General features: G+C 41.5%; 2 protein-coding genes across 6 annotated transcripts in view; one reads left to right on the top strand and one right to left on the bottom strand.

Annotated features, from left to right (window-relative positions):
- Positions 1–9,455: 9,455 nt before the first annotated feature.
- Positions 9,456–89,843, bottom strand: rhot1a (ras homolog family member T1a). Of its 5 annotated transcripts, XM_063030648.1 has the most exons (22): positions 89,541–89,843; positions 72,504–72,562; positions 68,425–68,476; positions 65,508–65,589; positions 58,059–58,102; positions 56,932–56,985; positions 56,736–56,788; positions 56,275–56,383; positions 54,075–54,176; positions 50,423–50,521; positions 48,905–49,013; positions 48,233–48,353; positions 46,578–46,662; positions 44,585–44,730; positions 44,372–44,472; positions 43,218–43,348; positions 40,993–41,076; positions 35,637–35,759; positions 30,547–30,749; positions 28,967–29,089; positions 15,750–15,896; positions 9,456–10,654 (listed from the first exon to the last, which is right to left on the bottom strand). In XM_063030648.1, the coding sequence occupies exons 8-22, from the start codon at positions 56,380–56,382 to the stop codon at positions 10,537–10,539; spliced, it is 1,800 nt and encodes a 599-aa protein (XP_062886718.1). In that variant the 5' UTR covers position 56,383; positions 56,736–56,788; positions 56,932–56,985; positions 58,059–58,102; positions 65,508–65,589; positions 68,425–68,476; positions 72,504–72,562; positions 89,541–89,843; the 3' UTR covers positions 9,456–10,536. The 5 variants fall into 5 exon arrangements, with proteins under 5 accessions (XP_062886718.1, XP_062886715.1, XP_062886716.1 ...); XM_063030645.1 differs by lacking the exon at positions 68,425–68,476; XM_063030646.1 differs by lacking the exons at positions 15,750–15,896; positions 68,425–68,476.
- Positions 89,844–128,938: 39,095 nt separating this feature from the next.
- Positions 128,939–129,253, top strand: part of LOC134336425 (sodium-coupled monocarboxylate transporter 1-like) — a 76,237-nt gene continuing 75,922 nt past the window's right edge. The window contains exon 1 of the mRNA XM_063030644.1: positions 128,939–129,098. Within this exon, the coding sequence (XP_062886714.1) occupies positions 128,953–129,098 (146 nt within the window). The 5' untranslated portion in view covers positions 128,939–128,952. The remainder of the gene's footprint in view (positions 129,099–129,253) is intronic.

The following is a 129,253-nucleotide window of genomic DNA, read 5'->3' as shown; positions in this document are numbered from 1 at the left end:
TAGGTTAAGTGTAAATTGTCCCATAGTGAGGCTTGGAACAAATAGGTGAACCTTTGGGTATTATGGTTCATTGGGCTGGAAGGGCTTGTTCCCACTGTATCTCTATATAAATTAAAGATTTTTTCCCCTTTTTTTTGTATTTGCACTATTTGTTGGTCTCTTGCTAATCTGCACACAAAGTCAGACTTTTATTGGTTCTATTATGTTTCTTTGTATTTACTATATGCGCCTTGTGCTGTGAATGACTGGGTTTTGTTTGGCTGTGGTCGTGGATGATCATGTGTGGTTGAATGACAATTAAACTTGAACGTGAAAGCCCAGGACAGTATATGGTGGCATACATGTTCTTTGATAATGAATTTACTTTGAACTTTGAACGAGAGAGTCTGGAAATCTTGAGCACTGCATGCCAACATTTTGTGTGCTTTGCACTCACGTCTGCCTCTTCAAAGTCAGGGTACTCCCCACTGTGTCTCTGTAGAACTTCGTCAAAGCTTTTGGTCACATGTTGATTCTATGCAAACTTCTCAGAAAGGAGAAGCACTGTTTTGCCTTCTTTACTACAGCGCTTAAGTACTGGTCCCAGGACAGATGCTCTGATATGATAACGGCAAGGAATCTAAAGTGGGCTGGCAGGTTGATCCAAAAGATGATAAACTATGGAGGGATTCAAAACTGGTTTGGCTAGAGAAGACAGGGGAGTGGAGGACGTGTGTTGTTCTGACTGGAAGTCTGTGACCTGGGTGTTCCCCAGGGACCAATGTTAGGACCTCCGCTGGATACAGCATAGAGCTGTGCTGCCCAGCAACTCACTGATTTAACCTGACCCTAATCATGGGACACGTTACAAAGACCAATTACCCTACCAACCGGTATGTATTTGGACTGGAGGAAACCAGAGCACTTGGAGGAAACACACACATTCCACAGGGAGGATATCCTTACAGATGATGTCAGAATTGAACTCTGAACAGCGCCGCACTGACTGCTACGCTACCGTGGCACCCTGGATGGAAATATAAATGGACCGATGACACAAAAACCGGTGGAATTGCGAATGGTGAGAAATATTGTCAAAGGACTCAGCAGGCAGTTAGGTAATTGGGGAGCAGTACAGGGGGATGTCAGGGGTAGCTTTTTTTACACAGGGGGTGGTGGGTGCACAGAATGCACTGGGGTGCTGGTAGAGGCAGATACATTAGGGGGCATTTAAGAAACTCTTAGACACATGGATGATATAAAAATGGAGGGTTACGTGAGAGGGAAGGGTCGAAGAATCTGTACTGGACTATGTTTCTCCTGGTTTCAGCACCATGAGAGTCAGGAGACAGTGAGTTTTAGGGAAGATAACTCACGATCGAAACACTGACTAAGTGAGGTGAAGGTTACCATATATCTTAACTTATGAACCTCATGAACCTTATGGATATATGGACTCACTCAACAGTTACTTGTACATTGCAGGTTATGGGATTGCTTTTATATTTATTGTGCTCTTTATGCTTTTTTTTTAATGCTCATGAGATCTGAAGTAACAACCATTTTGTTCTCCTTTACACCTGTGTACTGAAGAATGACAAGAAACAGTCTTGAATTTTGAATCACGTCGACCGTGTGCAAGCAGGAGGGATTAGTTTGGAATGAGATCACGGTTAGCACAGACTCAGTGGGTCGAAGGGTTACTTCCTACACTGTACTGGTCTGTCCCAAACAAGAGAAAGTCTGCCGGTGCTGGAAATCCAAGCGACACACACAAAATGCTGGAGGATTGGACAACTGTACTTTGTTCCATAGGTGCTGCCTGGCCTGCTGAGTTCCTCCAGCATTTTAGTCATAGTCATACTTTATTGATCCCGGGGGAAATTGGTTTTCATTACAGTTGCACCATAAATAATTAAATAGTAATAAAACCATAAATAGTAATATGCAAATTATGCCAGGAAATAAGTCCAGGATCAGCCTATTGGCTCAGGGTGTCCGACCCTCCCAGGGAGGAGTTGTAAAGTTTGATGGCCACAGGCAGGAATGACTTCCAATGACGCTTTGTGTTGCATCTCGGTGGAATGAGTCTCTGGCTGAATGTACTCCTGTGCCCAACCAGTACATTATGTAGTGGATGGGAGACATTGACCAAGATGGCATGCAACTTGGACAGCATCCTCTTTTCAGACACCACCATGACAGAGTCCAGTTCCATCCCCACAACATCACTGGCCTTACGAATGAGTTTGTTGATTCTGTTGGTGTCTGCTACCCTCAGCCTGCTGCCCCAGCACACAACAGCAAACATAATCACACTGGCAACCACAGACTTATGTGTGCTGCCTGTACTGGTCTATGTTGACATGCCTTCTAATCCCTGAAGGGATCATGTTTTATGGCTGTACTGCATAAATAGCAGGACAGCAGCACTAAACTAGAGCTTCACATTCTAACGCATGACTCCAAAAGAGTAGTTAATCGGTGTCAGTAGTCCAGGTGGTGGGAAAGGTACTTATTCCAAGGCCTTTTACAGGATGGGAGTAATTCACAGGATTGGAACTGCACCACAAAGCAACTAAATTAAGTTAATAAACAGCTAAGTCTGGAAGCCATCACAAGTGAAGAGATAACCACAAGCGATTCTGCAGATGCTGGAAATCCAGAGTTCATTGTTCGTTCTGTGCCATGCCATGTCGTGTCGTATGACGTAGGTCATCATTGTCTTTTCATGACCGTGATTGCTCTTGGCAAACATTTTTACAGAAGTGGTTTGCCATTGCCTTCTTCTGGCCAGTGTCTTTACAAGACAGGTGACCTCAGCCGTCATCATTACTCTTCAGAGATTGTCCGCCTGGCATCAGTGCTTGCATAACCAGGACTTGTGATATGCACCACCTGCTCCCATGGTTTCATGTGACCCCCGAGGGTGACCTACAGGCTAGCGGAGGGAAGGAGAGCCTTACACCTCCTGTGGTAGAGACGTGTCTCCACCCCAACACCCTAAATCCAGAGTAACACGTATAAAATGCTGGAGAAACTCAGCAGGTCAGGCAGAATGTATGGAGAGGAATAAACAGCCAATGTATCGGGCCAAGACGCTTCATCAGGAAGCGAAGAGAAAGGAAGAGGATCTTGTCTGTGGAGCAAGTGAGCTTTGAGGATATTCGTGGAAGTGTCCATAATCTGTTTTTCAAGGAAGTAAGAGTTACTGAGAAAATAATGATATTGATGTTGGAAACCAGAGGATGTGGAGGAGAGCACTTGTTGTGTTCTACTGGATTAAATGACTATTTCTGGTCTAGTTTTTCAGAAAGCCAATTCATGACTATCCATGTTCAGGGGTCTCAGTAAAGTGTGTGGACTTTGAAATGGAATGAGTGGGGTGGTGAAGGTGTGTTCAAAAGATCAAAGTTCAAAGTACATTTATTATCAAAGTATGTATACATTATACAACCTTGAGATTCATCTCCTTACAGGCAGCCACGAAACGAGAAACCCAAAAGGAGCCACTGGGGAGGGGGAGAGGGGGAGAGGGGGAGAAGGGGAGAGGGAATTGTGAAAACAATAAGAGCAGGCAGAGTTCAGAATGGAAATGAGCCTGCAGACACGAAGCCCGGCGCAGAAGTATGAATGAAAGCATCACTAAATCCAGTCGGAGATCTGCACTCAGAAGGGTCAGTCACCAGAAGCCCACACTGTATCTCTAAAATAAACAAACATTTCACCTTTCACCTTTAACCTATGACCTATAGTTCTAGTCTCACCCAACCTCAGTGCAAAAAGCCTGCATGCATTTGCCTTATCTATACCCCTCAATTTTGTATATCTCTCAAATCTCCCCTCATTCTCCTGATATCCCAGGGAATAAAAGTCTTAACTTATTCAGTTTTCCCCTATAACTCACACAAATGGCTGGAGGAACATAATGCTCCAGCATTTTGTGTGGGTTACTCTGGTTTTCCAGTGCCTGTGGGATCTCTTGTGTTAATAGAGTCAGAACAAAGTACATCACAGAAACAGGCCCTTCAGTCCATCTAGTCTGTGCTGAGCCATTTAAACGGCCTACTCCCATTCACTTGCACCGGGACCATAGCTCTCCACACCCCTACCATCCATGTACCCATCTTAAACTTCTCTCAAACACTGAAGTTGAGCTCACATGCACCATTTGGACTGGCAGCCTGTTCCACACTCTCACAAACCTCTGAGTGAAGCAATTTCCCCTCACATTCCTCTTCAACTTTTCACCTTTCACCCTTAACCCACGATCTCCAGCAGTAGTTCCACCCAACCTCAGTGGAAAAAGCCTGATTGCATTTACCCTATCTATACCCCTCATAATTTTGTATACCTCTATCAAATCCCTCCTCAATCTTCTACATTCCAAGTCCTAACCTATTCAATCTTTCCTTATAACTCAGGTCCTTCCATTCCAGCAACATCATTGTAAATTTTCTCTGTACTCTTTCAATATTATTTACATCTTTTCTGTAGGTAGGATGTTATTATAACATCCCATCTCCTGTACTCAGTACTTTGATTTATAATGGCCCATGTGTTAAAATCAATCTTTATGACCCTATAGACCTACCGGCCATTTTCAATGAATTATGGACCTGTATTCCCAGATCACTTTGTTCTACCACACTCCTCAGTGTCCTACCATTCACTGTGCAAGACCTACCCTGGTTGGTCCTACCAAAGTGCAACACCTTGCACTTGTCTGCATTAAATTCCACTTTCCATTTTCAGTCAATTTTTTCAGCTGATGCAAATCTCGCTACAAGCTCTGACAGTTCTCCTCGCTGTCCACCAAGCTCCAAAACTTGGTGTCATCTGCAAATTTGCTGATCCAGTTAATCACATTATCATCCAGATAATTAATATAGATGACAAACAACAACGGACCCAGCACTGATCCCTGCAATACTCCTAGTCCCAGGACTCCGGTCAGAGAGGCAACCATCTATTATCACACTCTGCCTTCTCCCACAAAGCCAATGCCTAATCCAATTTACTATCTCATCTTGAATGCTGAGCAACTGAACCTTCTGACCCAACCTCCCCTGTGGGATCTGGTCAACATCTACTGCCTTGCCTTCATCAACTTTCCTGATAACTTTCTCAGAAAACTCTACAAGATTGGTTAGGCATGGCACAAAGATCAGTTAGACATGGCTTACCATGCACAAAGCCATGCTGACTCTCCCTAATCAGTCCAAGTCTATCCAAATACTCATACATCCCATCCCTTAAAACACCTTCCAATAACCTTTCCACTACTGATGTCAGGCTTACTGGCCTATAATTTCTTGGTTTGCTTTTAGAGCCTTTCTTAAAAGCAGAACATTAGGTCCTCTGGTACCTCAACTGTCACTAAGGATGATTTAGATATCTCTGCTAAGGATCCTTGCAATTTGCCTCCCACAGGGTCTGAGGGAACACATGGGGATTAATCCACCCTAATTTGCCCCAAGCCAGCAAACACCTCCTCCTCAGTAATCTGTATAGGGTGCATGAAGTTGATGCTGCTTTGCCTCACTTCTATAGACTCTGTGTCTGTCTCTTGAGTAACTACAGATGCAAAAACTCCACTTAAGATCTCCCCCATCTCTTTTGGTTTCATGCATGGATTACCATTCTGCTCTTCCAGAGGACCAGTTTTGTCTCTTGCAATCTTCTTGCTCTAACATAACTGGAATCCCTTGGGATTCTCCCTCACCTTGTCTGCTAGGCAACCACATGCCTTCTTTTAGCCCTCCTGAATTCTTTCTGAAGTGTTCGCTTGCAATTCTAATACTCCAATAAGTACCTCAGTTGTTCTTACCTGCCTATACCTGCTATGCACCTCCTTATTTTTTTCTTAACCAGGGCCTCAGTATCTCTTGAAAACCAAGGTTCCCTAAAACTGCTATCTTTACCTGTTATCCTGTCAAGATCACAGAAGTTTTGTACTCTCAAAATTTCACTTTTGAAGACCTTCCATTTACCAAGTATTCCTCACCAGGAAACAGTTTGGCTCAATCCACACTTGCCAGATCGCTTCTGATACCATCAAAATTGGCCTTTCTCCAGTTTAGAATCTCAACCCACAGACCAGACCTATATTTTTCTATATTTACTTTGAAACTAATGGCTTTGTGATCGCTAGATACGAAGTGTTCTCCTACACAAACTTCTGTCACCTGCCCTGTCTCATTTCCTAATACCAGATTAATAATCGCACACTCCCCCATTGGGACTCCTACATACTGATTAAAGAAATTTTCCCAAACACATTTGACAAACTTTATCCCATCTAGTCCTTTTACAGTATGGGAATCCCAGTCAATATGTGGAAAGTTAAAATCACCTACAACAATCTTATATTTCTAGCAACAGGCTGTGATCTTTCTACAAATTAATCTTTCCTTATAATAGTGAGGAAAGAGAAAACTAAGGGAGTCATTGAGTTAAAGGGATAAAGGGTCTTCGGTCCAATTCATCTATGCCAAACGAAGTACCTTCCTGAGCTAGTCGATTTGTCTAACATCCCTCTAAACACTTGCCATTTATTTATCTATCCAAATATATTTTAAATATTGGAATTGTACCCACCTCTGTCAATTCCATATACAAACCAAATCCGGTGAGGAAAACCTTGCCCCTCAGGTTCCCCTTTATATCTTTCCCTTCTTAAACTTATGCCCTCTCATCTCATCTACAATGCGATCATCTGCCTGTTTGATTAACTCATGATTTTATGTACCTCAGTAAGATCCCCAAGCACGGCCTACTCCTTCGGTGTCACCAAGAGGACATGGCCACAATCATCATGAGGAAACATTGGAGGTGCATTGGGCACGTGATGAGAAGAGAGGCCAACTCCATCATCAAGACAGTACTTCATAGGGTTCCTGAAGGGTGGAGGACACACGGGAGACCAAAGACAGCTTGGAACCGTACTGTAGAGACAGAAATGAGAACCCTGAACCACACCTGAGGCACAATAGAGAAGATGGCCAAGGACAGAGAGGGATGGACGATGTTCATTACTGTCCTAAACACCAGCGGGGGTAATGGGCAGTAACTAATAAAAAATCTGAGAGGCAGCGTAATAGTTAGTATATGCTTTACAGTGCCAGTGACCCAGGTTCAATTCCTCCACTGTCTGTAACAAATTTGTATGCTCTTCCCATGACTGTGTGCGCTTCCTCCCACATTCCAAAGACATATGGGTCAGTAGGTTAACTGCTCACATGGGTGTAACTGGGTGGTGGAAGGATCCGTTACCATATTGTCTCTCTAAATACAAAAACAAAACATGTCTAACGTCCCTCTAAACATTTGCCATTCAGTTATCTGTCCAAATATATTTTAAATATTGGAATTGTACCCACCTCTAAAAAGATGATGTCATCCTTACAGGTGATGTAGTCAAGAAGCTGTTTTATATCTATTTCAGCCATCTATGGCTGTGAGGTACTTTGGTGTATCTTGAGGACCTGATCAACACTACAGAAAAATCTGTCAGACTTCAGAGTCCTCACCCTGAAGCCTGTTCTCTCAGATAAGACACAAGACTACAGATGGGAGAATCTGCAATTTAAAAAAAACTCACCCACCCACCCACCTATCACCTGCCATTTTATACACCTCCCATCCACCCCCACCCACCTTCTTATTCTGGCCTCTTCTCCCTCCCTTTCCAGTCCTGATGCAGGGTCTCGGCCCAAAACATCGATTGTTTATTCCAAAGCAACATGCACAAAATGCTGGAGGAACTCAGCAGGTCAGGCAGCATCTATGGAAATTAATACATAGTCAATGTTTCCAGCCGAGACCCTTCTTCAGGACTGAGAAGAAAGGGGGAAGATGCCAGAATAGAAAGGTGAGTGGAGGGGAGGAGGCTAGTTGGAAGGTGATAGGTGAAGCCAGGTGGGTGGGGAAGGTGAAGGGCTGGAGAACTAATCTGATAGGTGTTTATTCCCCTCCATAGATGCTGCCTGACCTGCTGAGTTCCTCCAGCATTTTGTGGGTGTTGCTAAAAAAAAACTATAGGAGGAACTTAATTTGAAACAGTCACTGCCCATTTCTCTCCACAGATGTTACCTGACCTACTGAGTTCCTCCAGCAGCTCATTGTTATCCCTTTCAGGTTGGAGATCTCTCATGTTTGATTCAGTTCAAAGCCCTAGACTGTATTGTCCACTTCCTGATTTGCACAAAGATTTATTTGTGTACAACACAATTACACTGAACTTGGTACTGAGTTACAATCATTTACAAATAACCCTTAGAGTACAGGATCACGAGCAGGTCTCTAATCCTTTCACTCACATTGTGGAAGATTTGTTAAATTCCTCTGTTATGCAACAGAATAGTCTGGAAAGCAAGGGATCATTGTGCTTAATCCAATGGCCAAAGCTCATTCACTTCCATGATACTGGAGAAGGCTGAAGCCATGGAGCTGGGAATATTCAATGAAAGTGAAAGAAAAAGTAGTCCGAGAGTTACTTAATTCCAACTTGAGTATCAGGTTCTTAGTATCTGCAAAGAACTTACCAGAAAGAATTGGAAATACCCAACAGTCAAGCCTGGTGGGGGATGAGTATTAATGGGCCAGGTCAATAGCCTTTTATCCAATTAACTCAAAATGTCCTCTTGACATATGCTGGCTGACCTGTTGAGTATTTTCAGCATTTTTTGTTTTCATTATTACTTAGAGGTACAGTGTGGAATATTCCTTTCTGGCCCAATGAAATACACTTCCCAGCAACCACTATCCTAATGACAGGGCAATTTACAATTACCAATTAACTAACGAAGCAGTATGCCTTTGGACTATGGGAGGAAATCTGAGCACCCAGAGGAAACCCACAATTCCTTACAAACCACACTGCAACTGAACTCTGAAATCCATAATGCTCCAAGGTGTAATAGCATTATGCTAATGACTACGCTACCATGGTGTTCATATCTGATTTCAGCATCACACAATGTTACAAATCGAAAGAACAAATTTTAATCCTCCTAACCTGGAATAGAATGACATAAAACTGGTACTGAAAAAGGTTTCCAATTCTAACTCAGTGCATTGACCCAAGAGTCCACTAGGGAATTCTGCAGCCTGAGCCTGAGTCTGAGTCCACTGGAGACTGAAGAAGACGGCTGGTCCTGGAGTTAAAGAACTGTATATGTGTGTGAGTGCGTGGGAAGAGAGAGACTTGTTGTTTTATTGCTCATTGTTCTGTGTTGATCTGCCAAGCCTTGTGGGCAAGGTAGGTTGGTGCCGGAATGTGTGGTGATACTTGTGGGCTGCCCCCAGCGCACTCTTAGGTGTGCTGGTTGTTAACGCAATCAACATATTTCACTGTATGTTTCCATGCACACACGATAAATAAATTTGAATCTACTACCAAACATTTTACAGACAGGCATGACACTTGGGATACAATATTTTCGGTCTTGAATGAAAATAATTGCCCACAAAGAAATTAACCAAAAGAATGTACGATATAGCACATAGATATTTATTGAAACTGTTTGAAAAAGTCAAGGATGAAAAACAATGTGATGCAATAGTTATTGGTTTAATATACAGGAAGAACGGAAGTTGACTGTAACAGAAAATTTGCTGAGTGGTATTTTAGAGCTAACTGTAAAAGAGATAAAGTGGAACATGCAACTAGGAGACACTAACAAAGCAATACCCGCACTGCCTTTGCATTGCAACACAGCACAGGGTAAAAGAGGAGGAAGTCTTCCCTTATTTACTTGAGTGTTAAGATCCTGGGACCTGCAAGACCATCTTTGTTCCCCCCCACCAAACCTACCTTAAAGAACAACGCAGAATAATCTGAGGGGTTGGGGAAAAAGACAGAAATAATACCTGTTAGCCCCCCCAATATAAAATTAATTTACTGGGTAGATAAGGTCAGTTTTACTCAGGGAGAGAAAAAAAGAACAATGGTCACTATTCCTTGTAGGCCGATACCCTGAGAAATAAATCTCTTGACGATTCCTCTCTGTGCAGACGTGCTTCCTTGAAATTAAAATATTAACTATAGAATAAATAAAACTCTCTCATTGTTTTAAACACCAGGCAACTCTGGCTGGTGGATCAAGTTTTAAATATCCACATGAAACAACCACTCTGTAACATTCGATTTGTTGCACTATTGAGCTAGAGTAGGACTAACTGTAGCGGGCATCTAGGGGAACAAAGCTGTTTGTGTATTGCATCCTTATTTACAGTATTTACACAATTATATCTCTTCTGGGGATCTGAGATTGGCAGATTTGAGTTCTTACATGACAGGTACCCTAGGGATATTACTTCCAAACAAAAGTGGGTTTGGAAATGGCAGAAGGGTCAGTATCGCTCAAGTCTGTATCGCTCTTTCAGATATCACCTAGCCACTGGCCAGCTCGATCTTTTAGTACTGTCTTGCACCCTACCTTTAAAGAAATGCTTGCATATTAAAATAAAAAAAACACTCAGAATATTCATTGCAGCCTCTTGAAACTGTTTATAAAACTGAGATGGTGACCGTAGGATGCAGCACCATTCTGATCACCGCTGTTTCAGTAATGCTTTGTACACAGCAAATCCTAGGACAGCAAACACTGTTGCCCCAAGGCTCGCTCGAAGCCAGAAGGTTGAAGTCTTCAGGTCAGCCTGTGTTGTGTGTCTGAAAGGAATAAAATATTTACAGTAATTGTTGACATATTACAGTCCAAATCTAAAGAGCAGTTTATTTTAAACCATGCTCAGCACAAACATGAACTCTTTATTTTAAAGTTCTAATTTTCCTCTCACAGACAATAACAGTCATGCTCCTTGTACCGTAGGCCACACTGCAGTTGTGAAAGACATGGCTGTGGTCGACAGTCAGACTAAATGCTCCCACAGCGGGATACACAATGTGAAAGGTGGTTATTGAGCATGCTCAGTTAAGCACTGAGCCAGACTCCTCACAGTACAACAACTTTGAGAGCTGGTTAATGAGGCAGCGTGGTTACTGATCAAGGGCTGAGTTAGTCATTTTGTACGGCATGAGAATTTCTTTTTAATAAATCTACAGAAAGATAATGTAATCCAGCAAAATACATATCACATAAACTTTAAACACTACATTTACATGTCGTTTCCACTGGATAACGTTAGTAAGAGATAAGTGCAGAATATATTAGTGATACAAATATTACATTCAGAAATTCATTAAAATATAACTGAGCAATGTCTGAGATGTGTTACGGTTGCTGAGAAAGCTGCTGCTTGTTTTCAGTTTACTCTACTTTGCAGCAAAGCTGGGTGTTGTCACCTGAATTGTTAGTTTGACTCAGCCATTCATCAACATACTTGACAACGTCAATGAAACATAAACACTAAACCATGTACCTGGCCCATCCACTCTACACCAGGGAGGCTTTTAAACCATCAAACATTATGGAATTGAACCCTTGATTTCCTTCATCCTTTCATGCTCAATGCACAGGATTGGAAAAAGCTGCAGAGGGTCGTTATGTTCAGTCAGCTCCATCATGGGCACTAGCCTCCCCAGTATCAAGGACATCTTCAAAAGGTAATGCTTCAAGAAGGTGGCATCCTCACCATCCAAGACATGCCCTCTTTTCATTGCTACTATCAGGAAGGAGGTACAGGGGCCTCTTTCCCTCTGAATGGTCCATGAACACTACCTCACTATTTTATTCTCTTTCCACTCTACTCATTTTAAAAATATTCTTAATTGTAACTTGTAGAAATTTTATGCGTTGCACTGAACTGTTGCCGCAAAACAACACATTTCACGGCCTAAGTCAGTGATTCGGATTCATGTTAATGTCATTCTTACCTCAACTTGTGTGTGGCTGAAACCCTTGCCCTGCAATCAGTTTAGTTCCTATTCTGTGTAAACCTGAGGTTTTCCAAAAATCTTAACTACCACATATCACTATGTTTAGTGGCCCACAATGGCTCCTGCTTAGGAAATACTTTGGTTTCAAAATTTTCATTCCAATTTTCAAATATCTCCATAGTTTTACCAGACCTCACTCCTGCAGCATATCCAAGAATACATAAAAATAGACCATGCTATTCAATATAATTACGACTTGATCCTCCATGTGCTCCAGGTTTTAACTCCTTTTCTGTGTCCATTCCTATTGACCTAAATTTGCCATCTTTTTAACTGCTTACCTATTGCCTCCTCAAATACATCCATGGATCCAGTCATACCTTCCGTGAAAATAAATTCCTATGCACTTCAGTCTTAAATGACCACCCCTTGTCTATTAACCACGACCTCTTGCTTGAGTCTCTCCCATCAGTGGAAACATTCCAACATCTACTCCGTGATGCCCCATTATACGTTTCAATATGATCACCACTTGTTCCTCAAACTTCAGCTTTCTTGCAATAAAGACTGATGTGCCATTTACCTTCACAACTATTTGTTACACCCCTCTTCCCTTTGTGATTCCGGCACAGTAACTCCTTGGTGCATCTGTATCTCAACATCTCTCCATTCAGATAATCTGCCTTTTGATTTCTCCTACCTAAAAGCATGATCTCACACATACCACGTCACAGAGTGACTCTCAGTGTCCATACCCTGATTCCAAACATCTGCATTGCAACGCAGCTTCTCGTCTCTTTTAGCTCTCTAAACCTCTGAGATATCTGCGCTCCTCCAATTCATACCTCAACTGTCTCAGAATTTAATGGCTTCATCTTGTTTTTATCTACCAAGGCTCTAACCTCTAGAATTCTCTTTCTAGACCTCTCCTCTCTCATTCATCAAGCAGCTCTTCAAACCCCGGTACCTCTCTGTTGAATTCTGTTTGATAGTGTTCTTGTAAAATGCCTTTGAGCTGATTTACTAGATTAATACATTAATCATGTTGTACAAATAAGCTATTGCTGCTGTTATTGTTTACCTGCACTGCACCTTCTATGTAGCTGTTACACTTTATTCTGCATTCTATTATTGTTCTATCTCAATGCACTGTGTAATGATTTGATCTGTATGAACAATATGCAAGACAAGCTTTACATAATAATAAACCAATTCCAATTTCAATTATTAAAATAAACAGATGTCAAACACCAGGCATAAGAAACTAATCAATTATTGTTAGATTTTCCAACAGCTAGTTAACTTTGGTTTAATCAAAAATGTGTTGAAATAAGCATTGCATGTGCTTTTAATAAAAGAGCAATTTGAAATGGCATAGAAACGAACCCTTTTAGGACTATCAAGAGACGCTTTCGAGATGAAACTACATTTTAATGCCAAGCCAGTAAGCAATTTCTTTTCCTTTCTTAACTTGTCTGGTTATTCCATACTTTTGACATATACATACAGTGGCATGCAAAAGTTTGGGCACCCCGATCAAAATTTCTGTTACTGTGAATAGTTAAGTGAGTAAAAGATGAACTGATCTCCAAAAGTCATAAAGTTAAAGATGAAACATTCTTTTCAACATTTTAAGCAAGATTAGTGTATTATTTTTGTTTTGTACAATTTTAGAGTGAAAAAAAGGAAAGGAGCACCATACAAAAGTTTGGGCACCCCAACAGATTTGAGCTCTCAGATAACTTTTACCAAGGTCTCAGACCTTAATTAGTTTGTTAGGGCTATGGCTTGTTCACAGTCATCATTAGGAAAGGGCAGGTGATGCAAATTTCAAAGCTTTATAAGTACCCTGACTCCTCAAACCTTGTCCCAACAATCAGCAGCCATGGGCTTCTCTAAGCAGCTGCCTAGCACTCTGAAAATTAAAATAAATGATGCCCACAAAGCAGGAGAAGGCTATAAGAAGATAGCAAAGTGTTTTCAGGCAGCCATTTCCTCAGTTCATAATGTAATTAAGAAATGGCAGTTAACAGGAATGGTGGAGGTCAAGTTGAGGTCTGGAAGACCAAGAAAACTTTCCGAGAGAACTGCTCATAGGATTGCTAGAAAGGCAAATGAAAACCCCCCTTTGACTGCAAAAGACCTTCAGGAAGATTTAGTAGACTCTGGAGTGATGGTGCACTGTTCTACTGTGCAGTGACACCTGTACAAATATGACCTTCATGGAAGAGTCATCAGAAGAAAACCTTTCCTGTGTCCTCACCACAAAATTCAGCGTCAGAAGCTTGCAAAGGAACATCTAAACAAGCCTGATGCATTTGGGAAAGAAGTCCTGTGGACTGATGAAGTTAAAATAGAACTTTTTGGCCACAATGAGCAAAGGTATGTTTGGAGAAAAAAGGGTGCAGAATTTCATGAAAAGAACCCCTCTCCAACTGTTAAGCACGGGGGTGGATCGATCATGCTTTGGGCTTGTGTTGCAGCCAGTAGCATGGGGAACATTTCACTGGTAGAGGGAAGAATGAATTCAATTAAAGACCAGCAAATTCTGGAAGCAAACATCACACCATCTGTAAAAAAGCTGAAGATGAAAAGAGGATGGCTTCTACAACAGGATAATGATCCTAAATGCACCTCAAAATCCACAATGGACTACCTCAAGAGGCGCAAGCTGAAGGTTTTGCCATGGCCCTCATAGTCCCCTGACCTAAGCATCATCGAAAATCTGTGGACAGACCTCAAAAGAGCAGTGCATGCAAGACGGCCCAAGAATCTGATAGAACTAGAAGCCTTTTGCAAGGAAGAATGGGCGAAAATCCCCCAAACAAGAATTGAAAGACTCTTAGCTGGCTACAGAAAGCGTTTACAAGCTGTGATATTTGCCAAAGGGGGTGTTACTGACCATGCAGGGTGCCCAAACTTTTGCTTTGGGCCCTTTCCCTTTTTTGCTATTTTGAAACTGTAAAAGATGGAAATAAAAAAAGTAATCTTGCTTAAAATATTAAAGAAATGTTTCATCTTTAACTTTATGCCTTTTGGAAATCAGGTCATCTTTTACTCGCTTAGCTGTTCACAGTAACAGAAATTTTGACCGGGGTGCCCAAACTTCTGCATGCCACTGTATAACTTTATTCTTACATCGTAGAATATTTAATGATTTTTATGCACAAAAATGCTTTATCCTTATAGAATCAAACTTGTATGTATATTTTCCATAACAACTGCACAGACACACACACATCACAGATACTGCTGCAAGGCCTGTGGAAAAGGCAGTGGAAATATTTTTCAGGCCAATCAACCTTGGGCAGACGTGGGTGACTACCTGTCACCATCATATATGAAGTTATACAAATTAAAATGCTTTAAAAATAAACTCAACAATCCAGACACACAGGGAGAAAGTATACTACAACCATCATTAAATTTCACTGGCTCCTAGTATGCAGTTCTGGACTGCGTACATATTATACCTTGTGGTCACTTCACATTAAATAACAAAATTATTTTCTCCCAAAGTTTAACTTCCACATTCAATAATCACAACCTTACAGCGTAAATTTATTTACTTCATGTATTAGAAATCAAAGCCTGCGTATAACAGACACAAAATGCTGGAGGAACCTGGCAGGTCAGGCAGCGTCTATGGAGAGGAATAAAGAGTCAACGTTTTTCGGCCAAGACCCTTCTTTCCTCTCCTGTAGAGCTTTGGATGTTTTCATTTGCTACTTTGCATGTAGGAGGGGAAAATATAAAATAAGGACTGAATGAAAGAAGAGTGTACTTTAAAACTCCCAAAGGGGGCTTACGACTGAGAAAAGTCAGTTTATTGGAGTGGGGACAAAACAGTTAACTAATAAACATCAGTTATTGTTTCCAAGTGACAGCCATAGTCTGGCGCAGGAGAATTTACTCTTTATACAGTTACCTGTCTTCAGGCTGTAAACTGCAGGCACCAGAAGAACCCATGAAGATAGAATCTTCAACACAGCTGACCGCATGTACTTGCTGAACGAGACTGCCTTCATCATTCGCCAACAGCAAAGCACCCACCTCGTCTACTCGGTCTTTTAACCTTGTGTATACACACACACACACGTACACATGCGTACAAGTATACAGTTCATAACATAGCACAAAATAGCACACAGATCACCTCTCTGCATTACACAAGTTTGAATTCCCAATTGATTGATTAATCATTTGATTCAAGGAGCAGTCCTCTACTTTTTATAAATACCTCACTATTTTTGCTCTTTTTACACTATGTACTTATTTTTATTGTAATTCAAAGTATATTTTATGTATTGTACTGTACTGCTTCTGCTAAACAATACATTTCACTACATTTGTTGGCGATAACAAACCTGATTCTGAATCAGTGATTAAGCTTTATTAATGGAATGGAATATGCAAATCACTACTTGTAATGTTTCAGCTCTCAAAGTGCTTCTTTAACCTTAAATACATTGAGGATGACAGGGAGGTGGTTTGGTGCAATTGGAGTAGGAATTGGAAGGTTCATTCAAGATCACTGTCAGTCTTATATAAAAGATATTGAGTGCATGCAACCTAGGTTTCTTTGGACAATAGTTAAGTGGAGATATTTTTTCCCCTTAGGTAGCATTGCAGAACAAAAGATCTAATACAGCTGTCTTTAGATTTAAAAAGAATTGCCATTGGCTGAGGAGGCAAACACCATTTCCTCTGTGTCTAGTAATTTAGTGTGCACGTGGATCGTTCCGTATCTAGTAATTTAGTGTGCACGTGGATCGTTCCGTGTCTAGTAATTTAGTGTGCACGTGGATCGTTCCGTATCTAGTAATTTAGTGTGCACGTGGATCGTTCCGTGTCTAGTAATTTAGTGTGCACGTTGATCGTTCCGTGTCTAGTAATTTAGTGTGCACGTGGATCGTTCTGTGTCTAGTAATTTAGTGTGCATGTGGATCGTTCTGACTCTGTCATGTAACAGGGCATCTTTCTGTTTACACCTTATGAATCATGAAGCTATACCAACCAAGTGAAGCTTCTGCTAAAACTGGACAAAACTGGGAGGGTTAAACAGCCAAACCAATTAATTTTTTTACATTATGAAAATCAAGAAAGGTGGCAGTTGTTTTGTATTAATCACATTTTTAAAGAATCACTGGGATGGTCAAAGTAGAACAGGCAGGAAAACTGGGCTCAAACAGGTAGTTTATGAAAGCCACACACTATATAAAATTACCCTTACTGAGCGGGGGAAATCAGTGGTAGGCCAGCGTCACTGGAACTTAAAGTTAAGTTTGAAGGATTTAAAACACCACATCAGGGTAATAAACAGGTAAAACATTTAAAATACCCTGCTTCTGAAAATCTCTGTGGTGTTGGAATTAAGTTACCATTAATGGGCAGTGCAAATAATAGTTGCAACAAGAGATTCGGCAGATTCTGGAAATCTGGAGCAACAAACACAAAATATTGGAAGAACTCAGCAGATCAGGCAGCATCTATGGAGGGGAATAAACAGTTGACGTTTTGGGCAACTGGTTTTGTAACACCAAATACTGGGGCGGAAAGAGAAACTTAGGTGAAAGATAAAGTACAACATGATGGGAATGAAACTCAGCTGATAGTTTAGATAAATACTGAAAACCACACCAAAGGTGTTTTACCAGTTCTAAGACCCTCAGAGTTCAGTTATAATTGAAACTTAATTTAAATTCATTCTCTTTTAACAGGACTGCCCCTTCATACTAATTCGCATCAGCCTCTTGCTGTCTACATTACATCATCTCTTACACTTATGAAATGACCAACGTAAACCAATGCTGGCATCAGTAGATTAGCCTGTTAGTGACCAGCAGGCTGCAGGCACTGGCTAACTGAGCATGCTCAAGTCTGGTCAATTCAAGTTAGGGTCAAAGGTCAGTGCAAGTTAGAAGGGCTGTTTTGAGGTGAACAAGAATTCTGCTGATGGCTCAGAGATTATTGGTGCAGTGGGCCTCAAGCACAGCAGACAATTAAGAACAGTAGCAACAGATACACCAGGGAAAAATGGAACTGCTGTAGGCATGACAGTGATAAATGAATTCATGAAAACTGCAAGTTAAGGATAGTAACAGTTCGGATTAAACAGCCAAAGTATTAAGATAGTTTCACCTGCATTTCACTTTGAGGGCACTTACACTGCAAGGAACATGAAAAATGACCAATCCTTGACGTAGTATTGGAGTTCTCAACTAGGACACTCAAATTTGAATACCAGCACCAAGTTGTTTAAAATCTGATGTCCAAAAGGCTGTGATCAGCTAAGCAGTGCCTGTACAAGGAGCAGCCAATGTGGGAAAGTGGGAATGAGAAATAGGGACAATGGAATTCTTTTCCAAATATTGTTTTACTGGGGTTTCCCACTGAGTAACTAAGATGGAAATGATGATGGAAGTGAGTGCCAAGCACCAGGGAGGTTAATTTGGTCACAGAATTTTTAAGCAGCAGTCATTTTCCACATATGTACAGTATAGAAATACATTAGAAGTCAGTGACCTAATCACAAGGAAGTTATCAAACTGCCTTTCAAAAAAGGATCTTTGTGCAGGCACACGGTTAACAAGTGCTGTGATACTGGCATAGAAACAGTTACAGATAAGCAAACAAAATTAAAATGAACATCTGAAAGGAAAATTATAAAATGGTACTAAGGTATCCATAGTTCGCCTTTGCTTGTGCACACACTGAGTCTGAAGTTTTACAAAGTGCAATAATAGTAGTTCAAAAGGACAGAACCACCGATGTCAGACCATCTACTGCATTCAACATCTGCAAGTTATCTACAGTGATTAAATAAATTATGGCAAATACCACCAAAGTGAAATCCTGTTAACGAGAGTGAAGAAAATTTAAACCAGAAACCAAAATGTTACAAAACAAACATAATGACATTAAAAACAGATGACATATCAAATAATTATCTTCTCAAGGAAAACAGGAAGATCTTTCCAAGATAACACAAGCTGGCAGGGGATGAAGAACAGGTAACAGACAGGATTATGTGATATAGTTAATAAGTAGTGCTGTGGTACTGGCATGGAACTGTTACAGACAAGTAAATAAAATTAAAATGAACATCTAAAAAGAACATTTAAAATTTATCCACAGTTTGCCTTCACTTGTGCATGCAATAATGAATCTTAAGTTTTACAAAGGCAAGTGCAATAATAGTAGTTCAAACCATCAAGCTTTAGGATTAAATAAAATTAAGAATGTAAAAGTAAGGTCATGGCATATTGGAGATGCAAGAGACTGCAGATACTGGAAATGTGGAGCAGCATACAAAAGTCTGGAGGGTCTCACGAGGACAGGCAGTATCGATGAAGAGAAACAGACAGGACGTGATGAAGATCCTCAACCTGCCCATTTCCCTCCATTGATGCTGGCTGACTTGCTGAGTTTCTTCAGCATTTTGCTAATGGTGCAGTGGGTTGGGAAGAGTCTGTACATTTCTGACGTTGATGAGACTGAAATCATGCAACAGAACATGACAGATGTTTCACATTCACCTGGATAACTAAAAATTACAACCTGAATTCTGATAAAGTCACAGAAAGAAATTTCACTGCCAACTTGAAACTAATTGATAGATTTACCTTCTGCCTTGCTTTTTAACAATCTTTTCAAACGATGGAAAATTAGTTAAATATCATTTTCTGGAGATGAGGTCCATCCCATTAGACTACCAATATTCTCATGGAATAAAAGTAGTTACAACTAAGTACAAGGGGAAAAACTCATGACTTTGAACACCAGTGCCAAGCTTTCAAGATATTTTCAATTAGACTATAAAAGTTTTAAATATTTTTCATCTTTAAACTTTCAGGTGATAAGTGGGATTGATTAGAAGTTTTTTCCCCAGCAGGGGAGGTTAATTCAACAAAATAAAAACCTATAATTGCTTTATTAATGTCAAATTTAGTGCAAAAACAAACTTTTTCACCTACAGACCTACAGTATAAAACTGGACATCAAATAACATGCATTTCTACATTATATGAAGGTGATTAGAGAAAGGACCTCTGTGTGATTAGCCTCTCACTAAGGCACGGAGCTACCTGTGACCTGGCTGAACTCACCACGAGGCAGGGACTGAACCCGGGAACCTGCCAGGCTGCTTAGGAGTGCAGTCTGCTAACTGCATGAATTACTTTCTCTAGCTCAGCAAACTTTGTAGATTTAGGATTTGATTAATGTACAACATGGTTCTATGAGACATTGACTTTACAATTCAAGTAGTTTAAAATGCTTTCCTTCATCAGTACATTGCCTTTGCATGGGTCAGACTGGTGCAGTGAAGGAATATGTGAAAAGTGCTTAATTTTAAATCAATGAGATTAATTTATCTCCAGTTTGCAAGTTCCAGATTAAAACATTAGATAGTTCCTGTGGTTCCTTGTATACCCAGAACTCAAAGGACCCCCTTTGACACTATTAGCATGAGGGTTTGAACTCCCATAACAGATTGAGAGTAGAAAAGATTTCCCCAGCCCCAGCTACTGATAACAGTAAAGGGTATTACAGACAGAAACCCCACAATATAACCAACATAGTGAGAATTATACCACATCTAAACAAACACAGCTAACTTCTCTCATGTACATTTACAGGATTTTAAGCTTGCTCACACTTCCCAAACAGAAAACTGATTGGTATTAATTTTCTGAAATGCTTTTACAATATGGAGATTACTATATTCAATTCAGTTGGGGAAGTTAACTCCAAAATTTACCAAATAACATTAAATATCAGGTCCCTTTATCCACCCATCCCAAAAATATTACTTCCAGTTTTGAATATATCAGTTTGAATGATCTGAATGCCTTAAAAATTACAAGGAGGCATTTGATCAAAAGGTCAAGACTCTTGACAGTGTTGGTTGTACTCTGAGTTCCTGTACTTATTAATTATTCTTCAATAGCCATCTTAATCATGGCATATCCACTGTTATTGTTCTGCCCAGTTTAAATCACTTACCTGAAGGAAGGATACACTGTTCCATGTATAAGAAGGCAACTAGCCTTCGAACGGAGATGCCTGAATGTGTAGCTAGGGAATTGAATTTGACCCCAAAATACTTTCATGTGGTTCACTCCTAATTTTGGTCGCATAGTCTTTGAAAGAGCTAATGAAGCAATTCCCTCAACTTTCCCTTGGGTGCTTGAGACATCAGTTCCTTCGTTCAGCAGCAATATGACCATCAGTCCTGTGGTATGAGCAGCATTCCAAACTGGGTAGACATTCCCTGTCATAATCATACGATGCTTGCCCACAACCAGCCCAGATACTGCAATTCTAATGTCAAAGCTGTAAGCAGGTAGTCCCCAAGAGATATGGTGAAGTGATTGTTGACAGAAATATGCCAATAAAATTTCAATCTTTCAAAATTATTTAGAAGTGTAAAATAGTGTATGTGAATTTGGTCGCTGCTGTCTGTAAGAAGTTTGTACATTCTCCCTGTAACCGTGTGGGTTTCCTTCCACATTCCAAAGACGTACGGGTTAGGGTTAGTGAGTTGTGGGCATGGTATGTTGGCATGCTGACACTAGCGAGCTGTCCCCAGCATGTTCAACACAAAAGAAGCATTTTATTATTTTTAAATTTAGTGATAGAGCATGGAACAGGCCTTTCCAGCCCAACTAGGCTGCTTTGCCCAGCAACCTACCCATTTAACACTAGCCTAAAAACAGGACAATTTACAATGACTAATTAAGCCTACTAAACAGCACGTTGTTGGGTTGTGGGAGGAAACTGAACCACCTGGAGGAAACCTATGCAGTTCATACAAACTCCTTGCAGACGGCACTGGAAGTGAACTTGGAACGCCAGAATGCTGCGAGCTGTAAGAGCACTGCACTAAATGCTATGCTACTGCGGCTCCAATTCACTGTATGTGAAATACAGTGTGTGATTCAATGTATATAACAAATAAAGCTAATCTTTAATTGTTAGGTTTGGAAAACTCTAATACACTATTAAAATGGGAGTTACACATGTAGCAAGGAATCAGAAATTGCTGCTACACATATTTTTAACCTAGTTTTAACTTAGTAGCATTTAGTGGGAAGTTTGAAGTTATAACAGAAAAAAAATAGTTAGTGCTACTGAAGTTGGAGGTTGGACCCTGGAAATCATAAGCATATTAATTTCTTCACTGCTGGGGAAGTATTGAAGTCTATCTACTGAACACAGGGAATAGAAGTCCAAGCCATGAAAGTCAATGAAAGCACAGTCTAATTTGAAAAAGCAGTTTAGATGACTTTAAGAGCTTATAAGCCTGGTGACATCAGCAACATTCTGAAACGATCCATTCCCCCACTCTGTGTACTCAGTTTCCTCTCTGCAACCTGGCCTGTGTTGATTTTGTGATTCAGTATAGCATCTCCAACTCACTGTCACTAAACCCCAAAACCAAAAAAAACTACATTAGTCTATTCCCCTTTCAACCCGCAATCTGTGATGAGAAAAAACTAAAAAGATCTAGGAGGAAGTTGCAAACTGGATTATTATAAAATACTGCAGGATGGGAAATCGGTTAAAATAACGACGATTACAGGTTGAGTAACAAGATCTAGACAGGGGGCTTGTTACGTTTGATGCTGTGGGTGTTCTAGTCCAGGATAAATTTGATCCAAAATAAACAGAAAATGGTGGAAACGTTCAGGCAGGTCACACAGCAGCTTTGGAAGAGAAGCAGAGGTAAAATCCTATACACTTTTCTCCATTACTTGTGAGTATTTTACTTTAGAACTTCAGGAAGTGTATATTACTACAGATAGTGTGTTCTACATTAGGATTAAACTATGACCCTCATTACTTGCTCAGATGGAGGTAGAAAAATCTCACGACACTGTTCAAAGAAGATAGCGTTTTAACCAATATTTCTCCCCATAGTAAGGCAGGTTAAAAGCACTACTGTTTACACAACCCTGCAATCAAGAATCTGATTTGATACATTTGCTTGCAACAGTGACTACACTTCAGAAGTAAGTCTTATTATCAAGCACTTTGATGTTTTCTGGGGGAAAAATGGGACAAAATAAATATAAAGGCATACTTTCTGCTTTAAGTTGTGTCAAAATATGCATGTGATGCTAAGATGTATGGAAAAACAATATTCTGATGAAGAATAAAGTCCAAAAAGATTAAAAAACAGGTGTGGGCATAAAACTGAAAATAACCTTGAGAAACGTAACACTCAACACCTGCTGAAGCCAAAATGGAATATACGATGTAGAAAATTTATTTTCAAAAAGCTTAGATGCAATCAAAATGCTTCCAATGTTTCTGTGCAGGTAGATAGAAGGATGTGTTATAAAAGTCCAAGGCAGATTGCAAAGGTTAGGAAGTAGCAGCAAAAACAGATCTTCCGTTAAAATGTTTCTAGGTTCTCACTTGCCTGTAAAGGGAGAATTACTTCTCACGCTAAACTATAGAAGGTATTTCTTACCACAAAGTCTACCTAATTATCAAAATGGGGGATGAACGCAGCTAAGCAGGAAGTTCTTTATACAGAAATTAACTCAAATTTGTGTGATTAATTTATTCAAAATGTTCTAAAACAGAACTGGACAAATTTCTAATTAAGCCCAATATTAGTGAAAAGAAAACATTGTGCTGAATTAATTTCCAAGGTCAAAATAAGCTGAATACTGTATCTAGATTTAACATCTCTCCATCTCAGCACAGAAAATTCTCACACCTCGGCATTATTTCTGGTCTCCCGTCCCTTACATTATTAATTCACACATTTAACTTGGCACTTTCTCCACCTCGTTAGAATCTCAAGTTTTTAAACAAATTGTAAAGCTCTAGCTACCCTTTCAACTCCACATTTACAACTTTTTTAGAAACGTAAAGAAAATTAAATCTACGTAATATATAAAAATAGAGTTTGAATGGGGGACAAAAAAAAAATCACCCCACAAAGAAACCTTGGTTTGACCCTGTTTTTGCATCATCATGTGAGGTTAACTGGTACTTCGTAAATTCACCTATCCCCAACTTGTATGTAATTATAAACATTATAGCACAGTACTGACCTTTGGCACATGATGTTGAGCTGACCTTTTAACCTACTCTAAGATTAATCTTCTCCAAGAGGACCACAATCTTCTTCTGGTTTGAAGACTTGCACGCCTCAATGACCTGGAGAACTATGTTAGCTGGGGTCAGGGCTTTATGCTTTGGCTCTTGGTAGGGTCACGCATGCCAAACAAGTGAAAGGGTAGAGGTCAGATTAAGAGTGATCCATTGGTCCTCCAGGTTCAGAGGAGGTGGATGGTTCAGATCAGGGCTAACAATGCTGACTGGTCAAACAAAACAGTTAGGAGAACAGCAATGAAGAATCGTTCTACATCTGCGTGCAATTGAGTTACTGAATCTCCACCCAGGACTTGCGTGGTTGGCAGTAGTGAAAACTGAGAGGAAGCTACTGAGATGAAGGAAGACCTGAACAGCGCCAAAACCAAAACCAAAATTAGTTTCTGGAAATGTAGGACCTTCATTGCTGCCCTACATGCAGCAGCTTAACAGGCAGTAAATAAGATCAATCTAACCCTTCCATCCCACATAGCCCTCCATTTTTCTATCACTGGTGTCTATTTAAGAGGCTCTTAGATGTCTCTAATGTATCAGCCTCTACCACCAATCCTGGCAGGGTGTTCCATGTACCCACCATTTCCTGTGTAAAAAAAACCTACCTCTGACATACCCCCTAAACTTTCTTCCACTCACCTTAAAAGGGATGCTCTCTGGTATTAGTCACCACCACCCTTGGTAAAAGGCACTGGCTTTCCACTCTATGCCTCTTATAATTTTATAAGTCTTATCCTCCTTCACACCAAAGAGAAAAGCCCTAGCTCCTTCAACCTTTCCTCACAAGACATGCCCTCCAGTCCAGGCAATATCCTGTGAAATCCCCTCTGCACTTTTTCTAAAGCTTCCACATACATACATGTAGATATTCTTATATACACAGTTCAGTGCACTCCTTGGATAGCTGGTTCCTAACCTCAGTAACAATGAGTATTCAGGACAGGAAAAGGGATGAACTGAAGCATTCTTATAAGGTTGGATATATCAGTGTCTGGCTTGCTAAATCTCTCTGGTCAGTTAAAAAAAAACCAGATACTTTATTTATACATACATGACAGCAAACATGTACATGTAATACATGCACATTATAAGCATTATATCAACAGATATTTTTCAGACGTGCACATTCTATGTAAAGGTCTTTTAACATGGATCCTGTACACAATGCACCAGCTCCTTTATCTCAACCTGCTTTGAAGTTTTAGTAGATGGTCATTTCACTCCAATCTTTACATTTAGGAACTATGCAATACTATATGGAAGGTGGTTTGACCAGTATTCAGCTAATTTCATAAAACTGCCCTATAATGCAGAGTTCCATACTGAAAAAGTCAAGATCAATACTGATCTGAAATAACAAATAATCCTAAATGATATAAAGTAAGAAAAATCCATCTAACACATCCATCTCCTCATTTATGTTGTACGTGATCATAAAAATGAATTTTACATTAAATCTCCTCAGCCTTTAATGCAGATTTATTAGAAACTCTTTTCACTAGCCAGTAAGAACTGCTGCTCCTAGTCCTACTCTCGGACTTCAGTACATCATTTAGACTGACAAAAGTGTAGTCTTTCAGGACAGATGTAAGGCAGAGAACCCAGTGTGTTTTACAGGGTCCACCGGATGATATGCTAGGTTCTGCAGTTTTATTTCAAATGCTGGCTGTTACTGGTTCACTGGCCAAAGCTCAGTCAGCACTACTGACCATGGTCAGCTGTAAACCATAGCTAGAACCATCAATTAATTCACATTTCATTTGAATTTTCTACTTGTGTAAACAAGGGCCCCTTTGCTTCTGGTTAAAAAGTCAATACACTTAATTTATATTCTGTTTGTTAAACTGAGTTTTTTGTGATAAGGTATTATCATCAGATATAATATTAATCTACAGAAATCCCTACGAAAATACTGGAGATGTTAAAAAATGTGAAAAAGTGTAGATTTTAGTCCTTTTATTCCAAAATAAAAAGTCAAAGAAGAACACAAGAACCTACCTCTGTATACCTGCAAACACTTGAATTGTCAAGGCATTTTAAAGTTGTATACCCAGGGTTCTTTCTCCCCCACCCCTAGGCGTACAGCCTTCAAATGCCATGACAATTCAAGCACTTACCCAGTTACTTCTTAAATATACAGTTTCTGATTTCACCAGCTCCTCAGGCAGTGTGTTCTAGGTGCTGACCAAACTCCAGGTGAAAAAAATTCTTCCAGAAATCTTCTCCAAGATTCCTATCCTTGATCTTAAACCTCTGCCCACTGGTATGGAGAAAAGTTTCTACTGTAGCAAAATTCTAATAACCTGCTGTTTGAGTTCTAATTACTACACTCCCTCTGACCCACTGGAGTGGGGAGTGTTCCTAGCTAAGATTTCATGGGCTCTAATCTTTTGGTCCTCCCTCCCACATGGGACCTTGTTAAAGGCCTCATTGAAGTCCGTGTAAACAACATCAACTATACTACCCATCAATATATTCTGTTATGTCTTCAAAGTATTCAGATCAAATTGGTCATAGGGGATCTCCCCAACCAAGCCATGTTGATCAACTGTGATTAATCCCTGCCTTCCAAGAGTAGACTTATCCTGTTTTTCGGAACTTGTTCCAAGAACTTCCCTACTACTGACTGATGAGCTTATCCCTGCTGGTTTTCTTAAACACAGGCAATCCATTTGGTTTCCTCAGTTATCTGACACCTACTACACTTATGGGCCCTAGCTATCTCCCCCTTGCCTCCCATAACAGATGGAAATACACAGATTATAGCATAACACAACCCCACAATGTGCTGATCTTTCAACCTACCCTAAGATCAATCGAACCCTTCCCTCCCACATAGCTCTCCATTTTTCTTCCATGTGCCCATCTAAGAGTATCACAAATGTCCCTAATGTACCAGGCTCTGGGTAATATGCACCTGTAATCCTGATAAGGCATCTAACATCACGGTAGACATATTGAAGAGGTGGCACCTCAAGAAGATGGGATCCATTAAGGAGCCTCATCATCCGGGACATGCCATTTCTCGTTACCACTAGCAGGGAGGAGGTACAAGTGTGAAGACCCATACTCAGTGCTTCAGAAATAGGTTCATTCCCTCTGCCATTAGATTTCTGAACTTTCCATGAACTCTCGTTATTCTCTTTTTATTGCACTATTTATTTTGTAATTTATAGTAATTTTTACATCTTTGAACCGTACAAAAAAACAAATTTCATGATAAACAAATCAATAATACACCTGATTCTGATACCTCTTCCTTATAAATGGTACCTTGCTCTAGAATTCAGCTTTCAACCTCACTACATTATCTGTTAGGGTGGCGGGGTGGAAATTAGTCTCTACCAAAGGAGGTGTAATGCGCACTTTCGCTCTACTAGCCTGTAGATCCCCCTTGGCCAAGGTATAGCACCTGCTTAGCCTCCCAATCAGGGTCAAGTGAAGCCATGGGAGAAGGTGGTGGATGGTCGTATGAGCAGCTGGTGCATATCACAAGTCCTGGTTATGCAACCAGTGACATCAGGCAGACAATCTCGAAGAAGATTGATAATGGCTGGGGTGACACGTCTCGTAAAGGCATCGCCTAGAAGGCGGCCACTTCTTCTGCAGAAAAAAACGTCTGTTGAAAAATTTGTCAAGAATAATCATGGTCATGGATGCCACGATCACCCACATCATTACGACACGGCACATACAGATGATGACGACATTATCTTTAGCCTTTGTGAATACAGAATACATTTAAAACCTCACCTGCATCATCTAGGGTCAGCAATTACTGCTTTGGTCCCTATCGGTGCTCCCTCTATCTCTGGTTATCTTAATATACTTAGTTCTTGCAATGTGGGTGCTGGTGGCACGCTCACAGTTTATTGCACCTTGAGAAGGTGATGGTGAGTTAGTATAATGCCTAGGCTGGAGGGAAACATGCTGGTCATGCTCTTGTGTGTCTGTTCTTTTTCATGGCAGTGGTCATGGATTTGAGAGATGTCTATGGAGTCGATTTGACGAACAGCAGCAGAGCATTTTCTAGATAGCGAACACTGCAGCTACTCTGTGTGGCAAAGTCACTGAACGTTTAAGGTGGTGGATGGAGTCCCAATCAAGTTGGCTACTTTGTTCTGGATCGTAATGTCAGAGCTGTATGGAGAGAATTCTGCTCAGCACTCAGAAATCCTTTGCCCAAGAAGAGGGAATATCTGTTGAGCTTCTTTTAAATTAATAACTAATATCTTACATTTAGGAATGACAATTTGCCTACATTAAATTCTTCTTAAAGCAAGCCACAAACTTTTGACTGAAGACGTGGATCATGCAAAATATTGTGAATAGACATTGATCTGTTAACCCCAATCAAACTCACAACACACAAGGTAAATCAAGGTAAGCAGAGATCCACTTGAGCTTATTTAATCTGCTCACACAGCTCTGACACTAGAAACCTTAATGGTGTTGGTGTAGGAAGGTTCTTTTCTAAATCTTAACACTGACTGTGCATTCACTTTGCCCAAAATGGATACACAATCCGGGGAAGGGCATCTCCTCAAGTGATTTAAGTAGAATATTATTTTACATGCATGAGGAATCAAACATCGCATTCTGTGCTTTTGCTCATCCAGCACTGTAAATGTAGCAGAATCAGTTCAGCGATTTTTTTTAAATCGTTGTGTTTGCTGAAATGTTTAATATCCTTCCTTCCACAGGTAATCTTTTCAGACTTGCCAGACAATTTTCATCAGAATTTACGAGTAATGACTGACAGGAATGTACCAAGTCTAGTTAAAACCAAGTACATTTTAATGACTGCCATTACCCTTCCCTCTGACGTCAAGGGCTTGAAATTTTTTTTAAAAATCCCCCCCATGAATAAAAGCTTAAAAAAAACCCTTCAAAATTAAAATCCTGAAAATGTAGATAAACTTCAGTGGATATGCTGAGTGAAGCTGACTTTTGAAGATTACCCTGCCCCAGAAAAACAACCAGAAGACCTTCTGAGAGCCAGTAAATAAAAGGAAGAACCTGTTAAGAACTGTAGTGCAGAATTTGGTCTTTACAGATTGCAGCAAGTCTGAGTTGAGGAAGGTCTGACAGATGCAAAATGTACACCTGTTGCAGGTGCATAGACAGCGTAATCGGGCATGGCTGCGGAAACACACAGAAGTAAGGCAGTTGAGTCGCCAGTTGTAAATAAAAATTAAAGAAAATAAAATGCAGATTCACATGGTTCTCAAAGTCCCCAACTGTCCAATGCCAGTCCTGAACATTTTTCAACTACTCCCCACAGGGAGAACACACACGTGACAATCCTACAGGAATGAGAGGAAGTAAAATTTACAAGACCAATATACGGCAATAACTAAATGAACCAAAATAAAGGAATTGCACCACAAGAAGTCCTTTTGCATTTAAAATACAACGTACATCCGTAGCAATTCCAGTGATACCAGATTTGAAAGAAAATAACACCAAGGCTTTGTATTAGTCTGCTAGCTCACTGGCTGTCATCTCCCTGCTGTAGTCGAGAGTTTATTTTTACTAGGATTTGTCTGTCTATTTTAGTAAAACACCCTGGATGAATCCAATTCATATGAATACACCAGGATGCCAACTGTCATACTGTCAAAAGCCTGCAATTATCACACATTTCAGAAGCAGTCTCCATGCACTTAATATCATCATGTGCTACAAAGAGGGAATGGGCATTCAAGTTTGAACCATTAATAACAGCACACTCTGCAAATAAACTGGATTTGAAAGATTATGAAATAGAAATATTCCAGAAAGTGGAATTCCAGTCATCATATATTCAGCTCCACTTCCGGAGGACAGACAAAATGAATTTGGCCACTTGGCCCATCAAGTCTGCCCCACCATTCAATTACACTGTATTTATTTTCCCTTGCAAACTCACTTTCTTGCCTTTTCCCTGTAATCGTTTGACACCTTTACTAATCAAGAACCTATCAACCTTCACTTTAAATATACTGAGTGACTTTGCCTTCATAGCTATCTGTGGCAATGAATGCCACAGATTTCCCATTCTCTAGCTGAAGAAATACCTCATCTCTGCTCTAAAGGGAAGTCCATGCCCTTTGGTCCTAGACTCCCCCAGTACAGGAAATGTCCTCTCCATGTGCACTCTGTCAAAAGTCTTTCAAGATTCAACAGGTTTCAATGACATCCCTGCTCATTCTTCTAAACTCCAATGAGTACAGGCCCAGAGCCATCAAATGTTCCTCATTATGTTAACCCTTTCATTCTTGGAATCATTCTCGTGAGCCTCCTTTGGACCCTCTCATTTCTCAGCACATCATTTCCTAGATAAGGGTTATTCTAACTATTCTAAAATTTAATATTTTGAACATTTGGTTACATATTTGTGTTCACTGAAATATTACAACAAAGTGACCCAGGTGAACCATCTGAATTCATTAGTTATTTATGGTCACTATTCATCCAGTTTTGCAGAGTATTCCTGCTACTTCAGCTCAACTTTGACAATTGTGTGTTGTGTCAGTTTGTAGCTAACAATGGGAATTCCTGCATATCTTAATATAACACACGCAGCGCCATGGTGACGTGACTGCCATTATACTTACGGATACATAGCTATGGTAGTCACTTTGACGAAGAAGTCTTTGCTTGGTGGGCCAACAGTATTGCAGGTATAACTTTGTGGCGGTGGCATTTTGTGTTTGTTGCAGAACTCAGTGGGAGAAATGCTGTGGCCTTGTTTAGCTTCATGTAGGTCTGATTTTGCAGCTACAATAATACATGGCGTTTTGCTGTCAATGAAGTGTTGCTATTGTCATCCAAAAAAAAACATACAATTATTAATTGCAGTTTTAGGTACAATGAGAATTATTATTAATTAACACTTGTTACTCAACAGCTTCTACCCTAAGTTTAAAAATGGCTTCCAAAATTTGGGACAGCACAGTAGTGCAGTGGTTAGCTCAGTAATTTACACTGCCAGTCATTACTGATCTGCTGCCTGTAAGGAGTTTGTACCTTCTCCCTGTGACCCCGAGGGTTTCCTCTAGGTGCTCTGGCTTTCTCCCACATTCGAATAACATACGGCTTGGGTTCGTCAACTGTAGGCATGCTATGTTGGCGCTGGAAGCATGGCGAGGCAGGTACAACAGTATAACTAAGCACCTGGATAGGTACATGGACCTGTGTTGGATACGGGCTGAACGCAGGAAATTGGAATTAGCTGAGTGGGCACCGCTGTGGGCATGGACAGTTGAACCGAAGGGTGGGTATCCATGCCATACTGCTTTATGATTCTCTATTCCACTCTTAGATACACACTGGGATGGACAAGACTCCATTTTGTACCATGTGAAACAACTATTATCTAACAGGGAGCAAGGCTGAGTTTCAGTAAGCCATTTCATCTTCAGGGTGGGCGATGACTGGATGCTTGTGATCCATCCCACTATAAGTGGAGTTCAAAACAGAAAAATCCACAATCAACACCATCTGGTACATACCCTCTTCTCATTACTGCCACCAGGAAGAGGTACAAGACCCTGAAGACACACGTCAATGTTTAGGAACAGCTTCTTCCCCTCTGTCATTACTTTCTGTCTTGTAAAGACACTGTCCAGAAGGTGACCCCAACCATTATCAATACTCTTCAGAAATTGAAAAAGGATCTAGTGCTTTCCTGGCATATATAACAAATAAACTCTTCTCAGGCTTCCAGCCAGGTACAGGTATTGATTTTAACCAACGTTTCGATGACACAATCAGTCACCTTCATGAGAGATGATATCTGGGTATGTCCAGTCCAGTGATATTTATACCTGTCGTGTGTCCCGCCTGGTTGGTTAGTCCTCCTCCAATCAGGTTTCCGCTGTCCCACCTTGTTTACAATCGAATTCCAGTTCTTACTTAGAGTGAGGCCTTCATCTTTGTTAAAATTCCTTTCCTCTAGTTGTATTTCAATGGCTTCATTCACCAGACCGTCCTAAAAGCCATTGGCATGGCACGGTAATTTTGTGCTGTTGAAGTCAATCCTATGGCCATTGCGAATGCAATGTTCTGCTACCGCTGATTTCTCCAGGTAACCCAAAAGGGTACAACTCCTGTGCTCCATGATGTGGGTTTCCACTGTGCATCCTGTCTGATTAATACATGCTGCACTGCATTCACAGAGAATCCTGTAAATGCCATCTGACCTGAGTCTCAGGCCATTTTTGATCCATACAAGCTGTGACTTAAGCTTCCTTGCGGGTTTGTGGATGCTATTAACCTGGTATTTCTTCAGGATTTTGGCGATCCATCCAGAAACCGAAGGAATATAGGGAAGACAGGTGGCAACAACAGGTTCCTCTTCGAAGTATGCTTCTGCACATTCGAATAATTTGAGAAGTGATGTAATTCAATTGGGGTTATCTTTAAATAAGCAAAACCTGGAAAGAGGGCAAGTTTTGCACTCTAATTACAGGGGTCTAAGTGCAGGTAGGTGGGACTAGGTGAGAGTAAGTGTTTGACATGGACTAGAAGGGCTGAGATGGCCTGTTTCCGTGCTGTAATTGTTATATGGTTATATGGGTATAAACACCACTGACTAGACATGCCCAGGCATCATCCCTGATGAAGATGGCAAGAGTCTGTCATTGAAACACCAGTAAAAATTGATACTTGTACCCAGCTGGAAGCCCGCAAAGAGTTTTTCCTTTAGAGATTGACTGCCTGGCGTCCACATAACCAGGACTTGTGATAGGCACCAAGTGCTCAATGACTATCCACCACCTGCTCTCATTGTTTTACGGGACCCTGATCGGGTAGGCAGCCGGGGGGGGGGGGGAGGGGAGGGGTGTTAGTTAGGTGCTACACCTTGCCCAAGGGTGACCTGCAGGCTTACGGAGGGAAGGAGTGCCTTACACCTCCTTTGGTAGAGATGTATCTCCACCCCACCACCCAGTGACTGAGGTATACAAAATAATGAGGGTATAGATAGGGTTTTCCATTGGAGCTGTGTGAGACTGGAACTAGATGTCATAGGTTAAGGGTGAAAGGTGAAATATTTAAGGGGAACCTGAGGAGGAACTTCTTCACTAAGAGAGCAGTGTGAGTGCAGAACAAGCTGCCTGCGGAAGTGGTGGATACAGGTTCGATTGCAACATTTAAGAGATGCTTGGATAAGTATATGGATGGGAGGGGTAAGAGGGCAAAGGTCTGGGTGCAGGTTGATGGGATTAGGCGGAATAACAGTTCTGCATGGCCTAGATGGGTCAAAGGGCCTGTTTCTGTGCTGAAGTACTCTGTGACTCTATAAGGAATAGGAATCCTGGTTGACTTTTCCGTTCCCTAATTTGTTGCACTCTGATTATTACCAGCTAACAAAATAATGGAGAGTTTAAGTTGGAACTTCACTGATCCAAAGAACTCAGTTATAACTAATAAATGAATTATAAACTTAATAGTTTTTAAAAAAAAATTACACCCCTCCCTCACCCCTTTGCCACTCCCTCATCATGCACCACTTCACTGTTTCTGACCAATGGCGTGCCACTCAAGCAGGCCTACATCATCCAAGCATTATGATGTTATATTTTGTCATTGATTTTACTTATGGGGAAATTATGCAAAATTTGTGTTAGGTTTATGTCTATAATGCATTGTGTTGCTGCTGCAAAAAGCTAATTTTCATAGCACTTACACCCTGTAAGTATGTAAATTTGAATTTGAAGCAGGATACGAGTGTGAGCAGCTGTTAGGGTCATTTTCTCCATGAGGAAGTGCAAGCCTGTATTTGTGAAGTAATTAGAATACAAAACTAATCTTCTTTCCAGGTTTTGCTTATTTATACATAACCCCATTGAATTACAACACTTCTCCTCAAATTATTCAAATACTCAGAAGCATACTTCCCCTACCACATTTCAGAGTTGAAAAGTTCAAAGTCACCATATGCAACCCGGAGATTAATTTCCTTGCAGGTATGGTCAATAAATCCAATAACCACAACAGAATCAATGAAAGACCGCACCGACAGAACGGACAAACAGCCAGTGTGCAGAAGACAAGAAACTGCAAATACAAGAAACAACAATAATAATAGATAAGCAATGAATATTGAGAACAAGATGAAGTGCCCCTGAGAGCGACTCTGTAGGTTGTGGGAACAGTTCAGTGATGGGGCAAGTGAAAATGAGTGAAGTTATCCCCTTTGGTACAAGAGTCTGATGGTTTAGGGATAATAACTGTTCCTAAACCTGGTGGTGCGAGTCCTGAGGCTCCTGTAACCTTCTTCCTGATAGCACAGGCACAGCATTTGACTTCTTTTAAATTTAATATTACTTTGAGGTACAATATAGTAACAAGCCCTACCGGCCCAGCGAGACTGCGCCGCCCAATTACACCCATGTGACCAATTAACCTACTAACCCATATAGGTTTGGAATGTGGTTGTGGGGTGGGGGAACTCACATGGTCACGGAAGAATATACAAACTCCTTACAGATGGCAGTGGGAATTGAACCCTGGTCACTGGTCTATAATAGTGTCACACTAACCGTTATGCTATTGTGCCTCTACCTCTAAACAGCCTCTCAGGCAGTGAGCTCCAGGGGCTGGTGCTGTAATAGCAAGACGCTAACTGTTATGCTACCATGCTGTGCCACCATGGTATTATATTGTTTTGTTGGTCAGTGGGACATTTTAAACAATACCTCCCAGTAACTGGCTCTACTAGAAAAGGCGCTACAGTCAAACTCCCCTTAGGCAGGGCAAGTGGGTGACATGATGGTGGAGAGTACTTTAGGGACACTGACTATAATTATATTAGTTCCAGTTTAGTAATGGAAAGAGTTAAAATTCTAAACTGGGGGGTGGGGGAAGAGAAGGCTATCTTCAATGGCATCAGAGCAGAATTTGCAAACATGAATTGGGAGAGGCTGCTTGTAGTGGGGTTAAACGTGTAAGTGTACACACAAGAAGGACATTAGGAAGGCAAAAGAGGGCTATGGCAGATGAGATGAAGGAGAATTTTATAAAAAATAACAGCTCAAGACATCAGACAGGAAACCGAGGGTAGCAGAGATAAAACGGCAGCATTATGAAATTTGACCTCAGGATTACACAAGTGAAGGGTGACAGATGACACTATAGATTGTACAGATGCTGGAAATCTTTAACAACATACACAAAACACTGGAGGAACTCAGCAAGTCAGGCAGCATCAATGGAAGGGAACGAGTTCCCTCCGTGAAGCTTTGACTCCTCTATTCGTTATTGTCTGAGCAGAAGCTAACTAGTGCAGCTGACTGACAGGACTATAAGCACATCAAATGGATGCAGGGAAATGGTGCAGGAAGGTGAGATGATAACAAGCAGATTGAATGGATAACTCCTGTCAAAGAGGTGTGACAAAAGCCCATGACATTGACCAGTTCAGCTATGGCTTTGGACTGAACTGGCGAGGTTCCAGCAGAGGGTTGGGCAGAGTAATCTATTCTACAGTTTGTACATTGTTTAGGCATAAGGGATTAGTTTAGCTAATCATTTGATTATTAATATATTTGGTTCGGCATAATATTGTGGGCCAAAGGGCCTGTTCCTGTGTTGTACTGTTCAGTTTTATGTTCCATAGATGTGGAGGTGGCACAGAAATTACAAATACAAATGAATTTTATATTAACTTTAATACATATTTTTATATTGCAATTAGACGTACCTTAAAGACCCTTGCACAATACTCAAACGATTTGGGATTGCTGACATCGTACACAAGGCAAACAACGTCACAAGTAGTGTCAGAGGCAGAAATAAACTCTGAATCAGACAAAACCTCATGTAGCTGGAAAAATACATACACAAACTTAGAATTAATCTTTATAATTAAAACAATGCACTAAAACAGGATACAAGATCATAAGGCATAGGAGCAGAATTAGGCCATTCAGCCCATCAAGTCTTCTCCACTATTTGATCATGGCTTGTCCATTTCCTTCTCAACCCCATTGTCCTGTCTTCTTCCCGTAACCCTTCAGCACTCATACTAATCAGGAATCTATCAACCTCTGTCTTAAATGTACCCAGTGACCTAGCCTCCATAGCCGCCTCTGGCAACAAATTCCACAGATTCACCACCCTCTGGCTAAAGAAATTCCTCCTCATCTCTGCACTAAATGGATGTCCCTCTATTTTGAGACTGTGCCTTCTGGTCCTGGACTTCCCCAACAAAGGAAACATCCTCTTCACATCTACCCTATCAAGGCCTTTCAACATTCGATAGAGATTAGATCCACCATTATTTCAATGAGATCCACCATTATTCTTCTAACGTCCGGCCAGTACAGGCTCAAAGCCCTCTTCAATGGTTGCTCATATGATAACCTTTTCATTCCTGGAATCATTGTCTTGAACCTCGTTTGAACATTCTCCAATGTCAACACATCCATTCTTAAACAAGAAACCCAAAACTGCTCATAACACTCTAAGTGAGACATCATCAGTGCCTTTTACAGTCTCAGGATTACATCCCAAACTGGAAAATTTAACACTGACTCTCTGTAATTGGGTTCCATATGAGCCACCAAATGAAAAAATATGTTCAAGAAGGTAGAATGGCCACATGCTGTTCCCAAGTAATGGTTTATTTCATATTAGTGGTAAAAGTGTTAATTTGATATTCCTGGGAGATCTACCAAGTATACTGTTAAAATACAGAGCGTTAGGCATTCCCATTATCGTGCACCTCTACTGCTATTTATTGGCCAAACTCTAGTAGTAAAAACTTGAATAATCCAGCCTGATTGTTCAGAAATCCAGATAGTCCACTGGAAAATTTATTATACAAGTTCACAACATGTAAGCAACAGTCACAACTGTGTTCTGTTAACATCCAATAGTCTGGAAACACGGCACAACCAAAGCCCCAGTGGTGCCAGATTACTGGAGCCTTATTTCTATTTCGATACACAAAACAGATGGATTTGAACTGATGTAATACCAATTTCTAACACGAGAAGGCACCAAAACTAAATAATCCAAAAGACGATTGGAGGGAACTCTAGAGATTAAAGTATTTGAATATTTTTAATCTAGAGATGGTAAGTAAGAAGTACCTCCATGAAAATGGAAAACAGAATATTTAAAGAGTTTCTGGAGTTTTAGCATCAAAGGACAAATTTAAATTTGTTGGGTTCAGTCGACAACAGAGGTTCATTACTACAAAGTTCAAGGTAAATTTATTATCAAAGTACGTATAAGTTACACTGAGGTTCATTTTCTTGCAGGAATCTCAGGGTAGTATATGGATATGGTGGGGTGGTGGAGTGGAGATAGGTCTCTACCAAAGGAGGTGCAAGTTACTCATTTCCTCCACTAACCTGCAGGTCACCGTTGGGCAAGGTGTAGCACCTGCTTAGCCCCCCGATCAGAGTCATGTGAGCAGCTGGTGCATAACACAATTCCTGGTTATGTGATTACTGTCACCAGGCAGACCATCTCTGAAGAGTATTGATAATGGTCAGGGTCACCCATCTTGTAAAGACAGTGCCCAGAAGGGCAAACCAATTCTGTAGAAAAATTTGCCAAGAACAATCATGGTCAAGGCCATGATCGCCCACGTCATACATAATGAATGAATATGGATATGGGTAGTATAGGTACTTTGAACAAGGAAGAGTGTAAATGGCATGACCTCATGTGCTTCCAACGTTTAAAACTACTCGGGAGGCATGTCCATGTGTGTGTGCACACATGCAGAAGAAAGGGAACAGTACTTTTAGGAAATATTGCTTTCTGCTTTAAATACTATCCTGGACAGCACCTTCAACTTTAAAATTCTAACTATTTCCATTATATTTTAAATAGTTTCCTCTGCTGAAATGGAACTTGCATCACCATAACAAAAGGAAGCGGAACTTTGTGAGAGGTGAAGTTAGAGAATAATCAGGTGTATGAGAGCTGTGGGAGGATTTACATGCCAGTCCTTTCTAGTAGGTGAAACCTGACAGCATAAATGGCAGTGATGATTCACTTCTTGATGAGCTCTATGTCTTTTATGCACACTTTGAAAGGTAGAATAACACTACACCTTGGGAATCCCTACAGCGACTGGTAACCATAAGACAAAGGAGCAGAAGTCGGCTATTCGGCCCATCGAGTCTGCTCCGCCATTTTATCATGAGCTGATCCATTCTCCCATTTAGTCCCACTCCCCCGCCGATATGCAGCTGTGCACAGACACAACAAATTGGCGACGAGTATGAACTTTATCACAAACTGCACCGATGGTTATGGGACGAAACAGCAAGAGCTAAACAGCATGAGAAAGCCAAAGGACACATGAGTAATAGCGAGAAACGTACTGAAATTAAAGATAAAATAATGTTGCAATGGCATCAGTTGGGAAAGTTGATTAATTTGATAATGCTAATGAAGGTGAATAACATGGAGTAAAAGAAAGCCCCTACACTTCTTAGTTTAATGGGCCCAAAAACATATACTCTCGTATTGCACTTAGTAACCCCTGAAAAGCCAGCAGCCAGACATTTTACAAAATCATTTGAGCCCTAAGCCGTTAGCAATAGCTGAGATTTAGATTTTACAAAAGGAACCAGTCAAAAGAGGAAAGCATTTCTGAATATATTGCAGAACTATGTAAAATTTCCCAGTACTGTGACTTTGGATATGCACTTTCTGATGCATTAAGGGATAGACTTGTATGTGGCACTCAAAAGAACGTCATGCCTAGAACTGCATAGTATAACTTTAGCAGATCACAAAGTCATCTGGATCACAATAGATGTGTCCAGTTTAAAACTGAAAATGGAGCTGGATGCAGGGTCACCTTTGTCCATAATTCCAGAGGCTGACTACAACAGACTGTTTTCTGAGATACCATTAGAGAAGAATGCAGTGATGCTAATGACTTACACAGGCAAAAAAAAAAATGCCCCCCAAAGGCAAACTGAAAGTGAAGGTGACATATGGAGGCCAAACACAACAGTTTGAACTTTATGTATTGGAAACTGGAGGGCCAGCACTTTTTGGACGTGAATGGTTGAGAAAAATCCAACTAGACTGGCACTCAATTAAAGCTCTCTCTGTGGCATCAACAGGAAACTGCAGCCCAAATGGTAGCACTAACCCTGTGATCTCGTCTTGTAGGCTGATGTCAGAGCAGCCTTCAAGAGGGTGAACCCTTGCAAGGTGTCAGGCCCCAGTGGTGTACTTGGCAGGGCAATGAAAACCCATGCCAACCAACTGGCTAGAGTGTTCAAGGACAGCTTCAACTTCTCACTGCTGTGCTCAGAGGTTCCTACCCAATTCAAAATGACATCAATCATATCAGTCCCTAAGAAAAGCAGGGCGAGCTACCTCAATGACTTTCACCTACACCTACTGTGATGAAGTGCTTTGAGAGGTTGGTCATGGCTAGAATCAACTTCTGCTTGAGCAAGTACCCAGACCTGCTGAATTTGCCAGCAGGTCTACAGTAGATGCAATCTCACTGGCTCTCCACACAGTTTTGGAGAACCTAGACAACAGCACCTATATCAGAATGTTGCTTATTGATTACAGCTCAATGTTCAACACCATCATCTCCTCAGTACTAATCAATAAGCTTTAAAACCTTGGCCTTTGCACCTCCCTCTCCCTCTGGATCCTTAACTTCCTTACTGGGAGATCGCAGTCAGTGTGGATCAGTACAAGACCTCCTCCTATGTTAGCCTACGGAATTGTATGTCCTACTAAAGTAGGGCTCAAAATCATAACTTTGAGGCATTGAAAATACTACCAGTTAAATAAGCAAACATGTCCAGAGGTTTGTAATTGGGGCTTCAGATTGAAATCCTTGCTGTTCAGAACAGAGGTTACAAACTATAATGGGTATCATCCCGAAGGACAAGATGTAAAACTTGATGAGATTTTCATCTGGTCATCATCATCATTACATGCATGCCATGTCATATGATGTGTGTGATCATAGTTTTCCCCTGACCACGATTGTTTTTGGCAAATCTTTTTACAGGAGTGGTTAGCCATTGCCTTCTTCTGGGCAGTGTCTTTACAAGACAGGTGACCCCAGCCATTATCAATACTCTTCAGAGATCATCTGCCCGTCAGTGGCATAACCAGGACTTGTGATATGCACCAGCTGCACATGCAACTATTTTAAGCAGCTGCTCCCACGGCTTCACGTGACCCTGACCGGGGGCTAAGAGGTGCTACATCTTGCTGGCTAGCGAAGGGAAGGAGTGCCTTACACCTCCTTTGGTAGAGACGCATCTCCACCCTGCCATCCAGTTTCATCCGGTACAAAAGGCAAAACCTTAATGAAGCCAAGCACTGACACTTCTACAGAAGATCACAAATATTGAGACAAAAGTCGATCAAACATAATCCCAACAATAGCAACTTCATTATAACTTTCTTTCTTTTCAATAATACTTGTTCAGGAATGTTAAGTAACCATTAGTAGTTATTTATAGAGCACGAAATAAATCGAGTGGAATTACCACCAATCCAATATGAGCGTAGGATTGAGGCGAGATTTGATACAGGTGTACAGAATTATGAGGGCTATAGATAGGGTAAATGCAAGTAGGCTTTTCCACTGAGGTTGGGTGAGATTAGAACTAGAGGTCATTGGTTAAGGATGAATGGTGAAAGGGAACATGAAGGGGAATTTCTTCACTCAGAGTGGTGAGAGTGTGAAACAAGTTGCAACAGAAAGGCAGTTGTGGGTTTGATTTCAACATTTAAGAGAAGTTTGGATAAGTTCATGGATGGGAGGGAAATGGGTCCAGGTGCAAGTTGATGGGACTAGGCAGGATAATAATTCGGCATGGACTAGATGGGCCAAAAGGCCTGTTTCTGTGCTGTAGTGTTCTGTGAGTCTTATCTACTATAAAAAAAAGTTAAGATAATTTTTAAACTTTCTAAAAAATTCAACACATTTAACATTGTCTTAAACATTTGTTACTGAAAATTAGTGAGTCTAGGACAGCTGTGAACCACAGATGATTAAAATGTACAAAAATTCTACTCATTTCTATTATGTCCACATGACTACCTACCAGTAAGTATTTTTCTTGTCCATATACATATGTTGTGTTTATGGCATAAAGTGATTTGTGTTCTTCTTTTATTTGTCTTTGTTTCTGTGATGAAAAATAAAACAGAAGTGATATTTACAGCTTCCGAACAGAACGTTACAACATCTATTACGAAACACATTGACTTAACATTGTGAATGTGAAAAATAAACTACTCAGTAAATCAAACCGAGTATGACCAGGGCAGCACAGTAGCATAGTGGCTAGCACAACTGCTTTTCAGTGCCAGTAATCATGGATCAAGGTTCGATTCCTGCCACTGTACAGAGTTTGTATGTTCTTACACGCGAGTTTCCTCTGGGTGCTCCGGTTTCCTCATACAGACCAACGATGTACAGGTTAGGGTTAGTGAGTTATGGACATGCTAGGTTGGCACCGGAAACCTGGTGACACTTGTGGGCTGCCCCCAGCACATGCTTGGGCTGTGCTGGTCATTGATGCAAATGACACATTTTGCTGCATGTTTTGATAGACGTGTGACAAATGAAGCTAATTTCTAGTGCAAGATCTTAAGTACTTGCAGAATCTCTCGTGTTTATTGTAGACCTTGATGAGTTTTAACTAGTGCTCCATGAAATCTAATCTCTGAGGGAGATGGAAAGACACAAAGGAACATGTGGGAAGATAAAGCATTGATATTGTTTCACTGCTGTACAACACTCTTGGGCAATTCAAGGACATTACACATTACATTCTACAGAACTGTTTAGTGGTGTCATTTCTTTGGGCCCAATCAACATGGGAATGATGTTCTAAACCCAAGTAGTCAGATGATCAGTTTCCCTCTCTCTCATACGATAGCCCGAGTGTATGTTCTTGGTTTTCTGCTGCTCTAACCCATTCACTTCAAGGTTTGACATGTCATACATTCATCTTTGAATGTACAACATCTCTGCTCTCCACACACCACTGTTGTATCACAGTTATTTAATTTACTGTCACCTCCCTGTCAGCTGGTACGTCTGGTCATTCCCCTCTGACCTCTCTCATTAACAAGGCGTTTTTTACCCACAGAACGGCCGCTCACTGGATTTTTTTTTGTTTTATTGCACCATTGTGCAGATGTTGCACAATATACCGAACCTTGAAGTGGATGAGCTACAACAGCAGAAGACCATGAACAAAAACTCCGTGGCCACTGAGTATATTTACTAAGTACAACCCATATGACAATTGTCAAGGGTTTCATATCAAGTTAGTGTTTAAATTCACATTCTGCTTCATCAAGTTAAATTCTACAGACTCAGTCTGCTGACCCTATCCCTTACCCAACCACACACCTCATAGTGGTTTTAGTCTTTTTCATCCTAGATACACAAATAATAATTAATAATGAATGTTTAACATGCCTTGGGGGAGATGCAGACAGAACTTTAGTAAGAGAGGAAGCAATAGGGCTGATAACTAAAATTATTTGAACTTTACTTGAACCCTCTCCTCTTATTTGTAGTTCCTGCCATTATAATTACCCTCCTTAAGATTTTAGAATAACTTTGGCATATATGAAAAACATACAGAGAAAGGTGCTGTTTGCGTCAAATCAAGTCAGTGAAGATTGTGCCTGCAAATGTCACCATACTTCTGGCACCAACATAACATTCCCACAGTTCACTAATCCTATCCCGCACAGCTTTAGAATGTAGGAGGCAACCAGAGCATCCCGAGGAAATCCACGTGAGAACGTGCAAACTCCTTACAGACAGCAATGGGAATTGAACCCTGATCTTACAGCTAGTGTCGTAAGACCTTACACTATCTGCTACAGTATCCAATATATAAATAAATACTTGCTTTTTTTTGCAAAACAACGCATTTCATTGTGTTTCGATGTGCATGAGACAAATAAAGCTAACCATTCTCTTTTATTCAAAACCATCAATCTTTTTCTCATTGACAATAATACAGAATCAATCAGACTTGAAAATCTACAATTTCTCTCCACCCTAAATCATTAACTACTAAAGTGTTGCACAGAACAAACAGATTTGTGAAGTGGCTCCAATATGCATTAATATCTAATTCAATTAGCGCTATAGTGTCCTCACTGATAGACAACAAGATTTTTAAATTTTATTCTAATTTGATACAGAGTTCAAAGTTAGGTAATTGTCCAACTAATTTGAGATATAGGACCTTCTTACATTAAAATATAAAATTACAGGATTTGAATAATTGGAGATACTTACTGCCAGATTTCGACCCAGAAAACCTTGCAGAATTCCAGTCTTGCCGCTGTTCTTCATACCAATAATGTTGCACTGAAACACGTTTCTTTGTGTTTGCTTTTTCTGCAGATCCAACTTTTTATCCCTTGTTACTGAGGGAATATAAAGCATGGTTTATGACACTTTTTATCGGGCGACGGAAATTTAAACCCAAGAAACTCTGCAGATGCTGGAAATCCAGAGTGATACACACAAAATGCTGGAGGATCTCAGCAGGTCAGGAAACAGCTATGGAACGCAATATACAGTTGATGTTTCGGGCCCAGATCCTTTATCAGGACTGGAAAGGAAGGGGGAAGAAGCAGAATAAAGTGGGGGGGGGAAGGGATGTTGATTGGTGAAGCCAGGTGAAGGAAAAGGTAGGTGTGTGGGGGAAGGGGGATGAAGTGGGAAGCTTCTTTATTCCTTTATCTTTTCCATCTATCACCTCCTAGCTTCTCAATATATACCCCCCCACCTCACCTATCACCTTCTAGCTTGTATGGCTTCTCCTTCCCCAACCTACTCATGCTGGCCTCTGCCCCCTTCCTTTCCAGTCCTGATGAAGGTTTTCAGCCCAAAATGTCGACTCTTTATTCCTTTCCATAGACGCCTCCCGACCTACTGAGTTCCTTCAGCATTTTGTGAAGGAAATTTAATTTTCATTTCCACTGCACTGAAGCTAAACCTTAATAACTTATTGTTAGGTTTTCAATTCAGTTGGAAGAAAAGAATATAGGTTTATGATGGATTGAGAAGCACAGAGTTACAGATACAGCAATGTCCAACAATATCAACTTCAGTTGAATTCAGGTAGTTAAAAACCAACCAAGCTTTGCTAAGAGGGATAGATTTGGAAACCATGTTGAATGTTTTTATGAAACCTCAGTTAGATCAGAGAACAGTAAATGATCCTAGTCCCTGCATTAGAGACAGAATACAGAATTTACTAGGGTGATAACACAAATGGGAACTTTTGATGGAAGACTGGTGGAGGTGTGATAGAAGTCTTAAATATAGACAAATCTGAGAGGGTAGATGGAGACAGAAGATGTGGCTAAGATGTAGCCACATGGTAATAATTCATCCAATTAAGAAATTAAGGAGAAAAAGTTACTAAAATTCCACTGTCATACCTGTGATAGCTGCTGTCTGAGACTCCTGCTCCCTTAGAATGGAATATCCTAGATAACCTAAATATTCCAAACATCGCTGAACGTCGAGGTATGTAGTCAGCCTGATTCAGAACACAAATATACAGCTATTTACAAAGTTACTGAATCAGCATTTTACAGAAAAAGAATAGATTGAAAATATTGCTCAACAATCACAAAGGAAAAATGACTCACGTCCACTGACAAATATAACCTTGATAGGTGACCCAGCCCCTGTCATTGGTGCAAACAGTGTTATTGACATCAGGACCCCAAGGCATGTAGGGAAACACTTTGAAAAGATCTTTTAGTTCCTCAGGTGATAATGCACAATCCCGGTCCTGAAAAACAATGCAGAAGGACAATAAAGGATTTCCATTTTTATAGAACCTCCAAGGTTGATAAAAAAAAAAGATAAGGATGTTTCATGGAAATTCATCAACAGATAAAAATGAACGGAGGGAATCATTTGAAGGAATGACATAAGACTAGGTGAGAGATAGGTTTTAAAATGTATTCAGAGAAAGAGTTAAAGGTAGAAATTACAAAAGACAATAACTACATTATTTAGGGCTTATATAGATAATGGCTCAACCAACAACAGTTGACTAAGTTGAGATGGGGCGGAACGGTAGTGTAGAGTTTGCGCAACGCTTTACAACATCTGTGATCCAGCTGCTGTCAGTGAGGAATTTGTATGTTCTCCCCATGATCACATGGGTTTCCTCTAGGTGCTCTGGTTTCTTCCCTCATTACATAGATGCACAGGATAGAGTTAGGCTTAGGGTTAGGAAGTTATGGGAATGCTACGTGCCAGAAGTATGGTGACACTTTCAGGCTGTCCCTAGCACATTCTCGGACTGTGTTAGTCATTGATGCAAACGGTGCATTTCACTGTATGTTTTGATGTACATGTAATAAATAAAGCTAATCTTTATCTTTCTTTCAAAGGAATGAAAAACAGATCTAAACAAATGAAGAGGTCCCACAGGTTTGTGGGGCTAAAACAGGTTCTGGAGAAAGGAAAACACAAGGCTTTGAAATGAACAAACAAATGAAAGGGAACTTTAAAACAAGGTCATGACCTCGAGTATCTTCAGCTACTGCAGTTTTTTTTTCTGATTTTGGTCAAAAATGAAAGTGTTGATGGTACAGGAGCTAATGTAGGTCAGCAAACACAGGAGTGGTAAAGGAACAGGACTTGACTGTGAAACAGACTTTGGCTAAACTTTAGCAACTAAGAAATAACCAAATATGAAGAAAAGATTTAACTTTATTTGTCACTTATACATTGAAACATACAATGAAATGGTATACATTTAAAAATAATACACAGCTAGATGTCATTTTGAAAGATGAAGCATGAAGCCTTTTATAGAAAATGGGGCTGAAATATTCCGTTTTCTATCAATAGGACAAGGGGAAACAAAGAGGATGATAAAGCAAAAAAGAGCAATGGACCTGACACAAACATGACAGATACAATCTTGATATTCTAAATAATATCAAACGAGGAAGTAATAATACAAGGAGAAGCAAAAAGAATTGAGAGGTGGTGGACACACAGAACTGGCTACCATTAGCACGTGTGGAATGTTCTGCATAGCATGTCTACAGGAGGTGATTTCTGGGGAAAAATTGGGTTGAAATTAGAAATGAGACGTGCTGGAGTGAAGGAGCTTTGTAAACTGGGATATCATAAACAGGCCCAATTATTTGAATATTTCTACTCTAATTGAATAGAAATTGGGGTGGCACAGTAACGTAGTGGTTATGACTTTACAAAACCAGTGATCATCGACTGGGGTCGATTCCCACCGCTATCTGCAAGGAGATTGTACCTATAATTCTTCTTATAATTGCAATTCCTCCAGATGCTCTGGTTTCCTCCCACATGCCAAAGACTAATGGGTTAGGGTAAGTTATGGGCATGCTACATTGGCTCCAGAAGCACGGTGACACTTGCAGGCTGCCCCCAGCACCATCCTCGTGCTGTGTTGGTCATTGACGCAAATGGCGCTTTGCACTGTATGTTTTGATGCACATGTGGCAAATAAAGCTAATCTTTATCTTTATAAAATCTTTAGGCTATGATACACAGGCAAAGATTTGACAGAACAGACCAATAAAGCACAGAAATGAAGAGAAAATTAAATTAATAAAGAACACATCTGCAAATTCAGCTCACCAAATCATGTTTGTCAAAAATGCTTTGTAGGAAAAGATATGCATGGTGATTCAGTTCAGTCGTGCAATCTGAAGGAACTTTCAATCTGTAAAAAGAGGAAAAATGAATTCAGTTGTTACCCACAAACAAATTTTTAACTTGCACAATCCATTAGAACAGCAGAACACCTGAGTATTCCTTTATTGTGAATGTGACATTGAGCAATATGATTAATCAAAGTCACACTAAAGCTTCACTCTAAAAGCTGACCATGCAACTTAAACAAAAACTCAAAGTCAAAGTAAATTTATTTTCAAATACTTACGTCACTATATTTGCGATTCATTTACTTGCAGGCATATAACAGAATTTATGAAATACGTATTTACCTGTTTTTTACTTTAGATATTAAGTCAGATTTATATGCTCTTGTATCTAATAAAGTGGCCACTGAGTGTACGTTCATGGTCTTCTGGTGCTGTAGCCCATCCACTTCAGTATGACATGCTGTACGTTTAGAAATGTTCTTCTGCACACCACTGTTGTAACGTGTGATTATTTGAATCACTGTCACCTACCAATCTGGCCATTCTGCTTGATCTCTCTCATTAACAAGGCATTTACATCCACAGAAATGCTCACTGGATGTATTTGGTTTTTTTTGCACCATTCTCTGTAAACTCTAGAGACTGTTTGTTATGTGTGAAAACCTCAGGAGATCAGCAATTTCTCAGATACTCAAACTACCTCGTCTGGCACCAACAATCAATCCATGGTCAAAGTCATTTAAATCACATTTCTTCTCCTTTCTGATGCTTGGTCTGAGCACTCACTGAACCTCTTGACCACATTTGCATGTCTTTATGCATTGAGTTACTACGTTAGAAACTTGCATTAACAAGCAGGTATACAAGTGTACCTAATAAAGTGGCCAGAGTGTAGATCTGAGATGGGGGTCTAAATTTGATTTATCGCATGTACATCAAAACATACAGCAAAATGTGTTATTTATGTCAACAACCAACACATCCAATGATGTGCTGGGGACTGTCTGCAAGTGTCATCATGCATTCTGATGCCAGCATAGCATGCCCACAACGCTCGGCAGAACTACATGGAACACCTGAAGCAAAAAGAAACAACAGGAAAACAAACATGTTCCTCTGTCACTCCCTTCCACACTTCTATTCTTTACATTTTACAATCCATTTTTTTTGTGACATTGAAGGCTGGCAGCTTAGGGATATTTAATAATAAAGTTGTTCTGCATTAAATAATTACAGTCATTGTAACTAAAAATAATTAACAGAACATCAAGTTCCTTCTGTAAAATGCTTACATGAAAGACAAGTTTTCAGAATATTTATCTTTTTCGTGGCTGAAGAATTTAACTAAAAACTAAATACTTGCATTATAACTATTAGACTATTTTTCTTCTTATTGCAGAAGCTGAGGGCAAGAAAACAGCTTGCTCAGAGAGTTATGAAAACTATCACTTTCAGAGTTTGGTATATTATGAGAAACTAAACTCTAAAAGACCACTGGTTTATTGAACACCAGATTCTCAGTTACTTTATACCATCCCGATCATGCAGAACAGTTCTTCCACAAATCTGCAATATTTAAAAACACCACTATTAGGAAAGAAGGTTCCAAGGAATTGACTGAATACATACATTGGAAATAGATATTCATGTGTAAGTTCCAGGTCGTCATCATATCCAAACCGGCGCAAAACAGTCCAAGTAGTTTCATGTCTCCCTCTTTGTATAAATAGTGTATGCAAAAATAAAAAACCTGCAACACAGAACAGATGACAGACTAAGAAACTGGCTCCATCACCATCCATTTGTCCTCACCATCCCTGCAACAAAAGGGCAAGGAATTTAAATTCAATGCTGAATTAAATTAGAGCAATGGGATAATTCCATTGGGGAATTGAGAAACTTATAAAGTCCAATGCCAATGGCTGGGTCTGTGTGTGTGTGTGTGTGTGTGTGTGTGTGTGTGTGTGTGTGTGTGTGTGTGTGTGTGTGTGTGAACAGATGCTTACAATTATTTTAATGTTTCTCTGGATTATGTGGTAAAGCTGAAGTGGAAGCAAAGTGGCTGTCAATCTTTCAATTTCCAATTAAAAATTATGTTTAAATAAAGAACTTAACCAATTTCCTGTTAATAAAACCTAACAAGTCTTGTCTCAAAATTAAACAATAGTTTAAGATTACGATGGTTAAGTTCTGACATGCTGCTACACAAGATGGATCAAAAAGAGGTGTCACACAAGTTGGATGGGTCAGATTTCAGAATGGAGAAGAAAAACAACAAGAGAAATTGTTGTATCAGGTTACCTTCCAACGTTAGCCCATTATCAGCGACACCATTACTCATGTTTTTCCGCACTACATTCTTCACATCTTCCAAAGCTTGCGGTGCCAATGGAGTGTTAAAACAGGTTCTCTGAATTAAAACATTGATAAAGATCACCAAATATTCAGCCATAGCTAAGACATCGTTTATACGTTGCATCCTACAACTAATCCGCAGGCTGGAGCAACTCCACTACCCAGATTACTTAAATGAGTATTTGGTTACAGCACACTAGCATTTTGTTTAAAAAGACTCAGGAAATTTCCATTTAAATGCATGTCTATTAGCTCTACCTGCTTCTATTATTTATGTATATTTCATATTGTTACTTACAGTGGTTACTCGAACAAACCAAAACTGCTTGGAGACTAAGCATCACAGTGGGGTTGATACTATATAACACACTCTCCAATCCAATAACAAAGTTCCAAAGTTGAAGAACATGTTTAATCTTTTATTAAAAAACTAACAAAACTAAAACTAGCGATATAACGGAATAAACGATCTTAGTGTATTAAATGTACATAAGCCAAGTACTCTAAAAGGTTTTCAAGAATATTCAAATGTATTTAAGCAATTTTAAGTGTGTTTAAGCATAATTAAAATGGTCAACAAAAGAGATATCAACCTTAGCTCACTCACTTAGCTCTACCTAAACTAGACCAGCTCTTACAACAAATCAAAAATACATAACTAAACTTTTCAGTTCTACCACACCCAAACCCATGTGACTACTATAAACACGCAACACAAAATACAGTACAGATAAGAAATAGATACATGACTCCTACATTACTTGTTTCATTAAAGCCTTGCCAGGAATCAAAAACAGCAATTCTCAAAATAAAATGGGAAAGTAATTTGATGCAGAACAGATAATTTTTAAACAAAGTTTGAGACATAGTCAAGGAATAAAATTTTTGGTGCATTAATATTATAATAATATTAGCAAGAGTGATACTGAAAGGGCTAGAAGCTCCCACCATTCAGCACTGCAGTTTCTAAACTGTGTAGTGGAATGGCTTGCTGATGTAAAGGCTGAGAAACGCTAGGGAGTTAGTAGTTAATCAGGAAACTCTCCTGCTAATCCAACCAATTTCCACTTGGAAACAAAGGTGATGGGATAATCTGGGCTGTTACATTCCCTAATTGATGACCTACTTTGTTGTCTGATCTCTGTCTACCAGAAATTGGAAGTTTTGTTCACAGGTTTTACTGATTGTTACTTTTAAGGTTTATGATTAGCAAGCAACCTGCATGGACTTCTCTTGCTAAATTTGGAAGTGAATGATAAATGCAGTAACATCAATTTCCTATAACTATTTTAGCTCTCATACAAAATGGTCTTTTAGAAAAAGATCTTCAACTTTTATAACCACTGTTTAACCCAGGTTTAACTTGTAAGTTACATACAGGAGGATCCAGTGCTTGCAACTGGAAACAGTTCTAATACAGGGAAGCAGTATTAATTTGATGACCACACAGACCAAGGATTCTACCTGGAAAAAGTTGAGTTCTACATCATTGAGAATCCCATCATTATCCTGGTCTGATATCTTAAAAATGCGTGTTAGGGCTTTGATGCAGGCGGGTTTCATCTGTAAGTACACAAACATGGTCATTAAACTGAGTGATGCAGATTCCTACTTTGATCACATAAATTACAAAGCAAAAATGTATAAAATCTATAACTTAGTCATTCAAGATTCATGTTTTAATCTTGGAAACCAAAGCAAACTTGGATTTTAGTAAACTTCATCAGACTGTCAACTAATTCATGCCCACAGCTCCCTAATTTCTGCAGCACTAGAAAACAAAAATTTAAGGGAAGAACAAGATGGGGAGATAAACACAAGAGATTCTGCAGATGCTGGTTAAGTCAGGCCGCATCTAGGGATGTTTCGGGCCGTGATCCTTCACTGGGACTGGAAAGGAAGGGGGCACAGTTGGAAGGAGTACAAGTTGGCAGGCGATGGGTGAGACCAGGTGAGGGGGAAGGTGGGAGGGGTGGATGAAGTAAGAAGCTGGGAGGTGATAGAAGAGGTAAAGGGCTAAAGAAGGAGGGATCCTAAAAGAGGGGACAATGAACCATGGACAGTAAGGGAAGGAGAGGAACAAGATGATAAACAAGTGAGGAGAAGAGAAGGGGTGAGAGAGGGAATCAGAATGGGGAATGGAAATAGAGGAGGAGGAGGAGGAGGGAGAAATTACCAGCAGTTGGGGAAACTGATGTTCAGGTTGGAGGCTACTCAGATGGAATATGAGCTACAGCTCCTCCAGCCTGAACTTGGCCTCATTATAGCAGTAGAACAGGCCATGAACTAACTTGGAGATATCCTGAACATCTGTAAGTTATAACGTGACTTCCATAACCTCAGATTGTCCAAAAGTATTTTTTCCACCAGCACCTTTAACACACTATGTGAGATTCCTAGCACACTTGAAGACAGTTGTTGTTGAAGCACCATTATTGAACTAGTAATCCAGGATTTTGGATTACTAATTCAGACACACAATTTTCAAATTTTTGCAAACTTAAATTCAGAGATATATATATATGAAATTAACAGAATATATATATGATTAAAAAGCGTTAACAGTAAACCCAACCATTAAACTGCTGAATCTTCACAAAAACTTTCTCTGGTTAAATAATGTCCTTTAGGAAAAGAAACATAACACCTTTACTTGGTAACACTTGGTGGAATCCTTGTCTAAAAACAAGAATGATAATTCAGTATATGTCACCAGCTCAAATACTGCCACTGGTTATTACCAGACATCCCACCCTGCAAAAACTAATTTCAGGGAGGTAGCACCATCAATTTGCGGGAGGCTCCCGGAACTACCGGGAGAGGTGGGATGTCTGCAATAGAGTAGCTCCTTAGCAGTCAGCCAGCTAGCTTAAATAACGTTACCTATGCTAATAAACGAATGACACCTGTTAAACTCACCTCAACATGTCTTTTACAGTCTTAACCCACCATGGCAATAGAAAAGTCACTGCTGCAAACAGTGCAGCGAGCAACACTGTCATTCATTATTTTTGACCCCAATTAGGCAGGGGTACATTTTAGTTTTATATTTTCTTTTTTTTGGAACACTTTGTCCTGGCGCTCACTTTCTCTTGTGCTCGCTCTCTCTCGCTCTCAAAAAAATCAATTTCCAGGATATTGTATATAATTTGTGGGCATCAGAGAGCCACCATCAATATGCGGGAGACTCCCGGAACTTCCGGGAGAGGTGGGATGTCTGTATTACCATACTTCAGATTACTTTACACAAACTGACTATTTCCCCACATTGAAGCAGTAGTAACACATTGAAAGCGTTTCACTGTCTGGAAAATAAAGTGAAGTGTTCTGAAAGAGACAGGAAAGGTATCAATGTAGAGAAATGCCTTTCTTTTTAGTTTGGTCTGGCCAGTCCTGCATTTAATTCTACATTTGCAAAAGCACTTTAATTATCTAGCAAGCCATGGGTAGCCTTACATCAATAAAACAAAGAACAAAACCAGACAATTCATTTGGTAGTGGACATGGCCCAGTCTATCACAGGTAAAGTCCTTCCAACCAGTGACCACACCTACGTGAAACCCTGTTGCAGGTAAGCAACATCTATCATCAGGGACCTCCACCACCCAGGACATGCTTTCTTCTCATCAAGAAGAAAGGACAGTAGTGTCAAGACTCGGACCACCAGATTCAGGGACAGTTATTACCCCTCAACCATCAGGCTCTGCAACCAAAGGGGATAACTTCACTTGTCTTATCATTGAAATGTTCCCACAACCAATGGACCCACTTTCAAGGACTCTTCGTCTCATGTTAATGATAGCTATTACTTTTTATTTATTAATATTGTTTTTTCCTTTAGTATTTGTACAGTTTGTTGTCTTCTGCACTCTGGTTGAACTCCCTAGTTGGGTGGTCTTTCACTGATTCTGTTACGGCTATTATTGTATTGATTTATGGAGTATGCCCACAAAAAATGAATCTCAGGGTTGTATGTGGTGACATTTATGTACTGTGATAATAAATTTACTTTGAACTTTGGTAACACCCTTTGCTTATCTTTGGATGTGGGAAGAGCATATCCAGCTGACTGGCAGGCCTTCCTAATAAGTAGCTATGGATTTGTACCTGAATCAGAAGAGCTATCAAGTCAAACAAAAACTTAATGGTTATATGATGTTGAAGTGGTAGATACAATAGGGACATTTAAAAAACTCTTAGATAGGCATATGGATGAAAGGAAAATGGAGGGCCACGTGGGAGATAGGTTAGATTGATCTTGGGAGAATGTTAAAGGTCAGCATAACATTGTGAGGCAAAGGGCCTAAAGTGTGTTATACTATTCTAAATCCATTGAATTGTATGTTTCAGACAATATTACAGGACTCCCCACTCCAGCCCTGGCTATGTTCTACTGGAGCTTGTGGTCACCTATCCCCCCTCAGAGTTGCATTTCATTACCCCTCCTCCACCCACCCACTTTCCACCTCACCTGATCTCACCTTTCATCCGTCTGCTTGTAGCCCCCCACCCCAACCTTCTTAGACTGGCTTCTTCCCCCTTCCTTTCCAATCCCGACAAAGGGTCTCAGCCCAAAACAATGACCATTTGTTCCCCTCCATTTTGTGTGTTGCTCAAGAGTTTCAGCACCTGAGGAACCTCGTGTTTACAACTGGTATTGGAATTGTATAGTGCATTGAACTAGAATAAGGTAAAACAATTACAATGCAGAATAAAATCTAAAAACTATCAAAGAAGTGCAGTGCAGGTAAATAATAAAGTGTAAGATCATAATGATGCAGACTGTGAGACCAACAGTCCATCATATCGTATAAAAGGTCTATTCAAGATCCTGGTAACAGTGGGTAGAATTGGAGCTGTAGCAAAATTATGACTGGACTAGTAATTGGACCATTACACCATAGGTAATGGATTAAAAACACTCAACAGGCCAGGCATCACTTATGAGCATTTGTTACTTTGATTTCAGATTTACACCATCAACAATCGTTTGATTTTCGATTAAAGAACTGGGTATTTGGTCACCACTGTCCAGATAATAATGTTTACACAAGACAATGCAAAAAGCAACACTCTATGCAGATATAGATATGTTCCTATGCAGGACTGTCTTTACCTCTTTCTCTTCTGGGCAGTAGAGTGGACCCGTAGGGTGCAGGACAGCTTTCTGTGCATAGTAAAACAACTCAGAGATATTCTTCAAGTTTTTTGCTGAACACTGTAAAATTAAAAAGTAGACCTCTAAAATATTTCTTGACTGGTTTAAGTATTATAGTGCAGCTTTAATATGGTGAAAGCAAGTCTATTCTCATGTACTGTGGTAGAAGAAATAAAGGTGCAGATTATTTTCTAAACAGGGAGCAAATTCAGATATTGGAGGTGCAAAAGGAACTTGGAGTCCTAGTGCAGGATATACTGAAGACTAACTTGAAGGTTGAGCCTGTAATAAGGTAGAGTGGATATGCAGTGGATGTTTCCTGTGAATAGCGGGGGAGTCTAGGACCAGATGGCAGAGCCTCAGAATAGAAGGATATCCCTTTAGAACAGAGATGAGGAATTTCTTTAGCCAGATGGTGGTGAATCTATAGAATGTTCACTGGGTATATTTACAGCCGAGGTGGATAGGTTCTTGTTTAGTAAGGACATCAAAGGTTACTGGGAGAGGGCAGGAGAATGGGATTGAGAGGTGGTGGTGGGGGGGGGAGTAAAGCCACGATGGAATAGCAGAGCAGACTCAATGACTGGCCTAATTTTGCTCCTGTCTTTTGGTCTATGGAGGAGCTGCACTGAAACATTATGATTTCAATACAATAGTAGTTAAATTCAAATATAATTAACATCAGATAATGTAGTGTTCAAAGAAACAAAGAGTGAACTATTAAAGTAACTTTTTTGCCTTTATAACTCTTTCTCATAAATTAAAAGTATCACTCAAAAACATACTAAGTTTTATAAAGTTAAAATGACAATGAAAATATGCTAGTGTAGCCAACTAATGCTAATCCTTTAAATTACTTTAAATATTAATTGGGATGCGGGTATTGTTGGGCAATGGCAGCATTAATTTAGTGGGCTTCAGGAAAGTGTTGGCAGACTACCTTCTTGAACTACTTCAGATCAAGTAACAAAGACAGAGAAACAAGAGGAATTAATTTTTCAACTTTTTATACAGTTCAGATAAGAAGTACAGAATAAACTAAATTCATGGATGCACATTTATTGTGATGAAATACTGACAGACTAAGGTGTGAGTATCACAATGCAGAATATACTAATAATTCAAATTGACAATTGAGTTTTAGCATGATTTTCAATGAAGCTATTGAAACTTTGTAGTAAAAAAATTATCCAAATCTAGGTGAGAGGAAACAAGAGAGAGAAAAACCCTATAGTTATATAATCAGTAGCCACTATATTAGGCACATCTGCTTGTTAATGCAAATATCCAAATAGCCAATCATGTGGCAGCTCAATGTATACAACTATGCAGACATGGTCAAAGGGTTCATTTGCTGCTCAAACCAAACATCAGAATGGGGAAGAAATGTGATCTAAGCGACTTTGACAATGGAATGATTGTTGATGGGGTGGTTTGCGTAACTCAGAAACTGATCTCCCGGGATTTTCATGCACAACAATCTCTAGAATTTACAGAGAATGGTGCAAAAAAATTAAAAAAAAACATCCAGTGAGCTGCAGTTCTGTGGGCCAAAATGCCTTGTTAATGAAAGAGGTCAGAGGAGAATGGCCAATCTGTTCAAACTAACAGGCACCTGTTAGTCTTGCAAGACCATGGATTTGCACCTGGAAAGACTTCACTCTCCAGGGCACAGGCCTGGGCAAGGTTGTATGGAAGACCAGCAGTTGCCCATGCTGCAAGTCTCCCCTCTCCACACCACCGATGTTGTCCAAGGGGAGGGCATTAGGACCCATGCAGCTTGGCACCAGTGTCGTTGCAGAGCAATGTGTGATTAAGTGCCTTGCTCAAGGACACAACGCGTTCCCTCGGCTGGGGCTCGAACTCACGACCTTCAGGTCGCTAGTCCAATGCCTTAACCACTTGGCTACGTGCCCACACTAACAGGAAGACAACAGTAACTCAAATAACCATGCCTTACAACAGTGGTGTGCAGAAAAGCATCTCTGAACACACATCAAACCTTGAAGTGGATGGGCTACAGTGGCAGGAGGTACCTAATAAAGTGACCTCTGAGTAGTTTTGGTGGTCTGCTTAATTGAATATTTTAAAAGTAAATTAATGCTGCTTGGTTCATGGCTGTAATCTCACCAAGTGTGCTTCTGAAAGGATGACCTACCTCAACACAGGTCTCTATCTCTGTGTACTGGTTCATTATGGGAAGAATAGCTTCCATGCTACTATGTTCGACCAGATCAGATTTGTTTCCAACCAGTATGAGGGGCATTCTGGAAACAGAAGTGTATAGGAATTCCATTAAATCAAATGGTCATTGAATTTTCAAGAATTCAGCTTTGCAAAGTTTAGTTAATCTTTAATGCAGATAAGTCAAACTTCACTTGGCTGTAAAGGCCCATCACGCCACTTCACCTGGTAATGACGCTTAATTCACAAGTTAATACATAACCTATTCCAATTATAAATTGAGAAATTAATTCACTACATTAACTCTAACTGCAAGACTTCCTTTTAATTACTTCATTGGCCAACAGCTAAATACAACCAGAACGATAATTCTTTAAAGCTCTGGCAATCCAACCATGCAAAGTAATTGTTTGTATTGAACTAACTTCACAGTACCTGCTATCTTTATCAGTCCTATCACTGATTAAAGGAATCCATCTGCTCGTTACCTGCAACAGACAGATATTTGATTTTGTTGCAAAATAGGTTTCAATTTAGCAAACAAATGTGACTGTTTCTGCAAACTACTAAGACATTACAAAGCCCTTTCAAACCTTTGCTCATGGCTGTTTAAAGTCTGAACTATACAAACCTTGTCAATGGAATTTCTGTTGTTGACAGCATAAACTATACAGATCACGTTAGCCTGCAATAGAAAAGTGTAAAATAATAAAGATGAGTCAAAAATTTGTAACAGCAATATTTATTTACTCACTGCAGAAAAAAAGTAAATCAAGTAAATCAAATTGGAATGATTGTTGGTGCCAAACAAGGTGGTTTGAGTATCTCTGACTGCTGATCTTGTGGGATTTCCAAGCACAACAGTCTCTTAATGGTCTCAGAATGGTGCAAAAACCATTAAAAAAAAACCCCAGTCATCGGCAGTTCTGTGGGCAAAAATACCTTGTTAATGAGAGAGGTCAGAGGAGAATGGTCAATCTGTTCAAGCTGACAGGAAGGTGACAGTAACTCCAATAACCATACCTTGTAACAGTGGTGTGCAGAAGAGCATCTCTGAATGCACAACATGTTAAACCTTGAAGTGGATGTGCTAAAACAACAGAAGGCCATGAACATACACACAGTGGCCACCTTAAAAGCTACAGAAAGTACCTAATAATGTGGCTACTGGTGTATTTCCCTCACTGTCCATACAGGCACTTTTTCTTCTGAGAGAGCAATAAACTTTTAAAACTTCAAGGACATTTACTTCTAACCTTTTCCATAAATTAGTGCCTTTTTCTCTTTTGCTTCCTATACCGAGTGTGGGCTCACTCAATAGCTTCATTTCCTAGGCATTTTTAAAAAAACATTAACTACCTTCATAGCAAAGAAATAATTAATTATAATGGGAAGAAACAAATACTACAGATAGCAGAAATCTGAAACAAAAACATGAGAGGTTTGAAATACCCAGTAGCATCTGTGAGAAAAATAAGAGTTGACTTTTCAGGCCAGTCTGCATTTCACCAGATTTTGCCTGGCTTACTCTGCATTTCCAGTATTATCTGATTTTAATTCAGGATTTATCTTATGAAGCAAGTTGAAAGCTTGCCTAAAAAACAGCTGCAAATATGGTATGATGATTAGCAAGGTAACATGGAATATAATTATACAAATTCTCCATCTATGAATTGCAAACTTCATCAGCAAGTGTGGCACCCTTTTTGATTCAGCAGAAAACTTTTACAAACATTATTAAATTAATTTTAGTCTCACCTTGGAAATTTCATTGTGAAGTTGTTCCTCTGTCTGCTCTGCTTCTGTTGGTGAAAAGGCAATTAGGCAAAGATAGCATAATTTCTAATTTTGCTGAGAAATTTACTTATTTAAAAATATGGAAAGAAAAAAATATCCACATTGAGAAATTAACACAATGTAGCAGAAATCACACAAAGTTTTTTTCCTACAAGAAGTAGTGGATATGGCCCAGTCCTTCATGGGTGAAGCCCTCTCCACCACTGAGCACATCTACACAGGGTGCTGTTGTAGGAAAGCAGCATCCATTATCTGGGGCCCCCACCTTTCTTTTCAACGCTATCATCAGGAAGGTGGTATAGAAGCCTCATGATTTTCACCACATGGTTCAGGAACAGTTATTATTCCTCAACTATCAGGCTGTTGAACCAGAGGGAATAACTATCACTGAACTAGTCCCATAACCTGTGGACTCACTTTCAAGGATTATTCATCTCATGTTCTTGATATTCATTGCTTATTTATTATTATTATTTCTTTTTTTTGTATTTGCAGTTTAGTGCCTTTTGCACATTGCTTGTTTGTCTATCTTGCTGGGTATGATCTTTCTAAGTTGAGGAGCAAGAGCTACCTTTCAGTCAGGTCCACGTTCAAGGTTTAAAAAGCAGAGATTTGAGCCAGTTTTCTCCGAATTAGACAATCCAAACCAGGGGTGCATAAAAGAGCTAGCTACTTTTTCAAAGGCAGAGTTTCATGGCAGATTCTCTGAGTTGAGGTGTGACCAAACCACAAAGGTGATTTCATCAGAAAGGGACAAAAAATATCACAAGTGCAAGCCAAGTGGCCATTCATTCTTGGAGTGGCATTGTTTTGGAGTGTGACAGTTTTTAAGAGTGGCTCGCTTGGGCGAGGTAGGTTGTCTTGTAAGTTATTCTCTGTGTTCTTATTTGTTCATTCCTCATCTACTAGTGCATAGAATAGTGAGAATGGCTCCAGGGGCAGTGTTTTGTACTCTGTGTGGAATGTGGGAAGTCTGGGAGACTGAACGTCTCCCAGATAAACACATCTGCACCAGGTGCACTGAGCTGCAGCTCAATGACCTTTGACTCATATGAGAGAATGAGGAGGTGATAGACAAGTGCTACAGGGAGGAAGTTAACTCTAGGTTGCATGAGACAGGTAACTGGGTGACTGTCAGGAGGAGGGGAAATAATACAGCCAGAGCAGAGTACACTAGTGGCAGTTCGCCTCAATAAGTCCATAACCTTAGATGCTATTGAGGGGAACAACCTACCAAGGGTGAGCCACAGTGAACAGTTCTCTGGCATTGAGTCTGGTGTTGTGGCTCAGAAGAGCAGAAAAATGAAGAGAACTGCAGTGTTGTTAGTAGATTCTCTAGTCAAAGGAATAGAGATAATGTCTCTGTTCTGGGTGTGATAGAGACGTGCGGATGCTTTATTGCCTCCCTGATGTCTGGATCAGGGATGTCTCGGATCAGGTCTATAGCATTCTCAAGGGCGAGAGCAAGCAGCCAGAAGTCTTGATACATACTGGTACCATTGACACAGGTAGACAAAGTGAGGAGGTCATAAAGAGAGATTTTAGGGAACTAGGTAGAAAGCTGGGAGACAGAACCTCCAGGGCAGTAACCTCTGGATTACTGCCTGTGCCACATGCCAGTGAGGGCAAGAATAGGATGATTTGGCAGGTGAATGCATGGCTGAGGAACTGCTGCATGGGGTAGAAGTTCAGATTTATTGAGCATTATGATATCTTCTGGGGAAGGTATGACCTATTCAAGTGGGGCGGGTTACACCTGAACCTGCAGAGGAACAATATCCTGGTGGGCAGGTTGGCTAGAGTTGTTCGGGTGGGTTTCAACTAATTTGGCAGGGGGATGGGAACCAAAGTGATACTGCTGAAGATGAGGAAGTTGGTTTACAAAGAAAGGCAATATGTAGAGAGACTCCTAGCACAGAGAGGCTGATGTTGGGGCAACATTGCAGTCAACAGGATGAGTTGCAATGTAAAAGGCAGACAAAATCAAAAAGGGTGAATACAGGACTAAAGGGGTTATATTTGTATGCGCGCTATATATAGAATAAGGTTGATGAATTGTAGCACAGTTACAGATTGGCAAGTATGATGTTGTAGGCATCACTGAATCATGACTGAAAGAAAATTATAGCTGGTAGTTGGGGTAAAAAATGAAATCAAATCATAGGGTCAGAAGGTGTTGAATCATTGTGGATACAGCCAAGGAACTGGAGAATGGACGTGAAATCACAGAGGAACATCTGGAGAAATTTCTGAAACGCCCATCCGCTGCTGTCGTTACTGTGTGGTCGGGAATCTTTTGGAGGGTAGGCCTCAAAATCCCTGGCCTTGCCTGCTTTTGGCAACCGAGAAAGAGGTTGAATCGCTCAGTAATCGGTGTCGGAGAGCTGATCAGAGCTCGAAATTTTCGGTTGACTCAGAGTTGGATTGTGGTTCGCATGGCAGGGAGAGTTTTTCTTCCCTCTCCCAGCTGCGTGAGATGTGAGACATTTGAGAAACTTTGAACTTTACTTCATCAAGTTAAGGTACTGTGCACAGTTGTAACTATATGAATAATTATGTGGTTTTGTCAGTTTTTTCAGTCTTGGTCTGTCCTGTGTTTTGTGATATCACACTAGAGGAAATAATGTATCATTTCTTAATGCATGCATTACTAAATGACAATAAAAGAGGACTACGTGTCTTCATAATCTAAACTGCAAGGGTAAAAAAACCCTGATGGGAGTTGTATACAGACCCCCAAATAGTAGTAAGGATGTGGCCTACAAATTACAACAGCAGGTTAAAAAATGCATGCCAAAAGGGCAATGTTACAATAGTCATGTGGGACTTCAATATGCAGGTAGATTGGGAAAATCAGGTTAGCGCTGGATTCCAGGAGGGGGAACTTCTAGAATGCCTACGAGGTGGCTTTATAGAGCAGCTTGTGTTTGAACCCACTAGACGATCAGTTATTCTAGATTGGGTGTTGTGCAATGAACCAGAATTGATTAAAGAGCTTAAGGTAAAAGAACCTTCAGGAGAAAGTGATGAGAATATGATCAACACGAGGAAATCTGCAGATGCTGGAATTTCAAGCAACACACATTGCTTGACGAACAGCGTCCTGACGAAGGGTCTCGGCCCGAAACGTCGACTGTACCTCTTCCTATAGATGCTGCCTGGCCTGCTGCGTTCACCAGCAAAGAAAATGATCAAATTCACCCTGAAATTTGAGAAGCTAAAGTCAGATGTATCAGTATTATCGTGGAGTAAAGGGAATTACAGAGGTATGAAAGAGGAGTTGGCCAGAATTGATTGGAAAAGAATGCTGGCAGGGATGATAGCAGAGCAGGAATGGCTAGAATTTCTAGAAGGCACAGAATACATACATCCCAAAGAGGAAAAAGTATTCTAAAGGAAAGACGACACAACCGTAGCTATGAAGGAAAGTCAAAGCCAACATAAAAGCCAAAGAGAGGGCTTAGAGCAGAAATTAGTGGGTGGGAAGTTAGAGGATTGAGAAACTTTTAAAAACCAACAGAAGGCAACCAAAAAAGTAATTAAGGTAAAGATGGAATGTGAAAGTAAGCTAGCCAATAATATTAAAGAGGACACTAAAAGTTTCTTCAGACATATCACGTGTAAAAGAGAGGTGAGAGTGGATATGCACCACTGGAAAACAATGCTGGAGAGGTAGGGTGGAGGAAAAATATTGTGAGTTAAGGATTTTGATAGACAAAGGGTTAATATTGGCTTCTTGAGTATGGAAACCAGTTTGCAGCTTAGCTTGTTATAGATATGCCCTTGGCTTTCAGCAGAGATTACTCTTAGAATAAATACTTGCAGTTGCTTATCTTGTAAGAATTAGACTCAAGTATGTGAGACAAACTGTTAATACAAAGTTGTACACGGGACTGAATTCTTAATTTTTGGCTGTTGCTATGGGTATAGTTTATCATACGAGACCTGCATATAAATGTAGCTTATCTTTTCTAATTCATAAGGTTAATTGAACAGCCTTTGTTTTTGCAATTGATCTGTACGCACGTAAAAGGAGCTATGGTCTCTGCAGTTCAAAGTTCACTCTTAAGACTACTCACCATGATATAGTGAATAAAGCTCTCTTTACTTCAAAGTCCATGTCTAAGTTACTTGTGATCAACTTTAATCAAACTTCCTTAGCAAATTAATTTCCCTAACAGGTAGTAATAGGGGACAAGGAAACGACAGACGAGCTGAATAAGTATTTTGTATCAGTCTTCACTGTGGAAGGCATTAGCTGTATGGTGGAAGTTCCAGGTGTCAGGAGCATGAAGTGTGTGATGTTACCATAATTAGAGAGGAGGTTCTTAGGAAACTGAAAGGTCTGAAGGTAGATAAGTCACCTGGACCCAGATGGTCTACATCCAAGAGTCCTGAAGGAGGTGGCTGAAGAGATCAGGGAGGCATTAATAATGATCCTTCAAAGATCACTAGATTCTGGAAAGGTTCCGGAAGACTGGAAATCTGCAAATGTCACTCCACTCTTCAAGGGAGAGAGGCAGAAGAAAGGAAACTATAAGCCAGTTAGTCTGACCTCAGTGGTTGGAAGATGTTGGAGTTGATTGTTAAGGATAAGGTCTCAGGGTAGTTGGAGGCACATGATAAAATGGGCTGTTGTCAGGGCTCTAGGGAAAATCTTGCCTGACAAATCCGTCAGAATTCTTTGAAGAAGTTACACGCAGGATAGACAAAGGAGAATCAGTTGATGTTGCGTACTTGGATTTTCAGAAGGCCTTTCACAAGGTGCCACACACGAGGCTGTTTAACAAGCTACAAGCTCATGGTATTACAGGAAAGATACTAGCATGGATAAAGCAGTGGCTGATTGGCAGGAGGCAAAGAATGGGAATAAAGGGAACTTTTTCTGACTAGCTGCCAATGACTAGTGGTGATCCACAGGGGTCTGTGTTGGGACTGATTCTTTTTACATTATATGTCAATGATCTGGATGATGGAATTTACTTTGTTGCAAAATTTGCAGAAGATATGAAGATAGGTGGAGGGGCAGGTAGTTTTCAGGAATTTGAGGGGCTACAGAAGGACTTGGAAAGATTGGGAGAATTGGTAAAAAAGGCTGATGGAATACAGTGTTGGGAAGTGTATGATTACGCACTTTGGTCGAAGAAATGAAAGTGTTGACTATTTTCTAAATGGAGAGAAAATACAAAAACTGAGGTGCAAAGGGTCTTGGGAGCTCCTGCGCAGGATTCCTTAAAAGCTAATTTGCAGGTTGAGTCTGTGGTGAAGAAGACAAATGCAATATTAGTATTCATTTCAAGAGGACTAGAATATAAAAGCAAGGATGTAATGTTGAAACTCTATAAAGCACTGGTGAGTCCTCACTTGGAGTACTGTCAGCAGGTTTGGCCCACTTAACTTAGAAAAGATGTGCAGACACTGAAGAGAATTCGAAGGAGGTTCATGAAAATGATTCCAGGATTAAACGCTTGTCATATGTAAAGCACTTGATGGCTCTGGGCCTGTATTCACTGGAATTCAGAAGAATGAGGGGTGACCCATTTCAAACCTATCAAATGGTGAAAGGCCTTGTTTCCTATGGTGGGAGTGTCTGATCAGAGCACACAGCCTCAGGTTAGAGGGGCGTCCTTTTAGAACGGAGGTGAGGAGGAATTTCTTTAGCCAGAGAGTAGTGAATCTGTGGAATTCGTTGCTACAGGCAGCTGTGGAGGCTAAGTCTTTATGTACATTTAAGGCAGTGGTTGATAGATTATTGATTGGCCAGGACATGAAGGTATATTGGGCGGGGGGGAGGAGATGGCAGGAGATTGGGGCTGAGAGGAAAAACGGATCAGCCAAGATGAAATAGCAGAGCAGACTTGATGGGCCAAATGGCCTAATCCTGCTGCTATTTCTTATGGCCTTGTGGTCTTTCATTGATCCTACTATGGTTCTTGGATTTGCTGAGTATGCCTACAAGAAATGAATCTCAGGGTTGTATATCTGTACTTTGATAATAAATTTACTTTGTACTTAGTAAAGATATTTTACCTTGAATATAATGGTTCAACTGCACTCCCCATCAGAAATGCTTTACGAAATTCCCACAATTAAAGCCCACCACAATCATAAATTTAATCAGATGTTAAATTCACACCCTGTAAGGATCTCCACTGTAAAAAGTCCACACAAAGAACAATGTCAGGTGTAAGACAGGAAAGGCATGTTACTCTATTTTATTTTAAATGCCACCAAGTACAATCAATGCATTTTTTTGTACAGATCTAATTCATTTAGTTGTAGTACACTTTGAGAGAAATCATCTAAATATATGCATAGCACTAATAATGCTGTTAACACCACAATACTTGAGCAAGAATGACCCGCAAAATGTAATGCAATAGCTTACTGAACACAACCTACTTTGGTGAAAGACCCAAAATGAAAATGTCAAGCTAATCTCTACAAACGTTTCAATTACACCCTAAAAGAACTACCTCTATTAGACTGTAAGACATAGGAGCAGAATTAGGACATTCAACCCATTGAGTCTGCTCCGCCATTCTATCGTGGCTGATTTATTATCCCACTCAACAACACTCTCCTGCTTTCTTTCTGTAACCTTGGACACACTAACTAATCAAGAACCTATCAACCTCCGCTTTAAATATACTCAATGATTTGGCCTTCACAGCAATCCATGGCAATGAATTCCACAGATTCACCACCCTCTGGCGAAAGAAATCCCTCCTCATCTCTGTTCAAAAGTGACGTACTTGTTTTCTAAGGCTGTGCCCACTAATCCTAGACTCCCCCACTATAGGAAATATCCACTCTACTGTATTTAAGCCTTTCAATATTTGATAGGTTTTAATGAGATCCCTCCCTCATTCTTCTAAACCCCAGCGAATACAGGCCTAGAGCCATCAAATGTTGCTAAATTAGCCCTTTCACTCCTGGGATCATTCTCAGGAACCTTTTCTTCTGGATTACAGAATATTGTGGTTTTGCAGACCCCTTCTCAACTTTTGTAGTTACAACAAATTTACACTGAGGCAGAGTACAATTATACTGCCTGAGGATTCTGTTTCCATCAGTTATTTCTGCAGTATCAATTTCAGCTGGCACTGAAGTGAAATTCAAAATTTCAAAAGTCATCCTGTTGTTAATATTTAGAATTACTCTTTAAGATAAATGTTGGTAACTATGAAAGTGGGCTTAAAATAACAAACTGAATTTAAAGCATTTGGTTTATCCATAGGCTTAAGATAACTGAGCTATTTAAACTGGTGATACCTATTTGAAATGTGATTTTTTTTAATATTGCTTCTGGAAAAATCTGGTCCAATATCTCAAAATGGCAGAAAGATGGAAGAAGCATTTTCTAGTAAAAGACTTTTTGTTGCTATTTGATGATGGACTTTTCTTTACCTGAATAGTCTACTATGTGTGTAGGGACCTTCTCTGGAGTGACATCTGCTGGGATAGTGATTTCTTCTGCTCGTAGAGGAACCTTTTAAAATAGAAATAAGTGCATAACCATAGTATGTTATTCAAAAGTAAATTTAAAAATGACAAATAGCAAAGTGTGACTTAACCAAAGACTGAGTCATGGTAATAAACACAGTTCATATTTAAAATTATGAATCAGATTCAGAATCAGGTTTAATATCATTGGGATGTCATGAAATTTGTTATGTGGCAGCAGCACATTGCAATGCATAACAATAAAAACTGTAAACTACTATATATATATTTAAAAAGTTTAATTAAATAAATAGTGCAAAAAGAGAACGAAAAGTAGTGAGGTAGTGTTCATGGGTTCAATGTCCATTCAGAAATTGGTTGGCAGAGGGAAAGAAGCTACTCCTGAATTGTTGAGTGTGTGGTTTCAGGTTCCCGTACCTCCTCCCTGATGTACCTTCTTCCTGTAGATCAAGGAGAGGGTATAGAAGAGGTTTACTGAGATGCAACGTGGATTAGAGGGTATGAGCTATAAGGAAAGGTTGGATAAATTTGGGTTGTTCTCCCTAGAGTGTTTTAGAGATTGAGGGGAGACTTTTACAATTATGAGAAGCAAAGACAGGGTAGACAGTTTTCCCTAGGGCAGCAATGTCAAGCACCAGAGGACATGCTTTTAAGGTTAGAGGGGGAAGTTTTTGTTTTATTTTATACAGAGTGGGGCAGGTGCCAGGGATGGGTTACCATGGGTAGTGGTGAAAGCAGGCAGTTTAAGCAGCTTTTAGATAGACACGGTATGGTAGCATAATGGTTAGCACATCACTTTATAGTACCAGCAATTGGGGTTCAATTCCCATCGCCGTCTGTAAGGAGTTTGTATGTTCTCCCCATGACCCCGTGGGTTTCCACCCACAGCTCAAAGATACACCGGATGGTAGGTTAATTGGTCATTGTAAATTGTCCTGTGATTAGGCTGGGTTGCTGAGTGGTGTGGCTCAAAGGTCTGGAAGTGCCTATTCCACGCTGTAATGCAATAAATACCTAAAAGGAATGGAGGCAGATGGATGATACACAGGAGGACGACGATTAGAATGAATTGGCATCAAGATTGGCACATTGTGGACCAAATGGCCTGTTCAGTGCTGTACTGTCTATGTTTCTACTAAGTAATGATCTTTTATTAGATCTATTTTACCAGTAGGTTTTAGCAGACTTTTGGCACTGTCCAATTTAGTAAAATTACTGAAATGTGTGCAGGTGGATGTGTGCAGGTGTGTTCTGGTTTCTAATGCATCATGCACTTAAGTTTCCCAGTACCATCCTGAATGCTCCTTCAGCTTGGTTGATAATGGGCCATTGATTCCCAGCTGGTAATGGGGAAAGATGCATTTTCTCCCCAAGGTTTTGAGAACATCCTTCAATGTTTTTCGCTATCCATCTAGTAAACGCCATTTGGAGAAGAAGGGCTTAATGCAGCCAGGTTGGATTAGTGTAGGTAGGCATCATGAGTATGCCTGAGCTGAATTCTATGATTCTCATTTCTTCCTGTGATAGATTTCAAGCTGCCAAGTCTGTTTTGGGACTATAATGGACTGGCCAACTTGAGTGTAATTAAGGCCTCGATGTTAGGGATTTTGGCTAAGGATCCTGTGAGAGGATTTGAAGGTACCTGCAGATATAGCACTGGTTATAGCACTCAGTACTTTGGGGAGGGTGGTGCAGGTTATTCAAGTTCCAGAAGCACACAAGAGGACATGAACCTCGCCTGTCCTGTAGACCAGGTGTGTTGTGCTGCTTTCAGGTTTTGACCTTCAAACTTCTCGATGAAAGCAGTATCAGTGACTTGAAAGCAGAGGTGTATTTTATCAACAATATCTGCCAATTAAACGTGTCAATAATATTACTTCACTGGTTGTCATGCACTGAGGTACTTATTTCTTAAATGCAGGTAAAATACTTGCAAAATTAACTTTGACAAGTTAAGGATTTTTTTCCAATTATAGATTTAATTAGTAAAATAGCATAAAATACATAGATGTTGGAAAGTGGACTAAGGGAATGTGAGAGGGAACACAAGTAGCCTTACCTCTGGAAAACATCTGAATGGTTTGTAAAATCCGCTGTAAAGTATCATAGGTTTAAATGCAAATTTCCCCATTATCGGAGAAGATTCATCCGAATTTTTGGCAAGTAGTTTATTTATAGGCATCCATTAGTCTCATGAGACCATGGATTTGCACCTTGGAAGGTTTCCAGGACGCAGACCTGGGCAAGGTTGTATGGAAGACCAGCAGTTGCCCATGCTGCAAGTCTCCCCTCTCCACACCACCGATGTTGTCCAAGGGAAGGGCACGGCACTAGGGCTGATACAGCTTGGCACTGGCGTTGTCGCAGAGCAATGTGTGGTTAAGGGCCTTGCTCAAGGCTTAATTATTTATTTCCTGCTCAAATAAACTCAAGGTTTATTTATTTATTATTGAGATACAGGGTGAAGTAGGCCCTTCTGGCACTTTGAGCCACGCCACCCCAATTTAATCCTAGTCTAATCACGGGACAATTTACAACGACCAATTAACCTACCAACTGGTTGTGGGAAGAAACCAGAGGATTCCGAGGAAACCCGCACAGTCACAGGAAACCCACACTACACCAACGTGCCGCCCCATTGTCTTGGCAATAATTATGAGTAAGTAGAAGATCTTCGATGAACGTCAAGTAAAGACAGGTCAAGAAATAAAGGCATCTTATCAGCAGGATCTCAAGTTCAAGTGAGTGCAAGTAAGGAGGGAACACGGTCAGAAAATCTAAAATTTATTCCTTTATGGATTTGCTGGACTATAAAAAGAGAATCAACATTGCTGACTGAAAGGAAATTAATCTTCCTCACCCCACCACCTAGTTTTCAGATTTGTTCACCATATCCACTGTGAGAAAATTACCTAAATCGAAAAGAGCAGCAAGATTTTGTTCTTAATGATATTTATTCTTACACAGCAGAGACAATGAAACATCTTAACAAATTCAAATGTGCAAGACTGAGTTTAAAGTTTGTCCATGACTGATGTAACTAAATGTTTTCGTTATAATATTCAGGCTTTGTACATTCTAAATATACTTAACCCTGTTAAATGAATCCCAAGTACATTGTGCTGTTCCCATTCTTGCATTCAAGAACAATCACAGAGAGAAATTGACAGGGACCAGGAACCAGGTCATCTTCCTATCCTTTTAGCAAGAGTATTTCCCATTTCTTTCTCCAGAGACTCGCAAACTATTCAATTTCAGCAACATATCAATCTTTATTAAAAGTTATCATTGAACTCCATAACCTTTCTTGCTGTGCATTCCAGATCATAACAAAACTTATACATATAAAATAAATTAATATTTAAGATTCAAGATTGTTTACTGCTGTTTTTCAGTACACGAGTGTAAAGGAGAACAAAATGACTGTTACTCTGGATCTGATGCAGCATTAAAAAACACAATAAATATTATAAATCAATCCTATAAAAGACAATGTACAAGTAACTCTGAGTGTGACTGTATATACATAAGATTAGCTTATATACATAGACTGTGTGTATATAAAGTAAGATGATTTTAAATATAAAGTTACTTTGGACACCTTACTAGAACTATCTCATGGGACTGCATACCACTTTATATCAGGCAACTGGCTCCTAATTATATGCTGTTTGCTCTCAGTGAAAAATACTGCTGGCCCAAACTTTGTGTCCAGGAAGAAATAAAAAAACAACAGGGGGAACAACACAGATATTGCTTGGACCTTATTTCAGAGGACTTGTCCTGGGCCCAGCACACCGAAGAAAGCATGGCAGTGCCTCTACTTCCCTAGGAGATCGTGGAGATTTGGCATAACATCTATAACTTTGACAAACTTTTATAGATGTCTGGTGGAAAGTATATTGACTGGCTGCATCACAGCCTAGTATGTAAACATCAATGACCTTGAATAGAAAATTCCTACAAAAAGTACTGGATACAGCCCTTTTTGCTCTTCTTGCTACTGCCATCGGGAAGAAGGTACAAAAATCTCAGGACTGACACCACCAAGTTCAGGAACAGTTACTACCCCTCACCCATCAGGCTCTTGAACAAAAGGGGATAACTTCACTTGCCCCATCACTGAAATGTTCCCACAATCAATGGACTCACTTTCAAGGACTCTTCATTTCATGTTCTTGATATTTACAGCTTATTTATTATTATTGTTTCTTCTTTTTGTATCTGCACGATCTGTTGTCTTCCGAAATCTTTCATTGATTCTCTTATGGTTACTATTCTATAGATTTATTGAGTATGCCCACAAGAAAATGCATCTCAGGGTAGTATATGGTGACATATAATGTACTTTGATAATAAAACTTGCTTTGATTTTGATCACTTGGCTCCAGATTGCAACACTACTTTGGTCCAAAAATCTGAATTCCGGAGATGAGGAGAGAGAGTTTGTCTTAACATGAAGGTGATATTTGGCTAAATGAAAACTTTGCATAATGGAGGATGGTCAATCTGTCCAGGCCCAGGATATCATTGCAGGGGTTTCTCAGGGCAATGTCCTTGGCACAACACCTTCAGCTGCTTCAATAATGACGTTCCTTCCATCAAAGATGTAATGTTTACTGACGACTGTATGTTTGACTCACAGCAAATGAAGCAGTTCATACCTGATTGAACAAGTCCTGGACAACATTCTGTCATGGGCTTATACGTGGCAAGTAACATTTTTGCCACAAAAGTGCTGGGGAATGGTCATCTCCAACCAATGCCACTTAGGGGTCACTGCTGACCAGTTACTTAAATGCTGTAGTTATGAGAACAGATCAGAGGCTGGATATCCTAAGGTGAGCAGCTCATCTCTCCACCATCTACAAGTAGGTAGTGTGATACAGTACTCATCCACTTGCCTAGAAACTGCAGTTCTAACAACAAGAAATCTAACATTCCAGGCTCAGGACAGTATTTCAGGAGTTCCTCAGAGCTGAATCTTAATAGCAGCGCATAGAGAAGTGGTTAGTTTAATGCTATTACAGCACTAGCAACCCAGGTTCAATTCCTTCCGCTGTCTTTAAGGAGTTTGTATGGGATAGTAGGTTAATTGGACACACAGGTGTAATTGGGCGGTGTGGGCTCACTGCGTCAGAATGGCCTGTATCACGTGCTGTATCTTTAAATAAAGATGAAAAACATAATCCAGAATAAAGCAGATGTTTTACTGGTATCCCATTCATTCCCCTATATGTTCATGTCTACACCATTAATACACAACGACTGCAAAATGTACCACCCACAAAATGCATTACAATAACTCTCCTAGACTAATGCCAAATCAACGACCACAATAGCTTCAAGCACATGGAAACATCACACCTACATGTTTCTCTCCAAGTTACACACCATCCTGACTTGGAATTATAGGACCATAAGACATAGGAGTAGGTTAGGCTATTTGGCCCATTATGTCAGATCTACTTCTCTATCATGATTGATTTATTAATCCCCTCAACCCCATTCTCCTACCTTCTCCCCATAACATTCGACACCCTTATTAATCAAGAACCTATCAGCCTCTGTTTTAAGTATACTGAATAACTTGGCCTCCTCAACCATCTGTGGCAATGAATTCCATAGATTCACTGCCCTCTGGTTAAAGAAATTCCTTCTTATCTCTGTTCTAAAGGGACGTCCTTGTATTCTGAGCTGTGCCCTCTGGTCCTAAACTACCCCACTATAGGAAACATCCACAAGCCCATTAAGGCACAAGAGCAGAATTAGGTCATTTAGCCCATTGAGTTTGCGCCACCATTTAATCATGGCTTATTTATTTTCCTTCTTAACCCCATTCTCTTGCTTTCTTTCCATAACCTTTGATGCTGTTACTACTCAAGAACCTATCAACTTTTGCTTTAAATATAGCAAGGACTTGGCCTCTCCCAACTACTGGAAACATACTCTCCAGGTCCACTCTATCTAGCTCTTTCAATATTCGATAGGTTTCAATGAGATTCCCCCTCATTCTAAACTCCAGTGAGTAGAGGCCCAGAGTCTTGTTTCTGTTGCTTTGTTTCAGTCTTGGTACAGTGTCTCCTACATCAGAACGGCCACAGTGGTTCAAGAAGGCTATTTGCCATCACCTTATCAAGGGAAAGTACAAAACAGAAACAGGCCCTTTGGTCCATCCAGTGTGTGCCAAACCATTTAAACTGCTTAGACTCATCAACCTGCACCCGGACCATAGTCATCCATACCTCTGCCATCCGTATATCTATTCAAATTTCAATTAAATGTTAAAATTGAGCATGCACCACTTGTTCGTTCTACACTCTAATGACCCTCTGAGTGTAGAAGTTTCCCCTCATGTTCCCCTTGAGATCATGAATCAGTATCAGCCACCAAATTAAAATTCACACGAGTAACTACTTTCTTTCAATCACCTTAAAATAGGGACCAAATTAATCAAGGTGACTAAAGTTTATACTAGCATGATTTTTGACTGAGGATACTGCCATCAAAATTAGAGACCAGTTTTCTGAATGCAGAATGGAAAATAATCACCAACAGTGTGAAAATTAGCCTCTTAGCTAAAGGTGGGTTCATTCATTTTTCTTAAAATAATGTGCAAACAATCCAGTGAACCAAAGTCATTTTAAGAAAGTATAATGATCCGGAAAGCACTATGTGAAAGGAGAGTGGAAGTAACATTGAAGGTAATTTTCAAAATCCAAATAGGGTGCATCTCTGAAACTGAACAATCTGCAAGGCTATGCAGAACATGAAAATAAGAATATTTTAACTTGGGTTGTTCAACAAAATAACATAGCAGTAACGGTATGAATGATCTTCTTTGCTGTAAATTGTACGATTCTACCATAATCTAGTTTCAAGAAAAAGTGAGACTGCTGGGGCACATTGGCCTAAATTAAAAGAAAACAAGTCACATACCTCTTCAGGAAACTCTTCACTGACCAGAGACATAATCAAAGATGTCTTCCCCACCTTAGCTGCACAAAGGAAAATAAATAACTTTATTCTTTAGTCATGATCACCTGTCAGCACATCAGGTGGTTCACCAGCAGGTTTACAATTCATTGCTAATATCTGGTGAGGTGGTAAGGGCCTTAACCAAACATACATCAAGCAGAGTTTGCTTTAAATATCTGCTTAATCACTTTCCCATGTTTAGTGTTCCCAAAGAGGCTTTACTCAAAAAAAAATCAGTATGAAAATGCCAAAATTATATAGAGAGGCAAGCAGTAATGTTTAGTGTGGAAGTCTAGTGCCAAAGGGCATAGCCTCAGAATGGAATGACACGTCTCCTTAGTACAGAAATGAGGAGGAATTTCTTTAGCCAGGGGTGGCAAATCTGTGAAATTCATTGCCACAGACAGCTGTGGAAGACAAGTCATTGAGTATGTTTAAAGCAGGTGCTGATAGGCTCTTGATTAGTAAGGGCATCAAAGGTTAAAGGGAGAAGGCAGGAAGATGGGGTTGAGAGGGATGATAAACTAGCCGTGATGGAATGGTGGAGCAGACTCAACGGTCTAATGTCTTACAGCCTTATGGTCTACTGAAGAAATCCTAGAGAAGAGCACTTGCTCTAGCAAAGCATGACAAATTCTTATTTGAAGCACTTTAGGTTTGCATGCACAAAGGTTTGCCTGCCTGCCTCATTGTGGGATACATGAAGCTGTCTTTGTTTCATCCTTTTACACAAAGTACAAAAAAATGTGCTGTGTCTCGAGTATATCAGTAACTGGATTGGTGCTGGTTCTCACTCACAAAACTCATTACCTGAATTTCCATCCTGTTATCACTTTCACATGGACCATCTGTCTTTTATTCTGCATCTCTCCATCTCAGAACACAAGAACCACACACATCTTTTGTAAGCCTACAGACTCCCACTGCAGTCTTAATTACGTTTCTTCCAGCTTGGTTCCTGCAAGGACTTCATTTCATTCTCCCAGTTCCTCCATCTCTGCTGTGTTTGAATAGATGATGAGACTTCCCACCCAGATGCCTCAGACATATCTTCCTTCCTTCTGAACCATGACTTCCTGTCAGGGTCTTGACTGTTTCCCATCTACCTCTCACACCATTGCTCTCACTGCAGTTCCTCCTGGAGAAAGCAAGGAAGGAGTTCTTTGGTCCTCACCTTCCACCCCACCAGCTTCGTCATTCAATGGATCATTCTTTGCACTGTCAATCAGCTCCAACAAGATACCACAAGACACATTTTCCCATCCTTTTCCCTTTCAATACAATGGAAGATGCCAAAATCATTCAGTAGCCTGCTGAAGAAACCCTGAGAAAAATAATTCTGAAAATTCTCCATCCCCATCAACCACTTCCCACCCTGCAGCAGTTTCCCATGCAATTCTGGGAAACATAGAACAGTACTGGCCCTTTAGTCTACAACTTACACAATTGCTACGTGATGTCACTTCTCTTAAACTTGATGCCTTACCTGATGAAGGCCAGCATTCTAAACACCCTCCTCACCACCATGTCTACTTACATGGGCTCCTTTCAGAGACATGTACTCTTATAAAACTTCCAGATTACTCTGCTCCACACACTCATCAGTGCCCTGCCATTCCCCGTACAGGTCCTATCCTGGTTTGAACATCTAAAATATATCACCTCACAATTATTTAAGGTGAAATCCATTGAGGGATCCATGACATAAGAAAAATTGGGAACCCCTGCTCTAGAGACTGTTGTGTGTAAAAATCCCAGGAGATCAGCAGTTTCTGAGATGCTCGAACCACCACATCTGGCACCAACAAACATTCCATGGTCAATGTCACGTAGACCACATTTCTTCTCCATTCTGATGTCTGGTCTGAACAACAACTGAACTTCTTGACCATGTTTGCATGCCTTTATACATTGAGATGCAACTTGACTGGCTGATTAGATATTGGCATTAATGAGCAGGTACACAGGTATAAAGTGGCTACTAGGTGTATAATTGCACCAATGTAAATAGAGAAAGTTACTGATAAACCCACAGGCCAAATGCAATGTCAATGGCAGCAGAATGTACAAATAGACACAAAGGAATGGATGATAAGAAGTGAAGGGGAAAACATACTGCAATGGCCAAGAATTAACAGAAGAAATTAATGATGGCTCAAGGAATACTGTAGAAAATTCAGGGGTGAGCAGATGGCTAGTGTCATATCGTTGTCGTGCAAAATGTAGGATTTGAAACTGGTAATTTCAGGCAAATTAGTAAACATCTGGGTTGCTAAGATAGTCTAAGGGCTTTCCACGTGATGCTGTGAGTGGGCACCAGCTTCAGAAGGGCTAATTATAGAAACATAATGAAGAAAGGTTTTATTCCTGAAGAATATCTAACAGAGTTTATAACATTAGGTAAGGAGGAAAGCATAATGTTGCATATAAAAAGAGGGCATGGCAGACTATGAGATACTGAAATTATTCAGCCTGGGAAACATCATTGACTGCGTCTCAGCCTGGGAGAAACGTAAAAATGATTTTTTTTTTATGAAGGTTTCTATTCTGGGACTTGTGAGTGGGAAATGTACAAGAAACAAATGGACTGTTCTCAGATTGAACAAGTTATGTATGTCTTTGACAATGAATAATTAACTAGAGGTCACGAGCATTAAATCCACACATCTAAGCAATGTCAATAAATTAGAAACCTGCTACAATATATATGATGCAAACACATTTTGAAACAGGTAGGACAGAGCAGCTGAATGACCTTTCATGTTGTAGATTTTTATCTGTACTTGTATTAACAGAAAACTTGAAAAAGGATCTTGTGCTTTTCCTGTGTATATATGACATATGAGACAAACAAATAATACAACAATAAGTTACCTCTGACATGTCTCTAGCTGTAACTTAACCTAAGTGTATCAAAACATCGGTCAACTTACAAACAAGAGTAAACTCAGAAACAAGATGGCTGAATCACCAACAAAACTAGTCACAGAGCACTACAGCACCGAAACAGGGTCTTCGGCCCATCTAGTCTGTGCCAAACTGTTACTCTGACTAACTCCATCAGCCTGCACTTGGACCATACCCCTACATACTCCTCCCATCTACGTACTTATCCAAACTTCTTTTAAATCTTAGGGCGCCACGATAGTATAACGGTTAGCGTGATGCCATTATAGTTTGGGTGCCAGAGTTCAGGTTCAAATCTGGCACTGCCTGTAAGGAGTTTGTATTTTCTCCCCATGACTGCATGGGTACATATTTGGATTGTGGGAGGAAACTGCAGCACCCTGGCAAGTGATGGAATGGAAAGAGTTGGGGTGAAACGTAGGAGTACACTTGGAAAACTTGTATTCCAAATGCCAATATGAAGCTACTAGTACAATTTCAAAACCGATATAAAGGTTAAAATTCAAACTGATAATTCTGATCTCATGGCACTGTCCCTATATTAATTTACCCTAACCTAAGCCTGTTGGAGATTCTCACAATCACCACTAGGGTCTCAGCCCAAATCATTGACTGTTTATTCCTCTCCATAAATGCTGCCTGTCCTGCTGTGTTCCTCCAGCATTTTGTGTTTGTTCCTCAAGATTTCCAGCAACTGCAGAATCTCTTGTGTTTATCACTAGAGGGAGACCTTATTTTCAAAAGTTTTTTTAATTGTAGAAACTATAAGGAAACTCCCAACATCCACAATAATGAAAATTCCTGATATAAACTAAGTTCTAGAAGATAGGCCTCTTGCATTTAAGATTGATATTTTCTGTCAGGAGTCTATAATTCTATGAAAACAATTCCAATAGCCACAATTAAAGTCTGAAACCCAAATTATTTTTTTCCCAAAACAAATACAACTTAAAATTCCTATTGTTGGCTTTGAACCATTGATTGTCAGGCATGTTATATAGAGTAATAAAGCACAGAGACAGGCCCTTCTACCCAATTGATCAATGGCAGTGCCTGCACCTGGCCCTTAGCCCTCCAAGCCCCTCCATCCACATGGCTCTCTTTTACCATCCTTTGACAGTTCATTCCAGGTACTCACTCCCCTCTGTGTAAAGAAATTACCTCTAGCTTTGGACTCCCCAACCCTGGGAAAAAGACTATGAGTGTATACTCCTTATGATTTTGTAAACTTGTACGGTTTCTCTTACGCTCTAAGGAATAAAGATCTGGTGTGGCCAAATTCTTCCTATAACTCAGACCCTTTAGTCGAGGTAGCATCTTCATAAATATTTTCTGCAGTTTCTCCAGCTTGACAATGTTTTTCCTGTAAAAGAGTGACCAAAACTGTACACAATACTTCAAATGTGGTCTCACAAACAACTTATATAACTGTAACATAATGTCCCTACTCCTGAAGTCAATGTCCTGCCTGAAGGCCAGCATGATAAATGCCTTCTTCACCACCCTGTTTCCTCCAAGAGGATCACAACCTTGTCGTGGTTGGAGGCTTGCGTGCCTCAATGACCCGGACAGCTATGCTGGCTGGAGTTAGGGCTTTATGCCTTAGCTCTTGGTGGGGTTATGCACGCCAAACAGGTCAAAGGGTAGAGGACAGATTAAGATTGGTCCACTGGTCCTCCAGGTTTGCCGGGGGGGGGGTGGAATTCAGCTCAGAGCTAACAACACTGATTGGTAAAGTAAAATTGCTACAAATAGAAACATAGAAAACCTACAGCACAATACAGGCCCTTTGGCCCACAAAGCTGTGCCGAACATGTCCTTACCTTAGAACTACCTAGGCTTTACCCATAGCCCCCTATTTTCTAAGTTCCATGTAGCCACCCTGGAGTCTCTTAAAAGACCCTATCATTTCCGCCTCCACCACCACCGCCATCAGCAGCCCATTCCACACACTCACCACTCTCTGCATAAAAAACTTACCCCGACATCTCCTCTGTACCTGCTTCCAAGCACCTTAAAATTTTGCCCTCTCGTGCTAGCCATTTCAGCCCTGGGGAAAAGCCTCTGACTATCCACATGATCAATGCCTCTCATCATCTTATATACCTCTATTAGGTCACCTCTCATCCTCCGTTGCTCCAAGGAGAAAAGGCCGAGTTCACTCAACCTATCCTCATAAGGCATGCTCCCCAATCCAGGCAACATCCTTGTAAATCTACTCTGCACCCTTTCTATGGTTTCCACGTCATGATGCAGCAATGAAGAATACTTCTACATCTGAGAGTGACGGTATTCTTGAGTCTCCACCCAGGACTTTCATGACTGACAGTAGGGAAAACTGTGAGGAAGCTACTGACATGATAAAGGAAGCCCTGAACACCGCCAAGTTGGAGGAACTTCATTGCTGTCCTAAATGCCAGCAGTGCAACAGGCAGTAAGCAAGTATCATCCTGCTTCCTTTTACGTCTGTTTTCAGTGAACAGTATACTTGCACTCCCAGGTGGCTCCGGTCCACAGCACTCAGTGTATAGGTCCTACTCTGATTTCAATGTCCAAAATGCATCATCTCACTTTTATCTTATTTGAAATCTATTTGCCATTCCTCAGCCCATACTCTTAACTGATCAGGATCTCTTTGTAATTCATTGCAACCTGCTTTGCTAAGAATATGACTCAAATTTATTTTCAATGTGCACAAGCCATGAACTATAAAGACTACAAGATTAGCAGAATACAGGCTTTGGAGGTCTTCATCCACTTGTATCTACTCACCTATTGAGTTAGATCACAGCTTATCTTTTTAGTTTGTCATCACTGTCCTGTGCTAATCCTTCAATTCTCCTAATTCATCAATTTATGACTTCAAGATAATGAACAAGCCTATACTGCCCTCAAGGGAGAGAATTACAAAGATTAATCGGACGAAAAATTTCACCTGAAGAAACTTCTCTTCTCTATCCTTTATGGCCAGCCTCTTATTCTCAGACTGTGACGCTTGCCAGAGGAAACATAACCCTTAAATCAATGCTGTCAAGAACCATTAAGAATTGTGCATATTAATGAGTTCACTTCATTCTTATAAACTCTAGAGTGCCTAGTCTATTCTCTTCTCCGGTGAGAGATTGCTCTTGTCCCAAGAAACATTTTGGTAATTCTTGGTTGTAATCCCACTTTGATAAGTAGTATCATTTCTCAGAAAGGGAAATCATATCTGTTCTCAAAATAGCAAGTGCAGCCTCATTAGGACTCTACTTCACTGCAGTAAGACACCTTTATTACTCAAGTTTTATTGCTAGCACATTGTTTGCCTTCCTATCTGCTTGCTTTATCTGTATGTTCATTTTCAGTGATTCATGCTTAAGACCATGAAATGCCTCTGAATTTTTTTCCCAAACTCTCACAATTCCAAATAATCAATTCATCCATATCTACGGAAATTGATGATCCTAATCTTTCTCACATATTATATTCCACTTGTCTTGTCCTTGTTGAGTAACTTAGCCCATTTATAATCCCTCTGCTTCTCTGTATCGTCCTCAGAATTCATGCATTCAACTAGCAATCCTCAAAATGATATAGAATATGAGCAGCTGGAGCTGCAGCAATTCTACCCAGTGAGTCCTCTCTCCCAACCTGAAAATGACCTGCTTATTCACAACCAGCTCTCAGTCCAATCCTAACCAAAAGCCTTGCAGTTCATAATTCACAATAAACTTATAGCTCCTTTACCACTGAAACATAAATACTCACACATATACTACTTAGAAAGCTAGTTAACTCATTTCTTCTGGTAACACCAAGGATCAGTTTCAATCTTCACTGAACATTATTTAAATGACAGTTACTGTCCTATGAGCACACGCAGCATATCATAAATAAGAGAAGTGCTGGAAATTCAAAGCACCACACACTAAGTGCTGGAGTAACTCAGCAGGGCAGGCCAAGTGGCTTCCCCCTTCTTTTCTAGTCCTGAAGAAGGGTCTCAGCCTGAAATGTCAGCTGTTTATTCATTTGATAGATGCTGCGAGACCTGCTGATTTCCCCCAGCATTTTGTTTTGTGTTGCGCATGCAGCAATTTGCTTGTCAGCTGTTTTATAATAATCTGTCCCTAGTTCATTTCCTTAAATAGGATATAAAAATCATATCCTTCTTAAGTTTGACTCCCTTTGTTAAAATAGCATTTTAATAAATTATTTCGGAAAAGTTATTAAGGAATGAACTTAATTTTCAAGAGCCCCGTGCTTGCACATTATTGTACTACCGACATGTCAAACCAACTCTCTCATGCATGAAACCTCTCATCTATGTTCACAATTCATTCCAACTACAGAGCCTATAATTTAGCAAGTGCACAGTTGTCCATTAACTCACAGCGTCACCTTCCTATTAACGAATCCCATGACATAACTTGTAAAAGAGCACAGAAGTTTCCCATTTCCAAGATTAATAATGACAGTTTGCTAATTTACTCATCTAGATTTTGTGGACTCTTGTCATTTTGGATGATCAGATTTACCTGTATAACAGTGCTTTCATTTCAGAAGCATTACAATTGCTTCCTCCCAATTTTCTGTCAAATCCAGTGAACTAGCTACAATTTTGATGAAAGGTTATGGACCAGATAATTCATCTGAATTGCTTCCCTCTCCACAGATGCGGCTGTCATACTGAGCTTTTTCAACATACTATTTTTTTAATGTCACATGTTCTACTTAGCCCTCCAGTGGCACACAACTTTGCACAAAAACAAAACATGGGTAAAATGTCCAAATTCAAAATCAAAGTCAAAGCCAATACATACTCAGTGGTCACTTTAACAGGTACATCTGTACACCTGCTCATTTATGCAAATATCTAATCAGCTAATTATGTGGCAGCAACTCAGTGCATAAAAGCAAGCAAACATGGTCAAGAGGTTCAGTCGTTGTTCAGACCAAACATCAGAATGGGAAAGCAATTTTGACCATGGAGTGATTGTTGGTGCCAGATGGGATTGTTAGAGCATCTCAGAAACTGCTGATCACCTGAGATTTTCGTGCACAACTGTCTAGAGTTTACAGAGAATGGTCAAACTTCAAAGAACGGTGCAAGAATCAAAAAACATCCAGTGAGTGGCAGTTCTGGGGTGAAAACACCTTGTTAATGAGAGAGGTCAGAGGAGAATGGCCAGACTGGTTCAGGTTGACAGGAAGGCAACAGTAACTCAAATAACCACATGTTACAAAAGTGGTGTACACAACATGTTGAACCTTGAAGTGGATTGGCTTCAGCAGCAGAAGGCCACGAACATACACTCAGTGACTAATTAAGTGTGGCCACTGTGTGTATGTCACCATATACCATCTTGTGATTATTTTATTTCAAGCATTTACAGGTATATAAAGAAATACAATAGAATTTATGAAAATCTATACACAAACAAAGACTAACAAGCAACCGATGTGCAAAAGACAACAAATTGTGAAAATAAGAATAAATAATACTGAGAAAATGAGTTGTAGTCTGTAGGTTGTAGAATCAGTTCAGAGTTGAGGTGAGTGAAGTTATCCATGCTGGTTCAGGAGCCTGATGGTTATACTTTGAAGAGAATCCCCAATTGTTCATCTCAAATAAGTAGTTCAATGCTTTTGGCAGAAATCTGAGAAACTACCAGCTCACCCTATCAGGCACAACATGACGTACTATAACTGTAACACCCTGGTTAAGATTTTTACTGCTAACGCTGTAGGGTATTTCATTTAATAGGTTTTCTGTAGAAGCAGTGTGTTCTGCTGATAGTGTTTGAGTTTTCATTAAAGCCAAGGGGTTGTGATGTTCAACTTAGGAATGCTGGGTCAGCCAATCAGGATGGTGGAAATGGGAGAAGGTTCTAGAGAAAGCTGGACGGAAAGGTGTTGTGAAAGACACTGACAGGGGTTGTGGTCTTTTTCAGCAGAAGATAGAAAGAGAGGGTCAAGAGAACTGGCTGTAAGATCCAATCCGACTGGAATACGTGATTCTATGGAGTTCAAGATGGGAGGTGCGACTGGTGATCAGTGAATAGGAGTCAGCGCCGTTGAGTAAGGGATACATCCAGCTTTTGGAAGATTTGAGCTCCACCTTGTGCACATTTGACTGGTTTAATTAATATGGTCCCTTATATTTCCTTTTTTTTCTTTAATAACTGTTTCATTAAGCTGAAATTCATAAATACACCTTCTTTATAAATGTATGCAGTGTACAATCTGTTATTTCTTAACGACGGATAATTGCACATGGGCAGTATTTGCTCAGACTGAGGTTGGGGTGGTTGAAACATCCCAACTCTCCGGTTTGGTGGGTCTCAAGTCATACCGACTCTAGACATATGGAGTTCGAGAAAGGCGACTTTCTCACCGCTGAGTTCAGTGGCTGTTAGCAAGTGGCTAATGTGCTGTGCTTCTAGAGACACCTGGTTAAAAAAAGGGGTTTCATAAAACTTAAAGAGGTAAGCTAAATCAAATTCCATTAATGGTAAGATGGATTGCAGAGAAATACAAAAGATATCTATGAAAGCATTTCCAGCTTCATAACCTCTATCACCAAATGATATAACAAACTAGATAAATATTGCTTGTACTTCAATTCTAGTAGATCAAATCCCTGAATTTCCATCATTATAGTTACAGCATCAAATAAACACAATAATGGAGAGAGGTGATGGCCTGCTACATTAAAGAAACAGTGGCAAAGCAATCATGTTACAGGGCTGGTAATCCAGAGATCTAGGAAAATCTTCAGAGATATAATTTTCAATTTCGCTACAGCAATTATTTAAATTCACTTAATCAATTAAATCCAGTATCTGCTTTGATAAACATGAAGCTACAGCACTAATGGAAACCCCATCTGGTACACTGATGTCTATTAGTCATAGAACACTACAGCACAGAAACAGGCCCTTCAGCCCATCTAGTCTGTGCTGAACCTGCCAGGTCCCATCAATCTGTACCCAGACCATAGCTCTCCACACCCCACCAATCCATGTACCTATCCACATATCTCTTAAACATTGAAATCAACCCTGTATCTACCACTTGCACTAGCTAGTTCCACTGACAAAGTTTCCCTCAAACATTTCACTTTTCACACTTAACCCATGACCTCTAGTTCTAGTCCTACCCAACTTCAATGGAAAAAGCCTGCTTGCATTTACCCTATCTATACCCCTTATAATTTTGTATACCTCTATCAAATCTCCCCTCATTCTCCTACACTCTCGGGCAGGGGTCGGCAACCTTTCTGCCTCTGGGGGTCAGATCACATATTAATGAGCAGACGGTGGGCCAGATAAATGCCATAAAGAATTTGAAATATGGGAATTATCCATTTAAATACATCTAGTTATGTTTTGCCACAAATTAATGAATAACACATGCTAGAAAATCATTTGTGCTTAACCAAGGATGCCAATTAATAACCAAAGATCTCAGTTCAGTTTTTCTGTCCCATCATTGCTGGTACCCCATTAGTTGTGATGCCAATTAGCTTCGACACATTAAGTTTCATTTCTGACATCATTTTCAGCAAAGCTTCAAAAATGTCTGCTCCAGTAACCGTGTCCTTCATAGGAATTAATTGAATAAACTCTTCAAAAATTTGAAAAGTTGAGGTCACTCCTCGCACAAACACTGCAAGTTGAGCAGTGTCTATCAAGTCTGTACTCTGATCAAGCGCAATTGAAAAAAAAATACAATTTGTTGCAGGCATCCCTTAAACAACTTTTAACATCTGCTGACATTTCTTCAATTCGCCGTGTGATCGTTCTTGCTGACAGGCTGATAGATGTAAATAAAGATTTCTTTTCAGGACAAACAATATCCACCACTGCCAGTAAACATTATTTGACAAACTCTCCATTTGTAAAAGGCTTCATCTTTTCTGCAATATGCTTTGAGACGTTGTAGCTGGCACGGGTAATTCCTTCATTTTCACTGCTTTTTCAACACTCAGCGTCTACCTTCCTGCGTTTTGCATTCATTGCCATTGGAATTTTTTTCTTTGATTTTATTTCGAAACGTGAGTTATTCAACAAGTATCGTAGCACATGTAAATATCTGGATATTTAGTGTGGATTTCTTGTTAAAACACAGTGACGCTGTTTCTGTTTACAAATTTGAACGATCCCATCTGAAAACCTGCGTGTGCACGGGTAGTCTGCCTTTCTGCCATTCGTATATACCAGTGTTTGGTTTGGATCAAAACGGAACCTGGGGCCAGTGTAACAAGACGCCATGCACGTCCATCAGTGTGGTTATGTGAAACACTCAGAATAAGGAAAAATCGCTTGCGGGCCGGATAAGCATAGTATCTCAATATTTGCTTGCGGGCCATAAGTTGCCTACCCCTGCTCTAGGGAATGAAGTCCAAACCTGTTCAAACACTTCCCTCGGGTCTTCAAGTCCCAGCCCATCCTTGTAAATTTTATTCATGCTCTTTCAACCTTATCTTACATACTCAACTGATGTGGCACCAAGCCTCATACGAAAATAGTTGTTGCTTCATTGTCCCTTAGTTTGTAAGTTAACTGCACTCACTTGTACCACAAGTACATTAAAGTCACTTTATCATAGTTTTTATATATATATATGCTATATAGTTTATGTATATTTAAGCTGTGTTTTTTGTGTGCTGCATCAGTTCCAGAGCAACAATTATTTCATTCTCCTTTGCATTTGTTTACTAGAAAAGACATTAAACAATCTTGAATATGATATTGAATTAGGTAGGGCTACACACACTGACCTTGACAATACAGTCATTGAGAGCACCAAAAAAAGTTGATCGAGTCCAATCTTTTCACAGTTCTCTATAAATGGTGATGACAACTTACAAGTGTAGTGAAGGCAAGATCTATGGACAGATATTCCCCTCCACAGATACTGCCTGACAGAGGGAGGGGGAGGGGGAGGGGGAGGGTGTGTGTGTGTGTGTGTGTGTGTGTGTGTGTGTGTGTGTGTGTGTGTGTGTGTGTTTGTTACTCAAGGTTTCCAGCATCTGCAGAATATCTCCTGTTTATAGTAATGGCACAGGTTGCAAATTTTAAGTGGGACATAAAAGGCACTGTGGAACGTGTTGTTAAATAAATTTCAATGAACTGATGATGCAGTGCAACATTTTTGTCTGAATGGTAACTTGTTGATTTCAACCATGGAATTTATTAATCTTAACATAGAAAAGTAATTTCCTCTCATGCTGGTGTTCCAGTGCAGTCTGATGTGTCTGTCTCACCTAGTGGACCAAACAGATTACAGAGCAGCTGGTCAACAATGTGAAGCCAAAAGTGATAAGTAATTGCTCCACGTTTGCAAGCACTTCATTAGCGACAATAATGCCCACATTTCTGTATAAGCAGCCTGGGAGACATGTACCACCTGAATTCTGATTGAGAGATTTATATTTCAGTGTGAACTAATGAAGATTGACATATGCCACATCCTACCCTCTTGTTATGAGACTGCTACCAAGCAAGTCCCCACTAAATAACCTTTTTGTTCCAAGTTGACCAATGCCCTCCCACTCACATTCCCTCAGCAATCTCTAGTGACATTATTTTGGCTACTCCTGTTCAATGAATGCTATGTCGACTGCAGAGATTTCTAGTCATCTCTTCAGCAAAGTATGGCCAACTAGAGAAGCATAATGTTCAAACACAGCAGCAAAGTACTCAGAAAGCAAAAAAAAAGGACAAAGTATACAGCAGATAAGAAATAAGACTTCCTGAAGACGATGTTTAATTATTTTCCCAGAATATTTAGAAGGGAAATTCCTCCATTTTGAATGGAGAAGAGGAGGAATTTTTTTTAGCCCAGAGTGGTGAATGTGTGGAATTCGTTGCCACAGGCAGTTGAGGAGGCCAAGTCATTGGGTATATTTAAGGCAGAGATTGATAGATTCTTGATTAGTCAGGGCATAAAGGGTTATGGGGAGAAGACAGGAGATTGGGACAGAGAGGGAAATAGATCAGCCATGACGAAATGGTGGAGTAGGCTCGATGGGCCAAATGATCTAATTCTGCTCTTATATCTTAAGTCTTATGGAAATCTTGAGCTTCTATCTCCATTCACAAGAGTGCCAATGATAATTTAAAGAACAAGTTTTAAAAAAAACACATCCATTGATCTTTTAAGACCATAAAAACAACCCTAAATTTGGAAGTCGAGAAAATTAAAAGATCGTATTGACAAGTAGCTACAGGAAAGAAAAGAAAAAGAAAATATTTTGCTAGATCAAGTCAAGTCACTTTTTATTGTCATTTCAACCATAACTGCTGGTACAGTACACAGTAAAAATGAGACAACGTCTTTCAGGACCATGGTGCTACATGAACAATACAAAATCTACACTGAACTACGTAAAATAACACAAAACTACACTAGGCTACAGACCTACCCAGGACTGCATAAAGTGCACAAAACAGTGCAGGCACTACAATAAATTATAAACAGGACAATATGCACAGTAGAGGGCAGTAGGTTGGTGTCAGTCCAGGCTCTGGGTATTGAGGAGTCTGATGGCTTGGGGGAAGAAACTGTTACATAGTCTGGTTGTGAGAGCCCGAATGCTTCGGTGCCTTTTGCCAGATGGCAGGAGGGAGCATATATTTTTCTTCAAATATATTTTCCCTACTGTTAGTTAGCAAGAGGAGGTCAGCAGAGAATTAGGTACAGAAGTGATGTGGGATTTGCGGAACCATGCAAAAGCCTCAAGGTGTTGTCAATGGTCAAATGTGATTCTTTCTTAAGCTCAAATATAATGCTGAAAGCAGTAGATGTGACAATTGGTGGTTGCTACTTCAAATTGAAATGTTAGTGCAAATAAATAAGAAATTCTGAGGGCACTTCTCCCTTCAAGACAATGCAAGAACTGAAATACAAGAGCCAACATTGCTGATTCCCTTCTCACACCCATTATCCGTACTTGCCTCAGAACCTCTCATGATTTCTTAGCTTAGAAGTTACAGTTCCACTTAGACGATTGTGTGTCCCATTCCAGAGGCTTAAGCACATAACGTCTAATGGAGACAGAGGAACTATCCCTTTGGATGAGATGTTAAACCAAGGTTCTAACCGCTTAGATTTGACATGGATCCCAAGTCTCTTCTCAGTTATGAGCAGAAGTTTTGCTAATATCCTAGCCAATTTCTGGACTTAAATCAACACCTAAAACGATAATCTAGGCTACCTTTCAGCACTATTTGTCACAGAAATCATAGAGCACTACAGCACAGAAACAGGCCCTTTCACCTATCTAGTTCATGCTGAAATGTTAATCTGCCTAGTCCCATCAACCTGCACCCAGACCATAGCCGTCCATACCCTTCCCACCCATGTAATTATCCAAATTTCCCTTAAATATTATAATTGAATACACATTCACCACTTTCACTAACAGCTTGTTCCATTCTCACAACCCGAGTGAGTTCCCCCTCATGTACCCCTTAAAAGTTTCACCTTTCACCGATGATCTCTAGTTCCAGTCTCACCCAACATCAGTGAAAAAGCCTGCTTGCATTTATCCTATCAATTCCCTCATAATTTTGTATACCTCTATTAAAATCCCCCCTCACTCACCTACACTCCAGGAATGAAGTGCTAACCTATTCAACCTTTCCCTGTAACTCAGATTCTCATCCTGGCAACATCCTTGTATGTTTTCTCTACTTGTTTAATCTCTTTCAAACTTCTCTCCATAACTCAATCCCTCGAGACTCGACCAACATCCCCACAAATCTCCTCTGCACCTCTGTGACCAAAACTGAACAAGGTACTCCAAATGCAGCCTTACTAGTGTCTTGTACAACTATAACATAATCTCTCAACTTCGGTACTCAGTGTCCTGACTGATGAAGGGCAGGGCCCTTCATCATGAATTTTGATGCCAAAATTCAACTTAACCTCCCTGTCCACCTGTGATGCCACTTTCAGGGAACCATGTACTTGCAATCCTAGACTCCCTGTTTTACAACTCTCCAAAGAGTTTAGAGATTCCAAGTGTAATGAAAAGTTTAGACGGAAGGTGAGTATGTGATGAAAACAAAAAGGCTGGTCATTGACTTCATGAAGAGGGATGAAGTATCAAAGGTGCTGATACGGAAATAGTTGAGACTGTTGTGTTAAATATTACCAACAACTTAGGCCCAGTCCAACCACGTAGACGCAACTGGCGAGTAAAAACTCCAGTATCTCTACTCTCTACTTCCTCAGAAGGCTAAGGAAATTCGGCATGTCCCCACTGACCCTCACCAATTTTTTTTACAGACGCACCACAGAAAGTGTCTCATCTGGAGGCATTGCAGCTTGGTATGGCAACTGCTTTGCCAGTCAGCATGAAACTGCAGAGGGTTGTGGGCACAGCTCAGTCAAATACAAAATCCAGCCTCTCCCCTTCCCACCATTCACTCTGTCCAGCATATGTTTGTGAAACATCACCTGTAACTTGGTTACATTTCCTGAATTAAAATATTGGCAATGCAGAGAAGGAACATCTTTGGCTTTCTAATGGACTTATGTTGTACTAGCATGAAAAGTTCCATGTTTCTTCCACTGGGATCAGGAACAAGTTCAGAGAATGCTTTTATATGGTAATTTTTATTTTGGTTGGTTGGTTGAATGGAGAATATTCGCCAGAACACAAGGAAAACGTCCTTCTCTTTGACACATTTTATATTAATACCTAAGAGGGCAAATAATACCTCAATCTAGGTTAGATAAAGAAGTTTCTGGACTGGGGTTGAAACACATGACCTTTTGATTCAGATGTGAGAGATCTACCCACTTGAGTAATAGACTGTACATTTATTTAAGAAGTGGAAAGAGAGAGGTCCAAGAGCCACATTATTAATATTATTGGGAGGTGAAATAAAGAGTGCAGGATAACAAATGCTTCATCCAGCACCCCCACCACAAATGGGACTTTCCTGCGCCAAACATTATAATTCCCATTCCCGTTATGATGTGTCAGTCCATGGCCTCCCCTTGTGTCAAGATGAGGCCACCCTCAGGGTGGAGGAGCAACACCTTATATTCGGTCTGGGTAGCCTCAAATCTGATGGCATGAATTTCTCCTCCTGGTGAACAAATCCCCCCCCACCCCCCCATTCCCCACTCCCACTCTGATCTTTTACTTCTTCTCACCTGCCCTGGGTCCCCTTTCCCCTATGGGCCACTCTCCTCTCCTTTCGGATTCTTTCTTCTCCAGTCCTTGACCTTCCCCACCCACCTGACTTCACTTATCACCTTCCAGCTAGCCTTTCCCCTCCCCCCACCTTCTACCTTTTTATTCTGGCATCTTCCCCCCCCTTCCTTCTCAGTCCTGAAAGGGGGGGGGGGGTCTCGGCCTAAACGTCAACTGTTTATTCATTTCCTGATCTGTTGAGTTCTCCCAACGTCTTGTGTGTGCTGCTTACGATACCACGTTCTAGGATTGGGGAGAAGGGCTATAATTACAACTAATACGACTCCATCCCTCAAAGGCTACTGGCTAAATACCTGTAATTTCCCAACCATTAAAGTGAGTGTAAAATGGGAAAATATCAGCGTAAGGACAGATGTTGGTCGCTAAGAAGCTTAGCGACCAAAAGCAGTTGACGTACACGGCTTGACTTCAGAACAGCTGATCTACTAGTGACAGCACACGAGGTGCGCCTACGACTGAATCAACTACGAGTGTCACACTAATGACACTTTATGCACAACCACGTTGATAAGAGAAAGATGCTAGGATGAAACAAGGGGTTACAGGAAAAGATGCCGAGAACACACTCGCACAGAGGAATATGGGCCAGAGGAACGGATACAATCGTCAAGAGACAACTAAAGATGTCGATTAATTTCTACGATGAGGGGAATATATCTTTATTTCCATCAAGGCGCCAATTCACTGGTTGCCGGTAGCTCTCGTCCTGACACCTTGCGGGCGCTAACCTCCTTCTGCTTCAGCTAGTGGGAAGGTCATAGTTAGGGGGATATGTCACACTACCCCACAGGCTGGCCCCGTGGCGGCGACCCCCCTCCCACTGCCAGCGCTCGGACCTCGGCGACAAGGTGGGCCGTACCCACTTCCCCACTCACGTTCTCCAACCAGCAGAATCCTCACGTCCTTCTTCATCTTTGCCGCCAGGCCTGGTCGCGATTGGGCCCGGCCAGGAGCAGAGCTGCGGCCCGGTGTGCCGGGAGCAGGAGGGAGGGGGTTAGGCCCAAGCCCAGCGGCCGCTGATTTTTCGTCTCCAGACGGTGAACTCTCCCTCCGACTGGGTCAGGCTTCCTCAGAGGTCAAGCATCGCGGTTACTCTACACTCCATCAGCACGCCTGATTGCCCCTGCTACCCCCAACCGCCGCCGCGCTCGCCGTTAGCTCTCCTCTGCGCTCTCACTCCCGCGAGCTACGTGCGCGCTCCCGCAACATGCTCAACGTAGGCGCGCCCGAGCTTCGACGTGCACGTCCCCGGATTCTTTGCTTGTCCAGATTAAAACTGATCCTCAACTCCGTTAGTTTCGTTGTGCCCCCGATTTACCCTGCACTTTTGCCTAGACTCTTATTTCTGTACTGTTTTACTCGTTTTATACTTGTAAGACTAAGAAGATGAATCTGAAGGTTGTATATGGTATATATACTTAGGTAATAAATTAATTTATAACAGCTCCAATGCCTAATTTAAATTTCTTGACACCAGTGTTGTGGGCCGAATCAAAGGTTGAACCGGCATATAGAAGGGAGATTGAAAATCTTGTTGACTGATGCCACAACAAAACCTCTCACTCGACAGTAAAACTGTGGTAAACCATGTATATATGTTGTAACTCGGTTACCTGTCTGGACACACCCCTCTGCTGACTGCTCCTGTGGCTCCTCCCACAGAGTCCTGTACAAAGGTGTTCGCCTTGCCCCTCCCCCTCAGTCCGGGGGCAGACACTCACTGTGGAGGTCGTATTGTACAGCGAATAAAAGCCTTTCAGTATTTTACCAAACCTCAGTCTTTTGGAGTAATTGAAGGTGCTTCAATTTTATTCGCTGTACATTTTAAAACATGGAACAGGCCCTGAGACCAGAAAAATTAGACCTCAATCCGCAAACACCTGAAGCTGGAAACGCTTTCGAACTCTGGCTGGCCTGCTTCAAAGCGTACCTAGAGGAGATTAAAGCGACCGACCCCGTAGTGAAGCGCAGAGTTCTACTCTCCAGGGTCAGTCCACAGGTCTATTCGCTGATCAAAGACCAGCCGAACTACGACGGCGCAATGAACGCACTCAAAAGACAATACCTGCGGCCGATAAACAGCGTCTATGCTCGGCATCGCTTAGCGACACGGCAACAACGGTCTGGGGAATCAAGTGCTGAGTTTGTCCAGGCCCTACAGACACTCATGTGGGCCTGCAATTGCCAGGAGCTGACGGCGGCGCAGCATGCAGAGCTCCTAGTGAGAGACGCCTTCGTTACGGGGACCAGGTCAGTGTACGTGCGCCAGCGGCTGCTGGTAAAAGCCAATCTTACCCTAAATTCGGCGATGGAGCTGGCTGATACGTTGGAGGCCGCTCTGCAGAACTCCAAGGCTCTCCAGGCACGTGATCCCCCGATGGCCTCGTGGGCGCTGGAGACCCCGCAACCCGCCGGCGAATCGACCTCGGATGCAGCCAGTCGTGAGTCCGCGAAGTGCTACTTCTGCGGACTGGAGAAGCACCCCCGGAAACGCTGCGCGGCCCGACAAGCTACCTGTTCCAGCTGTGGAAAGAAGGGCCACTTCGCCAAGGTCTGTAAGTCAAAACCGCGAGCGGGATTGAGCAGTGCCATGTGCGAGACATGGAGGTCGCCATCTTCCCTGCACACTGCCACCACGTGCGAGACGTGGGGGCTGCCATCTTCCCTGCACGCTGCCACCACGTGCGAGACATGGGGGCGGCCATCTTGGTCGGCGCCACCTCCCACAGCCTATGACCGACGGGTGCTCACGGGGCACCCCACCACGCCGGACCAAGACAGCGACCCCACCCTGGCTTCTGTGACCCTCGACCAAAGTGCTCCCCACCAGCTCACAAGGTCAATGATGGACATCCTGGTGGAGGGGCACAGGACAAGCTGCCTGTTTGACACAGGCAGCACGGAGAGTTTTATCCACCCGGCCACGGTGCAGCATTGTGGACTCATGATACGGCCGGTAAGTCGAAGGGTCACCATGGCCTCCAGGTCGCATACAACAGACATCCGGGGGGGGTTGTGTAGCCACACTAGTGGGGCAGGGCACAGAGTATCGGGACTTACGTTACTGGTCTTGCCTCAACTGTGTGCCCCTGTGCTGTTGGGGTTGGACTTCCAGAGCCACCTGAAAAGCATGACAATGAAGTATGACGGGCCCCTCCCGCCAATTACTGTCATAAATCCCCTGTTTTGTAGAGATATGTCACGTACCCCGCTACTGACCACACACACACACACCAACCTGCGCATCTCACCCAACATCATGCCAACTGCCACACTACTGACACCAGTTGCGGCCTCTCCACCCTCAGGCTCCCTCCCCCACCGCTGTTCGCCAACCTGACCCCCGACTGTAAACCCGTGGCAACTAAAAGCAGGAGGTACAGTGCGGGGGACAGAGCTTTCATTAAGTCGGAGGTGCAGCGGCTGCTCAGGGAGGGGGTCATTGAGGCGAGCACAAGTCCTTGGAGGGCGCAGGTGGTGGTTGTTAGGAACGGGAAGAAGAATAGGATGGTCGTGGACTATAGCCAGACCATCAATAGGTTCACGCAGCTCGACGCGTACCCTCTACCCCGCATCGCGGATATGGTCAATCAGATAGCACAGTACAAGGTGTACTCGACCATAGACCTAAAATCCGCTTACCATCAGCTCCCCATCCACCGGGAGGACCGCCTTCGAGGCGGACGGCAGGCTTTATCAATTCCTGCGCGTCCTCTTCGGTGTCATGAATGGTGTATCTGTCTTCCAGAGGGCAATGGACCGGATGGTGGACCAGTGCCAACTGAAGGCCATGTTCCCATATCTGGATAACATCACCATCTGCGGTCACGACCAGCAGGATCACGACAACAACCTCCAAAAATTTCTCCAAGCAGCCAAATCTTTCAACCTCACCTATAACGAGGACAAGTGTGTATTTGGGACCACCCGACTTGCTATCCTTGGGTGTGTCGTGGAGAATGGAGTCACTGGCCCTGACCCCAACCGTATGCGCCCATTGTTGGAACTCCCTCTTCCCAATACCCTCAGAGCCCTCAAAAGGTGCCTGGGCTTCTTTTCATATTACGCCCAATGGGTCTCTAACTATGCAGACAAGGCCCGCCCCCTGGTCAAGTCCACCACATTCCCCCTCTCTGCCGAGGCCCACGCGGCCTTCAACCGCATAAAAGGGGACATTGCCAAAGCAGCAATGCATGCGGTGGATGAGGCCATTCCCTTCCAAGTAGAGAGTGACGCCTCCGACTTTCTGCTGGCTGCTACCCTCAACCAGGCAGGAAGACCAGTGGTGTTCTTCTCCCGTACCCTTCAAGGCCCTGAAATTCGGCACTCTGCGGTAGAGAAAGAGGCCCAGGCCGTAGTGGAAGCTATAAGGCACTGGAGGCACTATCTTGCCAGCAAAAGGTTCACCCTGCTAACTGACCAGCGCCCAGGCACATTCATGTTTAATAATCAGCAGCGGAGCAAAATCAAAAATGATAAAATTCTGAGGTGGAGAATCGAACTCTCCACCTACAACTATGACATCATGTACAGGCCTGGGAAGCTCAACGAGCCCTCCGATGCCCTATCCCGGGGAACATGTGCCAGCGCGCAGATTGACCGGCTATACGCCCTACATGTAGACCTTTGCCACCCGGGAGTCACCCGGCTTTTCCACTTCGTGAAAGCCCTGAACCTGCCTTACTCCCTTGAGGAGATCAGGATGATGACCAGGGACTGCCAAGTCTGCGCAGAGTGCAAACCGCACTTCTACCGACCCGAAAAGGCACCACTCATCAAGGCCACCCGCCCCTTTGAGCGACTGAGTGTTGACTTTAAGGGCCCCCTTCCCTCCACCGACCGCAATGTGTACTTTCTTAACGTACTTGACGAGTACTCGCGGTTTCCCTTCGCCATCCCCTGCCCCGACACCACTACCACGTCAGTTATAAAAGCCCTGCGCAAGCTCTTCACTCTGTTCGGATACCCATGCTATATCCACAGTGACAGAGGGTCCTCGTTTATGAGTGACGAGCTGCGCCAATATCTACTGGCTAGGGGAATTGCAACCAGTAGGACCATGAGCTATAATCCCCGGGGGAATGGACAGGTAGAGAAGGAGAATGGCACAGTGTGGAAAGCCACACTCTTAGCCTCAGGTCAAAGGGACTGCCAGTCTCCCGCTGGCAGGAGGTCCTTCCCGAGGCACTCCACTCCATCCGCTCCCTGTTATGCACAGCCACCAATGCCACCCCTCATGAGCGGCTCTTTTCTTTTCCCAGAAAATCGACCACTGGAACCACCCTACCAACTTGGCTGATGTCCCCGGGGCCAGTGCTGCTCCGGAAACATGCAAGGAGCAATAAATACTCCCCGATAGTCGAGAGGGTTCACTTACTTCATGCGAACCCCCAGTATGCCTACGTGGTTTTACCTGATGGGCGGGAGAACACGGTCTCCATCCGCGACCTGACGCCTGCAGGAGCTCTGGGCCCCTACCCTGAACACTCTGTGGTGACTATTGACCCCGTACCCACCAATGTATGTACCTACGAGACACCGTGCACCCCAAACCCTATACAGACACCACACGACACTCCCATACCGGGCGCGACGCACACGCACGAGGGATTGCCGACGCCTAACGTGCTGGCACCTGAAGTCAGGCCGAAGCCAGCACAACCGCCATCGCCGGTGCAATCACCGCCGGTGCTACGTAGATCACAGCGACGGACTCGACTGCCTGATAGAAACTTAACCTGTAAATATACTTCTTGTAAATATTGTCAGTCACTTCACCCCGCGGGACTCTTTTTAAAAAAAAGGAGGGGTGAATGTGGTAAACCATGTATATATGTTGTAACTCGGTTACCTGTCTGGACACACACCTCTGCTGACTGCCCCTGTGGCTCCTCTCACAGAGTCCTGTATAAAGGTGTTCGCCTTGCCCCTCTCCCTCAGTCCGGGGGCAGACACTCACTGCGGAGGTCGTATTGTACAGCGAATAAAAGCCTTTCAGTATTTTACCAAACCTCAGTCTTTTGGAGTAATTGAAGGTGCTTCAAAAACCAAAAAAGCTACAGGAGGAAGCGACAAGAGGTCCATGAGCCAGTGTTCATTAGGGGGTCGGAGGCGCAGAGTGTCAGTAACTTTAAATTCCTTGGCGTTATCAGTTGCGAACATCTGCTCTGGGACTAGCACATAAGCATTATTTTGTACAAAGAAGGTACGGCAGCGCCTCTACTTCCTTACAGGTTTGCGCAGATTTCAGCCTGTTATAAAAAACCTTAACAAACTTCTGTTGTTTTTACAGGAGCACCGTTGACCAGCTGCATCACTGTCCGGTACGGGAATTGCAAGGCATTTGACATCAAGTATTGCGAGGTCTGCTGATCATCGGGGTCTCTCCTCCTCCCATCAGAGATATTTATCAGGAACGCTGCGTATGCAAGGCATTTTGTCAAGGATCCCTTCCAACCGTCCCATAGTCTCTTTGACCTCCTACCCCCAAGTAGGAGGTACCGCAGCCTTAGGACAAGGTTTTGTTAAGATAGTAAACAGCTTTTATTTCCACCACCCCCCCCCCGCCATGAGACTACTAAACTCACCTGTTTAGCCCCGCTCCACCCGTCTCATCGCACATGAAACACCAGTAGATTTATACTGTTTACTTTTTAAATTGTGTCGTTAAAGCACCTTATGTTAAATGTCAGTGTTCTAGAACATTTTATTATTTATAAAATTGTGGTAATATTACTTTATGTTGTGTGTGAGTTATATATACTGTATACTGAAACTTGGTCAGGAAGAATGCTGTTTCATTTGGTCTTAGAAGTGGAAATAAACTTGAACATGTTTTGTGCAGTGGAGAGTATCCTGACTGGTGTGGAAACACCAGTGCCTAAGAACAGAAAAGCCTTCAAAAAGTAGTGGATACAGTTCAGTCCGTCACAGAAAAAGCTGTCCCCACCACGGAGCACATCTACAGCAGTGCTACAAGAAACCGGCATGTGCCATCAAAGACTCCAGCACCCAGGCCATGGTCTCTTCTCGCTGCTGCCATCAGGAAGGAGGGACCAGAGACTCACAACTCACAGTACCCAGGTTCAGGAACAGCTATTGCCCTACAACCATCAGGCTCCTCAACTAGCGTGGGTAACTTCACTCAACGTTGACTGATTCCTCAACCTATTGACTCACTTTGAAGGATTCTACAGCTCATTCTCGATATTCATTTATTTATTTTTTTATATTTGGGCAGTTTTGTCTTTTGCACATTGATAGTTTGTCAGTCTTTGTGTATAGTTTTTCAGTGATTCTGTTGTATTTCTTTGTTTTACCCTAAATGCCCAAAAGAAAATGAGTCTCAGGGTAGTATATAGTGACATATATGTACGTTGATAATAAATTTACTTTGAAATAGTAACTCCCAACTATCTGGGCGATATCTCCACTCACCCTGTGTCCTGTGAAGATGCCATCTCCTTCTCTTAGTTTCTCCACCTCTACTGCATCTGTTCTCAAGAAGCAGCTTTACATTCTAAGCCTTCAGGAAAGTCCTTTTTCAGGAAACATGGCTTTATAAAGACTTTTCTGAAGTCTTAGAATGTAAAGCCTCATCTTGGGAACAGATGCAGTAGACGTGGAGAAACTAAGAGAAGGAGATGAATAATAAATATCTGTGCTATCCCATCTGATAGATGAATATATAATGGAATAGCTTGGATATTTATTATTTTACTTAGAGATACAGCACAGTAACAGGCCCTTCCAGCACAATGAGCCCACACTGCCCAATTACACCCATGTGACCAATTCACCTACTCACCTGTACGCCTTAGGGATGTGGATGGAACTGGAGCACCTGGAGGAATCCTCCAAGGTCACGGAAAGAACAGATAAATTCCCTACAAATGGCGGCAGAAGTTGTACCCGGGTCACTGGCGCCAGAAAGCGTTATGCTAACTACTACGATGCAGTCTCTCTATTAGTAGATGCATCAATGGGCAAAACCTGAGCTTATTAATAGGAGAGTTAGCACCTATTTTCTTTAAGAGTACTGAGGTTATGTTAGAAGTGTTAAAACTATAGTAAAGCTTTAGCTGGATTATTGTGAATATTTAAGTCACAATGTTGCAGAAAAGTTAGGATTACACTGAAGAGGGTACAAGCTTACAAAAATGTTGTCAGGACTGGAAAATATCAGCTAGGCTGAGATTGTTTCCTTTTGGAAAAAGGAGACCAGAGGATAACTTAATTAAAGAGAACAATATTTTGTAAAAAAAAATATTACAGACAGAAAGAACATTACTCTGAGCAGAAGGAATCAGAATCAGGTTTATTATCATCGGCCTGTGACGTGAAATTTGTTAACTTAGCAGCAGCAGTTCAATGCAATACATAATATAGAAGAGAAAAAAATAAATAAATAAATAAGTAAATCAATTGCAGTATACATATTGAATAGATTAAAAAATGTGGAAAAATCAGAAATACTGTATATTTAAAAAAAGGTGAGGTAGTGTCCAAGGGTTCAATGTCCATTCAGGAATCAGATGACAGAGGGGAAGAAGCTGTTCCTGAATTGCTGAGTGTGTGCCTTCAGGTTTCTGTACCTCCTACGTGATGGTAACAGTGAGAAAAGAGCATGCCCTGGGTGCTGGAGGTCCTTAATGATGGACTCTGCCTTTCTGAGACACTGCCCCCTGAAGATGTCCTGGGTACTCTGTAGGCTAGTACCCAAGATGGAGCTGATTAGATTTACAACCCTCTGCAGCTTCTTTCAGTCCTGTGCAGTAGCCCCTCCATACCAGACAGTGATGCAGCCTGTCAGAATACTCTCCAAGGTATATCTATAGAAGTTTTTGAGTGTATTTGTTGACATACCAAATCTCTTCAAACTCCTAATGAAGTATAGCCGCTGTCTTGCCTTCTTTATAACTGCATCAATATGTTGGGACCAGGTTAGATCCTCAGATACCTTGACACCCAGGAACTTGAAACTGTTAACGCTCTCCACTTCTGATCCCTCCTTGAGGATTGGTATGTGTTCCTTCATCTTACCCTTCCTGAAGTCCACAATCAGCTCTTTTGTCTTACTGACGTTGAGTGCCAGGTTGTTGCTGCAGCACCATTCCACTAGTTGGCATATCTCACCCCTGTACGCCCTCTCGTCACCACCTGAGATTCTACCAACAATGGTTGTATCATCAGCAAATTTATAGATGGTATTTGAGCTATGCCTAGCCACACAGTCATGAGCATATAGAGAGTAGAGCAGTGGGCTACACGCACACCCCTGACGTGTGCCAGGGTTGATCGTCAGTGAGGAGGATATGTTATCACCAATCTGCACAGATTGTGGTCTTCTGGTTAGGAAGTCAAGGATCCAATTGCAGAGGGAGGTACAGAGGCCCAGGTTCTGCAACTGCTCAATATGGATTGTGGGAATGATAGTATTAAATGGTGAGCTATAGTCGATGAACATAGGTGTTTGTGTTGTTCAGGTGGTCTAAAGCCTTGTGGAGAGTCATTGTGATTATATCTCTCATTGACCTATTGTAGCAATAGGCAAATTGCAATGGGTCCAGGTCCTTGCTGAGGCAGGAGTTCAGTCTCGTCATGACCAACCACTCAAAGCATTTCATCACTGTCAATGTGAGTGCTACCAAGTGATAGTCATTCAGGCAGCTCACATTATTCTTCTTAAGCACTGGTATAATTGTTGCCTTTTTGTAGCAAGTGGGAACGTCCACCTGTAGCAGGTAAGAGGTTGTCCATAAGACACAGGAGCAGAATTACGCCATTTGGCTCATCCAGTCTGCTCCTCCATTTCATCGTAGCTGATCCAATTTTCTTCTCAGCCCCAGTCTCCTGCCTTCTCCCCAAATTCCTTCATGCCCTGACCAATCAAGAATCTCTCAACCTTTGCCTTAAATATACATAAAGACTTGACCTCCACAGCTGCCTGTGCCAAAGAATTCCAGATTCACCAATCTCTGGCTCAAGAAATCCCTCCTCATCTCTGTTCTAAAAGGATGCCCCTCTATTCTGAGGCTGAGTCCATAACTAAAGGGATGGGATTAATGGGTAGAAAGAAGGAAAGCATTTCACTCAGGTGGTGGTGGTGGCAGCAGATTGGAGCACAATGCTACAAGAGACCAATCACATACAGAAAATGTTCGGTTGAGCACTTGGATGATTTGTAACCAACACTGCAATAGACTAAGTGCAGGAAATAGGATTTGGCTCTATATTTTTTTTAAAGCAGCCACATATTCAAGTTAATGAATAGCCTCCTGGTTTCATAAGGCTTCTATGACTCTAGAAATGACCACACTTCTGCACAAAGGTAAATTCCAAACATCAATCTTGGTGAGAGAGACATCAAGCAGAAGAAAGGTGCTTCTTTCCTATGCCCAGTGGAAGTCTGTCCAAGGCTATATATAGATGAAAGAATTGTCAAGATCCAGGGCATTGCTCTTATGCAATTTAGCTGGCAAATGGAAGGTTGCGGAGAAAACAATGGAGATAGAGAAAAATGTTGAAGTTCAGTTCTTGGCTGCCTGTTAACTGTTGATAAGATTTCTGAGATTAATTTGCTGATCGATGTAAACAAAAATATGAATAGCTATTTTAGTGTTTAATCTAAAATCTAATCAATAGTTCTGAGAACATGGCAACCTGCTGCGACTATCATCCAGTAGCACTTAGATCCACTGTGTTGTAGTACTTTGAGAGGTTGATGATGAAGTATATCAACTCCTGCCTGAGGAGTGACTTGGATCCGCTCCAATTTGCTACCATCACAACAGGTCAACATCAGATGCCTTTTCATTGGCTCTTCACTTAACCCTGGAACATCTGGACAGTGCAGATGCATAAATCAGGGTGCTTATTATTATCTACAGCTTGGCATTCAATACTATCATCCCCTCAAAGTTAATCAATCTGCTCCAAGAGCAGATGTTCATCCCAGTTTGGCAAAAGAATAAATCAAGGAAGGTAGTGCACCCGTGGCTGACAAGAGAAATTAAGGATAGTATCAATTCCACAGAAGTAGCATACAAATTAGCCAGAGAAAGTGGCTCACCTGAGGACTGGGAGAAATTCAGAGTTCAGCAGAGGAGGACAAAGGGCTTAATTAGGAAGGGGAAAAAAGATTATGAGAGAAAACTGGCAGAGAACATAAAAACGGACTGTAAAAGTTTTTATAGATATGTAAAAAGGAAAAGACTGATAAAGACAAATGTAGGTCCCCTGCAAACAGAAACAGGTGAATTGATTATGGGGAGCAAGGACATGGCAGACCAATTGAATAATTACTTTGGTTCTGTCTTCACTAAGGAGGACATAAATAATCTTCCAGAAATAGTAAGGGACAGAGGGTCCAGTGAGATGGAGGAACTGAGCGAAATACATGTTAGTAGGGAAGTGGTGTTAGGTAAATTGAAGGGATTGAAGGCAGATAAATCCCCAGGGCCAGATGGTCTGCATCCCAGAGTGCTTAAGGAAGTAGCCCAAGAAATAGTGGATGCATTAGTGATAATTTTTCAAAACTCGTTAGATTCTGGACTAGTTCCTGAGGATTGGAGGGTGGCTAATGTAACCCCACTTTTTAAAAAAGGAGGGAGAGAGAAACCGGGGAATTATAGGCCGGTTAGCCTAACGTCGGTGGTGGGGAAACTGCAGGAGTCAGTTATCAAGGATGTGATAACAGCACATTTGGAAAGCGGTGAAATGATCAGACAAAGTCAGCATGGATTTGTGAAAGGAAAATCATGTCTGACGAATCTCATAGAATTTTTTGAGGATGTAACTAGTAGAGTGGATAGGGGAGAACCAGTGGATGTGGTATATTTGGATTTTCAAAAGGCTTTTGACAAGGTCCCACACAGGAGATTAGTGTGCAAACTTAAAGCACACGGTATTGGGGGTAAGGTATTGGTGTGGGTGGAGAATTGGTTAGCAGACAGGAAGCAAAGAGTAGGAATAAACGGGACCTTTTCAGAATGGCAGGCGGTGACTAGTGGGGTACCGCAAGGCTCAGTGCTGGGACCCCAGTTGTTTACAATATATATTAATGACTTGGATGAGGGAATTAAATGCAGCATCTCCAAGTTTGCGGATGACACGAAGCTGGGTGGCAGTGTTAGCAGTGAGGAGGATGCAAAGAGGATGCAGGGTGACTTGGATAGGTTGGGTGAGTGGGCAAACTCATGGCAGATGCAATTTAATGTGGATAAATGTGAAGTTATCCACTTTGGTGGCAAAAATAGGAAAACAGATTATTATCTGAATGGTGGCCGATTAGGAAAAGGGGAGGTGCAACGAGACCTGGGTGTCATTATACACCAGTCATTGAAAGTGGGCATGCAGGTACAGCAGGCGGTGAAAAAGGCGAACGGTATGCTGGCATTTATAGCGAGAGGATTCGAGTACAGGAGCAGGGAGGTACTACTGCAGTTGTACAAGGCCTTGGTGAGACCACACCTGGAGTATTGTGTGCAGTTTTGGTCCCCTAATCTGAGGAAAGACATCTTTGCCGTAGAGGGAGTACAAAGAAGGTTCACCAGATTGATTCCTGGGATGGCAGGTCTTTCATATGAAGAAAGACTGGATGAACTGGGCTTGTACTCGTTGGAATTTAGAAGATTGAGGGGGGATCTGATTGAAACGTATAAGATCCTAAAGGGATTGGACAGGCTAGATGCGGGAAGATTGTTCCCGATGTTGGGGAGGTCCAGAACGAGGGGTCACAGTTTGAGGATAGAGGGGAAGCCTTTTAGGACCGAGATTAGGAAAAACTTCTTCACACAGAGAGTGGTGAATCTGTGGAATTCTCTGCCACAGCAAACTGTTGAGGCCAGTTCATTAGCTATGTTTAAAAGGAAGTTAGATATGGCCCTTGTGGCTACAGGGGTCAGGGGGTATGGAGGGAAGGCTGGGTTCTGTGTTGGATGATCAGCCATGATCATAATAAATGGCGGTGCAGGCTCGAAGGGCCGAATGGCCTACTCCTGCACCTATTTTCTATGTTTCTATGTTTCTAAGACCTTGGCCTCAATTCCTCCTTGTGCAATTGGACCCTTGATTTCCTCATTTGCAGACCACAGTCAGTTTGGATTGGCAACAACATCTCCTCACAATCTCCATCAGCACAGGTGCACCACAAGGCTGTGTACTTAGCCCCCTGCTCTACACACTTTATACTTATGACTGTGATGCTAAGCAAAGCTCCAGGACCATATTTAAGTTTGCTGATAACACCAAATCAAAGGTGGAGACAAATCAGCATACAGGAGGGAGATTGAGAATCTGGTGATTGGTGCCATAACAACAACCTCACGCTCAATGTCAGCAAAACCAAAGAGCTGATTATTGACTACAGTAGGAGGACACGGAGGTCCATGAGCCAGTCCTCAATGGGGGAATCAGAGATGGAGAGAGTTAGTAACTTTAAATTCCTTGCCATTATAATTTCAGAGGATCTGTCCTGTGTAATTGCAATACAAAGAAGTCACAGCAGCGCCTCTACTTTCTTAGAAGTTTACACAGATTCTGCATGTCATCTAAAACTTTGACAAACTTCTGTAGATGCGTGGTAGAGAGTATACTGACAGCTGCATCACCACTGGGTATGGAAACTCCAATGTTCTTGAATAGAAAAACTACAAAAAGTAGTGGATACAGCCTTGTCCATCACGAGTAAAGCCTTCCCCACCATTGAGCACATTTAGAAAGACTGCTGTTGCAGGAAAGCAGTATATATCATCAAGGAACCCCGCCATCCAGGCCGTGCTCTCTTCTCGCTACTGCCATCAGGAAGGAGAACAGGAGCCTCAAGTCTCACAAAACCAGGATCAGCATCACTCACCCCAACATTGAACTGATTCCACAACCTATGGACTCACTTCTAAGGTCTCTACAACTCATGTTCTCAATACTTATTGCTTATTTATTTAATGGTTTTTTCTTCTTTCTTTTTGTATTTGCACCATTTGTTGTCTTTTGCACATTGCTTATTTGTCCGTCTCTGATGTGTGTGGGTTTTCATTGATTCTATTATGTTTTTTTAAATTTTTACTACGAATGTCTGACCTCAGTGATTGGGAAGATGTTGGAGTCGACTACAAAGGATGAGGTCTCAGGGTTCTTGAAGGCACACAATAAAATAGAACGTGGTCAGCATGGTTTCCTCAAGGGAAAACCTTGCCTGACAAATCTGTTGGGATTCTTTTGAAGTAGTAATAAGCAGGATAGACAAAGGAGTATCAGTTGATGTTGTGTACTTGGATTTTCAGAAGGCCTTTGACAAGGTGCCACTCATGAGGCTGCTTAACAAGCTATGAGCCCATGGTATTACAGGAAATATTCTAGCATGGATAAAGCCGTTGCTGATTGGCAGGAGGCAAAGAGTGGGAATAAAGGGAACCTTTTCTGACTGACTGCTGGTGACTAGTGGTGTTCCACAGGGGTCTGTGTTGGGACAGATTCTTTTTAAGTAATATGTCAATGATTTTGAAAGATAGAATTGATAGCTTTGTTGCAAAGTTTGCAGACAATATGAAGGTAGGTGGAGAGGCAGGTACCTTTGAGGAAGTAGAGAGGCTATAGAAGGACTTGCATAGATTAGGAGAATGGGTGAAGAAATGGCAGATGGAATGCAGTGTTGGGAAGTGTATGGTCATGCACTTTGGTCGAAGAAATGAAAGGGTTGACTAAATGGAGAAAAAAAAAACTGAGGCGCAAGGGGGCTTGGGAGCCCTTGTGCAGGATTCCTTAAAGGTTAATTTGCAGGTTGAGCCTGTGGTGAGAAAGGCAAATGCAATGTTAGCATTCATTAGTAAGAATGTAATGTTGAAACTTTATAATGCACTGGTGAGGCCACACTTAAGAGTATTGTGAGCAGTTTTGTGCCCCTTATCTTAGAAAGGACGTACTGAAACTGGAGAGGGTTCAAAGGAAGTTGACAAAAATTATTTCAGGATTGAATGGCTTGTCAAATGAAGAATGTTTGATGGCTCTGGGCCTGTATTCATTGGAATTCAGAAGAATGAGGGGTGATCTCATTGAAACCTATCGAATGGTGAAAGGCCTTGATAGAGTGGATGCAGAGAGCATATTTCCTAAGGTGAGAGAGTCTAAGACCGTAGGACACAGCCTCAGAATAGAGGGGCATCCTTTTGGAACAAAGTTGAGGAAGAACTTCTTTAGCCAGAGGGAGGTGAATCTGTGGAATTCTTTGCCACAAGCAGCTGAGGAGGCCATGTCTCTATGTATATTTAAGGCAGAGGTTGATAGATTCTTGATTAGTTAGGGCATGGAGGGATACAGGGAGAAGGCAGGAGATTTGGGGCTGAGAGGAAAATTGGATCAGTCACAATGAAATGGCGGAGCAGACTCGATGGGCCAAATGGCCTAAGTCTGTTCCTATATCTTATGAAATGCCTGCAAGAAAATGAAACTCAGGGCTGTATATGGTGACATATGTGTACTTTGATAATAAATTTGCTTTGAACTTTGAATAAGAAGCCTATGGTGAATCACATTTATCAAGATTTTTCCATTCCCCATTCTAGCTCCCCTCTTATCCCTTCCTTTCCCCTTACCTGCCCATAACTTCCCCCTTGTCCCCCTCCTCCTTCCCATGGTCCATTATCCTCTCCTATCAGAGTCCTCTTTCTTCAGCCCTTTACCTCTTCTATCACCTCCCAGCTTCTTACTTCATCCTTTTGCCCCCCCCCTCACCTGGTCTCACCTATCATCTGCCAGCTTGTACTCTTTCCCCTCCCCTCCACCTTCTTATTCTGGCTTCTTCCCACTTCCTTTCCAGTCCTGATGAAGGGTCTCTGCCTGAAATGACAACTGTTTATTCCTCTCAATAGATCAGGGGTTTTCAACCTGGGGTCTGCAGATCCCTTGCTCAATGGCATTGGTCCATGGCACAAAAAAAGGTTGCAGAATCCTAGTATAGATGCTTTCTGACCTTCTGGGTTCCTCCAGTATTTTGCATTTGTTGGATTTCCTGCATCTGAAGAATCTCCTGTGCCTATCATGGTTAATCCCACCAACTGGGCAGCATTCCACAAACAAGGCAGGAATACGGTGTAGTGACAAAGTACAGAAGGCAATCAGTGCCCAAGTGCTCCCAATGTTCAAAGTTCCATCTAAAGTGCTGATAAAAGTCAGTATCTTCATTTAGTGCCCTTGTAAAACTTAACAATATATTTGCAAACAAAAAGTGCCGGAAAACTCTGCATTCATGAAGTATATTTGGAGGAAAAGAAATGGCCCACTTTCGGTATTGAGACTCTGCTTCAGGATAAAGTGTAGAGAGAAAGCAGGTAGTATAAAGATGAGGAGGGAAAAGGCAGTGGTTGGTTTTGGGAAGGTTAAATCAGGGAGGTGGGAGGAGAAGTGATGATACCATTTGGGAAAGGGAGAGCCCAGAGACAGATAGAGACAGAGACTGGGCTGTACAAATGGGATGAGATAAGAGAGGTTTGATAGACAGATGGAGTCAGTTTGGTGGTGGGGGTGGGGGGAGGAGGTGGTGAAGAATGCCCAATTGCCCCTTTACTAACTTACTTACTTTTAACCCCAGGTCTTTTCTTGCTGCTTTGTCTCAGCAGTAGTTTTGAACCCAAGGAACTCAAATTCCAGTCACCAGCATAACTTTCTCCCACTCCCATCATGCTAATTGCTTCTATTTTCACATTCTAAAATCTGAAGGTTGCACACTTGAACTCAGGTGTACAGGTGATCTCATCAATTGCAACAAAAATCAAGCATTGTAGAATTGACATTTGCAAAACTAATTTTCTAATTATTATGGGATCATAATGGGAATCAACAAATCTGTAATTTTACCCCCAGAGCACTGTTAAATCTCATACCAACTCTTCCAAGTTCATTCAAATGCTAAAGAAAACATGATCAAGAATGCAAAGATCAAATTTCAAACTCCGTCCCTGCACCGTTCAATCCCAGTAACTTGACCCCACCCCAAGTCTACATGCTGTGATTTTCTTCCTATCTCCCCATTCACTCTAACCTTAAACTATAATTGAGGACAGGAGTAGAATAACCAACTCCTCACATCTTCTCTGCCATTCAGTAAGATCATGGCTGATTCAATCTGTAAGTCCATTTTCCCCACCCTATCACAAACAAGAGAAAATCTGTAGATGCTGGAAATCCCAGCAACACACGCAAAATGCTGGAGGAACTCAGCAGGCCAGGCAGCATCTATGGAAAGAAGTACAATCAACATTTTGAGCCAAAACCCTTCAGTCCTGCTGAAGGGTTTTGTCCCAAAATGTGGACTGTACTTTTTCCCATAGATGCTACCTGGCCTGCAGAGTTCCTCCACCATTCTGTGTGTGTTCCCCACCCTATGCCCATTCCCTTACTGATTTGAAAAAAAAATTCAAATTTGAATACACTCAAGGATTCAATGAATTCAAAAGGATCACAACCATGAAAAATTCTTTAAAAACACAAACACGAGAAAATCTCGTTTGGAGGAACAACACCTTATATTCCGTCTGGGTAACCTCCAACCTGATGGCATGAGCATTGATTTCTCTAACTTCTGTTAATGACCCTCCTCCCCTTCTTACCACATCCCTTATTTATTTATTCCCCCCTTTTTATTTCTCTCTCTCTGTCCCTCTCACCTGCTCTCCATCTTCCTCTGGGCTCCCCTCCCCCTTTCTTTCTCCCTAGGCCTTCTGTCCCATGATCCTCCCCTTTCTCCAGCTCTGTAAACCTTTTGCCAATCAACTTCCCAGCTCTTAGCTTCATCCCTCCCCCTCCTGTCTTCTCCTTTCATTTTGGATCTCCCCCTCCCCCTCCCACTTTCAAAACTCTTGCTATCTCTTCTTTCAGTTAGTCCTGTCGCAGGGTCTAGGCCTGAAACGTCAACTGTACCTCTTCCGATAGATGCTGCCTGGCCTGCTGCGTTCCACTAGCATTTTGTGTGTGTTGTTTGAAATTCTTCTTTATTTAGTCTTTTTCTGTGCCATCTGGTCTCAGGCTTTCTCAGGAGAGGAAACATCTTCCTACCATTTACCCTGTCAAGCATGCCGATATCTTGTACTTCAACAGGGCCACTTTATTTTTCTCATGTAAACTATTCAACATTTTGCTCATAAGACAATCCTTCATTCCCAGGGAGATTTTTCAAGGAGTCTCCAACAGCTTAACTTCCTTAAATAAGGGGACCAAAACTGTTCATTTTACTCTGGTTCTTATCTCACTTAAGCCAATATTTAACTATTTTTATAAACCGTTCTTTCGTTACATGCTGTATGATGCAGGCAATCATGGTCTTTCCATGACCACGTTTGTTCTTGGCAATTTTTTCTACAGAAGTGGTTTGCTGTTGATTTCTTCTGGGCACAGAGTCTTTACAAGATGGGTGACCCCAGCCATTTCTCTTCAGAGATTGTCTGCCCGGCATCAGTGGTCTCGTAATATGCACCAGCTGCTGCTCATACGACCATCCGCATGTGATCCCGATTTGGGGGGGTAGGGGTTTAAGCAGCTGCCACACCCTGTCCAAGAGTGACCTGCAGGCTCGTGGAGGGAAGGAGTACCTTACACCTGCATTGGTAGAGACATATCTCTACCCTGCCACTCACTTTTATAAACCAGCACCTACAAAATAAAAGACTGTATTTCATTACCACTTCTATGCTGTCCAGTGTGTTTTAGCTTTGTTTTATTTAAAAGTTTCTGTTCTAGGGTTTTTTTGGCTATCTTTCCTTATGCAAGTAATAACTCCATTCACTACTTTCATTCCAAAGTAAACTTTACATTTTCCCCTCTCTATCTTTAGTTTACCTATCTGCAAATATGGCTACGATATGAGTCCCTTTCAATAGACAATAGACAATAGGTGCAGGAGTAGGCCATTTGGCCCTTCAAGCCAGCACCGCCATTCACTGTGATCATGGCTGATCATCCACAATCAGTACCCTTTTCCTGCCTTATCCCCATAACCTTTGATTCCGCTATCTTTAAGAACTCTATCCATCTCTTTCTTGAAAGCATCCAGAGACTTGGCCTCCACAGCCTTCTGGGGCAGAGCATTCCATACATCCACCACTCTCTGGGTGAAAAAGTTTTTCCTCAACTCTGTTCTAAATGGCCTACCCCTTATTCTTAAACTGTGGCCTCTGGTTCTGGATTCACCCATCAGCAGGAAGATGCTTCCTGCCTCCAGCGTGTCCAATCCCTTAATAATCTTATATGTTTCAATAAGATCCCCTCTCAGCCTTATAAATTCCAGAGTATACAAGCCCAGTCGCTCCAATCTTTCAACATATGACAGTCCCGCCATCCCAGGAATTAACCTTGTGAACCTTTGCTTCACTCCCTCAATAGCAATAATGTCCTTCCTCAAATCTGGAGACCAAAACTGCACACAGTACTCCAGGTGTGGTCTCACCAGGGCCCTGTACAGCTGCAGAAGGACCTCTTTGCTCTTATACGGGAATAAATGGGACCTTTTCAGAATGGCAGGCAGTGACTAGTGGGGTACCGCAAGGCTCAGTGCTGGGACCCCAGTTGTTTACAATATATATTAATGACTTGGATGAGGGGATTAAATGCAGCATCTTCAAGTTTGCGGATGACACGAAGCTGGGCGGCAGTGTTAGCTGTGAGGAGGATGCTAAGAGGATGCAGGGTGACTTGGATAGGTTGGGTGAGTGGGCAAATTCATGGCAGATGCAATTTAATGTGGATAAATGTGAAGTTATCCACTTTGGTGGCAAAAATAGGAAAACAGATTATTATCTGAATAGTGGCCGATTAGGAAAAGGGGAGGTGCAATGAGACCTGGGTGTCATTATACACCAGTCATTGAAAGTGGGCATGCAGGTACAGCAGGCGGTGAAAAAGGCGAATGGTATGCTGGCATTTATAGCGAGAGGATTCGAGTACAGGAGCAGGGAGGTACTACTGCAGTTGTACAAGGCCTTGGTGAGACCACACCTGGAGTATTGTGTGCAGTTTTTGTCCCCTAATCTGAGGAAAGACATCCTTGCCATAGAGGGAGTACAAAGAAGGTTCACCAGATTGATTCCTAGGATGGCAGGACTTTCATATGAAGAAAGACTGGATGAACTGGGCTTGTACTCGTTGGAATTTAGAAGATTGAGGGGAGATCTGATTGAAACGTATAAAATCCTAAAGGGATTGGACAGGCTAGATGCAGGAAGATTGTTCCCGATGTTGGGGAAGTCCAGAACGAGGGGTCACAGTTTGAGGATAAAGGGGAAGCCTTTTAGGACCGAGATTAGGAAAAACTTCTTCACACAGAGAGTGGTGAATCTGTGGAATTCTCTGCCACAGGAAACAGTTGAGGCCAGTTCATTGGCTATATTTAAGAGGGAGTTAGATATGGCCCTTGTGGCTACGGGGATCAGGGGGTATGGAGGGAAGGCTGGTGCAGGGTTCTGAGTTGGATGATCAGCCATGATCATAACAAATGGCGGTGCAGGCTCGAAGGGCCGAATGGCCTACTCCTGCACCTGTTTTCTATGTTTCTATGTCTATGTTTCTATACTCAATTCCCCTTGTTATGACGGCCAGCATGCCATTAGCTTTCTTCACTGCCTGCTGTACTTGCATGCTTGCTTTCAGTGACTGATGTACAAGAACACCTAGATCTCGTTGTACTTCCCCTTCTCCTAACTTGACTCCATTTAGATAATAATCTGCCTTCCTGTTCTTACCACCAAAGTGGATAACCTCACATTTATCCACATTAAACTGCATCTGCCCACTCACTCAGCCTGTCCAAGTTACCCTGCATTCTCATAACATCCTCCTCATACACTGACACTGCCACCCAGCTTTGTGTCATCGGCAAATTTGCTAATGTTACTTTTAATTCCCTCATCTAAATTATCAATATATATTGTAAACAGCTGCGGTCCCAGCACTGAACCCTGCGGTACTCCACTGGTCAACGCCTGCCATTCCGAAAGAGACCCATTAATCGCTACTCTTTGTTTTCTGTCAGCCAGCCAATTTTCAATCCATGTCAGTACTCTGCCCCGTACCATGTGCCCTAATTTTGCCCACTAATCTCCTATGTGGGGCTTTATCAAAGTCTTTCTGAAAGTCCAGGTACACTACATCCACTAAACGATAACAACAGGAATTCTGCAGATGCTGGAAATTCAAGCAACACACATCAAAGTTGCTGGTGAACGCAGCAGGCCAGGCAGCATCTGTAGGAAGAGGTGCAGTCGACGTTTCAGGCCGAGACCCTTCGTCAGGACTAACTGAAGGAAGAGTGAGTGAGGGATTTGAAAGTTGGAGGGGGAGGGGGAGATCCAAAATGATAGGAGAAGACAGGAGGGGGAGGGATAGAGCCAAGAGCTGGACAGGTGATAGGCAAAAGAGGATACGAGAGGATCATGGGACAGGAGGTCCGGGAAGAAAGACGGGGGGGGGGGAACCCAGAGGATGGGCAAGAGGCACACTCAGAGGGACAGAGGGAGAAAAAGGAGAGTGAGAGAAAGAACGTGTGCATAAAAATAAGTAACAGATGGGGTACGAGGGGGAGGTGGGGCCTTAGCGGAAGTTAGAGAAGTCGATGTTCATGCCATCAGGTTGGAGGCTACCCAGACGGAATATAAGGTGTTGTTCCTCCAACCTGAGTGTGGCTTCATCTTTACAGTACAGGAGGCCGTGGATAGACATGTCAGAATGGGAATGGGATGTGGAATTAAAATGTGTGGCCACTGGGAGATCCTGCTTTCTCTGGCGGACAGAGCGTAGATGTTCAGCAAAGCGGTCTCCCAGTCTGTGTCGGGTCTTGCCAATATATAAAAGGCCACATCGGGAGCACCGGACACAGTATATCACCCCAGTCGACTCACAGGTGAAGTGTTGCCTCAGCTGGAAGGACTGTTTGGGGCCCTGAATGGTGGTAAGGGAGGAAGTGTAAGGGCATGTGTAGCACTTGTTCCGCTTACACGGATAAGTGCCAGGAGGGAGATCAGTGGGGAGGGATGGGGGGGACGAATGGGCAAGGGAGTTGCGTAGGGAGCGATCCCTGCGGAATGCAGAGAGAGGGGGGGAGGGAAAGACGTGCTTAGTGGTGGGATCCCATTGGAGGTGGCGGAAGTTACGGAGAATAATATGTTGGACCCGGAGGCTGGTGGGGTGGTAGGTGAGGACCAGGGGAACCCTATTCCTAGTGGGGTGGTGGGAGGATGGAGTGAGACCAGATGTACGTGAAATGGGGGAGATGCGTTTGAGAGCAGAGTTGATAGTGGAGGAAGGGAAGCCCCTTTCTTTAAAAAAGGAAGACATCTCCCTCGTCCTGGAATGAAAAGCCTCATCCTGAGAGCAGATGCGGCGGAGACGGAGGAATTGCGAGAAGGGGATGGCGTTTTTGCAAGAGACAGGGTGAGAAGAGGAATAGTTCAGATAGTTGTGAGTGCAAGAGACAGGGTGAGAAGAGGAATAGTCCAGATAGCTGTGAGTGCAAGAGACAGGGTGAGAAGATTAATGTTTATAGACAAATGCAGCCAGAGTGCAGATCTATGTGATATCCCATTGGTTAGGGTGGCCAATTTGAAATTAAATGCTCTATCCCTCCTGCTCTGTTTAGCTAGTAAACAAATCCTCCACCCATGCTAATATCGTATTTCATCATCAGATAAATTATCACTGATATATGACATGATATTTTGTCGCTTTGCAGCAGCGGTATATTGCAAAGACATAAAACACTATAAGTTACATGCAAAAACAATACAAAGGAATAGTGAGGTAGTGTTCACAGGCCAGTCAGACACCAGATGGCAGATTTTTTAAATTTCAAGTGTTCCTAGTTCTCTTCTTTTTATCAAACATCTGAGTAATTAAGTAAGGCTACAGATGCGGGAATCTGGAGCACAAGGAAACGATGCAGGATTTCGTCCCAAAAGTTTCTTTCGTCCTGCTATTTGATGCACTGTTCCTCCAGAATGTTGCTTGTCACGCGTCTGAACAATTACATTCACTTCCAGACTTAATCTTCACCAGCAGTTGTTTCAGTCAGCTTCTTATTAAAATGCCCAGCCAAACTCATTCGTCGTTCATTATCTTAGCTGTGACCCTTCTGAACCTCACATCACAGCGCTAAGCAGTATTGCACCCATATTGGACTGTCTCAGTACTTTATATTTGTGTGCTGTACTTTTTATTTGCAGTTATTTAGTAAATAACACTATTCTTTGCATTTCTGGTCAGATGCTAACTGCATCTCATTGGCTTTGTATCTGTACTCGGCACAATGACAATAAAATCTAATCTAGTTAACTCTAGCCGCCACTTCAGGTGCGCTGCCATTGAGAACTCCCGCCCAGATGCCGGCCAGCGGTGGGAGCATGCGCCGTGGCGCTGCGCGCGAAATTCAAAAGGCAGCGCGCGCTGGATACGTCAACGGACCAGTTCGTCCGCCCCATCGAGGGCACAGTGGCGTCCGGAGAATCCAGGGCATCGTCGGTGAGCGGAGCCGTAGGAAGCGGCGTTCGTCGTTCATCGTTCATCATGAAGGATCTCCTGCACCAGGACACTCCCTCTTCTCATTGTTACCCTCGGGAAGGAGGTACAGAAACCTGAAGGCGCCTCTCGGCCGGCACAGCCCTTTCGAATTCGTCCCTTTACGGGACTTTGTCAGACGTGCGTTTGGGCAATGTTCCGATTCGGCGGGGCGGGGGGAGCACTCCAAATCGGTCCCCACACAGACTTCTGCCGCGGAATTCATAGGGGCAATGCTCACATTTGGCCGAAGATGCCGCCACGCGGCCTGGGTTGCCGAGTTGGGGAGATCGCACCGTCTGTCGACCACGCGAAAACCGCCCCCCCCATAGACCTACAAGAACCCCGCCGATCTCCCCCCAACTCCGTACAGACCAGGGTTGCCAGACTGAAATTTTAATTTAAAGCCAAACACTACGAGGGGAAAAAGCCAAGATGAATTTTCTGACACCAACCAAGTTGGGGAAAAAGCCGGATTTCTGGAATTTGCCGCCAGAAAAGACAATCTGGTAACCCGACAGTAAGTAAAGTTTAAAGGTGGTTGGCAGACCAACATAAGGTGCACTCATCATCATCATCAGGTGCCGTGCCCAGTTTGAGCTTTAACTACTATGGCCCACACACTCCTGTTTCTGTGCACTACCGCCACATAATGAATGATTTGAAGTCTGGAGCAAGGAGACTGCAAGTATACCAAATAAATTCCACCCTCCAAAAAACTCAAATGATATCAAAAAGTCTAATGCTTTTTGGAAAATACATGTCTATACACTATAGGATGGTAGTGATACTTTCCATGTTAAAGGTGTTTATCCCAAAGATTTCCTTTCAGATGTTACCTTATCAACTCAGGAAATACACTCAAAAAATATATGCTACACCGTTTCTTGACAAGTGCACTCCTACAGATGCCAGTATCAAAGTTTTCAATAAAATACATGTATATCACCGTATACAACCCTGAGATTCATTTTCTTGTGGGCATATTCAATGAATCCATATTAGAATAATAACCATAATACAATCAAAGAAAGACTGTACCAACTTGGGCATTCAACCAGCGTGCAAATGACGCAAACTATGCAAATACAAAAAGAAATAACTAAAACATAATGAATATCATGAACATGAGATGAACAGTCATTGAAAGTGAGTTGTAAGTTGGAACATTTTAATGATGGGGCAAGAGAAGTTGAGTGAAGTTATCCATTCAAGAGCCTCATGGTTATGGGGTAGTAAATATTCCTGAACTTGGTGGTGTGAGTCCTGAGGCTCCTGTACCTTCCAGATGGCAACAGTGAAAAGAGAACATGACCTGGGTGGTGGGGTCCTTGATGATGATGCTGCTTTCCTGCAACAATATTTCGTGTAGATGTTCTCAATTCTTAAAAGGGACTTATTCAGCCTAGTATGTCAGATACGTAAATGTGTAAGTATAACTTCTCTCCTTTTATACCCATCTCCCATTTGAGTTCCCTGCATCCTCTGAATTTTATATGAATGCCATCCTTTCTTTTCCTTATCCCAATTTCGTTGCCACAATGATTGAATAGACTTTTTAATTATGGCTTTCAGTCCCCCCTTATGCAAAGGCACCACTATGTTTGTATCCTTAATTTTAAGTGATTGTTTGGTAAGAACATCTGCCACCTTGTTTCCTTCAACCCTGAAGCCTCAATAGATGTCCAGTCTCAAGAGGAATGTCTGGCCTAAAATTTGAAATACCTGTTTTAATTATTGTTAAGACTGAGTGAATCAGACCACAGAAGTACTTCTTCAACCCATTCCAAGGCTAAAATAATAGCAACCATCTCAGATGTGAATACTGATACGTTGTCTGATAATCTTTTCTTAACAGTCACCTGAAACTTTGGAACATAAACTGAAACACCTGTATGACCTGTCACTGGATCAACTGAACTATCTGTGTGTAGATATATAAGAATCCATAATATCTGCCTTGCATATATTGCTGAACTTACTGTGCCACTGATAAATAATCACTCTTCCTCTTGGTCTTTTCTCAAAGGCCCAAATCAGCTATAAGCCATGGAAGGGTGACAGAAAGTGGTACACTAGGACCATAATCCACATTAAACAACCCAACATTTTGTGTCCATTCATTTCCCATCCACCCAAGACTGAAGACCTTATGAAAACAGTGACTCCCAACACTCTATTAATGTTGCCAATATTGGATGACCAACTTTATGTCCTCTTACGTTAACCCAATAAACCATCGTAAACTCATCTGTAAACTATATCTGTAAAGGTACTTCATCCATTTCTACCAATAATGCTGAAATTGGCGATGATTTAATATCACTGCCACAAAATCTTGATTCTTATGTTTGAAATTTATCTAGGGGCTTTAAGACTGTTGGTAAGACTGTTGGTGAGACTGACTCATAAGCAACACATCCATAATCAAAGACAGATCTGATTAAAGCAATATACATATGTTTGTTTAAGTGACCTCCTATTCATCCCAATCACACCTAACTAAGCTCCTGAGCACATTAAGGACTTTTTTATACTTCGCTAGAATTTTATTCACATGCACCTTCCATGTTAACTTTGTGTCCATCCACATACCTAGAAAGTTTACCACTGACTCTTGTTTAAGATATTTATCATATAACGAGATCAATTGTGGATGGAATGCTCCTTTTAGAAAAACAAATAACTTGACTCTTTGCAAAAAATTTAAACCCCACCAATGTCCTTTACTTCATTAATATTTGCTTGCATTTTCCTAACTACCACCTACTCCCATCTTTTCCAGTTTAAGTAGCAATCCTTGTGTCCATAACATACCTTGAGATTTCTTTACATCAAAGAAAACTGCTATCACTGATTCTTTATTAACTTGGGGCTTATGAATATCAAATTCCAAACTTAACACCAAGTCCGTGGTCATTCTCCCTTTATGAAATCCGTTTTGGTGTACAGCTAATTTTCCACTTGTTTGTTCATTTTTTCTGTGCCATGTTGTATGATGTGAGCGATCACAGTCTTTCCATAACCCTGATTTTCTTAGCAAATTTTTGTACCGAGGTGGTTTGCCATTGCCTTCTTCTGGGCAATGTCTTTACAAGATGGGTGATCTCAGCCATTATCAATACTCTACAGAGATTGTCTACCTGGTGTCAGTGGTCACATAACCAGGACTTGTGATATGCACCAGCTGCTTGTACGACCATCCACCACCTGCTCCTATGGCTTCACGTGACCCTGATTGGGGTCTAAGCAGGTGCTACACCTTGCCCAAGGGTGACCTGCAGGCTATCAGAGGGAAGGAGTGCCTTACACCTCATTTGGTAGAGATGTATCTCCACCCTGTCACACAAAATTTCCACTACTTTGCACAAAATAAAAATTGCAATAATCATTCGTTCCATTATCTTACATACACATAAAGTTAGCGAAATAGGTCTATAACTGGAAGGATCTGATTGATCTTTACCGTTTTCAGTATATGGATAACAACTGTCAATTTCCAGGAAGCAGGAAGTCGTCTTTCAACCTATATTGCATTAAAGAATTTCAAAGCCAACAGAAGAGAAGATTTACTAGAATGTTACCTGGATTTCAGCACCTAAGTTACAGAGAAAGGTTGAACAAGTTGGGTCTTTATTCTTTGGAGCGTAGAAGGTTGAGGGGGGACTTAATAGAGGTATTTAAAATTATGAGGGGGATAGATAGAGTTGATGTGGATAGGCTTTTTCCGTTGAGAGTAGAGGAGATTCAAACAAGAGGACATGAGTTCAGAGTTAGGGGGCAAAAGTTTAGGGGTAACATGAGGGGGAACTTCTTTACTCAGAGAGTGGTAGCTGTGTGGAACGAGCTTCCAGCAGAAGTGGTTGAGGCAGGTTCGTTTAAAGTAAAATTGAATAGCTATATGGACAGGAAAGGAATAGAGGGTTATGGGCTGATTGCAGGTCGGTGGGACTAGGTGAGAGTAAGCGTTCGGTATGGACTAGAAGGGCCGAGATGGCCTGTTTCCGTGCTGTAGTTGTTATATGATTATAAGTTTCAACTCCAATAGTCGTGTGAACATATTGTAGCAAATATCATCTTTCCCAGGTGATATCTGACCAGTGCCATTAATAGCGCTTTTAATATAATATAATGTAATTTAATATAATAATAGTTCAGAAAATGGAAATTTGACACCCAAACACGAACTGGAACATTGTTTTTTCTCAAAAATCTGAGGATTGCTTGCCAAAACTGTTTCTCTATAAGACCTCGCTTCTTTACTTAACTGAAAACAATATAGTTTTATATTGTATGAAAGATGAATAGAAGTAACACTGCCTAACTTCCCTAAATCTTTATTCTGTTTCTTCACAACTCTTTTATATTCATTCATCCACCAGTGAACATCCCTCCTTTAATTATCTCCCAACCATCTGGGAATTGATATCTTCGCTATTGAGTTGACTACAGAGCACAAGGTATTATTACTCAACTCAATATCCTCCAAAAATCTACTTAAACATAGATCATCAAATGCATCCCAATTTTTTTTTAAAGTTCCACCCGGTAATACGAGAACTTTTCTGCTGACATGCATCTATTCCCATTATACAGATAATGGGGAAGTGATCACTCCCCACTGCTGTATCATTATATGCTTTCCAGTTACACACACTTGCTATATCCTCATATACCAGTATAAGATCGATAGCAGAAACTGTGTTAAATAGATTTATCTTTGTACTCCCACCATCATTCACTCCAAACACTTTTCTTCTCGAAAGTCTTCCACTACCGTCCCATTCACATTTGTGTCCCTACAACCCCACAGAGTGCTATAAGCATTAAAATCCCCACACCATATAACATTGTTTCCATTTCCACCTACACTTTCCAAGATATCAGGTGTGAATCTTTCACAAGAGCTATAAAATTTTATTATCTATACTTTACTATCCTTTCACTAAATTTCAACCACAATCAACTCATAAACAACCCCAGTATCCAAAACCCTACGAACTAACCCATTTTTGACAAAGGTAGCCACTCTTCCTCCTTTGCCCATTTTCTGCTCGCGTCTCTTATCAATATAACCTTTCATCTTAAAACTTAGACCAGATTTCAACCAGTTTCCTGTACACGTATAACATCAGATTTACTTGGTAAATCTTCAACAAATTTCTTAAACTCTTGAGCATTAGCTAACAGGCTTCTAGCATTCCATTGTAAGATTAGTAAAACCATTAACAATCCTTCTTTAAGTCTGAACATTATTTACTCCTTGTAAGGCACCATTAATAACTTCTAGAGTTAAGTCTTTTATCTCTAGATGTTTTTCTGCAGTTTTTAATAGAATTTTATTTTTTTCTGTCCTACATTTAGTTTGTGCTGTACAATTTACCATATCTGCCATTAAAGTGAAAAACCTTAGTTTATCGACAATTACTTTGTTACCTGATCATGCACTTAACATACTGTCTTCAAACTATCTGTATTCTGGATATTAGTAGGTCTCATTGACATTGTCTTCTGTACTTTCTGAAGAGCCTCTGCATATGATATTCCTTTTTCCACCTGAACACACTGCACTTCCACAGCTTTCCTATACAGGACACCCTGTATAAACAGAGCTATGTTCACAGTTGCTATAATTTAGCCAAACTCCTCCATAATTGCCATAATCATGTTCTCCATATCTACCACACCACATTTTATCCTTACACACAGCTACTACATGACATTGAAAACATCTCAGAGGGGCAGCACGTAGACTCGAGCCATATAACACATATAACCTAAATTAATCCTATCCGGCAACTTTTCCCCATCAAATTTAATAAACTCTGATAAGCCATCTGTTGTAGCTCCACCACAAAACCCTTTTAAATGTTTAGCATCCACAACTAAACTATTTTTAACTTGGTACATGGATACATCTAGAGACACTGCAGAGAATACTCCCCAAATCCGCTGTTGTTCGATATGATTCCTTAGTATCACTTTCCTTCCTCCCACAGCTTTTAATCCCAAAGTTTTCTCACATTACTTACTAACTTTACAAAGTACTAAGAGTGCCCCGTCTCTTAAAAGTTTTGGGCCCACGATATCTCCTCATTTTTTTGAAATCCTTAGTTAGTCTAATTGGATTGCTATCAGAAACAAGTCCACATTCAAAACTCAACAAAACCTTAACACCTCCTTCCTGCTTTTACTTAATTTCTGTTTATTGCCTTCATCACTGGACGATAAGCCACTACAATTCTCAATCGGCCTCTTATTTTTCCGTTTCCCGGAAACCTGCCTTTGCGCCAACCCAGATCAGCTTAACTAGCTCTTCCAACAACTGGTCTTTGGACTGTTGTGTCCAGAGCTGCTCCAAGACCAAGTTAATGAGCTCAAGGTCTGTTTAATTAATTAGTTCTTACTTGACAATATTGCTTGAATATCACATTCATTGGGAAAGGGACTAACAATTCAATTAATAAGCCTGCAATTTAGTAATTCCAGTTAAATGGTGCATTCATCTGACAGTGATTTATTATTGGTTTTAATATTAATGCACCATCGGTTAAATCCATTAATTCAGTTGCCGTCTATTAATCAGATTGAATGCTCAATCGATTACACCTAGTATGATAGTGTAGTGGTCAGCACAGTGCATTACTGTACCAGTGATCAGGGTTCAATTCCTGCCACTCTCTGTAAGAAATTTCAAAGTCAAGAAAATCTGCAGATGCTAGAAATCCATACAAATGTTGGAGGAACTCAGCAGGCCAGGCAGCATCTATGGAAAAGAGTAAACAGTTGACGTTTTAGGCCAAGATCCTTCACCAGGACTGGAAAAAAAAAGACGAGGAGTAGGAAGGTGGGGAGAAGGGGGGAAGAAGTTCAAGGTGGTAGGTGATAGGTGAACCTGGGAGAGGGGAAGCTCTAAGTAAAGAGCTGGGAAGCTAATAGGTGAATGAGATAAAGGGCTGGAGAAGGGGGAATCTATTAGGAGAAGGCAGAAGACCATGGAAGGAAGAATGGGGAGGAGCACCGGAGGGAGGTGATTGGCAGGTAAGGAGGTGAGGTGGGAGAGGGAAACGGGAATGATGAAGGGGGTGCAATTTCCAGAAGTTCGAGAAATTGGTGTTCATGCTATCAGGTTGGAGGCTACCCAGGTGGAATATTAGGAGTTGCTCCTACAACCTGAATGTGGCCTCATTGCAGCAGTAAAAGAGGTCCATGGACTGACATGTCCAAATATCCTGTAGGTGTTGTTTCTGGACCAGCAATGCTGGATCGGCTGCAGTGATGACTGATTTCATGGCTATGAAGTCACTTTCGTCAACTTCAGTTGTTTGCCTATTTTTGTTGTTTGTATGATTTGCTTTTTTTCCTGCACGTTGGGTGTTTGACGGTCTTTTTTTAAAATGAGTTCTATTGGTTTTCTTTGTTTTGTGGCTACAGGTAAGGAGACAAATCTCGAGGTTGTATGTAGTATACACATTTTGATAATAAAAGGACTTTGAAGTTCAATCACTTCCACTGGCAGCTCATTCCATATACAGACCACTCTCTGTGAGGAAGCTTCTCCTCGGGTCCCTTTTAAATCTTTTCCCCTCACCTTAAAGTCTTGTAGTTTTAGACTCCCCTGCACTGGGAAAAAGACTGTGCCATTCATTCTATCTACACCATTCATTTTATACACTTCTAGAAGGTCACCTCTCCATCTCCTACGTGTAACCCTCGCTTCCGCTAGCGACTTAATGTAGGGGGTGATAGCCCCCAGCCAGGCCAAACTTAAGAAATCTCATTTGGGTGGATGCTGCACGATGTGTCCCCTGTTACAAATCAGTACCCCGAAATAACAAACAGTACACGAAACGCGATTAAACAATTAAGTTTTGTAATTCTTACTTTGACTATATGGTTAGTAAAGAAAATGAAAAAAAAAGAAAAAGGGCCCAATCTTATGAAACAGTCTATTGCACAATGTTGGAGCTCACTGATTAGCCAATCGTCCACCATCGACCTCCTCCGATTGTCGCTGCTCTTTGGACCCTCGCACCGAGTCCACCCCGTCCGGCGGTCTACCAACTCTCTCCATTCGCGTCTTCTTTCCTCATCTCTCCCCAGCAAAAGACCGCGAAAATCTCTCTTCCAGACTCACAAGAAAGAACAACAGCATTCCAAATCCCGTTATCTTTAGTCATAACCTAAACATTGCTGCTACAGAGAAACCATTACATTATCAGTGAAACCCTACAGCATGTTACACAGCAGTGAAACCCTACAGCATGTTACATACATGCAAAGAATAATGTCCTAACCTGCCCAACATTTCCCTATAACTCGAATCCCAGCAACGTTCTCTGCATTCTTTCCAGTTCAGTGATGTTGTTCCTGTAAGAGAGTAATCGAAACTGTACACAACCTTCAGGTCATCCCACATGGACCCTCTACACATTTAGCCAGCTCCCCCATTAACAGATTAATACTTTTTCTAGTACTGTTTTTCACACTACCAGGTAGGTTTGCTAGCATGGTTCGGGAGGGTTTAAACTAATTTGCAAGGGGGATGGGACCCGGAGCGATAGAGCAGTGAAAGAAGTGCATGGAGTAATGCCAGATCTAACATATAGAGAGGCTTTGAGGAAAGAGAAGCAGAATACAGGGTGTAAAGGTAGTAAGGTAGAAGGGCTAAAGTGTGTGTGCCTCAATGCAAGAAGCATCAGGAACAAAGGTGATGAACTGAGAGCTTGAATACATACATGGAATTATGATGTAATAGCCATTACAGAGACTTGGCTGGCACCAGGGCAGGAATGGATTCAAATGCCAGTTTATTCAGTTTGTTCAGCCTTGATCAGTTTGTCAAGTGTCATACAACAGAAAATAAAACACTAGATCTCTTGTATGCAAATATTAAAGATGCACACAGCTCCACAGCTCTTGCCCCACTTGGAAGATCAGATCACAACCACCTGGTTCACCTCATGCCCTTGTATAAGCCCAAAGTACAGCAACAGCTAGTTACCACCAAGATTACTATGAAGAAAAATGGTCTCCAGAGGCCACCAAGGCCTTGAAGGGCTGCTTTGAGGTTACTGTCTGGAATGTGCTTTGTGAACCATATGGGGAGGACAGTAACGGACTTGCTAACTGCATCACTGGCTACATTAACTTCTGTATGGATTCTGTATTACCTTTAAGGACTGTTTGTTGCTTCCCTGACAACAAAACATGGGTCACCGGAGATCTGAAGGCTCTTCTCAACCACAAAAAGAGTGCCTTTAATTTAGGATACAAGGAGGAGTTGAAGCATGCGCAGACGGAGCTAAAGCAGAAGATTAAGGTGGCGAAAGAGGAATACAGGAGAGAGCTGGAGAACAAGTTGGGCTGAGGTGTGGAGAGGCATGAAGAACATTGCTGGCTTCAATCAGCCTCGCTGTAGAGCTTTGGAATGCAGCTGTGAGTGGGCTAATGAGTTAAACCAATTTTTCAATAGGTTTGACAATTGACCTCCTGTTCACACCCCCCTCAGCACACCAGTCCAGGTGCAGAGGCACCCAAAGCTCCCTCAGCACTATTGCCTCCCCTTCTCCCTCCTCCCTCCTCCAGTTCAACACTTGGATGAACAACAAAGGCTACTGCTGTCTACATCCCCTCTTTTCCCTGCATCTACTATCCACACCTCCACATACCAACTGCTATTGTCCTGATCTTTATCTCCCCCACTGCCTCGCCCGTCCCTCACCTTCTACCAAATCCCCAGTCATCATGGACTCACCTTCACTACTGAGCAAGTGAGAAGGGCTTTGGGGAAACTCAGACACAGCAAAGCATTGGGTGTGAAGCCCAAGGTCCTGAAGGAGTGTGCTGAGCAGCTGTGTGGAGTTCTTCAGCACATTTTCAATCTGAGTCTAAGCCTGCAAAGAATCCTGACTGTGTGGAAAACATCATGTGCCATCCCAGCGCCCAAGAAGGGCCAACCAAAAGTCTTGAATGACTACTGTCCTATCTCATGAAGATCCTAGAGAGGCTGGTCCTAGCTCACCTCTGATCCCTGGTCAGATCAGAGCTCGATCCCCTGCGGTTTGCCTACCAGGAGCACATTGGGTTTGGCGATGCTGTCATCTACCTGCTGAACAGAGAACACTCCCATTTGGATAAGCAGGGCAGCACTGTGAGGGTCATGTTCCCCATGCTGCTCCACGAGGCGAGGGAAGAGATTGCTGAGCCTCTGGCTAGGATCTTCATGTCCTCGTTGTCCATGGGAATGGTGCTGGAGGACTGGAGGGAGGTGAATGTTGTCCCCTTGTTCAAAAAAGGTAGTAGGGATAGTCCGGGTAATTATAGACCAGTGACCCTTACATCTGTGGTGGGAAAGCTGTTGGAAAAGATTCTTAGAGATAGGATCTATGGGCATTTAGAGAATCATGGTCTGATCAGGGACAGTCAGCATGGCTTTGTGAAGGGCAGATCGTGTCTAACAAGCCTGATAGAGTTCTTTGAGGAGATGACCAGGCATATAGATGAGGGTAGTGCAGTGGATGTGACCTACATGGATTTTAGTAAGGCATTTGTCAAGGTTCCACATGGTAGGCTTATTCAGAAAGTCAGAAAGCATGGGATCCAGGGAAGTTTGGCCAGGTAGATTCAGATTTGGCTTGCCTGCAGAAAGCAGAGGGTCGTGGTGGAGGGAGTACATTCGGATTGGAGGGTTGTGACTAGTGGTGTCCCACAAGGATCTGTTCTGGGACCTCTACTTTTCATGATTTTTATTAACGACCTGGATGTGGGGGTAGAAGGGTGGGTTGGCAAGTTTGCAGACGACACAAAGGTTGGTGGTGTAGATAGTGTAGAGGATTGTTGAAGATTGCAGAGAGACATTGATAGGATTGAGAAGTGGCAGATGGAGTTCAACCCGGAGAAGTGTGAGGTGGTACACTTTGGAAGGACAAACTCCAAGGCAGAGTACAAAGTAAATGGCAGGATACTTCGTAGTGTGGAGGAGCAGAGGGATCTGGGGGTACATGTCTACAGATCCCTGAAAGTTGCCTCACAGGTAGATAGGATAGTTAAGAAAGCCTTTGGGGTGTTAGCTTTCATAAGTCAAGGGATAAGAGTCGCAATGTAATGATGCAGCTCTATAAAACTCTGGTTAGGCCACACTTGGAGTACTGTGTCCAGTTCTGGTCGCCTCACTATAGGAAGGATGTGGAAGCATTGGAAAGGGTACAGAGGAGATTTACCAGGATGCTGCCTGATTTAGAGAGTATGCATTATGATCAGAGATTAAGGGAGCTAGGGCTTTACTCTTTGGAGAGAAGGAGGATGAGAGGAGACATGATAGAGGTGTACAAGATATTAAGAGGAATAGATAGAGTGGATAGTCAGCACCTCTTCCCCAGGGCACCACTGCTCAATACAAGAGGACATGGCTTTAAAGTAAGGGGTGGGAAGTTCAACGGGGATATTAGAGGAAGGTTTTTTACTCAGAGAGCGGTTGGTGCGTGGAATACGCTGCCTGAGTCAGTGGTGGAGGCAGATACACTAGGAAGTTTAAGAGACTACTAGACAGGTATATGGAGGAATTTAAGGTGGGGGGTTACATGGGAGGCAGGGTATGAGTGTTGGCACAACATTGTGGGCCGAAGGGCCTGTAATGTTCTGTACTATTCTATGATCTATGATTATATGGATAGAAAAAGTTTTGACAGATAAGAGCCATACACAGGCAGATAGGACTAGCCTAGATGGGCTTCTTGATTGCCATGGATGCCTTGGACAGAAAGGTCTGTTTCTGTGCCGTAATGCTCTATAGAATTGAAAATACTGTGAATGATCAGTCACCCTTTTTTCCAAATACCTTTATAAGAAACCATACAATGCAAAACAAGTCATTTGACTCACCATGTCCATGCCAAACAGTGGGCCCCACCTGAATTAACTCCATCTTTATATAAGACCTTAAGGTGGCTCAACACTGTAGATGTTGGGATTTTTTACCAGTGGGAGAGTCTTGACTGAGGGGACTTAACTACAAGTTAAAGAGCTGGTCATTTAAAACTGAGGTGCTTGGAAATTTCTTCTTGCAGCAGTGGAATTCTCTCCTATGGTGGAATGTCAGAGAAGAGGAATTGAGGCTGTTATGTTTTGTAACTTCAAAACATTAAACTAGTTCAAAGGAAGACACAGGAGTCCAAAATGCATGTCTAACTTTGTAACATGGTGGTGTAATGAAGTATGCAATTCACAAATTTATGCATATAATCTGTAATGAATTATTTAAACAGATGAATGCTAAATCAAACTATATATATATACAAGATTACTCAAATATTAATGAAATATTAATTACACAACAGAGGCCAGTATAGATTAGCCATGATCATATTAAATGGTCGGACAGGCTTGAAGGCCTAATAGCCCATTCCCATTCTTGTTTTCCATAGCTTTCTATGCCTAGGTAGTTTATTTGGTGGGTGGGGGTTGGTCTGAGAGCACTTGCACATTGATGAAATAACTTATGGGGGGGGGTGAAATGCCAATTTTAATTTATTGGGAAAACAAAGTCCTGATGACAAATTAAGCACTCATTGTATATTCACCTACATGCTGCACATACTCTTTGCAGGGAAGGTTATATGAGCCTAGTATGGTGGTGAAGCTAGTGAAAACGCTTTCACTCAGCATCATAAACTCTATGTGGAGATGGGTTTCATCTAAGTGCTCCAATTTCTTCTACATCCCAAAGACGTGCTGGTTGGAATTGGTCACAGTTAACATGTAGGTGAGTGATAGAATTGGGATAGTTGAGAATGTGGGAAGAATAAAGTAATGGGATTAATATTGTGTTAATGTAAATCAGTGGTGTGAACTCTGGGCTGAAAGGCCTGTTTTCATGATATATCTGACTAAATCTAAATGTTGTTCTCCAGAAACTGAAAGCATTGATCTTTTTTTCACAGAATGCCCTTTTCTTGTGCTGAAAGTGCTATTTGTCACTTTTTGAATTGCAGTACGCTTTCAAAAGTAAATTTCTTGATTGGGTGGCGGAGTGGAGATACACCTCTACCAAAGGAGATGTAAGGCGCTCCTTCCCTCTGTTGGCCTGTAGGTCACCCTTAGGCAAGGTATAGCATCTGCTTAGCCCTTCCTCGATCAGGGTTACATGAAGCCATGGGAGCGGTGGTTGTGTGAACAGCTGGTGTGTATCACAAGTCCTGGTTATGTGACCATTGTCACCAGGCAGACAATCTCTGAAGATTATTGATAATGGCTGGGGTCACCCAAATGTAAAGACACTGCCCAGAAGAAGGCAATGACAACAAATTTGCCAAGAACAATAATGGTCATGGAAAGACCATGATGGCCCACGTCATATGACATGGCACATAACAAATGAATGAAATTTCTGGAATGGAATACAACTCAAATGCTAGTTGTGAATGTAGTTGCTACAATATTACCATGACTCAAGAGACTAAGGGCAATTTTTTTCACGAGAAATTTCCTAATTTCAAAATATATTTGAATATTTTATAGATAAAATATGCAATACCGTACATCCAAGACAACATTTTCAAGAGATGTTATTAATTAACATTAGTTATTGATCATATGTAATCCTGAGTGATTAGTTCATGCATTTTAATGAACATTTAAACTATTTACTACGCAGTGGCAAGACAGCCCTCAACAGTCCAAATCAGAATTGGGTTTAATATCACTGGCATACATCGGGAAATTTGTTGTTTTGCAGTAGCAGTACATTGTAATACATAATAATAAAATCTATGAATGACAATAAAAATTATATATAAAAAAATAAATTAAAATAAGTAGTGCAAAAAGAGCAAAAAATAGTGAGGTAGTGTACATGGGTTCATTGTCAGAAATCTAATGGCAGAGAGGAAAAAGCTTTTCCTGAAGTGTTGAGTGTGTGTCTCTTAAGGCTGCTATACCTCCTCTTCGATGGTAGCAATGGGAAGAGGGCACCTCCTGGGTGATGGGGTTCCTTACTGATGGATGTTGCCTTTTGAAGACGTCCTTGATGCTGGGGAGGCTAGTGCTCATGATAGAGTTGGCTGAGTTTACAACTTTCTGCAGCCTTTTCTGATTCTGTGCAGTGGCCTCTCCATAACAGATGGTGATGCAATCAGTCAGAATGCTGTCCTACCTTGGCCTTTGAAGTGACTGTACTCAGCCTCAGCACATAGGCCTGCATATTTTGAGCTTGTCAGTTTGCAGCACTTGACTGTGGACATCTTGCTCTGGAAGACCCTTGAGTTTTAGGCACACAGAGATTATCCTTCACTGTGTTGATGAATTCCCAGCAACAGTTGATTTTGCTTTGATGTGCATCCCTACAAACTTCTCATTCTGCACAAGGTTCTATATTAAGAAGCTACTTTTACCCAGCCTCAAATACCTCTGCATTTCTTCCTGTATTACCCTGGCAAAGACGCACAGAATGTGAGATGAGCAATGTTCTCATCTCCTGTGTAGCTGTCACAAAGGCAGCTTGTGGTATGGCCAATGTTCTGACTATATGTGAAAGATCTGAACTTGGAACATCTCTCTCAACAACAAAAAAAAACAAGGAAGATCTAGGTATTTGAAAGTTTTAGTGGTGAGCTATTCGATCAAGTGACTTTTGACAGTCTGTTTGAGGAACCACCTCATGTGATCTGATGTTTTAATTTTTTGCATTTTTTGATGATGTTTTTTGTAGACCACTGCCAAATTTCTTTGTGATCAAAGAGGTTTTGGGTAAGGTGTGTCTATGACATTATGTTGAAATTGTACAATATGTTGGTGAGGTTTAATTTTGGAGTATTGTGTGCAGTTTTGGTTACTACCTACAGGAAAGATGTAAATAAGGTTGAAAGAGTACAGAGAAAATTTACAAAGATATTGCCACGTCAGGAAGACCTGAGTTATAAGGAAAGATTGAGGAGAGATTGACAGAGGTATACAAAATTATGAGGGGTAGAGATAGGGTAAATGCAAACAGGTTTTTTCCTCTGAGTTTGGGTAGGACTATAACTAGAGGTCATGGGTTAAGGTGAAAAGCTCTAAGGGGAACATGAGGAAGAACTTCTTCATTCAGAGGGTGATGAGAGTGTGAAACAAGCTACCAATGCAAGTGATGCATGAAAGTTTGATTTCAATGTTTGAGAGAGAAGTTTGGATAGATAAATGGATAGAGTGGGCACGGAGGGCTATGGTCTGGGTGCAGAGGGATGGAAGTAGGCAGTTTAAATAGTTTTGGCATAGACTACATGGGCCAAAGGGCCTGTTTCTGTGCTGTACTTTTCTATGACTATGATGAAGGAAAGAATGCAGATCTGCCTAAGAGAACAATTCCGAGTCATGGTGGCTAGACCCATCCTTTGCAATCATGGAGACAGATTATAAACTCTTGGCATTTGATCTGGCAATTCTTTTTTTCCTCTCAACATGTGCTAACTGATCCACTAAATATTTCTCTTGCATTTCCTGTTTTTATATTTCCAGCATTCGATTTACTGTGCTAGAGTAGTTTACAAACTGCATTTTACTGTACATAATAATTCTTTAAGATGTACATGATAATTCTTGATCTGCTTGATGCAACATGGCAGATGCAAGAGATTGCTTACAATTGACAAATGACATCAAATAATTTTGCAAGAGAGGAGACACAAGAGACATCAGATGTTGGAATGTGGAACAATTCCTTGGGCTGAGCAGCATCTGTAGGAGGAAAGGAATTGTCAACATCTCGGGTCAAAACCCTGCATCAGGACTGAGCGTAGAAAGGCAAGATGGTCAGTATAAAGAGGAGAAGAGAAGCATTGAGAAAGGATCCTGAAGTGATTGGTAGAATGAGGAAGGGTGTAAGAAGACAGGCAGGTAAGGAAGGTGAGTGGGATGGAAGTGGGAGACGGTGGCAGATGAATGATAGATGGAGGCAGATAAAGAAGGTGAAAGTGGGTGGGGAAATAGAATAAGGTAGAGGAAGGGGGTTATGAAGATATGAGACAGCTGCTGAGAGAGATAAGCAGGAACACAGTGTTATTAGAACTGGATTCAGAAAATCAAAGGAGATGAGCATGGCAACCCATTAGCAAAGAAGTCAACAGTAGTTGGAACCAGATGGTGGATGAAGGGCCGCTGGGAGGGAGAATGTGTAAAGTAGGTGAATGGAACCAGGAAGGGGACAAAAATGGATGAAGGGGAGATGGGGAGAGGTTGTGGAAAAATAGGACCATAAGGCATAGGAGTAGAATTAGACCTTTCAGCCTACTGAGTCTACTCAAGAGGACCAGAGCAAGATCAGAAGGGGGTGGGGGGAGGCATTACCTAAAAATTAGAAAGCCATTGAGTTGTAGACTATTCATGGATAAATATGAGCTACACTTTATAACATATATCTTACATTTCATTACACTTGCATCATATTTATATTATATGTAATGCACATTATATTTTGTAGCCAGCTTTCCATTTCAGCATTCAGATTAACAACAAAGTGCTATTGACAGAAAAGTCTGATTAATGACAAAGACCAACCAATAGAGATAGTTTATCAAATCATAATGAAACGATGGCTGATTCAATTTCATATTGAAAACAATCTTGAAACACCTTCAGAAATATTGCTTTGGGCTAATTTTCAACAAAAGAACGGCCAGCTAATCAATCTTGAAACAATTAAGTATGAACCTTTAGACTTCTTATCAGATTTATTGGTTTCATCTGTCCTTTTGAGCTCTGCCTTTGTCAAAAGGAACAGTCATGGTTGACAGCAATGTCTTTCAAGTCTGGGATTATGTGGTTTTTGCTGCTATGGTGCTTGTTTCTGCAGCAATTGGATTGTTTTGTGCTTTTAAAGACAGAAGGTCTGGGCAAGAATCAACTGAAGAGTTTCTAGTGGGAAACAGGTGAGTACACTTTGGAAGCTTCTCATAGCAAACTTTGTTAAATCTATTATCTCTTGTAATAAAGTTTTTGCAAATTGCAAAAAGAACCAATGATTATGCCTCGGCGCCTTTACTTAGGAATTTGCGGAGATTTGGCATGACATGTAAACTTTGAT

This window comes from Mobula hypostoma, chromosome 22 (assembly GCF_963921235.1).
Source record: "Mobula hypostoma chromosome 22, sMobHyp1.1, whole genome shotgun sequence".
NCBI classification, from domain to species: domain Eukaryota; kingdom Metazoa; phylum Chordata; class Chondrichthyes; order Myliobatiformes; family Myliobatidae; genus Mobula; species Mobula hypostoma.
Note: the sequence above shows the minus strand (reverse complement) of the source record. Positions and strands in the feature narration are given on the sequence as shown.

Bases quoted from the DNA above. Each gene is read 5' to 3' on its own strand.
- rhot1a (XM_063030645.1), bottom strand. From the start codon at position 89,577: ATGAAGAAGGACGTGAGGATTCTGCTGGTTGGAGAAC. The intron at 44,731-46,577 runs GTGAGCTGAATT...ATTGTTTTTCAG, and splicing joins TTTTTGACAAACATGATTTG to GACCGGGATTGTGCATTATC. The intron at 30,750-35,636 runs GTACGTCTAATT...GGATGACAATAG, and splicing joins ATTGTGCAAGGGTCTTTAAG to CAACACTTCATTGACAGCAA.